The sequence below is a fragment of the Loxodonta africana genome, chromosome 5, assembly GCF_030014295.1.
Source record: "Loxodonta africana isolate mLoxAfr1 chromosome 5, mLoxAfr1.hap2, whole genome shotgun sequence".
In the NCBI taxonomy this organism is placed as follows: Eukaryota; Metazoa; Chordata; class Mammalia; order Proboscidea; family Elephantidae; genus Loxodonta; species Loxodonta africana.
The window spans coordinates 88,513,967-88,658,145 of NC_087346.1; the positions used below are offsets into that span (position 1 = coordinate 88,513,967).

The 144,179-nt window shown below is 37.6% G+C and overlaps 2 protein-coding genes across 2 annotated transcripts; both read left to right on the forward strand.

Moving 5' to 3' along the window:
- Positions 1–6,272: 6,272 nt before the first annotated feature.
- Positions 6,273–55,040, forward strand: LOC100662780 (transmembrane serine protease 11F; the record flags this gene model as incomplete). Its single annotated transcript, XM_010595728.3, has 9 exons — positions 6,273–6,477; positions 16,964–17,082; positions 26,351–26,415; positions 34,348–34,511; positions 35,315–35,353; positions 40,250–40,451; positions 44,324–44,583; positions 47,231–47,373; positions 54,351–55,040. Coding segments are annotated over 9 exons (1,359 nt in total), but the record flags the coding sequence as incomplete, so codon positions are not given.
- A 12,721-nt stretch (positions 55,041–67,761) lies between these two features.
- Positions 67,762–117,780, forward strand: LOC100676159 (transmembrane protease serine 11G-like). Its single transcript, XM_064286311.1, has 10 exons — positions 67,762–67,839; positions 89,745–89,880; positions 90,477–90,595; positions 94,885–94,952; positions 96,551–96,711; positions 106,679–106,717; positions 107,504–107,681; positions 109,060–109,319; positions 114,366–114,508; positions 117,300–117,780. The coding sequence occupies exons 1-10, from the start codon at positions 67,762–67,764 to the stop codon at positions 117,459–117,461; spliced, it is 1,344 nt and encodes a 447-aa protein (XP_064142381.1). The 3' UTR covers positions 117,462–117,780.
- The last annotated feature ends 26,399 nt before the right edge of the window (positions 117,781–144,179 follow it).

Sequence of the window (144,179 nt, forward strand, 5' to 3'; positions counted from 1 at the left end):
GCAGTTCTACCCTGTCCTGTAGGGTTGCTATGAGTTGGAATCAACTCAACAGCAATGGTACAGGTTTAATTTAATAAATGGGGAATTCTTAGAATTCAAGACATCAAGAGACCTGTCCAAGATAATAGGGTCAATTGTGACCAAACAAGGTTTGAATCTAGGTCTTCTGATGTTAAATTTCATGTTCTCTGTAATACTGTTTCCATATATGCTTCATTACTGTAGGCATTCAAGTTTTATTTCTATTCAATTTTTTTAAATGCTTTAGTTCCTAGATTTTGCTTCTTTTAATGGATTTTAAAAATTATATGGGTTTCCAGAGAGGGCAGCTGTTTTATATATACTCTCATGACACTAATGTGAGGTCACAACAATGACATTTTTATTTGATATCCACATTGAAGCATTAAAGGATAATGTAGTATCTCTGAATTTTATTAGAACAAAGGTATGGGTTTCATTTTAAATACTCTGGGTGTCTTAGGATAGGTTCTCTAGAGAAGCAAAACCAGTAAAGTGTATAAATATATAGAGAGAGTTATAACAAAGAAACAGCTCATATGATTGTAGAGCCCGAAACATCCCAAATCCGTGGATGAGGTTAGAGGCTTCTACCGATTCACATAGTGGCAGTGGTTGGTGAACCTAAGATAGGTAGGTTGGAAAACAGGGCTCTGCTCACATGCTGTGAAAATTGAGGAATCCTAAGATTAGCAGATAAACTGATAGCTCAAGTCCCAAGAACCAGGACAGATGAACAGGAGGCAGCCGCAGGATCCAGAGTGAATATCCACTGATATGTTGATGCAGGCCACATCCCCAAGGAAAGTCCCTTTCACAGCAGATCCCATCATGGAAGTGATCACACATAAACACTGAGAATCACGGCCCAACCAAGTAGACACACAATCTTAACCATCACCCTGGGTTTGTTTCCTTCAGATTGAGTGTCATGGTTTTTAATTCTGTTTCATGATTGGTACTAGAACCAGCAAACTAGTCAGAGCGTTTGGCATTGAAGAAATAATAGATTTATATTCTTGGTGTTTATGCTTCTAGAAATCAGAAGCATATTATTCATTGTGTAACAAATCCAGAAGCATAATTACATATTTTGATAAACTGTAAAGAAGAATAACATGCATGAGTAACTGTGCTGAACTGCAAATAATTTTGAACACAATACAGAAATATCTTTACCATTAATTGTCAAGTCACATGAAGAAGTATATTCAAAGATAAGATCAAAAGCAGAGTGAAACAAAGCTTGTTGTTTCTGGGAAGGAATCAGGATTATTCTCTAACTCTGTACCAGATACTATACTTATAGTATCTTGGATCCTAACAAAGTCATAAAAGGTTTTTGTTCTTTATTTTCTAGATAAGGAGGCTGAGGTCAAAAGTGCCACTAACTCGCTGAGAGTAGCAAAGCCAGGATATAACCCAGTCAATCTGTGTTCCATCACAAGCAGTTACCAGTTTAGATCATGTACCAACACTTTCCATTTAACGTTAATAAGGTTGTTTAAATGTAGAAATAAGTTTGAGTTGTATTTTTCTCCATTATTCATTTATATATTTCCCTACTTTAATTTTACTTTAACATTAAAAAAGAAAATAAAACAAGGCAAAACAAGCAAGAGCAGCAATTTATTAAAAAAAGACTGAAAGAACAAATTTATTCTTAATTCCCTATTTTAAAAAATACAAAGTACTGTTGAAACTTTTCATTTAACACAATAGACTCATCAGATTTAAAAAAACAAACTGTTCTGTACAAATCAGGATAAACATAGGAATATTTAAAAGTATTAGGACTTTTAAATGTTATCAAATAAAATAACATTTTGCAAAGCTTGAACAAATTATATATTAAAAAATAAAATCTTTCCATCTTACCATAGTCAATTTCTTAACGATAACTGGAGCTTAAGTGCCTTGACTACATTTTGTTTTGTTTATTAACTCATCACAGCATTTCATAACAGCCTGGCCAACAAATTTCTTTAAAATTGTATAATATTTTTTGTTGGTTTTTCCAATTCTTTGTTTTCCCCAGTTAGGGCAAACACCACTTTCTTTTCAATTGGCTGGTGTCTGCATACAGACACAAATGAGTATTTGGTAAAACTTATTTCAACTCCCACTTGAGATAGACGTTAACTGACCAGTCCCATCAGGCTGAAAATAGCTGATCACCAGACAAGAGCAACTCATTTTACAATTAACTATGTCCACAATTAAAAGAAAAAAAGTCAGTGTTATGACATGAAGCTTGGTTATCAACCCATAAATTTGACAGAATTTTATTCTCATCATTTTTTGAATCTTGAAGGGTTCAATGTTCAGCAATGAAATGGACAAAACTGAAGAAAATAGGGAGTGAAAAAAAAAATACAACCAAAACCTCCACAAACTAAGTAATCAAGAATATTTATTGCTCTAGATTTTGGGAATGGAGACATCAGTTATGGGTCAGGGGGAAAGCATTACACCTGGAGACGTTAGTACCTTTTTTGTTTTTTTTTGGGGGGGTGTGTTCCAACCTTAACAGTTGTTTTGTTAGAATTCTGCAACCAGATGTTACCAATACAACTAAAATAAAATGAGTCAAAGAGAAAGGAGATAAAAAAAAAAAAAAGGGCTTTTCATTTGGCTCAGGCACAGGTATAAGGACAGCAAATTGTTCTCTGTTAACAGCTTTAATATCTATCAAACCAAAACCAAAACCATTGCTGTCCAATAGATTCTGACTCATAGCAATCTTATCTCTATTGCAAATACTTTTTCTGCCTCTTCTGATCCTCATCTTTCCTGGAGAGACACAATTTACATGAACATCCAAACGAAGGGGGCATTAATCATTTCCTTGTCCCACAGTTAAGAAATCACTTGACAAGGCTGGAGGATTTCAGTTAAAACTATATTCTTCTCTCCACCCCGCTGCCACAACCTTAGATAAGACCCTCACCATCTCTCTTATGGAGCCCTGGCGTTGTAGTGGTTAAGAGCTTGGCTGCTAACCAAAAGGTCAGCAGTTTGAACCTACCATCTGCTCCTTGGAAACCCTATGGGGCAGTTCTTCTTGGTCCTATAAGGTCACTGTGAGTTGGAATGAATCGATGGCAACAGGTTTTTTTTTTTTAAAATCTCTCTCTTATACCTTCAAAATGACCTCTAAACCCACAATGACCTCTAAGATGGTCTACTCGTCTGCACTTTTGCCCTAATCCTCATCCTCATTCATGCCGGTGTGATTACTGTAAATTATCAATCTGAGTAAAACTTTTATTGGCTCCCCATCTCCTGCAGGGTAAGCCTTTTATCTTGGGTTATGAGATTCTTCATGAACTCATTCCAGTTCACCTGCCTAACCACATCCTTTTCCCAGTTTAGCAGTGCTGTGAAATCTTGAGCATACTCTGGCAGACCACACATTCTTTAAGGTCAGAAGCCACATTTTATTTAGACTTTTATTTTCCAGTACTAATTATTAATAATTAATGCTATTTCACAAGTCTGGCCTTTTTATTGTTGTTGTTGCACATACTATTTCTTCTCTTTTTTTCTACCTGAAGAATTTTTATTCTTCAAAGTTCTAATTATGACAGTTTCTTGGTAAAATCTTCTGATACAGCCCCTCAGAAAGTTAATTGCTTTTTCTTTGTGTGCAGACGTATTATGGCACTTTTCACACTATGTATTAATTACTTGATTCCACGTCTAGCTTCCCTTTTAAAGTGTGGTCATCCTACGGGTAAAGTCTGTATCTTAAAATTTTTATGCCTTTAAAAAAAAAGGTATCTAAAAAAAAAAAAATTTTTTTTTTTATATTTCTGAAACATTGTTAATATGCAATAGGCACTATTCTAAGAACTTTAAATAATCTCATTTAATTAAATAAAGTTTACAGTAAATATTTGTTAAATAAAATTCAAAGCACAAAAACTTTTATAAAAATGTTTCACTTCCAAGATATCACAGTATTAAATCCTATTTGGAGATTCAGAAAGTAAACCAAATATATGCCAGCTTTCAGGTAGGAGAAAGATAAATCAAATGGCACAAGATACTTCAGGTAAGGGAAGTAATGCAGGTAGGAGTGGGAACAGGAGGCAGACTAGTGGAAACGAAGGTGCTCATGGGGACTGGAAATACAGTCTTACTAAGTACAATTCACAATTCATGATTTCATTAGAAGGTGCTAATAAAATGCAAAAAAATCATGATCAGGTCTTCAAAAGTAATATTGCTACTTTTAAAACAAACTATTAATTTTTTTTAATGTTACTAAAAAGTTGTTATTTGTTGTTAGGTGTCTTCCAGTAGGTTATGACTCAGCAGCCCTATGTACACCAGAAGGAAACACTCCCCAGTCCTACACCATCCTTACAATTTTTGTTATGCTTGACCCATTATTGCAGCCACTGTGTCAATCTGTCTTATTGAGGGACTTCCTCTTTTTTCGATGACCCTCTACTTTACTAAGCATGATGACCTTCTCTGGGGACTGGGCCCTCCTGTTAACATGTTCAAAGTATGTGAAATGAAGTTTTATCATCTTTGCTTCTAATGAGAATTCTGGCTGTAATTCCAAGACAGATTTGTTTGTTCTTCTGGCAGTCCATGTTATATTCAATATTCTTCACCAACACCACAATTCAAAGGCATCGATTCTTCAATCTTTCTTATTTATTGTCCAGCTTTCACATCCATATGAGGTGATTGAAAACACCATGGCTTAGGTCAGGTGCACCTTAGTCTTCAAGGTGAGATCTTTGCTTTTTAGCACATTAAAGAGGTTTTTGGCAGCAAATTTGCACAATGCAATATGTCGTTTGATTTCTTGACTGCTGCTTCCATAGGTGTTGATTGTGGATCCAAGTAAAATGAAAGCCTTGACAACTTCAGTCTTTTCTCCGTTTATCATGATGTTGCTTATTGATCCAGTTGTGAGGATTTTTGTTTTATGTTGAGCTGTAATGCATGATGAAGGCTGTGGTCTTCGATTTTCATCAATAAGTACTTCAAGTTCTCTTCACTTTCAGCAAGTTAGGTTGTGTCACCTGCATAACACAGGCTGTTAATGAGTCTTCCTCCAATCCTGATGATGCATTCTTTTTCATATAGTCCAGCTTCTCAGATTATTTGTGCAGCATACAGATTGAATAAGTATGAGAGAAGATACAACCCTGATGCACACCTTTCTTGACTTTAAACCGAGAAGTATCCCATTATTCTGTTTGAATGACTGCATCTTGGTCTATGTGTAGGTAGGTTCCTCAAGAACACAATTAAGTGTTCTGAAATTCCCATTCTTTGAATGGTTATCCACAATTTGTTATGATCCACACAGTCGGATGCCTTTGCATAGTTAATAAAACACAAGTAAACATCTTTCTGGTATTCTCTGCTTTCAGCCAGGGTTCATCTGACATCAGCAATGATATCCCTTGTTCCACATCCTCTTCTGAATCCAGCTTGAATTCCTGGCAGTTCCCTGTCAATGTACTGCTGCAACAGCTTTTCAATGATCTTGAGCAAAATTTTACTTGTGTGTGATATTAATGATATTGTTCAACAATTTCCGCATTTGGTTGGGTCACCTTTCTTTGGGACGGGTACAAATATGGATCTCTTCCAGTCAGTTGGCCAGGTAGCTGTCTTCCAAATTTCTTGGCATAAACTAGTGAGCACCTCCAGCTCTGCATTCATTTGTTGAAACATCTCAGTTGGCACTCCATCAATTCCTGGAGCCTTGTTTTTCCTTGGACTTCTTCCTTCAGTACCATCAGTTCTTAATTATATGCTATCTCCTGAAATGGTTGAACGTCGATCAAACACACAAGCCACCACAGTACAACAAACTGATAGACTCATGGCTGCATTAAAAAGTGGACATACTAAAATCTTTTATTTTTAATCCAGTGATGCTCATGAGACTACTATACAACTTTGCTGCTAAGAACTTCCTTGTATAAATGACATGAAAATGTTATTTGTAAATTAACTTTTTATTAACCGAGCTGGGTATTTCAGCACCCAACTTCCAAAATGTCAATACACCAGAGAAGAAATACAGTGGGGAGAGATTCTCATTTGAATGTCAATATCAGTAGAGCTTTAACTTAAACTTGTACTGTGGTTAGGGTGTTGGAGAAGGGGTACAAATTAAAACCTCATGTTCTTTTCAGGATCTAAGTATTCCACTGTCATTTAGCAATATAAAATATAAGGAACGCAGGAAGTAGGAAAAAGTCATAGAAGCGTAACAAGCTTTTAATTGCCCTATTATTTCTTTCTTTCTTTTTTTTTTTTATTACAGACCAGTTGAATTTTCAGAACCTGAATACCCACAAGTTGAATATCAAAGGAGGCAGCAATTTTGGGATCCTATAAGGCTAGCTGTTTTCACATTGGTGATTGCAGCAATTATAGGAATTGCAATTGGTATAGTTACTCATTTTGTTGTTGAGGGTAAGTATACACATCACATTTCTAAGTACTCCATGATTTAGTATCTTGAAATTCTCTGCTGTATAAAAAATGACATTGGCATTTTAATTATTTAACTTTTATTGATGTTAAACTATAAACTATAATTGAGCTCTGTGTTGCATATTTTCACCAGTGTAGCTTGCAAAATACATTACATGGATAGAGATAGCCAAAAGAAACACACACACACACACAAAGAGATAGAAAGAAGAGTAAAAGAATTACCTTCAAAGTACAGACAAATCACATCATGTGTTGAGTTTAATATTTTTGTTTTCAGAATCAATATATCAATGAGTTGTCCCAAGAAAAACTGATGATATGAGAAAGGTTATCTTAAAAATACCTTTAAAGGGCTACAGAGCAACCATTATTTTTAAAGGAAAAAGAGATTGTTTCATGACTCAGGGAGGAGGAAACATACAGAATTTATTTCTAATTATATGCAAAAATGGATAGCCAGAATCCAGTTAACACCAAATGAAAATCAAGAAAGAACCATTTGCCTTTGTCTTTGGTGTGGATATTTGTGATCACATGTGACTGAGACATTGCCTAGAATTCTAGGAAATCATATCACTCAAAAAAAATGCAATCACACTTGAAAGACTTCCCAGGAAGAGAGGAAATTCTGTCCAGCACTCCCAGTTTACCTTCCTACCCACTTTATTTAGAGAGTGATAATACCTATTTCTTAGTCTCTCATAAAATAAAACTATAAACCGAGTTACCTTCTAGAGTTATCATTCTTGTTAATATCTTCTTCGGGTGGATTAAAAGGTAATGAAGTGGTTTTGTTTTTAAAGTCCTCCCCAGTACCATGCTATAGGTGTTCAAAAAAAAAAAAAAAAAAAGTAAGGGGATAATATAAATAATAGCAAAAAAAAAAAAAAAATCCATAAAAATTATCACATAGGTTGTAGTAGGCTGAATAATGTGAATAATGGCACCCAAGATGCTCATGTCCTAATGCTTAAAAAAAAAAAATGCTTAGAACCTGTGAATCTTTCCTTATATGGCAAAAGGGACTTTGCAGATATGATTAGGGATCTTGAGATGGTGAGATTATCCTGGATTTCTGGGTGAGCCCTAAATGTAATCACAAGGGTCCTTATAGGAGGTAAGAAAGAGGTCAAAGGAGGAAAACAACATGATGACAGAAGCAGTGGGACCATATTGCAGTGTGACATAGGGCCACAAGTCAAAGAATGGGGATGTCTCCTAGAGCCAAAAAAGGCAAGAAAACAGATTCTTTCCTAGAGCCTCCAGAAGGAACTGGCCCTGCTAATACCTTGATTTTAGACATGTAAGACTCATTTCAGGTTTCTAAGTTCCAGAACTGTAAGATAATTATAAATTCATATTGTTTTAAGCACTAAATTTGTGGTAATTTGTTACAGCAGCAAAAGGAAACTAATACAGATGTTAGCACGCAAGGATTTGAGAGATCTTCCACATGGACCTTCCACGCAGTTAACTGAGAGTTGTCTGAGAATAGATGGAAATTTAATACAAGAAAGGAGAAGATAGACTGTGGCAATGGATAAAAAAGGAGGAGGAAATAAGATAGAGGTAGCTAGAGGAGGCGGAGGCAAGACAGTGGAATAGACAGACGCTTCCAGCGAGCCCTCTTTACAAAAAAGACCCGAAAAAACAAGTGAAACAAATATATTGGTGACAAACTGGGAGCCCTGAGCATCAAAGGCAAGCTGAGACAATGAACTGATGGGCAGGAGGAGGAAGAGACCATTCAGAAGTGGGGAGGAGTTACCGGACTTGAATCACGGGGAGCCCTCAGGCAGCATTCCTGGAGCAGTGGTGGCGGCGGCAGTGGGCTGGTACTAGTGTTCGGCCGCAGTTTCCTGAGGGAGAAGCTGTCAGCCACACAGCTTACTCATACTTCTGGAACCTGAGGAGAATGGCGCTCTTAGGAAAAGCTAAGTACTTGCGCATATTTTACCACACCGCTCCCACCCCAAGCTGACTTCAGTGGCTGAGTCCCTTGGCCTGAGATAGACCCTCGTGAGCACCTAGAGCCATCCTCCTGGCCTTGGGGAAGGAAAAAATTTGCAACTGGGGGGAAAAGATAACTGAGCTCCATTAACCGGGGGGAGCTCAGTACAGAAGCGGCTCCTGTCCAGGCATAAACCGTCCATGGACCTTGAGCACCTTTCCCTTCTGTGTGGACTTGTGTGGGCCTATTTTGGGAGAATAGACCCTTGTTGGCAGACTTCAACCATTTCAGCTGTGTGGTGGAGAGGTGGATGTTTGACGTTTGACATTGCTTTGGCTATTAAACAAGGTCCTCACCTACCCACATCAGGGACCTAAGGACTGGTAGCTCCACTCAGGTCACCCAGTCACCCACGACAGGGGTCCAAAGATAACTGGTACCTCCCAGTCCTTACAACCAAAAACTTTGGGTGCCCATGGTCCCTCTGCAGAACCCACCCACCAGCATATTCTACGGAACAAAGATACGTTTTCCTCAGAGACACTTGGGGGTCGGTTCTCAGCCCCATGCCTTGTTCAGAGCGTGACCCCTTGCTGCAATCAGATACTGGTATATACGCTAATCACCTCTGCCCCTCTAAGACTCTAGAACAGAGCCTGTACCACACACTTGATGATCAGCTACCTGGAAACTCAGCTGAATTCATACAAGAAAACTGAATGGACTCCTAGACTGATATACCTGATAACAGCTCTAGCCACCTTGGGACAGGACACCAGAGCTCCAAAGGTGAAAATAATCAAGCTAGCTCACTCAAAGAACCCATAGGGGTATATCCAAACAAAACAAAGTAAGCAGCTATGACACAGTAAGCAAGCATAAACTAATACAATAACTTATAGATGGCTCAGAGACAACAGTCGATATCAAGTCACATAAAGAAACAGGCCATGATCACCTCAACAGGCTCTCAAAACAAAGAACCCAGGGATCTTCTAGATGAAAGTGGATTCCTAGAATTACCAGATGCAGAATACAAGAGTTTAATATACAGAATCCTTCAAGACATTAGGAAGGAAATGAGGCAATATGCAGAACAAGCCAAGGAACACAGATTAAGCAACTGAAGAAATTAGAAAGATTATTCAGGAACATAATGAAAAGTTTAATAAGCTGGAAAAATTCTTAGACAGCAATCAGAAATTCAGAAGATTAACAATAAAATTACAGAAGTAGACAACTCAATAGAAAGTCAGAGGAGCAGAATTGAGCAAGTAGAAGCTAGAATTTCTGAACTCGAAGATGAATCACTTGGCACTAATATATTTGAAGAAAAATCAGATAAAAGAATTAAAAAAAATGAAGAAACCTTAAGAATCATGTGGGACTCTATCAAGATAAATAACCTACGAGTAATTGGAGTACCAGAGCAGGGAGGAATAACAGAAAATACAGAGAAAATTGTTGAAGATTGGTTGGCAGAAAACTTCCCTGGTATTGTGAAAGATGAGAAGGTATCTATCCAAGATGCCCATTGAACTCCACATAAGATAGATCTGAAAAGAAAGTCACCAAGACATATTATAATCAAACTTGCCAAAACCAAAGATAAAGAGAGAATTATAAGATCAGCAAGGGATAAACGAAAAGTCGCCTACAAAGGAGAGCCAATAAGAATAAGCTTGGACTACTCGGCAGAAACCATGCAGGCAAGAAGGCAATGGAATGACATATTTAAAAAATTGAAGGAAAAAAATTGCCTGCCAAGAATCATATGTCCATCAAAACTGTCTCTTAAATATGAAGGTGAAATTAAGACATTTTCAGATAAACACCAGTTTAGAGTATTTGTAAAAACCGAACCAAAACTACAAGAAATACTAAAGGGAGTTCTTTGGTTAGAAAATCAATAATATCAGGTATCAACCCAAGACTAGAACACTGGGCAGAGCAACCAGAAGTCAACCCAGACAGAGAAATCCAAAAAAACAAAGCAAGATTAAAAAAAAAAAAAGCCTAAAACAGGGTAACAGCAATGTTATTACATAAAAGAAGACAACATTAAAATAATAAAGAGGGACTAAGAAATGTAATCACACACCTTCCCTATGGAGTGGAAGATACGGCGATACAAAGAAATAAAACACAATAAAAGTTATTTAAAAAAAAAAGACAGGTAGCTAAGATGATATGGACATGTATTTAAAAAGTAAGGCTCACGTTTTTATAGTATGAAGAAATCAAAACTGAGTCAGTAAAGGAAATTACACTGTAGTAACCAGGATAACACCAAGAGAAAAAAAAAATTATAAAATACTAGTTTAGAGAGTGAGAATAAATGGACGTGAAAGGCAAGAGAGTAAAAATTACCAAAATGTAAAATCAGAACAAAAGTAAGGAAATTAACAGTGTTGATGGCAAAAATTTTATCATCAGGATTGAAGTGTATTTGATAGAATTATTTTATCCTATGGATCTCAATAATTACAAATGATCAGTTTTCACTATTTTACAGTTCTGACCAATTATCCATTCCCCAATATATGCTTAATTTTAAATAGAAGTTAATAAAATAATTCAGTGACATTTACAATATGAATAGTTTGTCCATTCAAAGATCACCAGGAACACACTCTAGTTGAACAAGTTGGATTTATTACTTATTGCGGGGAGTGGGAACCCTCAATATGGGGAGCCGTAGGATGGCTTCATAGGAGGGTACTTGTCCTTGTTAGGTGCCATCTGGTCCACTCCAACTCATAGCGACCCTATGCACAACAGAACGAAACACCACCTGGTCCTGCACCATCCTTACAATCGTTGGTGTGCTTGAGCCCATTGTTGCAGCCACTGTGTCAAACCACCTCATTGAGGGTCTTCCTCCTTTCCGGTGACCCTGTACTCTGCCAAGCATGATGTCCTTCTGCAGAGATTGATCCCTCCTGACAACATGTCCAAAATATGTAAGAGCAGCCTTGCCATCCTTGCTTCTAAGGAGCATTCTGGTTGTACTTCTTCCAAGACAGATTTATTCGTTCTTCTGGCAGTCCATGGTATATTCAATATTCTTCGCCAACACCACAATTCAAAGGGGTCAACTCTTCTTCAGTCTTCCTTATTCATTGTCCAGCTTTCACATGCATATGATGCGATTGAAAATACCATGGCTTGGGGCAGGCATACCTTAGTCTCCAAGGTGACATCTTTGCTCTTCAACACTTTAAAGAGGTCCTTTGCAGCAGGTTTACCCAGTGCAATGCATCTTTTGATTTCTTGACTGCTGCTTCCATGGGTGTTGATTGTGGATCCAAGTAAAATGAAATCCTTGACAGCTTCAGTCTTTTCTCCATTTATCATGACGTTGCTCATTGGTCCAGTTGTGAGGATTTTTGTTTTCTTTATGTTGAGGTGCAATCCATACTGAAGGCTGTGATCTTTAACCTTCGTTAGTAAGTGCTTCAAGTCCTCTTCACTTTCAGCAAGCAAGCTTGTGTCATCTGCATAACGCAGGTTGTTAATGAGTCTTCTTCCAATCCCGATGCCCCATTCTTCTTCATATCATCCAGCTTCTTGGATTATTTGTTCAGCATACATATTGAATACATATGGTGAAGGAATACAACCCTGGCGCACACCCTTCCTGACTTTAAACCAATCAGTATCCCCTTGTTCTGTCCAAACAATTGCCTCTTGATTTATGTAAAGGTTCCTCATGAGCACAATTAAGTGTTCTAGAATTCCCATGCTTTGCAGCATTATCCACAATTTGTTATGATCCTCACAGTCGAATGCCTTTGCATAGTCAATAATACAGAGGTAAACACAGTTCTGGTATTCTCTGCTTTCAGCCAGGATCCATCTGACATCAGCAATGATATCCCTGGTTCCATGTCCTCTTCTGAAACCAGCCTGAATTTCTGGCAGTTCCCTGTCGATATACTGCTGCAGCTGTTTTTAAATGATCTTCAGCAAAATTTTCCTTGCATGTGATATTAATGATATTGCTCTATAATTTCCATGTTTGGTTGGATCACCTTTCTTGGGAATAGGCATAAATATGGATCTCTTCCAGTCAGTTGGACAGGAAGCTTCCATATTTCTTGGCATAGATGAGTGAGTACCTCCAGCGCTGCATCTGTTTGTTGAAATATCTCAGTTGATATTCCATCAGTTCCTGGAGCCTTGTTTTTCTCCAATGCCTTCAGAGCAGCTTGGACTTCTTCCTTCAGTACCATCAGTTCCTGATCATATGCTACTTCTTGAAATGGCTGAACATTGACTAATTCTTTTTGGTATGATGACTCTGTGTATTCCTTCCATCTTCTTTTGATGCTTCCTGTGTCATTTAATATTTTCCCCATAGAATCCTTCACTATTGCAACTTGAGGCTTGAATTTTTTTTTCAGTTCTTTCAGCTTGAGAAACACCAAGCATGTTCTTCCCTTTTGGTTTTCCATCTCCAGCTCTTTGTACATATCATTATAACACTTATTTTGTCTTCTCGAGCCGCCCTTTAAAATCTTCTGTTCAGTTCTTTTACTTTATCAATTCTTCCTTTTGCTTTAGCTGCTCGACATTCGAGAGCAAGTTTCCGAGTCTTCTCTGACATCCATCTTGGTCTTTTCTTTCTTTTCTTTTCAATGACCTCTTGCTTTCTTCATGGATGACGTCCTTGATGTCATTCCACAACTCCTCCGGTCTTTGGTCACTAGCGTTCAATGCATCAAATCTATTCTTCAGATGGTCTCTAAATTCAGGTGGGATATACCCAAGGTCATATTTTGGCTCTTGTGGACTTCCTCTGATTTTCTTCAGTTTCAGCTTAAACTTGCATATGAGCAATTGATGGTCTGTTCAACAGTCGGCCCCTGGCCTTGTTCTGACTAATGATATTGAGCTTTTCCATCATCTCTTTCCACAGGTGTAGTCAATTTGATGTCTGTGTGTTCCATCTGGTGAGGTCCATGTGTATAGTCACTGTTTATGTTGGTGAAAGAAGGTATTCGCAATGAAGAAGTCGTTGGCCTTGCAAAATTCTATCATTCGGTCTTCAGCATTTTTTCTATCACCAAGGCCATATTTCCCAACTACTGATTCTTTGTCTTTGTTTCCAACATTTGCATTCCGACCACCAGTAATTATCAATGCATCTTGATTGCATGTTCAATCAATTTCAGATTGCAGCAGCTGATAAAAATCTTCTATTTCTTCATCTTTGGCCCTAGTGGTTGGTGCATAAATTCGAATAATAGTCATATTAACTGGTCTTCCCTGTAGCCATATGGATATTATCCTATCAGTGACAGCATTGTACTTCAGGATAGATCTTGAAATGTTCTTTTTGACGATGAATGCAACACCATTACTGTTCGAGTTGTCATTCCCAGCATAGTAAACTATATGATTATCCGATTCAAAATGGCCAATCCCAGTCCATTTCAGCTCACTAATGCCTAGGATATAGATGTTTATGCATTCCATTTCATTTTTGACGATTTCCAATTTTCCTAGATTCATACTTCGTACATTCCAGGTTCCAATTATTAATGGATGTTTGCAGCTGTTTCTTCTCATTTTGAGTCGTGGCACATCAGCAGATGAACGTCCTGAAAGCTTTACTCCATCCGTGTCATTAAGGTCGACTCTACTTTGAGGAAGCAGCTCTTCCCGAGTCATCTTTTATGTGCCTTCCAACCTGGGGGGTTTATCTTCCAGCAGTATATCACACAATGTTCTGCTGCTATTCTAAGGTTTTCACTGGCTAATACTTTTCAGAAGTAGACTGCCGGGTCCTTCTTCCTATTAGGAAGTAATATTAAAAGCTTGTGGCTTGTGTTGGGTGTTTGTCAAGAGGTCTCATGGAAGTGGATGCTATCAGGAAGCTGGGATAATGCTGTGACTGGTTATCTTAATAAGTCTTATCTAGAGGCAAGAGCAACGAAGTGAGGCTGTAATTAGTAAATTAATTAATTAGTAATTAGTAAAGAATCAACAGTCACTCAGATTAGCCAGAATAGGGGAATGTTCCATATTTTGTTTTGTACAGTTTTTTTTTTTTTTTTTTGAGTTCATATACATTTATGGAATAATCTTAATTTTGTCTCAGTCTATTACAGTCACAGGGTAGCTTTATCTGATGTTGATGTTCTGTGAAACTGTTAAGTCCAAGGCCTAGATAATTGTACCAGGCCAGCTCCTTGATGTCAGGGGCTGCTTTTCTCTTTCGCAGGTTTACATTGCTAATTCCCTAAATTCTTTTTTTACTATTTAGGGAGTACTTTAAAAATAATTTCTTGTGTTATTTATTCAATATTAAGATATTCCAATGGACTAGAATCTATAGATTATCATTACACTGTGGCAAGTGCAAAGCACAGCTCTACACAGAGTATTATAGCATCACAATTTTGAAATTTCTATCTTATCCTGGATTTTTCAGAGATGTCCCCTGATGACAGCTGAAGCCAGTTAAGCAATGAAGAGGTGTGGGGAAAGGGCATTCCAGGAAAAAGTGTATTTCAAGTGAAAGGGGTGGGATGAGCAAAGCCCCAGGGAAGGATAACAGCATGGTGAATAAAGACAAATGCAAACAGTTTGCTTTACTTGCAACATAAATCCTAAGGGGTATGTGGCAAAGAACATTCTAAAGAGGCAGGCAGAATCTATGGCAAGGAAAAACTTTGTAAATCATATTAAAGAGTTGAGAGTCCTTCCCATAGACAATGGAGAATAATGGATGCATTTTAATTGAGGGAAATTTGTGATTCAGAAAGATTACTCTTGCTACTACGTGGAGAATGGATTTGAGGAAAATAGAATTGGAGGCAGGGATACTAATTAGAAAGCTGTTACAATTTTCCAAACAAGAAATGATGAGGTTATGAGCTAGAGCATTAATTGTAGTGGAAGTTGTGAATACAGGATGGATTCAAAAGATTTTGGTGATAACATGTCAGAAAGAGACCGAAGATTACTGTAAGATATCCAGTTTAGATGATGAAGTAGATGGTTATGGTAGTAATTAAGATAGAGAATATGAATGGGGGCTTCTTTTTGTTTTCTACAGTCATTTTGTTTAGGATAGACATCAACTGAGTAGGAAGTAGCTTTTGTGGGTGGGATAAGGAATTCAAAAAATATTAAATAGGCTGCATTGATAGGACTTAAAGACTAGTTGGATATTGGAATGAGGAAGAAGCCAAGCCTTGAATGACTGCACAGATGATAAAGATGCTCACAAAGATAAAAACTATAAGACATGCAGCAAGTTTGAATACAGGAGGAGATAAATGATTATTTTACTTGGAGGTGCATATTGGATGTCCTCCAACAAATAGTCTTTTGAAGTTAATTGATACAGAATTGGAATTCATGACAAAGATCTAGTCTAGAGATAAGAATTTAGAAGTCATCAACAAATAGTTGATAGTTGAGAAGATCACAGTTAAGATCACCCAGAAGGAATGCTTAGCATGACCAGGCCAAGGACAGAATCTTGGAGATGCTAAGGGTAGAAGTGAACATAGAGTTCTCCAAGGTAACTGGGAAGGAGAAGCCAAAAAGGAAGAAAGAAAACTAGAAGAGGAAGAAAGAATACTAGAAGACTAGCTTCATGAAGCCAAAGATGAGGCTTCAAGGGAGCACAATTAAGGCTGTAAAGAAATTAAAGAAGAAAAAAAAGACCAAAAAAAAAAAAAAAAGGTGGTCATTAGATATTACAACTGTTATTCTTGGCAATGACAAGTTCAGTGCTATGTTAGGGGAAGATTGCAGAGAACTGAAAATTGAATGGGAAAAAAACAAAATGAAGACAGAAAATACAGATCTTTAAGTAAGCTTAGCAATAGCAATGGCAAGAAAAATTGATAGTATATTCAATGTATCCTTATAATGCAGTTTAGCTATTATATACCTATGTTAGCAATTCTTTGGGGAAATTAATGATTTTTAGATGATATTCAGCAATCGGAAACCCCGGTGGCATAGTGGATAAGTGCTATGGCTGCTAACCAAGAGGTCAGCAGTTCAAATCTGCCAGGCACTCCTTGGAAACTCTACGGGGCAGTTCTACTCTGTCCTATAGGGTTGCTATGAGTCAGAATCGACTTGACGGCAGTGGGTTTTATTCAGCAATTGCTTTTTTTTTTAATTGTGATATATATCATAGCCATCTTTTTATCATAGCCATCTTAGTGTGTGTGAAGTGATATCTCACTGGGGAGCAATTGTTAATATTTACTTTCCATTATATGTTACATGTCCTATTGTATGAAAATTTTGGTATGTGTAAATGTCAGTAAGTGAGATATCCTGAAAGTACACTTTGGGGCCTGGGTGTTCCATTTTAGGTGGCTACAATTATAAAACTACCAATATTTTTAAAATGTCCATTATAATTTTTGTACTAAGTAAAAATAAACTGCGTTATAGTAAGCCTAGGCATGGGGGAGGGTGAGGGACAAGGAACTGATTACATTTAACCACGGATCTTTTGTTTATTTTACCTTTCAGGTGATAAATCTTTCTATTACCTTGCCTCTTTTAAAGTCACAAATATCAAATACAAAGAAAAATATGCAATGAAATCCTCAAGGGAGTTTACAGAAAGGAGTCATCAGATTGAGAAAATGGTAAGCTCCACAGAATTCTTAAATGTTTATGAACGAGTCTTTCTCCTCATTTTGATGGATTGACACAGTGGCTACAATGGGCTCAGGCACAACAGTGATTGTGAGGATGAAGCAGGACCGGGCAGTGTTTCTTTCTATTGTGCATAGGGTTGCTATGAGTCGGAACTGACTTGATGGCAACTAGCAAGAGCAACACCCTCTCTTTGCCTCAATTTCTTTTGTAAAATGGTTACAACATAGTACCTAAGTCATATGATTGTGAAGATTAAACAATTTAATATCTGTAAAATATTTAGAGTAGCGTTGTATACCTTTATATATAAAAAATTATATATATGTAGCAGATTAGAGTAGGTCAGACAAATATTTTCCTTACTTACAACTCTTGAGTTTATCTTTCTTGGTTCATTTTACTGAATCTTTTTTTTTTTAACATAACATAGTATTGACGCATGCACTGTATCATTTTGTTTATTTTGTGTTTGAAAGCACTTAAAGAGTTATATAAAATATAATTTTATATATTTTAATTTTATTCCTGGTATCAATTTTAAATTAAGTTGTTGTTAGTTGCCAGTGACTCTATTCCAACTCATGGTGACCCCAAGTGTGCAGAGTAGAACTGTTTCATAGGGTTTTTGAGGCTGTATCTTTTCAGAAGCAGATTGCTAAGCCTGTCTTCCAAGGTACTTTGGGCTGCCAGCCTTCCAGCTAGTAGTCAAGTGCTTAACCATTGGTGCCACCCAGGGACCCCTTAAATTTAGTTATATCCCTTAAATATCATGGTTTTCCTTGATAACTTATGCATCTATTATAGCAGAAAGTCAAATAGAATAGTTAATCCTCCATTTCTTGACCCATGAAAAGCATTATTATGGAGACGATGAATTTGTTCAGCAAACCCAATATATTAGAGTGTATCCCTGTATGCTATGAGAGTTACTACTGGAACAAACATGTAACTGCTCTGTAGAGGGTACTGTAGCAATATGACTCTTTACCGTCATCGATAGACACTCTCTCTTAATTAAAAGATAAAGACATTAGCATTCCCGCCTTTCCCTCATTATATTCTCCTTTCTATGTAAAAATAACATGGGGAAAATTTGCATTTTATTCTGTTTTTATGCTTATATATTGGTTGAATTTGAATGTTGACAACAAATAGATACTATTTTTATTTTCACAGCCATTTAAACAGTATTTTTTATACAAGAAAGTAGTATTTTATTTTTCTACAAATATGTTGCAACAATTTTTATGAGATTCAAAGAGGAATGTTTCCAGAGTCAAGTTTGAATAGATTTTCCTTTTTTTTTTTGGTAAACCTTCTACCATTTTCTTATGTCTTCAGGTATCTCCAAGGCTTGATCTTTATTTTTTCAATTTCTTTTTCTCAAAACTGTATGCTTCCTGCTATAATTTAGGCTGACTGGTCTCTAGGTGGGAAACCCTGGTGGTGTAGTGGTTAAGAGCTATGGCTGCTCCTTGGAAACCCCAAGTGTCAGTTCTACTCTGTCTTATAAGGTCGCTGTGAGTTAGAGTCGACTAGACCGCAATGAGTTTTTTTTGAGGGGGCAGGGAGGTGGGGCTGGCTAGGTCTACTTTGGAAATCCTGGTGGCGTAGTGGTTAAGTGCTACAGCTGCTAACCAAAAGGTCAGCAGTTCAAACCCACCAGGCACTCCTTGGAACCTCTATGGGGCAGTTCTACTGTGTCCTACAGAGTCACTATGAGTCGGAATTGACTCCATGGCAACGAATTTTAGGCCTACTTCACAGAAGGAAACCTGGGCCAGGAGAGGACTGTGCTAGTGTGTTGGACCCATTGCTTCCTGCATCCCATGATTTCCTTGATATGATGGGTTATGTCTTGAAGTAGCTTCCTAAAAAAAAAAAAGGGCATGGAAGGTAAAATTTCTGAGTTATTGAATATTGGAAAAGATATTCTATATTCTTTTCAATTGATAGTTTGCATATAAAATTCTAAATTGAAAACCATCTCCACTCAGAATATTGAAGGCCTTGCTTCATTTTTATTACTGTATCGAGTAATATAGCTGATGAAATATTGTGTATTTAATTTTTACATGTCCAATTTTTCTTATAAATTTAACTGTTTTTTTAGTTTTCTGAAATTTCATAAGAATGCATCTTGATATTTTTTATTTCACACATTTTTATTGGAATATTATATCATACTTTTAAAAGTATGCAAAACATTTTAAGGAACAAATTATAAAATGAATACCTGAATACCCACCACTCAATTTAAGAACATTGCCAGTACTTCAGAGACCTCTACATGTGCCTCCCTCTCTCCTCCTCAGAGGTAAAAATCCCTATTTTGAATTTTGTTAAATTATGATTTTTGTAGTATTTTCATCTATGTATGTATCCCTAAATATTATATTGTTCAATTTGCTTCTTTTGAACTTTATGTAAATGAATCATACTATGTCATTAAGGAACTATCTTTAAAGTTTTTCCTTCCTCTCTTTTTTTTCAATTTCAAGGAAGTAACACTTGAAATGCAAAAACACTTTTGAAGACATAAAATATTACCTCTGAAAATATCCATGTTTACATTTACTAAATCTTTTACTGACTACAAGCTTAAAAACCTCATCTGAAAATTGGGGATATGTGGCCACAGATCTTCCAAAGAATAAACACAATGAAATAGAGGGAGAGCAGAGCATTCTCTAGCTCCAACTCATTTATCCCTGAGTAGGTTTTTTTTTTTTTTTAGATTGGATCCCAAGAAGCAGAATCCGAGATGAGGGTTCTGGGTGAAGAGGTTCATTAACCAAGAGCTTTTAGGAGAAATTTGTAAGGAGGTGAGGGCAGCAGGAAAGGGCAGAGGAAGAAGCTAGACAAAGATGTGGATTCAGAAGTGCAGTCTCAGCTTGATTTCACCCTAGTTCTGGAACCTAAATTATAGAAGTGGCCCTGCCCACAGCCAGGAAAGCTGAACTGCAAACAAGGGCTGCCGGTGAAAGGTGGAGCATAACCTCCCAGGCATAACTGGGTGAGACACTCATGTCAGTAAAGGGCAAGCCTCTGGAGAAGTGCAGGTGTCAGCTTTTATTAGTCAACAGTTACTGAAGCTAGGGAATGAGTGCACCTGCCCAATAAATCTAATCTGAGTAGAGCACAAATATCTGCTATAATTCCTTTTTTATCACAATTCATCATCTTTTAAGTGAATTCAGCTTTTTAAGAAATGTCTAAGAAAGAAAGAAAATTTTATTAGTTTGATAAGGGGCTACAGACAATAAATTCCCACTGGCCTACTCCTTCAGATTATTCAGGGCATAATCCTAGACCTTGCTTCTCTTTCCTCTGTTGCTCTGTGAATTATCTCACCCATTCCCATGATAGACATGACACGTTTGGCATCAAATAAGGAAAGCCTAATTAACAACCAAAGTAAAGGTAGGTGGATGGATGAAGGGGTGGATGGATAGGCAGATGGATGGGTGGAAGAATAAATGAATGAATGAACCAATCAATCGATAAACAGAAGACTGTTGGGAAAACGTAGGGATTCATCTGGCTGCAGATATAGCTGAATTCAAGGGCTCAAACAAATTCTTCAGGCTCTGGTTCTTTCTTTCCACTATTCTTCATGTGGCAAATAAGACAGCTAGTAGCTGCTCTAGATTCACATTTTCCCAAGTTATTAACTGAAACAGGAAAAGACAGTTTTCCAATAGTTCCTGGAAGAAAGTTTGGAGAAGCAATTTCATTGGTCAAATTTGGAACACCTACTCATCCCTAAACTAATCACTATTACCAAAAAGATGGAACTATGCATGTAATCCTTGTGGGAGATGGGAAAAGGGGAAACGTTTTTCTCCATGAAAACCATATAGAATGAGTTCTCTATAGGAAATTGAGATTCTCTTAGCAGAAAAAAGGGGAAGTACTGATACTATTTGCCAGTCAACTCTGACTCGTAGAGACCCATGTGTGTCAGAGTAGAAGTGTACTCCACAGGGTTTTCAGTGGCTGGTCCTTCAGGTATAGATCACTAAGCCCTTGTTCTGAGGCACCTCTGGGTGGACTCAAAACCTACACCTTTCAGTTAGCATTCAAGCATGTTAAGCATTTGTACCACCCAGGGACTTTGGAAGTACTGATAGGTATACAATAATTTTAATTTGAAAAATTTCAGTCTCTAACCTAGGTTTCTCTGAACCCCTCACTTGTGAATTCAGTGGTCTACCTGACGTCTAAACTTGGATCTCTCACAAGCCTCTCAAAGTAATCATGTCTAAATCCAATTATTGAAAGTCACCTCCTCTCCCATTCTCTCATTCCTATTTTTCCCACTTAACAAATGACATCATTGTCCACCTAGTTTCCATAGCTTTATTTCCCTTATTCACATGTCTAATCCATCTGCAGGTTATGTTTCTACCTCCAGATTACTATCTTCATCCTAGACTTAGCTAATATAATTCCTCCTACGGGTAATTCAGAGTTCTTACTGCTTCCACTTCATTGTCGTTAGTTGTCGTCAAGTCAGTTCAGACTTATGTGATTCCATGTGTGCAGAATAGAACTGTTTCATAAGTTTTAAGGCTGTGAACTTTTGGAAGCAGATCTCCAGGCCTGGTCTTCCAAGGCATCTCTGGGTGGGTTCGAACCACCAAACTTTTGGCCCGTAGTTGAGAACTTAACTGTTTGCGCCACCCAGGAACTCTACTCGCACTTCCACTTTAGCCATCTGTAATATCTTGTCTACATTGCAACCAAAATGGTCTTTCAAGACACATCATGTTATTATTCTGCTTAAAACTAATAAATTGTACTTTCAATTGTACTAGGAATAATATCCAAGCTCTTTACCAAGACCTCTAAGGACCTGCATAGTCTGGTTCTCACTACCTCTCCAACTTTCACATTCCCCTCCTTTGCACATTCTGTTCCTTCTACCAGGAACATTGTACCTGACCCTACTCTTTTGCTGCTGAATCCTTCTCATCATTCAGACATCACTTAAATATCACCTCCTCAGCCAACCCTTCCCTATTATATACCTCTAGTCATTATCTGACATTACTTTATTATACTGGTTGCCTTTTCTAATTTTTTTATTATTGTCTATCTCTCTCTTCTGTGAGGACAAGACCACCCCTTTTTGTTCACAACTCTATCCAGTACCTGTCACAGTTCCTGGAACAGGAGATTCCTAATCAATTATGCTGAATGAACAAATGAATGACAAAAAAGTAAGAAGGAAAAAAGGTATATTGAAAGGGCTATCAGCATTTTTTTCTTCCCAATGTTTTTTTTCTTCACAATGTTCACAATTAACTATAGCTACAGAATCAATCAATTAATGAAAATGTTACTGAGCACCTACTTTGTGCAAGGCTGTGCAGAATGCCAAGTACAGTTCTTTCCTTAAAGAAATTTATAATATAGCTTAAGCTTGGAAGTTTATGCATGGAAAACAATGTTGTTGTTAGTTGTTAAGAGCCATCGAGTTGATTCTGACTCATAGTGACCCTATGTATAACAGAATGAAACGTTGCTAGGTCCTGTGTCATCCTCACAATAATAGGTATGTTTGAGCCCATTGTTGCTGCCACTGTGTCAATCCATCTTGTTATGAGACTTCCTCAACAATACAAACTGAAAATTTAGATAAAAAATGATGTGATGATATGAGAGATGCCACAGTGCAACATATGATTGCCAAATGTGTGACTTGAACAATCAGTATTTGATGAGTTCAGAGGAAGGGAAAATCCATTTGGGCTAGCAGGACGGCTTCCCGGAGAGGAACAGGAAGAGGAATTTGTCAGTATATTTGCTCTCTACTGGTACGTGAATATTTGAGAGAAGCAGGAAATCTGTAGAACTTGCCTGACTTCTTTTCATGGGTGGGTCTGAAAAGGGATTCCCTAGCTTGTATTTAGAAATTGCTGATCTTCCTTGAGGACTTAATTTGCACACAGTTCCCAGCCAGAGGGAAGGTACAAGCTCAAGCTTCCTGATGACAGTAACCCGGCTCTTTAGTCAGAGGCACACTTACAGTTTCAAACACATCATTTTGTTTTTTTTTTTGGTACTGGAGTTCACACCAAGGACTACAATCGATGTTTGATTTTAAGGTTTTTTTTTTTTTTTTTCATTTTACCATAAGCTTAGACACTTGGTTGTTGTCGTTCGGTGCCATTGAGTGGGTTCCAACTCATAGTGACCCTATGTACAACAGAACGAAACACTGCCTGGTCCTGGGCCATCCTCATGCTTATGCTTAAGCCCATTGTTGCAGAAACTGTGTTAATCCATCTCGTTGAGGGTCTTCCTCTTTTTCGCGGACCCTGTACCAAGCATGATGTCCTTCTCCAGGGACTGGTCCCTTCTGATCACTATCCTGTTTTAAATGGAATAGTAACTAGTATAATTATTTACTCTTTGGTTTGGACTGTACAAAGGGAAAAAAAAACTTAATTTTGTAGTTTGGACTAAGTATTGCAGTACTGAGTCCTGAGAAGCAAAATAAAACGAGTTAAAGTTCCCCAGAAATTGGTCACAATGATGATTAGGTGTCTGAGAGGAGAAAGTTCTCTTAGCCCAGTTAAACTTAAAAGAAGAAGAGAAAGCAATCTCCCAAGAGGTTATCATTTATGAGGTTTTGATTCAGGGAATAGAAACTATGTTTAGGGGCTTCTTTAAGAGTTTCCTACCCTCAAGACCTTCCTTCTGCCACCAACTGAATATCTGTCTTCAAGTATATGAGTAACCCCTGGTGACAAAGTGATTAAGTGCTCAGCCGCTAACCGAATAGTTGGAGGTTCAAATCTACCAGCCACTCTACAGGAGAAAGATGTGGCAGTCTGCTTCTCTAAAGATTTACAGCCTTGGAAATACTGTGGAGGTAGTTCAGAATCTACTTGATATCAATGGGTGGGTACAGGTTTGTCAATGTCGTCCTATGATCAGTGCTTAAAGGTTCAGAATCTATAGTTAGATTTCCTGGGTTTTTATCCCAGCACCATCATTTACTATGCCACTTCAGACAAGTTTACTTAAGTGCCTTCGGCCTTCTTTTCTTTATCTATGAACTGGGACTGATGATAATAGTACTTTCCTCATAGGTGGTATAAGTTGAAACAAAGGAATTTACCCAATGCCTTAATCCACCCATTTTTTAAAAATAGAGTGGACTCATCATGGGGTCATGGTATTGTTAATGTTATAGTTTGAATAGATTATTAGTAACTTCTTATACTCTGATATGATACAATCCTGATCCTTCCCCCAAGTACCATCATATGTACAAGTTCAAAATTTCTGAGGACATTTATTTGAAATGCTGAGACCTTAAAATCAGATTTTCTCCCTATTCCTTGAGAAACAGAAATAAGCTCAGATAGCTTAGTGAAATCAGAAGTAACATAACTCAGAATTGACCCAAAGCACTGAAACACCTATCTATACAGGGTCACCACCGGGGTCTTTGGGATCTCACCTTGTATCAGATGCCCAGGGATTTCTACCTAAGTTGGTCGTGTGATTTTCAGCTAAAATAAAATTATGTATTATCATCTTTTTTCTGTTACCCTATTGTTGATTCTTAATTGATTTACTCCATTATTCATCCATGTATTTATTCACCAAACATGCATTAAATGTTTACAGCTTGCCAGGGAATGTGCTGAGCACTGGGGATTCACAGATATATAGGGCACACTCCTTGCCCTCACAGGGTCCTTGGCTCACAGAGCCCAGACATGGAGAAACACCATTGTAAACTAGTTTGATAATTGCGGTAATAGAATCAAGTGCAAGTTGCTTGGATATCCCAAAGGAAGGAGTGTTCAACTTTCTTTGAACAGGAAATCAAAGATAATTTAGTTGTCATTGGAGTTTCTCAAGAATAACAGAGTTTTCAATAAAGATATTTGCCTGAGGAGTGTATTCTAGGAAGCGGGAAAATAATGTGCAAAGGCAAAGAGGTGTGAACCATTCTAGGGTGATTAGGAAAGAGCAAGTAATTAAGTAGATAAAAGAATAGGTTTTGGAAGAGGGAGCATGGGCCAAAGACGGGATCAGATTGTGAGGCTCACACTGAGGTGGATATAGGCATTATCTGTAAGCTATAGGGTTTTTATAGGGAGTTTTGAAACAGGACTATAATATATTCAGGTTTACATTTTAGAGATATAACCCTGGTTGCTAACATTGTTGAAAAACAACTGAAGGGAGGAAAATGGGACAGAATTACATAAGCGTGCAGTTAGGAGACTACAGCAAAGGCCTTGGCACAAGTTGCTGAGGACTTGATCTTAGACTATAGCAGTGGAATCGAAGGAAGGGATGTGGTTCAAATATTGAGGAGGTAAAATCTGCTAGGTATTCTTACAAATTTAGTGGAGTCAGGGAGTGGAAGGAAACTGGTGATGGCGGTGGTGGGACAATAGTCTCTCTCCCCAGAGGATGTAGTAATGAAGTGGGAGGAGCTTTACCTTAGATGTGGACCTCATATAAACTTAACGAACCTATAATTTCTGAGTTCTGGCTCTCAGTACAATGTTTTTTTTTACTCCAAGTCACTACCTCAACAGTTAGATGGACTCCCTTTTGGGAATCGAGTCCTTATAAGGAATTAGTTCGCCCAGCATCCAAAATTCTTCAATGGCTCATACTGGGAAAGCTGAGTAAGAAAATGCTGATCGTATGGTGTGTGGTGAAACTTATTTCCAAATCTATGACCAGTTGTGAATGCCTGCATTTCATAGAGAGATGACTACATGTAAGGGTGCTGGAATCACAGTACAGATTTTGTGACGTATTATGTCAAACGATCTAGTATTGGTATAATCATTAAAGAAATCAGCAAATTGATATCAGTAGTAGAAGAGATGCCATAGTCAGAAGTGAATGCAGCAAATTTACAGTGGGCTTTCTTAGAAAGATAAAGATGTTACCTTAAAAAAATAGCACAAATCCTTTAGTTCATTTGACAATAATCAAAACCGAAATTATCAGTAGTTTACTACATGCTCCATAAGGTATTAAATGTGTGATATACATTATTTCATTGAATCCTTAAAATAACTCTATGCAGTAGTATTGTTGTTATCCCTTACAGATGATTAGCAAAATTTAATAGATTTTGTCTTACCATTGTGAATAAGCCATTTACATGTCTTGAAATAAACTGAAATCTTTTCCTTTGCCTCAAGTCTTTATCTAAGACAGTGAGTATCATTTTTCTTAAGACTAATATATTTTCTTTTTAATCAGATGTCCAGGATATTTCAACGTTCTGCAGAAGGTCGGTTTATCAAATCTTATGTTGTCAAACTAAAGTAAGTGAACTTGGTTTTCAACTTTAAACCAATACTGTTAACATGACAAAGACAGCTGGTCAGCTCCCCTAATGGCCTTGTGTACATGGAGCAACACACAGATTTCATAAATACTGAGTAGTCCAGTTTACACTACCTAACCATTTGCCAATCACAATGGAAGGAGCAATCTATGACAAAAGAGAATGCCAGTTACTACATGGGTGGCGGGGGGGGGAGGGAGGAGTAAGAGGGGAATATGCTCTGTGAGAGCAAAAAGGTGAAAAAAAAATAAAGAGGAGGGATAATGCTAAACCCTCACCCTCCTAGCACTGCTGCCCCTTAGGCTAGGAGCTAAGTAGAACTTACACCAGTTCCATTTGATTGTTCTCATTTTAACCTACACAACAATCAGACTATGATTTTTTCTGTATTACATCTTAATTATTATTTTTAATGCCTCTTTATTCTGATGCTCTGGTGAAAGTTAATACACATAAGTCGAACATGGAGATATTGTCAGAAACTTAAATAAATTAATAGAATCCATCCCGAATATGCTTTTTAAATGATTTCCAAAAAGGTTGGCATTTACTGGCATATATAAATTATAATTCCACCACATGTCTATCAGTTTGTCGTACTGTGGTGGCTTGCATGTTGCTGTGATGCTGGAAGCTATGCCACCAATACTTCAAATACCAGCAGGGTCACCCATGGTGGGCAGGTTTCAGCAGAGCTTCCAGACTAAAACATGAAGGACCTGGCAACCTCCTTCTAAAAAAAAAAAAAAAAAAAACTAGTCAGTAAAAACCTTGTGAATAGCAGTGGAATATTGTTTGATACAGCACCACAAGATGAGCCCCTCAAGTTGGAAGGCACTCAGAATATGACTGGGGAAGAGCTGCCCACTCAAAGTAAAGTCAACCTTAATGACATGTATGGAGTCAAGCTCTCGGGACATTCATTTGCCGATGTGGCACAACCCAAATGAAAAGAAACAGCTGCAAATATCCATTAATAATAGGAATGTGGAATGCCCAAAGATGAATCCAGGAAAATTGGAAGTTGTCAAAAACGAGATGGAGTGCATAAAGATCGCTGTCCTAGGCATTAGTGAGCTGACATTCACTGGTATTGGCCATTTTTAATTGGACACTCATATGGTCGGAAACCCTGGTGGGGTAGTGGTTAAGTGATACAGCTGCTAACCAAAGGGTCAGCAGTTCAGATCTGCCAGGTGCTCCTTGGAAACTCTATGGGGCAGCTCTACTCTGCCCTATAGGGTCACCGTGAGTCAGAATGGACTCAACGGCACTGGGTTTTGGTTAGTCACATGGTCTGTTATGTTGGAAATGACAAATTGAAGAGAAATTACTTCGTATTCATCATCAAAAAGAACATTTCAAGATCTATGTGGAAGTACAATGCTGTAAGTGATAGGATAAAATCCATACACCTGCAAGGAAGACCAGTTAATATGAATATTATTCAAATTTATGCATCAGCCACTAATACCAAAGATGAAGAAATCGAAGATTTTTACCAACTTTTCCAGTCCGAAATTGATCAAATATACAACCAAGATGCACTGATAATTAGTAGTGATTGGAATGCAAATGTTGGAAACAAAGAAGAAGGATCGGTAGTTGGAAAACATGACCTTGGTGATGGAAATGACACTGAAGGTCTCATGACAGAAATTTGCAAGAGCAACAACTTATTTATTGCAAATACCTTTACCTCACAACACAAACGGCAACTATACCCATGGAACTAGCCAGATAGAATACACAAGAATCAAATTGAATACATCTGTGGGAAGAGATGATGCAGAAACTCAGTATCATCATTTAGAACAAGGCCAGTGGCTGACAGCAGAACTGGCCAGCAGTTGCTCACATGTCAGTTCAAGTTGAAGCGAAAGAAAATTAAAACAAATCCTCAAGAGCCAAAGTACGACCTTGAGTATATAGACATGAATTTAGAGACCATCTCAAGAATAGATTTAACAAATGGAACTCTAATGACCAAAGGTGGAAAGACATCAAAGACATCATAAATGAAGAAAGCAAAAGGTCGTTAAAAAGACAAGAAAGAAAGAAAAGGCCAAAATGGATGTCAGAAGAGACTCTGAACTTGCTCTTGAATGTAGAGTAGCTGGAGAATGGAAGAAATGATGAAACAGAAGAGCTGAACAGAAGATTTCAAAAGTAAGCTCAAGAAGACAAAGTAAAGTATTATAATCCAATGTGCAAAGATCTGGAATTAGAAAACTAAAAAGGAAGAACACACTTGGCATTTCTCAAGCTGAAAGAACTGAAGAAAAAATTCAAGCCTTGAGTTACAATATTGAAGGATTCTAAGGGCAAAGTATTGAACAACACAGGAAACATCAAAAGAAGATGGAAGGAATACCCAGAGTCACTGTACCAAAAATAATAGGCCTTCATTCAACCATTTCAGGAGGTAGCATATGATCAAGAACGGATGGTACTGAAGGAGGATGTCCAAGCTGTACTGAAGGGATTGGCGAATAACAAAGCTCCAGGAATAATCTTCCAACAATTGGATGCAATGCCAGAAGCGCTCACTCATCTATGTCAAGAAATTTAGAAGAAAGCTACCTGGCCAACTGACTGGTAGAGAGCCACATTGGTGCCCATTCTGAAGAAAGATGATCCAATGGAATGTGGAAATTATGAAACAATATTATTAATATCACACACAAGTAAAATTTTGTAAAAGATAATTCAAAAACAGTTGCAGAAGTATATCAACAGGAAACTGCCAGAAACTCAAGGCAGACTCAGAAGACAATGTGGATTGATGGATAACATTGCTGATGTCAGATGGATCCTGGCTAAAAGCAAGATACCAGAAAGATGTTTACTTGTGTTTTATTGACTATGCAAAAGTATTCAACTGTGTGGATCATAACAAATTATGGATAACATTATGAAGAATGAGAATACTAGAATACTTAATTGTGCTCATGAGGAAGCTGCACATAGACCAAGAGGTAGTTGAGCAGAACAAGGGAATACTGAGTGGTTTAAAATCACAAAAGGTGTACATCAGGGTTATGTCCTTTCACCAGACTATTCAATCTGTGTGCTCAGTAAATAATCCAAGAAACTGGACTATAAGATGAAGAACATGGCCTCAGGATCAGAGGAAGATTCATTAACAACCTGGGATATAAAGATAACACAACATTCCTTGCTAAAAGTGAGGAGGACTTGAAGCACTTACTGATGAAGATCAAACACTACAGCCTTGAGTGTGGATTACACCTCAACATAAAGAAAACAGAAATCCTCACAACTGGACCAATAAGCAACATCATGTGGAATGGTGTAAGACCAGGCAGTGTTTTCTTCTACTGTACGTAGGGTCATTATGAGTCGGAACTGACTCGAGGGCGCCTGACAAAAGAAAAACAATATATTATAGTTTATATATATATATATACACCTAGTTTTCAGCCACTCAAAAAACCTTTTTTATGCATATTTCAATCTAGATTCCACAGTGCAATAGAAACATGTATATATGTATATATACTTGTTTCCTTCACTCGTTCTTTTCTCATGGCAGAGTAAATATTAAAAAAAAAAAAATCTCATTGTTGTCAAGTTGGTTCCAACTCTTGTTGTTGTTGTTGTTAAATGCCGCCAAGTAGTTTCCAACTCATAGCGACCCAATGTACAACAGAATAAAATACTGCCCAGTCCTGTGCCATCTTCGCAATCATTGTTATGCTTGGGCCCATTGTTGCAGCTACTGTGTCAATCCATCTCTTTGAGGGTCTTTCTCTTTTTTGATGACCCTCTACTCCACTAAGCATGAGGTCCTTCTCTAGGGACTGATCCTTCCTGATAACATGTCCAAAGTATGTGAGACATAGTCTCGCCATTCTTGTTTTAAAGGAACATTCTTGTTGTATATCTTCCAAGACAGATTTGTTCATTCTTTTCTCAGTCCATGGCATATTCAATATTCTTTTCCAAAACCACAATTCGAAGGCCTCAATTCTTCTTAGGTCTTCCTTAGTCATTGTCCAGCTTTCGCATGCATATGAGGTGATTGAAAACACCGTGGCTTGGGTCAGGCACATGTTAGTCCTCAGAGGGACACTTTTGCTTTTTAACACTTTAAAGAAGTCTTTTGAAGCAGATTTACCCAATGCAGTGTGCCTTTTGATTTCTTGACTGCTGCTTCCATAGGCTTTGATTGTGGATCCAAGTAAAATGAAATCCTTGACAACTTCAATCTTTTCTCCATTTATCATGATGTTGCTCATTGGTCCAGTTGTAAGGATTTTTGCTTTCTTTTTCTTGGGGTGTAATCCATACTGAAGGCTGTGGTCTTTGATTTTCATCAGTAAGTGCTCCAAGTCCTCTTCACTTTCAGCAAGTAGGTTAGCATAATGTAGATTGTTAATGGGGGGTCTTCCACTTATCCTTATGCCATGATCTTCTTCATATAGTCCAGCTTCTCAGATTATCTACTCAGCATCCAGATTAAATAAGTATGGTGGTATGTACAGTTTCCTCATGAGCACAATTAAATGTTACAGAATTCCCATTCTTTGCAATGTAATCCATAATTTGTTATGATCCATAGTCGAATGCCTTTGCATAGTCAATACAACACAGGAAAATATCTTTCTGGTATTCTCTGTTTTCAGCCAGGATCCACCTGACATCAGCAATAATATTCTTCATTCCACATCCTCTTCTGAATCCAGCTTGAACTTCTGGCAGTTCCTTGTTGATGTACGGCTGCAACTGGTTTTGAATGATCTTCAGCAAAATGTTATTTGCATGTGATATTAATGATATTTGTTGGATAATTTCTGCACTCAGTTGGATCACCTTTCTTTGGAATAGACATAAATATGGATCTCTTCCAGTCGGTTGGCCAGGTAGCCATCTTCCAAATTAGCATAGATGAGTGAGCACTCCCAGTGCTGCATCTGTTCGTTGAAACATCTTAAGTGGTATTCCGTCAACTCCTGGAGTCTTATTTTTCACCAATCTCTTCAGTGCAGCTTGGACTTCTTACTTCAGGACCATCAGTTCCTGGTCATATGCTACCTCCTGAAATAGATGAACATTCCTTTTGGTAAAGTGAATCTGTATTCCTTCCATCTTCTTTTGATGTTTTCTGTGTGCTTTAATATTTTCCCCATATAATCCTTCAATATTTTAACTTGAGGCTTGAATTTTTTCTTCGGTTCTTTCCACTTGAGAAAAGTGGAGCGAGTTCTTCCTTTTTGGTTTTCTATCTCTACCTCTTTGCACATGTCATTATAATATTTCATTTTGTCTTCTCAAGCTGCACTTCGAAATCTCCTGTTCAGCTCTTTTACTTCATCATTTCTTCCTTTTGCTTTAGCTACTTGAAGTTCAAGAGCAACTTTCAGAGTCTCTTCTGACATCCATTTTGGTCTTTTCTTTCTTTCCTTTATTTTTAATGACCTCTTGCTTTCTTCATGTATGATGTCCTTGATGCTATTCCACAACTCATCTGCTCTTCAGTCATTAGTGTTCAATGCATCAAATCTGTTCTTGAGATGGTCTCTAAATGCATGTGAGATATATTCAAGGTCATACTTTGGCTCTTGTGAACTTATTCTAATTTCCTTCAGCTTCAACTTGAACTTGCATATGAGCAATTGATGGTCTATTCTGCAGTCAGCCCCTGGCCTTTTCTGACTGATGGTATTGAGCTTTTCCATCGTCTCTAACCCAGATGTAGTTGATTTGATTCCTGCGTATTCCATCTGGCAAAGTTCATGCATACAGCTGCCATTTATGTCGTCAAAAAAAAAGGTATTTACAATGAATAAGTCGTTGGCCTTGAAAAATTCTATCATGTGATCTCTGGCATTGTTTCTATCACCTAGGACATATTTTCTAACTACTGATCCTTCTTCTTTGTTTTCAACTTACCCATTCCAATCACCAGTAATTATCAATGCATCCTGATTGCATGTTCAGTCGAATTCAGACTGCAAAAGTTGGTAAATGTCTTCAACTTCTTCATCTTTGGCCTAGTGGTTGATCCATAAATTTTAATAATAGTCATATTAACTGGTCCTCCTCGTAGGCATGTGGATACTATGCTATCACTGACAACATTGTATTTGAGGATAGATCTTGAAATGTTCTTTTTGACTATGAATGCAATGCCATTCCTCCCCAGTTTTTCATTCCTGGCATAGACCATAAGATTGTCTGACTCAAAATGGCCAATGCTAGTCCATTTCAGCTCACTAGTGCCTAGGATATGGATGGATGTTTATGTGTTCCATTTCATTTTTGATGATTTCCAATTTTCTAGATTCATACTTCATACATTCAAGGTTTCAATTATTAATGGATGTTTGCAGCTGTTTCTTCTTATTTTGAGTCATGTCACATTAGCAAATGAAGATCCTGAAAGCTTGACTCCATCCACATCATTTAAGTTGACTTTACTTTGAGCATTCAGGTCTTTCTCAGTCGTGTTTTGAGTGCATTTCAACCTGAGGGGTTCATCCTCAGACACTATATCAGACAATGCTCCACTGCTATTCATAAAGTTTTCACTGGCTAATTATTTTCAGAAGCAGACCACTGGGTCCTTCTTCCTAGTCTGTCTTAGTCTAGAAGCTCTGTTGAAGCCTGTCCACCATGGGTGAACCTGCTGACATTTGAAATACCGGTGGCACAGCTTCCACATCGCAGCAACACACAAGCCCCCACAGTAAGACAAACTGACAGACACTTGGGGAAGAATAATCTGCAAATTCAAATAACTTCCTCATCGGATTTCCAAGGCTGTAAATCTTTAAGGAAGCCGACTGTCATATCTTTCTACCCTGAAGCTGCTGGTGGGTTTGAATCACTGGCCTTTTGGTTGGCTGCCAAAAGCTTTAATCACCATGCCACCTGGGCTCCTTTAAGTGAATATATTTACGATTAAAAAGCTCATGCCATTTCTTTCCCTCCCACTCCCTTTTTCCTTTTTTTCTTTCAAATAAATTAATTCTCAAAAATCTGCTTGAGACTCTCTAGCCCTACAAATCACAGTATAAATTTACATATTTGGTCATTGTATTAGATGGTTTCCTTTAAACTCTGCTTTCTCTAATTATTTATTTATTAAACACATATTAACTAAGCACCAAACCCCAAATATGGGTGGTTTACCACCATAAAGATTTATTTCATTTTCATGGCGTAAATCAAAGATAGTCAAAGGTGGTGGCAGGGAGTTTTGTTGCTGTTGGGGATTGTGGAATGGAATTTTCCACTTTACCTTCTGCCAATTGTTGGCATATAAGGGCAGAGTGAAAGCATGGAAGATGATATGAGAGGAGCTAGGCCTAGAAGCAGGGTATATCATTTCTACCACACCCCAGCAGCTTGTGTTTCAATAGGCTGCAATGAGGCCGGGAAGTATAATCTAGCTCTGTGCCCATGATATCAAAGAAAATAGGATTTGATGAACACAAAACATTGTCTCTGCCACACCACTACTAATGAATAACAAGTATGTTGGTTACAACTTTTTCTCAAAATGCCTTGAAAAGCAAATATTTTAAGTGCATGTTAAGTATAATTTCATCAACATCTCCTTCTCCCACAGCCCTCTCTAAACTATGGGCTAAGTAAGGGCAAAGAACAGTGTTTTTATCATGTATCGTATCCAGTATGTCTGATACTTCCTTTTGCTTCCCCTGTAGTGCTTCACACACTTCCTGATCATTTTATAAAAGGAGATACAAGCTGTTTAAATTTTAACATCCAATCCTATTCCCTGTGTCTAGACATAATTTAAAAACTTGGTATATGCATATGCCATGCATCAGGTTTCTTTAAATTTAGTGTGAGTCCTAATAAGTAAAAATAGTTAAGGATTCGAGAAGCAGCATTATTTATCTCCTTTTCTGTTCTTTAGTCCAGATAAAGATGGTGTGAACATTTTCATGGTGCTCATGTTTCGATACCCATCTGCTAGCAGTGCTGAAAGAATCAAGAAAAGAATTGAAAAGATTTTATATCAAAGTCTGAAGACCAAAAACTTGCCTTTGACTATAAACAAACCATCATTTACACTCACAGGTAAGTCTCTTTTTTTAAAACCATATTTGTGATTACTTCCACTCACAAACCCTTCATTTTTCATCAGAATTTAGGTCAACATATTCTTCCATTTGAAGATAAGTTTGAAGGGACAAAAATGTTACAAAAGGGAAGGATAAAGTGGGGTAAGAGGCTGCAGTATGGGTGGGGCCTCTATACTGGCTGTATGTGAAAGAGCTTCACACTTCTAGTGCCTGCTGCCTGAGAAACTGCCTTCCACCATATTCCCCTTATTCCACCATATTCCCTCACTGAGAGTAGGCCATCAACTGGCATTGACTGAATTCCTACCCTGTGGACCAGGGCCTTGAGATTGAGCCATGACAGGTCTGTGATGTCCCTGGAGCTACCTTTTCATTGCTGGCCACTAGGCATATGCAACTCTCACATAGGCTAGTACAACTGTTATTGTTAACAACAGTTGTGATGGGAATTGAAGGGTGCTCCCTTGAGCTATACTGGAGCCTCCAAATAAGGCAATCGGAGACATTTATCTTTACTCATTCTCTCCTAATTTCTTAATTTTTCTGCTTGCTAAGCAAAATCCAGAAAATAGAATGTTCTCTGTTTTTCTTTTAAAGTAAAGTTATACAGTTTGGACCAAAAATCAATTCAGACTACAGGATTATTTACATATTACTTGGTTATAAAAAAAAAAATCTACCCTCTTGAAATATTGATGCTTCAGATAATAAGCATTTCCAATAATGGGCTATTTGAAAAAAATAACATAAAATAGGGCATATTATTCTGCCAACTAATTTATGTACCGTTTGTTCCAGCTATTGACAGCAAAAAGATGAGGAATTTTCTCAACAGTCGTAAGTTTGAAAACCTACAATTAATTGCTTATTTAATAGCTAAAGATAATGATTAAAAACCACAGAGAAGTGTTTTGCTAATTTTGTGTTTTTGTAAACCAAAAGCATAGACCCTTTATTATTGTTTACTGTATCTAATATCTAAAACACTTAAGGCTATAAATTTATTTTTACTGTATCTAATATCTAAAACACTTAAGGCTATAAATTTATGTTAAATGTAATTTTACATTTTATGACTAATGGGATGTGGCCAAAAAAAAAAAACAGGTAGCATTCTAGCTATTATAATAGGATGGAACTATATATTTAACATTCTACTTTAATTTTCTTTTAAATATCTATCTTTTTAAATTCTCTCCCAATTTAAAATGGCAATTAGTTAGATTTACTCCTGTTAAAAGCTTTCTGGTTTTCTTGCATTTTTGCTAGAATACCTCCCAAGTACTTTCTATGCTTTTACTCCCTTTTGGTACATATCGAGATTTTCTTTGCGGGCAAATATATTTCTATTAAGCATGCTGTAAGGACACCAGGAAACAATGACTATTCTCTACTTGTAATATGTAGAGTTTAACATATTCCCAGATATTTTCATTACTCATGTGTTGTTCCTCTCTTTTATGTTTTCCAGCTTTATATAAAAGTTCTTCCATTGTGGTCTTTTTCTTTATGTACTTTGTTGTTTATATCTTCTTCATTTGAAATATGGAAGTCTTTATGAATCTATTAGTGTCCACCTTTATGTTTGTTAAATAATATCTAAATCTTCATTTTCTAGTTATCATAGTCAAGAATAAAGCAATAACAATGCATGAGGAATTTAACCATTCTAAAATGCTTTTTTTTTTTTAAATGCTGTTTTCAACCTCAATCCATTTTCCAATCTTTGTCACACAGTCTTGTGTAATTTTACTTATCACTTACTCTTTACATACTATATCAATATTTTTTCAAGATATTTTTTCAGTTTTTTCCATAGTTAAAATTATTTACTCCAAACTTCATATAGGTTCATAATTTGTAAGAACCATCATTAAAGTTTTCTGTTAACTCTTATTATTTTACATTCTTGAGTCTTCATTTAGATTTATCTATTGGCTGCTAAATTATATCCTGAAGTATTTTAAAACACAAGCATTATACAAATGGTATATTTTCTGAATACTTGCATAGATAAGAACATCTTTCTGTTTATCTCAATTTAGAATAAAATTTTTCACTTGAAATTCTATGCATATTATTTTCTTGTCTTCTGATGTTTTTCTTGTAGAATTGAAGTCTGAGGCTAGTTGTGGTTTTTATTCCTTTGTAGGTTGTCTTTTTTGTGCTTACAGGAACGTAGAAAATCTTTATCTTATAATGTTTTGCCAAGCGATCTAGAGGGTTGTATATTGCACCAAGTTTTGACTAGAACATTCCGAGCTTTTTCAATCTATACACTTTTTTTCCTAGTTCTGGAAAGGTTTTTTCTATTATAAATTTGATGATTAATTCTGTTCCAATTGTTCTTTTTTTCTTTCTCAGAAACAAAAATTATTCATTATCTAGGATCCCATTTTTTTTTTGTCCTCCATATCAATTATTATTTGTAGTTACAGTTCAGGGTACTTTCCTTTACACTCTAGAGATCTCAGCAAATCTGTCCTATAGACCACTTATCTCAATTTTCTGATGTGTCACTTTTACTCTTCAGTACTTCTAATATGGGTTTTATATCAGCAATGACATTCTATGAGGAGCCCTGGTGGCACAGTGGTTAAGTGCTTGACTGCTAACCTAAAGGTCCATGGTTCGAATCCACCCAGTGGCTCCCTGAGAGAAAGATGGGACAGTCTGCTTCCGTAAGGATTTGCAGCCTTGGAAACCCAGTGAGGCAGTTCTACTTTGTCCTATAGGGTCACTGTGAGTCAGAATCGACTCAACGGCACCAGGTTTGTTTCTCTTTTTCCTTTTTATGACATTCTTAAGTTTATTGAAATTTTTTCAATCACAGACAACTCTGTTATATATATTCTTTTCATGGCTTTTTTTGTTATAGTCTGCTGCTTTTATTATATTGAGGCCATATTTTCCAGCATATCTTTGTTGATACCAAGCACATGCTTACTAAAATTTCATATTTTCTGTGGAAAATAATCTTCATAAATATCTCTGCCTCCGTGGTACCCTTTCATAAGCATCTGGTTAAGGTGTTAGGTTTTGGATTATTTGATTTTTCATTCTTAAAAGTGAAGATATAAATCCAGACTTAGCATTTCCCAACCAACAATATGTGGAATCTCTTTAGCCTCTCTCTCGGGGACTGGCAACTTACACCTCTCAAATCAAGGTTTGAAAGTTAGATTAAGCTACTCAGTTCCTTTCCCATTTCCAAAGCTTAGCATACACTTAGAGTATACAGTTCTGCTTAACTACACAGTACCTTATTCTATTTTAGTTGGAGCATGAGATTTAAAAAAGTACAAATTCTACCTGTTACTGGTGCTTCTCTAGAGCCCAGGGTGGTCCCTGGCACTCATAGGATGTTCAGTAAATACTTGTTGAATGGATCAATGAACAATTTCTCTATTTTGGGGGTGGGGGGTGGACTCTAATTATGTTATAAGTTAGACGTAGGCTTAAGTTCTGATCTTACGAGTGTACCATATGAAAACGACATTAACCACCCCTTTACAACACCAGCCCCAGCACTCACTGATGCTGGTCCTCTTCCTTTTTCTGTTGAAATTCCTTTTCATGATGTAACTACACTTTTCATAGTATTTCTCATCTTTCCTCTATCGCTAAACAAAGTGGCATACTGGGAATTATGGCTTCTAAATAGATAAAGAAATGATAAAACAAGGAGTAGGTCACAAAGGAATGGTTCAGAATAGTTTCTGCTTGGCTGGGACAGGTGTAGTGTTTTGTTCCCTGAGCTGGGAAATCACAATAGGGTGAGCCAATGGCTTTTCCAGTCTCCTTGGTGCTCTCTATACAGTTCTAGTCCAAGGACTACCACTTGGGCTATCTAAGAACTTGCTTTTCAGACCAACTCAGTAGACATTGCAGTTACTGAAAATTTCTACTAGAGTTTATAATATGTTTTCATCTTTCCTAAATTTGTAGTAATTTTGTTCCTTTTGGCTTTGCACAATACCATGCACTCGAATTTTTCATCTGTAATATGGAGATAATGACACCTAACATTCAGGGCTCTTCTGAAAATTGAAGAACATATGTGTAACACCATGCACAATGCCTGGCTCATAACTAGTAGTAATTATTTACATTATCATTATATTAATGCATATTTTAAGGGGAAGTTGGGATAGGAAGTATTAGGTACTACCAGTAAGGCACTATGTCCCCGGGTGGTGCAAATGGTTAACACGTTTGGCTGCTAACCAAAAGGTTGGAGATTTAAGCCCATCCAGAGGCACCTCAGGAAAAAGGTCTGGCCATCTACTTCCAAAAATTAGCCATTGAATATCCAATGGAGCACAGTTCTACTCTGACACACATGGAGTCACCATGAGTCTGAATCGACTTGACAGCAACTTTTTTTTTTTTTTAATATGACACTATGTTAACCTAGAAACCCTGTTTGTTCAATTTTAGGCTCACTTTAATTGGAAACAACCTCAGTCAAATTATTTAACTCTGGGGGAATTATGATGAATATGTGAATATGATTTCAGACACCTACTTTTTTTACTATTTCTGAATTCCTGGGTGGCACAAATGGTTAAGCCCAAGGGTTGGTGGTTTGAACCCACCCAGAGGCACCTCAGAAGACAGGTCTGGCGATCTGCTTCCAAAAGGTCACACAGTCTTGAAAACCCTATGGAGCAGTTCTGCTCTGCACATATGTGGTTGCTATGAGTCAGAATCAACTCAATGGCAACTAAAAGCAACAATCAAACTCCTTTTAGGAAAAAAAAAAAAAACTACATTTTTAAGAAACGTAAATAAAAGATACATTAATAAACTATACTAATTCCCTTTCAAATCTTATTTAAGGTTGGTTTGAAGTCTAATCAAAGAAGGATTTGATACCAGGAGCAGAATTTTTTTGTTGTGGTTAACTAGCTTTTCAAATTTTAGAAGAATATAAAAGAACAAAAAAAAATTTTTTTTTTTTTTTCATAAAAGAGCATTACTGTTTAAGACTGTTAAAGTACAGGACTTTGCAATACAATATATGGATTACCCCTAGTCATGTCAAGGGTGAATAATAGCCTACATTTAGTAGTCAGAACACAGGCTTTGGTATCAGATCCTTATAATTTCATATTTCATTCTGCCACTTACCAGCTGGGCTTTCTCCAGCAATTTCCATTCCTTATCCAAGGCTTAGTTTTCTAATCTCAAAAATGTCTTGCTGGGAAAAACACACATACACACACACACACACAAGCAAACACTTATCAGAGGATCTATACATCTTTGATGCTCAATAAATTATCTATCTATCCAACCACAAAAAAACCAAACCCACTGCCATTGAGTCGATTCCAACTCATAGTGACCCTGTAGGACAGGGTAGAATTGCCCCATAGAGTTTCCAAGGAGCACCTGGTGGATTTCAACTACTGACCTTTATGGATAGCAGTCGTAGCACTTAACCACTACGCCACTAGGGTTTCATAAAAAAATATATATATATGTTTTATAGAGAGAGGTGGAAGTTAGTTCCTGACTAGATGCCTTGAAATGTTATTAAATATTTCTTCTGAACCTAAATAGGATCAGCAGGACCCCTATAAAATAACTTCAGGGGCTGAGTGTTAGGAATGGGTTAAAGAGTAGCAGTAGCAATGGTTTACCTAAGCATCTCCATCCAAGGCAAATTAGGATATGCTTTCTTCCCTCCTTTTCACAAAAAGAAGCTAATGTGTATTTCTGTGACAGGCTGTGGGATAAGGATGAGATCTTCAAACATGCCAATGCCATCATTCTCTTCTACTGAAAGGCTTGTCCATGGAAGAGAAACAGCTACAGTTGGAGAGTGGCCATGGCAGGCCAGCCTCCAGCTCATAGGGGCAGGCCATCAGTGCGGAGCCAGCCTCATCAGTAACACGTGGCTCCTCACTGCAGCTCACTGCTTCTGGAAGTAAGTTCATCCTGCTTTGTCCCTAAACACCTTATGCTTGTTCCACGCATCTGATCATGTTCTTCCCCTCTCCCTTCTCTCAATAGCTATGATTCTTGGTTTGTATACCTCATGTGATTCTTACCATATATTTCCTGGTGTGCCATCTTTCTAACTATGGAATGAATTATTTTAGTGTAAAGACAATTATCTCAATAACATATTAAAACTCTCCCATATACTCAAGGAGAAAATTTAATTGCTTTTGTTGTTGTTTTTTCCCCAATTAGTCCCTCGAGCCTCCCACTATTAACATTCGCTGTTATTTTATAAATTAGAAAAAAAAAAAGGTAGCCCTCTTGAAGCTCTTTTTTCTTACTACATTGTCCATTTCAAGACTCTATTACTTAAAAAAAAAAAATGGATATTATATGTTTTTAGTAATGGAAGGTATGCTGAATCAAGGAGCCTTTCTGAATTTATGTTATGAAATATAGATTTCGATACATATTTTGTGGGGAACATATGTCCCATCAAAAATCACACCCTCTTTTGTGGGGAATACATGTCCTAAAGAACACGCCAATGTCCCAATGATAATTGGAGGCACCATTTGATTATATTGGGCACCTCCGGTTTTCCAAATACGATACACACACACACATACACACACACACACACGCACATGCACACACTCATAAAACCAAACCCAGCAGGTCCCCCTAGCTATCACACAAGAAGCCATAAATGTGCTTACAAGGCTTATCTAGCTGTATAAAAGCCAAAAGTTTGACCCTAGATATACTGCCTCATCCCTAGGCCTTCCACCTTAGTGAGTTTTCACCAAAGTTTTTTTTTTGCTTTTCTTTTCATTTTTCACCATTACACAAGCCCCCACTGAAGGGCAGTCACTACTTTTAGTGAGAAAAGTAGCCTTCCAAGAAACTTGAGAGCCTGAAAATATTTGTGGGCAAATTCTGGCCCAAAAACCATGAAAGGGATTTATTCAAGAATCCTTGTGGGCTTGTGAGTTTCAGACAGGTATATAGAAGGTGGGAGAGGTTTGCTACTCTGTCTCACTGCTGTCACAATATTGCTCTTGAAAATTTGTCAGGTACAATTCAGCAGGAGCTCCCTGCTTGGGCCTCTGAGATTGCACCTCTTAAAGCCAGCTGTGTCAGTTTATCTACATGAATATACACAAGTACCCTGTTGCTCCAGGAGACCAGGGACACACCATCTTTCTTTCATGGTGTTTCACCATCGGGGTACATATGTTTAAAAGCTCAAAAGACAAAAAATCTTGGAACAAAGCTCCTTTGCTTGGCAACTGGAACTACTCGTGCACCCTTCTAAAAAAGCCTATCCGTGATGATTCTAGGAGGCTTTTCACCATCCTCCTAATGGTAATGGTCCAAACGGTTCCAAGATGCATACATCTTTCTTAATGGAGTAGAGGTGTGAAGAAAACAACCGAATGTATGTAAGGCGATTGTCAGAAAAGGCACTTAATTTTTATACATATCTGCTGTTGTTGTGTGCCGACCAGTATATTCCAACTATAGCAACTCTTATAGGACAGAATAGAACTGCCCCATTGGGTTTCCTCGGCTGTAAATCTGCAGGAGCAGATTGCCAGGTCTTTTCTCCCATGGAACCACTGGTGGGCTGGAATTGCTGACCTTTCAGCTAGCAGCCAAGCACTTAACCATTGCACCCTCAGGGCTCATATATATATTTACAACCCCAAAATAACTGACACCATCGCTTAGAGGTGAACTTGAACCCAACAATTTGTTAATGCTTTCTGATTTCTAATGTTCACACAATCCTCCGTTCTTTGTATTTCTGTTTTGGTGAGAGTATCATTCACTTTAGTTTATAACTTTCTCAGTTTATGTGGATTAAAAAAAATAAATAAACCCAGAATGCCAATTTATTTTTAGTGAAGAATATCACCTATAATGATTAAAATACATGTTCCAGCAGATCCAGTGTAGACTCTGTTTAGAAACACCTACATGGGAACTGCCCATTGAATTTGACAAAGTGGAAATCACTGGTGTCCTTGAAAAAGGAAATTTTGGTGATATGATGGGAAAGGGAATGGATTCAAGAGAGCATAGAAGAAGGACTGGATGCAGAGAGTTTAGAAAGCACTTTCAAGAAATTTTTATATAAAAAGGAGCTGAGAAATTGGACCATAGTTAAGTGGGGTGTAGTGTCAAAAGAGGGGTTTAAAAGAATATGGGGGACATTATGCTGATAATAATAATCCAAAAGAGAAGGGAAAGGTGATGATCTTGGAGAGAAAGGATTCAATTGTTAGGATGATACTGCACCTAACTGCAGAATGTGGTGTGCTGCTGAGAAGGAAAAATATTCAGTACTTTGAAGACAATATTGCAATCAGTCAAATAGACTACCTTTTTTCAGCAAAAATAGTATATTTTTTAATAATGTTTAAAACAAATCTTTTCAATTTTATATGCATGAAAAATGATCCCAGTCATTATGGCACTGTGGTTGGGGAAAAAGTTCTTGACAAAGAGTCAGGAGACCTGGGCCATCTCTCTCTAACACTGATTAGCTGGGTATTTCACTCATCTGGGCAAGTCACTTAACTTCTGGGTCTCAGTGTCCTTATCTAAAAAGAGTGGGTCCTATTACATGAGGCTTTCTATCATTGGCAACGCATGAAGGAACAGAATATTTCTATTTTGTCTTCCCATTTAGATTGCAAGTTTCTTAAGGACTGGAGTCTTTGTACCTCCAGGATTCTAGTTTTCAAGTGAATGTTTCAGGTTTAAGATTTCTGCTTCCAATAAAATCTCCCTTTAAAATGTAAATAAGTGAAACAGACGTACAGAGCTCTCCAGGCTCTGCCTGCTCATCTCTGGGGCAGTACAGAGCCCTTGGAAAACCACTGGTCTTTCAGGTTCTTCATTATACTTTAAAGTTTATGAGTCACCAACACAGTAATCCCTCATGGAAGAGGAAATCCCCTTTGTGAATTCTTCGCTATGTGATTTCCTTCTACATAATTTCCCTCCACACAGAGAAATTCAAGTTTCTCTATATTTCCAATCATTCTTGATGGGAATAGTTAGAAAAAAAGAGAACTGGGTTTTCGGGAAGAATAGAGAGATAAAAAATGATGACAGGACTAGATAGAATTTGCTCATGATGCAGCTTCGTGAGAGAGAAAAGTATCTGCGTGGAGGTAAAGTTGAGAGCCTGGTAGGAGGTACCGACCAGGCCAGATGAAGGGAAGACGGAAGCTCTAAGAGCATGAAATCCAGTTGGGGCTGTACAGCCATTGAATATTGGAGTGGGAGGGGGACTTAGTGTGGAGAAATGACCTTGTGTACAGATAAGGGTTTGTGAAGTAGACAAATTGCACACACAGTAAGATCCAGGAAACATGAGCCAATAAGTGAGTCATAAAATAAGAATGGATCAAGGATCTGACACAGAGGGAAAATGCCTCTTAGTATCCATATTATCCAAAACAAATAAAAATTAAGCTCTATACATTTCATTGACATTATAGAAGAAAAAGAACCTGAAGGATTTCTAACAAGAAAATAAAACATTGGAAATCAATTTCGTAGTATCCATTACTATCATCAACCTAAATAAATAAAGCATTGAAATTCCATTTAGTTGCCATGTTGTCTTCTTAATTTTAGAGGATGTAAAATATTTTGAAGGGCTTTCGCATGTTCATTTGTATTATCAATGTTTTTAATCTCTTTTTCTCAAAAGTCATCAACTGCAAATTTCTTTCACTAAGGGATTTTCAGGAGCATATCTCCAGTAGTTCAGAAGAAATACAGTCTCAATCATTTTTATAAAATAAATACCTTTTGATTTTTTTTTTTTTTTTACAGAAATAAAGACCCAACTCAATGGATTGCTACTTTTGGTATAACTATAACACCACCTGAAGTGAAACGAAATGTGAGGAAAATTATTCTTCATGAAAATTACCACAGAGAAACAAATGAAAATGACATTGCGTTGGCCCAGCTTGATACTGGAGTTGAGTTTTCAAGTATAGTCCAGAGAGTTTGCCTCCCGGATTCATCTGTAGAGTTGCCACCTAAAACGAGTGTATTTGTCACAGGATTTGGATCCATTGTAGATGATGGTGAGTAATTTCAATCTAATTTACTTAACGCAATTTGTCTTGAGATCTAAAAGCTGTCTTAGGGAATCTTTTAGGCTTTTCATAAAAATAATGTTTATGTTTCCAGTGCGTAGAGCTCAGGATAGAACAGGGGGTTATGGATTAAAAAATAAAAGTAACTGGGTCCCTATTCTTTGAGGACTTCACAAATTATTTGGAGCACTGGTTAGAAATGAAAGACAAATATAGAAAAAAAAAGAATAGATTGTGTTACCTGCTATAAGAAGGGACAAAAATCTTTGGGTGTATAAAACCAACCCGTTGCCCTTGAGTCATTCTCACTCATTGTGACCCTATAGAACAATGTAGAACTTCCCCACAGGGTTTCTAAGGAGTGAATGGTGGACTCAAACTGCCGACCTTTTAGTTAGCAGCCCAGCTCTTAACCACTTGGCCACCAGGGCTACATGGAAATTTATGGGAGTAAATAACTAAAAATTGTATACTCCCAAATGTGAATACTACCAGTTAGCATATAAACCTACTTCTCCGTTATCGGACATTTCACATTTACAATAGTAAAAAAAAAAATCTACTCTTGGACTGTTCTGCGCATTAACCACTCAGCGTCCCCCTGCCAGGGTGGACCAGTGAAATCGCCCACCTGTAGCCTCCCTGGGGATGACCAGGTAGCAGTGGCAATGCGTCAAGCTCTGTCCCGGGGCTGGACCCTACAGGGCAGGCAGCCTCCCTCCCCTTCCCAAGTTTGCTCCCTGGTGGGCCCCAGCAGGTGGCTCCCTGTGTGGTGGCCCCACCTAGGACAATGAGCATGCTGGGTGCCTCAAGGAAGGCTGCGGTGACAGGGAGTGCGTGGGACCCTACTGCCATCACACCCCTGCACCCACGGGACTGGAGAAGGGGCAACAGAGGCACAGCGCCCATGCTGGGCATGGAGGCCCTGTTAGTCCTCACTGGCTGTCCAAACTGCCCTCTGTGTCACCGCACCTTGAAGTTTGCTGGCTGATTTTGAAAGTTGCGCTCCGGGCTCCAAAGCCACTCCCCCATTGAACCTCTGGAACTGCCCCACTCACCACTGCTGCTGCCGCCCTCTGAGAAGCCCAGGTCCCAAGGACACGGCAGCCCCGCCTTCTGGGGGCATGTGAGCCACCGCTGCCCCAAGAGGGTGGGCAGGCTGCACAGCCCCTGCACCTCCCGAGGCAGCACTTGGGTCAGGGGCTCACCTCAGCCTCAAACAGCCTGGGCTACCAGGGCACCCAGGGCATGGAGCTGGACTATTGCATAACACCACTTTCGCATAAAGACCTGGTTTTTGGAACCTAACCCTGTTCTGTCAATAAGTGAGGAGTGGGTGTACTTTAAACCACCATCTTAATGTCAGTATTTTGTTTGTTTAAGTCCTTTCTTATTTTAATGAGTAATTACAGTGATCATAAACATGAAAAGGCTTTGTGAATATTTTGAGAATTTTCATTTTGGCTAGTTAATAAAGTTAATAGAATCTGTATTTTCTTCCTCTGTCCCACTTCCTAAGGTTGTTTAAAAAAAAAAAAAATTCTAAGAATTTTATAAATTGAAGACTAAAACTTAACATTTCTAGGTATTAGTTCACTCAGTTCTAAAGAAAAATGTTATGTTTGAATGTTTAGGTGAGAAATCTAGAAGTATGTTTAAGTTTCTATCAATGGTAGAAATCAGGTGACAAAAGCTAATATGCCTTAATCTAGCTTTTTTTTTTTTGACAGAACTGTCTTGCATGAGGTAACTCTGGTGGCGTAGGGGTTAAGAGCTACAGCTGCAAACCAAAGGGTGGGCAGTTGGAATCCACCAGGCACTCCTTGGAAACTCTCTGGGGCAGTTCCACTCTGTCCTATAGGGTCGCTATGAGTCAGAATCAACTCAAGGGCAACGTGTTTTTTTGTGGGGGTCTTGGTCTTACATGACAAAATTCCCAAATGCCTCATACATTCCAATTTGACTTGCTTCTTCGTCTCACTTACCTCTAGTTCATTGACAGCATCAATCAGAAGCCTTAAGCTACCTCCTTTCCTGCACTCTAATTTCCTTGCCCATCAAAGCTTGTAGGTGCTGTATCCATCTCCTCCTGTCCTGGCCCTGCTCTGTGCTGGTGGCATCAGATTGCTGGTATATATCTGGCATCCACTTTGTTTCCCATGGTACAAGGCACCCCTAAATAGCACACTGTCCCACAAAGCAGGGCAAACAGATTGCATGGGCTTGGGTCCTGGTTTCTACTTGAATACCTTTTGGAAATCAATGAACCATCCTGGGTCTCAGTTTCCTTAAATGGAAAATGTGCCACTTGAACAAGTTAAGATCAGAGTGAAAGATATCTTTTCGCATCTTATAAAACTATGATTCTTTCCTCATGAAAAAAAAAATGCATGTATACGTATACAAATGAGATTTTGCATGCAGTTTTAAGGGGTCCAATAACATTTGAAGATCTAGAAATATAATACTGGGGCATTAAGTTTATGGTTCCTCGCATGGAGACATTTATGACTTGGAGAATAAAATTTGGTGATAACTCAATTTATGTTAATAAAATAATCTTAGGATTTTGCTCCTATGAACACGTCTTAGATACAGTTATATTTGAAGAACACTTTTCTTTCTTTTTTAATAGGACCTACACAAAATAAACTTCGACAAGCCAGAGTAGAAGTCATAAGCACTGATGTATGTAATAGAAAGGATGTGTATGATGGGCTGGTAACTCCAGGCATGTTGTGTGCAGGGTTCATGGAAGGAAAAGTAGATGCTTGTAAGGTAAGTCCAAAGTGAACCTCAACACTCTTAAAAGAAAGTTTTGTCAGTTATCATTAGCTATTTCCAAGTTTAGCATGTATTTTACCTGAGAGAAAAAAAATGGCATCTATTTCACCATGGACCAAGATTATCTAATAATGTAACAACAAAAATTATTGTACTGAGTGTACCAAGCTGTTAATCACTTTTTGTAAATTATTTCATTTAATATAATGAGATACAAATATACTACAATAATCTCTTTTTACAAACTACAGATTTTTAAAAACTTTTGCTAATACCACTACCTCACTGGTTCTTTCTTTCCAATATTTCTGTCTGACAAAGTCCCAAACCTGAAAGAACTCAGCTATCCACCCTCTCTGCTTGTACCCAAGCAGGGAAATGTGCGTAGAGAAAATATCACACAACACGTTGACTCCACTTTAGAGTCCAGATAATAAAGCTGGCAAGCTTAATATGTTTGTTGTTTGTCTATTTGTTTTCTCCCAAATCTACCATTCTCTGAATTTTTTCCAACATTTTCCATTTTCCTTAACTTCTTATTTCCCCCATGCCTTATTCTCAACTGATATCTTTGTTACCAAATTTTCAAAGAAAAATAGAAGCTATAAGAGGGGGATTTACTTATCTTCCCAGTAGCAAGCATTCAGCTCTATTTTTATCTGGACCCATGTCATCAGCCTTCTGCTTCGGCCACAACAGGGAAGCTACCTCTTCTCTTTAAGGCTAATCCTTCTTCCTGTGCTCTGGTCTCATTCTCTCTAACCTTTGGGGAAGTTTACACTAACAATTATTTACTCTCTTTACAGTAAACATTTCTCTAGCAACTGGATCCTTCCTTATTTAAATCTCCCAAATTAGGGGAACAAACAAACAAAAGCTAGCTTTTTCTTGACCCAGGATACCTCCGGCTGCTACCTACCTTAACCCTTTACTATAGAATATTTGAAAAAAAAAAAGTTTATACTCATTGCCTCAATTCTCTCACCTCTGACTAACTCCTCAACTCATTTCAAATAGTTTCTGCCCTATCAATCCACCAAAATATCTCTTCTAAGGTTTCCAGTGACCTTTACGTTTCCAAAATCCAGTAGATATTTTTTAGTCCGTTGCTATTTTTAGTATTTAGAAGCATCTAATAATGGTTATCTCTCCCTCTTCAAAAGTTATTTTCTTTAACTTGTAATGATTTTCATCCAACATCTCTGTCTATTCCTTTTCTGTCTCTTTTTCAGCCTCATTCTCTTAGCCACAGCTATTAAATGTTAATCTATCCTATGCCTGCTCCTTTTTTTACTCTGAACTTTCTCCCTAGTGGATCTAATTCTCCTCCACAACTACAATTACCACCTCTGTGCACATGACTAATAAATTTATACTTTCAGCTCAGCCTCTTCCCTGAGCTTCAGACTCATATATCTAACTCCTTGACAATTCCACATGGATATTTCAAAGACATCTCAAATTCAACATGCTGCATCTGACTTTACTCTTATTCTCTTTCCACCTAACTTGATCATTCTTATGGTTTGTGTCTTTATGAATTGTATCTCCTTTTATTGTTAAGCAAGCTAGAAGGCTAGAAGCCATTCTTTCTCTACCTATCCCATAGTTACACAAGCCCATGGCTTTAACCTCCTAAATATACCTCCGCCACAACTTTTACCTTTACCTTTATTTCTATAGTGGAGTCAACGTGTTGTGTGATATTTTTCTCTATGTACAACGTGTTGTGTGATATTTTTCTCTATGTACTATGCCTGGGTACGAGCAGAGAGGGTGGATAGCTGAGTTCTTTCAGGTTTGGGACTTTGTCAGACAGAAATATAGGAAAGAAAGAACCAGTGAGGTAGTGGTATTAGCAAAAGTGTTTAAAAATCTGTAATTTGTATAGACGACTACATTAGCCATACAGCTAGCTTCTCTTTTCTTCATGTTCACTATTTTGCCCATTAAGAGCATTAGTCAAACAAAAGCCAGAATGATCTCTAACAACATACTAATCTGATGATTTCAACGCCCCGTCTTAAAACACTTCAGTCACTTACTTTTGTACCTATACTAAGACAAAAAAACTAAAAAACTTCTAAACAAGACCCACAGGAGTCCACATGGACTAGTCTCTCCCTACTTCTCCAACCTCATCATACCACACATATTCTGTTACACTCATCTCCCCTGTCGCTCTGCCTGGCTTTCAGGCCCTTCACAAGTTAGGCTCCTCCTGCCAGAGCTGCTCCCTCTGCCTAGAACATATTTCATCCTCCCCTGCTGTTTCCTAGTTAAGTGCTCTTCCTTCAGATATCACCTCATTGTGCTTCCTCAGGGGAAACTTTCCTGACCTCCCTGATTGGTCAAATTCTCATATTTCATGCTTTCATAGCCCTGATCAAAATTGTGGTGTCCCTGGGTGATGCCAGCAGTTAAGGGCTTGGCTGCTAACTGAAAGGTTGTCAGTTCCTATTCACTAAGAAGTGCCTCAGAAGAAAAGCCTGAAGATCTACTTCTGAAAAATCAGCCATTGAAAACTATTGAGCAGAGTTGTACTCTGACACATTTGAGATTGCCACAAGTCACAGTTGACTCCACAGCAACTGGTTTGCTTTTTAAAATCACAGTTTTAATTTTGTCTTAATTTGTAGCCTCATTCAATTTTTTTTTTTTTTTTGCACTAAACTGCCACCATGCATCTGTCAGTTTGTGGGGGCTTGTATGTTGCTGTGATGCTGGAAACTATGCCACCAATATTCAAATACCAGCAGGGTCATCCATGGCAGACAGGTTTCAGCTGAGCTTCCAGACTAAGACATACTAAGAAGAAAGACCCAGCAGTCTACTTCTGAAAAAAATTAGCCAGTGAATACCTTACGAATAGCAGTGGACTGTTGTGTGATATAGTGCTGGAAGATGAGCCCCTCAGGTTGGAAGGCTCTCAAAATATGACTGGGAAAGAGCTACCCACTCAAAGTAAAGTCGACCTTAATGATGTGGATGGAGTCAAGCTGTTGCAACCTTCATTTGCTGATGTGGCACAACTGAAAATGAGAAGAAACAGCTGCAAACATTCATTAATAATCAGAACATGGAAAGCATGAAGTATGTATCTAGGAAAATTGGAAATCATAAAAAAAAATTGAATGCATAAACATCGATATCCTTGGCATTAGTGAGATAAAGTGGACTGGTATTGGCCATTTTGAATCAGAAAATATGTGGTCCACTATGCCAGGAATGACAACTAAAACGGGAATGGTGTTGCCTTCATCATCAAAAAGAACATTTCAAGATCTATGCTGAAGTAAAATGCTGTCAGTGATATGATAATATCCGTACGCCTACAAGGAAGATTGGCTAATACAACTGTTATTCAAATTTACTCACCAACCACTAAGGCCAAAGATGAAGAAACTGAACACTTTTACCAACTTCTGCAGTCTGAAACTGATCAAACATGCAATCAGGAAACATTGATTGATGATTACTGGTGTCTGGAATGTGAAAGTTGGAAACCAAGAAGGATCGATAGTTGGAAAATATGGCCTTCATGATAGAAATGATGCCAGAGATCACATAATAGAATTTTATAAGACCAATGGCTTCTTCATTACAAATAACTTTTTCACCAACATAAACGATGACTATACACATGGACCTCACTGGTTGGAATACACATGAATCAAATTGACTAAATCTGTGGAAAGAGATGATGGAAAAGCTCAATATCATCAGTCAGAACAAGGCCAGGAGCCAACTGAGGAACAGACTATCAGTTGCTCATATGCAAGTTCAAGTTGAAACTGAAGAAAGTTAGAACAAGTACATGAAAGCCAAAGTATGACCTTGAGTATATCCCACCTGAATTTAGAGAAAATCTCAAGAATAGATTTGACGCATTGAATACTGATGACCAAAGACCAGACGAATTCTGGAATGACATCAAGGACATCATTCATGAAGAAAGCAAGAGATCATTAAAAAGAAAGGAAAGAAAGAAAAAATCAAAATGGATGTCAGAAGAGACTCTGAAACTTGCTCTTCAATGGTGAGTAGCTTAAGTGAAAGGAAGAAATGATGAAGTAAAAGCGCTGAATAGAAGAATTCAAAGGGTGGCTCAAGAATATATGTGCAAAGACCTAGAGGTAGAAAGCCAAAAGGTAAAAACACATTCAGCATTTCTCAAGCTGAAAGAACTGAACAAAAAATTCAAGGCTTGAGTTGTAATAGTGAAGGATTCTACGGGGAAAATATTAAATGATGCAGGAAGCATCAAAAGAAGGTGGAAGAAATACACAGAGTCATTGTACCCAGAAGAATTGGTCGATGTTCAACCATTTTAGGAGGTAGCATATGATCGGGAACCAATGGTACTGAAGGAAGAAGTCCAAGCTGCCCTGAACACATTGGTGAAAAACAAGACTCCAGGAATTGATGGAATATCAATTGAGATGTTTCAACAAACAGATGCAGCACTGGAAGTGCTCCCCCCTCTATGCCAGGAAATTTGGAAGACAGCTACCTGGCCAATTGACTGGAAGAGATCCATATTTATGCCTATTCCCAAGAAAGGTGATGCGACTGAATGCAGAAATTATCAGACAGTATCATTAATATCACATACAATTTTGCTGAAGATCATTCAAAAGTGGCTGCAGCAGTATACTGACAGGGAACTGCCAGAAATTCAAGCCAGATTCAGAAGAGGACCTGAAACCACGGATATCATTGCTCATATCAGATGGAGTCTGGCTGAAAGCAGAGAATACCAGAAGGATGTTTACCTGTGTTTTATTGACTATGCAAAGTCATTCAACTATGTGGATCATAACAAATTATGGATAATATTGCAAAGAATGGGAATTCCAGAACACTTAATTGTGTCCATGTGGAACCTGTACATAGATCAAGAGGCAATTGTTCATATAGAACAAGGAGATAGTGCATGGTTTAAAGTCAGGAAAGGTGTGTGTCAGGGTTGTATCCTTTCACCATACCTATTTAGTCTGTATGCTGAGGAAATAATGCAAGAAGCTGGGCTCTGTGAAGAAGAACGGGGCATCAGGATTGGAGGAAGACTCACTAACAACCTGTGATACGCAGATGACACAACCTTGCTTGCTGAAAGTGAAGAGGACTTGAAGCACTTACTGATGAAGATCAAAGATCATAGCCTTCAATATGGATTGCACCTCAACATAAAGAACACAAAAATACTCACAACTGGCCCAATAAACAATATCATAATAAAGGAAGAAAAGATTGAAGTTGTCAAGGATTTCATTTTACTTGGATCCACAATTAACAGCCATGAAAGCAGCAGTCAAGAAATTGAAAGACGCATTGCATTGGGCAAATCTGCTACAAAAGATCTCTTTATAGAGTTGAAAAGTAAAGATGTCACTTCGAAGACTAAGGTGCACCTGATCCAAGCCATGATGTTTTCAATCGCCTCATATGCATACAAAAGCTAGACAATGAATAAGGAAGACTGAAGAAGAATTGATGCCTTCAAATTGTAGCCTTGGCAAAGAATATACCACGGACTGCCAAAAGGACGAACAAATCTGTTTTGGAAGAAGTACAACCAGAATGCTCCTTAGAAGCAAGGATGGTGAGACTATGTCTCACACACTCTGGACATGTTATCAGGAGGGATCAGTCCCTGGAGAAGGACATCATGCCTGGTAAAGTAGAGGGTCATCAAAAAAGAGGAAGACCCTCAATGAGATGGATTGACACTGTGGCTGCAAAATTGGGCTCAAGCATAACAACGATTGTGAGGATGGCGCATTACTGAGTAGTGTTTTGTTCTGTTGTACATAGGATGCTCTGAGTTGGAAATGACTTGATGGCACCTAACAATAACAACAACAACACTAAACTAGAAGTTCTATGAAGATAGGGACCTTTGATTACTGTAGTAATTCACTAAATAGCTGATAAAAGAATGAACAAATGAGTGAAGCAAATGAGGCACAGAGAGCTTAAGTATCTTACTCAAGGTCCTACAGCCAGTGATTCATAGAACTGAGACGGAAGCTCAGACAGTTCAACTACAGAGACCACATCATTAACCTCTATGCATATTTTTATTTATTTACTTAATCTTCTTTGTTCCAAAAAAGTTTAAGGGAGCTTATATAAAATCCAGCATGAAAAAGAAAATTAGAAATAGGTGAGAGAAAGAAACTAAGAAAAGGTGCAAAAAGTACAGCCAAGCTAACAGCTAACATTGAGATCACTGAAATCTTCAACCTATGCCCGTAAATACTAATCTCATATTAACATTTGATATACATGCTGACTCAAGCATGAATAAAGTGTTTAATCAAACTAGAAAAAAAAATTCAAGGATTCTGAACCGGAAATAATGTAACTATTTCATATGAATGAACGTTAGTCTTATTAAAAAGCAAAGCACCTTTAAAAGAAAGACCTGAATTGCTGGCCTGACAGAGACTGGAGAAATCCTGAGAGTATGGCACCCGGGCACCCTTTCAGCTCAGCAGTGAGGTCATTCCTGAGGTTCATCCTTCAGCCAAAGATTGAACAGGCCCATGGAACAAAACAAGGCAAAAGGGGTGCACCAGCCCTGGGGCAGGGACTGGAAGGCAGGAGGGAACCCAGGGTTGAGAAGGGAGAGTGTTGACATGTCGCGGGGTTGTTAACCAACGTCATACAATAATGTGTGTACTAGCTATTTGATGAAAAACTAGTTTGTTCCATAAACCTTAATCTAAAGTTCAGTTAAAAAATATATATGTATATAAATAAAATTAACTTTTTTAAAAAAAAGCACTTTAAAGTTTAGCACAAAATTTAACTCAATTGAGAGAAACATTATATAATCCATCTCAACCGGCTTTACGTTTTATGTACTAGTTTGCTTTTCTTCTGTGGAAAAGAATTTATTACAATGATCTCCTTTTGAATTAAATCAGAGTTAACATTTCAAATCTACATTTGTTTTTCTGCAGGGTGATTCTGGTGGGCCTCTGGTTTATCCTGATAATCATGACATCTGGTACCTTGTTGGTATAGTAAGTTGGGGACAATCATGTGCTCTCCCCAAAAAACCCGGAGTCTACACGAGAGTGACTAAGTATCGAGACTGGATTGCCTCAAAGACTGGCATCTAGTGTGAATTGCTCGTGAATTGTATCCATGGCACACAGAGGTGAAACTCTTCCATGTCGTGTATTATTCATGTTCATGTGGTGTGGATCAGTGCCTTTGCTGGAGGTCAAGAAGCCCTTCAGACTCAGAACAATCTAATATCATGAAGTGGTAGCCCTTGTGTACATATGACCCAGCTCTCTCTCTACCATGAGGAAGAAGACACAGCAAATGACAGATAGCACCGATCCCTCACTCACAAGAAAAACTTGTTCCTCATACTTCTTACTAAGGCAAATACTTATGAATGGTCCCCCCCCCCGGCCCCGTGGAAGAGGGGGAATATCATTTTCCACAGGATATGAAGAGCCAGTGTTGCCAAGATATTACCTCATACAGTATCTGGAACACCTGGGATTCTTCTAGATAAATGTCATATAGAAGTCGTTCCTGAAGATTCAGAGATTCAAAATTCTAAGACTGATAACTTAGTGTACATTCCACGGGTAGAATGGAGAAGCATGGGCTTTGTACTATAATTTGAACTCCAACTCGTGTTTATATCTAACAATGCAGAACATTATCATTAAGTCAAAAGAGTTGCCATTAAAAAAAAATTTTTTTTTTAATATATCTGAACTTTCTTTTAACATTGTGCTATACACACAAGCTCTAGCTTCAGGAAGCATATTGTATTATTAAGAAGTACTTTTGATTTATTTTTTAACAAAGGGGAAAAAAGACTCCTGGGAGCAATTTTCTATGGATACAGCAAGGATAAAAAGAAGACATGGGACCAAGGTTAGTGGAGAGCTGGTTTCAAATGAATGGTAACAGGACAAAGATATTCCCTTCCTTGATTTTTGGTGGAATGAACTATCGAATTATTATTTAAACAGATCTACATCAGCGTATGGCAACTGATGCTTTGTAGGTCAGAATGTCAGGTTGAGAGAACTGATTTGTATAAAGCGTTTAGGACAGTGCCTGGCATACATAAATGTTTATGTATTTGGAAAGGGATGTTTTGGTAAGTTTTTTTTTTTTTTTTTAATGGTAAATGAACACTCATTTGGTCAAATTAGTGAATGATTTTGGAGCACAAATACAGCCCAAAGTCTATAGCGGTGGAAATTACAGAGCTGCCTGAGCTTGAAACTTGTCTCTGCCACTTACAAGCTGTATGTCCTTGCACAAGTTACTTAACCACTCTGTGTATTAGCTCTTTAGCCCTTTCATCTCTACAACATGGATAAAAATGGTACCTACCTCCTGTGGTTATTATGTGAATTAATTGCATTAATACAAGTAAAACACTTAGAACAGTGTCTGCACACAATAGACTCTCAGTGTGTATTGTTGTTGTAAATTGCCGTTGAATTAATTTGGACTGATGGTGACCCCATGTGTGCAGAGTAGAACTACTCCATAGGGTTTTCAAGGCTGTGATCTCTTGGAAGCATATTGCCAAGCCTGTCTTCCAAGATGCCTGTGGGTGTGTTTGAACCACCAACCTTTCGACTAGTTAGTCGAGCACTTAACTATTCAGTGTGTATTAGCTGCTAATAACTATGATCAATGTGCTTTGGATTTGATAAAACTTACTATGTTTCTAAAAAACTGCTACTTCTTTGATGTCATGTAGTTGATTTTGAGGAGCCCTGGTGGCACAGTGGTTGAGTTACAGTTCCTAACCAAAAGGTGAGCAATTCAAATCCACCAACTGCTCTTTGGAACCCTATAGGGCAGTTCTACTCTGCTGTATAGGGTCAGTGTGGGTTGGAATCACCCTGACATCATGCAACAACAATAAAACAGTGGATTTTGAAATACAATAAATTACATTAAAAAAAAAAATTTAGAGACCATCTCAAGAATAGATTTGAATAGAGTTGATGCATTGAACGTTAATGACCAAAGACCAGATGAGTTGTGGGATGACATCAAGGACATCATACGTGAAGAAAGCAAAAGGTCATTTAAAAGACAGGAAAGAAAGAAAAGACCAAAATGAATGTCAGAAGAGACTCTGAAATTTGCTCTTGAATGTAGAGTAGCTAAAGTAAATGGAAGAAATGATAAAAGAGCTGAACAGAAAATTTCAAAGGGTGGGTCAAGAAGACAAAGTAAAGTACTACAATGAAATGTTCAAGGACCTGGTGTTAGAAAACTAAAAGAGAAGAACACACTTGGCATTTCTCAAGCTGAACGAACTGAAGAAAAAATTAAAGTCTCAAGTTGCGATACTGAAGAGTTCTATGGGCAAAATATTGAATGACGCAGGAAGCATCAAAAAAGATTGAAGGAATACACAGTCACTGTTTTTTTTTTTTTTTTTTTTGTACCAATTGGCGTAGTGGTTAAGTGCTATGGCTGCTAACCAAAGGGTTGGCAGTTCGAGTCAGCCAGGCGCTCCTTGGAAACTCTATGGGGCAAGTTCTACTCTGTCCTATAGGGTCGCTATGAGTTGGAATCAACTCGATGGCACTGGGGTGGGTACCAAAAAGAATTGGCTGACATCCAGCCATTTTAGGAAGTAGAATATGATCAAGAACCCATGGTATTGAAGGAAGATGTCCAAGCTTCACTGAAAAAACAAGGATCCAGGAACTGATGGAATACCAATTGAGATGTTTCAACAATACGATGCAGTGCTCGAGGTGCTTATTTGCATATCCTAAGAAATTTGGAAGACAGCTACCTGGCCAACTGATTGGAAGAGATAAATATTTGTGCCCATTCCAAAGAAAGGTGATCCAACTGAATCACCTTTCAATAATCCAGATTATCAAACAATGTCATTAATATGACATGCAAGTAAAATTTTGCTGAAGATCATTCAAAAGCAGTTCCAACAGTGTATCAACAGGGAACTGCCAGAAATTCAAGCTGGATTCAGAAGAGGATGTGGAACCAGGGATGTCATTGCTGATGTCAGATGGATCCTGGCTAAAAGCAGAGATACCAGAAAAACGTTTACCTGTATTTTATTAACTATGCAAAGGCATTCAACTCTGTGGATCATAACAAATTACAGATAACATTGCAAAGAATGGGAATTACAGAACACTTAATTGTGCTCATGAGGAACCTGGATAGACCACGATGCAGTTGTTTGAACAGAACAAGGGGATACTGCGCTGTTTAAAATCAGGAAGGGTATATGACAGGGTTGTATTCTTCACCCATATTTATTCAGTCTGTTTGCTGAGCAAATAATCCAAGAAGATGGATTATCACATGAAGAAGAAGGCTGCATCAAGATTGAAGGAAGACTCATTTACAACCTGTGATATGCAGATAACACAAACTTACCTCCTGAAAGTAAATAGGACTTGAAACACTTACTGATAGAGATCAAAGACCACAGCCTTCAGTATGGATTACACCTCAACATAAAGAAAACAAAAAATCCTCACAACTGGACCAATAAGCAAAATCATGACAAATGGAGAAAATATTAACATTGTCAAGGATTTCATTTTTCTTGCATTCACAATCAACACCCATGGGAGCAGCAGTCAAATCAAATGACCTATTGCATTGGGACAATCTACTGCAAAAGACTTCTTTAAAATCTTTAAAAGCAAAGATGTCACTTTGAGGACCACGGTGCACCTGACCCAAGTCATAGTATTTTCAATCGCCTCATATTCCTTCAAAAGCTGGACAATGACTAAGGAAGACCAAAGAAGAATTGATGCCTTTGAATTATGGTGTTGGTGAAGAGTGTTGAATATACCAGGCACTGGGTTTTTTGGGGCCAAAAGAATAAACGAATTTGTCTTGGAAAAAGTACAGTTAAAATGCTCTGTGAAAGGAGGATGATGAGACTTTGTCTCACGTAGTTTGGATGTTGTGAGAGGGACTGGTCCCCAGAGAATGACATCATGCCTGGTGAAATAGAAGGTCAGTGAAAGAGGAAAACCCTTAACAAGATGGATTGACACAGTGGCTGCAACAATGGGCTTGAACATAGCAAAGACTGTTAATACCACACAAGACCAGGCAGTGTTTCATTCTGTTGTACATAGGGTCACTGTGAGTTGGAACCAACTCAACAGTGCCTAACAACAACAACTAGATTGTATATTTCATTACTCTATTTTAAACTATGTCTGCTTATAGACAAGAAGTCATAAGATGCTATGATTATCTGCTGTTATGGTAGTACCACGTGTACAGAGATGTGGCTGTATTCATGACCAGGCCTCAAGTGCAAGATTTGTTTCTGTGATTTATAAGAGAAAAATCTGGCTTATTTGTTTCTTTACTAACTGAAAGTTTTGGTAGTTTGTATGTATTTGTGTTTATATTTAACATGTGTATAAAAGATACCTAGAACTAAAAAATATCTCCTAGTTGTTATTTATATCTCAATATTAAGATATGTTAGCTGCAAAAGAACCATCCATGTACACTTCCTTTTTAAAAGAAAATATTGCCAAATTTCTGAGTTGACGGCAGTAATAACTAAATATCATCAGAAAAAGCAGAGTTAGAAAAATTAAATTCTTGCTCCCCTTCTACATGTAGAGAGATATCCAAAGTTTTCTGGAGAATATTTAATACATTCAAAGTGTGTTTGATTGACTACGAACCTTTTTTATGTTAAAGCTCAACATCTTCTTTGGTTGAAACAGAAAAAGCAATATGTCCACAAACAAACAAACAATCCAAACACTTTTCCTTATTTTAGTTATATAACAATGGATATGTCCATTTCTACGATTATACTTATGTCATAAAACTGTTATGTTTCCTTTTCTTTACAAGTGTCTGTGAAAATGTATATTGATTTAAATCAATCTATGCTTAATACAACTCAATTCAATAAAATTTTAATACAAGTGAAAGTAATAAATACTTATATTTATTATAAGGAATTATTATATTTCCATAAGGAAATATAAGAAATGGAAAAAATGGATTTTTGTTACAGGGTTTATGTGTCCTTTTTTACGTTTGGTGTTTGATCTACTATTAGAATCATGTAATATCCTTTATCTATGCTTTTCGTCTGTCAGTGGGACATTAGCTATCTACCTCATGATGTTGTGAGGCTTCCCTGTTGAAAATAAAGACCAAAAGTCAGAGAATGTTTATAACCTGCTCAAAAAAGTACAAAGTACATTACTGTAAACTGATATCAGTACAAAGTGATGCTGTACAAGTACTGATTATAATGAAGTCTTTTTTTTACAGCGTTAGCATTTTTATTTATCAATAGTATTGCTTTATGTGTTTTGCAAAATATACCTGTTGTTTAAAAAAACACAGGCTCTGCCTCTTACCTGGTGAATGTTATGCTAATATTCTTATTTTCTTACAGAAAAACTCCACAATTTGTCTGACTCATTGTTTAAGGAGACAGGTCATACCCACTAAAGTGACAGTAAGTAATATGGCACATAATCTCTATGAAATCTTCATGGAATTTTCAGTGTCATGAGCACTAAAGGGTTAGTTTAAAATGCAAGGACAAGATTGGACCAAAATTTTTGCCAGCGTTTAAACTATTTCCCTGTGAAAACTTCATGATTCAAGAAACGTAACAACAATGGTTGTCATTACTAGCATTCTACCCTTTTCAACTGAATAAACCTATTGCTTTTTAATGTATTTATTGGCAGACAGGGGATGTGTGGGAAATATTCCTTCATATAATCATTGGAATGAAAAATAGACTTGTTACAATGGATTGAAATTAATGTTAGAACCATAGCTGTTAGAGTCAGGAGGAGCTTATGAGATTATCTACGTCAGCCTCCTTTTTTGCCTGACATGAATTCAAGGCCAAGAGTTTTCCCAAGATTACACAGAGGGCTATGGCCGGTGCCTCAACAGAATCCAGGAGCCCTTGCACCCAGTCCAGTCTTCTTTCTACTACGCTAGTTTCAATTATGTAGTTCACCAGCCAGGAACGTTGTGATTCTAGAAGTCACTGGAATTAAATAATTTTTGTCAAACCAATGTTTCTTCTTGCAAAAAATGTGAGGTATATTAAACTCACATGGTATTTAACAAAATATACCGTTGGGCCAAACCAGTTTTATGATTAAGGCAGACAACACCATTTGAAACTGTACCCAGTTATAAGTGAGGAAATGAAGGATGATTTTAATATAGGCATAGCTACTAAACTAGTTAGGCTGGCAGGTCAGAATACTCTAGGACGAGTTCATCCCAAAATTTCTTTCCTTATTCCATCCTTTTCTCACCCACCACACTAGCTTTATAATTACGAAGTCACATTAAGCCTTGACATGTATGCTGTGTTGTTAAAGGTTCTCGAACTTAAGTCACAGAACTATGCTATGGTTTGTTACCTAAAAGTCATAGATTTTTCTGCAAAGTTCTATTTTCATATATGATGTTCCATTGTCAAAAGCTATGTTCTGAAATGTTATTTTAAAATATAGTATTGTAGGTAAGATCATCCTGTTAGATCTTCCTTCTCTTTCCACTCCCAAATCTAAGTACTCTCCATAAAAGATGCTCAGATGCCCTTTTTAAAAAATACTTCCAGAAGAAGAGATTTCATAAACACATAGGATTCCCTTCCCAGTGGTTTAAATAACTGCTCTTCATAAGTATTCAAAACAAGTGCCTTCTGCTGAACCTCCAACCTGTATCTTCCTGTGTAGAACTAAGCGTTGATTCCTGAATTCTTGGGAGAACATTTTAAATCCACTGTAGATTGTCCTACAAGTGATGATCCTTAAGGAAAGAGAGTTAGGAGGTTGGATGAACAGGCTGAGATGCACTTTGAGGAAAAGGAGAATGGAAAAGTGGAGAGGAGAGAGAAATAGAACCTGAGAATAAAAAGGAAGTCATTGCACAAACCGTAAAAAATCATATAAAGTCATAGGTGCTTGATGAAAAGTTTTTTGGATGAAAAAATGATTGGACTTTAGAATAAAAGTTGTATTTCAAAAATAAAGAAAAGGGAGGCTTGATTCCCTTCCCCTATGCACACATGCTTTTTTAAAAAAGTTAAACAACATTATAAGTAATATTTTTTGAGAGGGAGAGGGCACACAAATTTACCATCTTAACACAACTATGTTTATTTTATTATCTGCCAAACTTTGTCCATATCCATGCATGTATTTTACAAAGTTGATATAATAGCATATATAAAATGATACATTTCTCCACCTGAGATTATATTATATATTTTTCGATATATGTGTGGCATAATCATCATTTTTAATGGCTTTTTTTTTTTTTACATTTGAGTCAATACATTGAATAGTCACACCACAAAGACCTTGCCCAGTATGTTAGGCTAGCCTGTTATCAATTAAATTTTATATTAATACCAGGGTTAGGAACTGTAAAGAATGGCATCCTCCTTCTCCCTCACTCCATGAATCCTTTAGCACTGCACTAAGTGAAGATGCCTCTGGCCATCTCTCCTTTCCTGTACTTTGCTTCTTTCCCCTTAATGCATGTGTTTTTTTCCCTCCTTCCCTATACTGCTTTTTGTTTCTTCCCCACTGATTCAGCATCTCTCAGCTACCATCTTTCCCAGCTGCTTGCACTGAGTCCTCCTTGCTCCTTTTTATTAAAATGCTCTGATACCTTCAACTTCTTCATAGAATGCTCCCTCATCATCTTACTAAAGTCTGGATGCTCCTGTCTAAAATATCACTTTGTTGTAGCCCTTTCAAGTGATTACTCTTTTTCCCTGGCTCTAATAAAAAAAAAAAATTAATACAGAGTCAGAATTCATCCAAATCTCAACTAAAAGTTCCCAAATATTTGTGTAGTTTCCCAGCAATTACTTGTGCACACTAGCATATAAAAGTACATTTCTTTGAGGCTCATGCCTCTATACCACACACTGCCCCTCCTAATTACTACCAACCTCTTGATCACTCCCCACATTTATTGAGGTACTAGGCACTTGGCTCAAAATAGACCCCTCCACCCAACTCCTATCTTCATTGTGGTCAATTTTTAACATCCAAGTGAATGATCCACACTACACCCTACCTTAATTCTTTGAACTCATAAGCCTGAATGACCGTAAGATCTATTGCAATCTAAAAATTCAATTTCTATTTTATTAAATCTCTCAGAGTCTCCATATTATCACAGCATACCAGCCCTCTGAAGACCACACTTCCTTCCAAACACAAAGCTTGGGCTTCATTATAGGTAGTGTAAACTGCTTTTCCATTATTATCATTCTCAATTCCTAGTCCTTAGCTTGCAGCCTATCAACTGAGCAAACTCCCAAACCTAGATTAACTCTTGATTCAGTGGTTTTTCTCCTATGTCTGGAAGTAGTTAACATATTTAGAGAAAATGCATTCAACCATATATATTAATATCATTAGAAATTTGAGCTAACTCATCTCAGTTGTACCATTGGTGCCACCAGATAATTCTTTTACTTCTCTTTGAAAAACACTTTCTTCCAACCTTTTCAATAATTGTTCCAGCATCTCAATATTCCCTTCATGACTTAAAATAGACTCTTCCTACTCTCTTTGGTTATAACTACATCAAGAAAACAGAAGAGATTACCTAAAATTCCCACAGAGTCACGTTTATATTAATTAATGTTGGGATTATTCTTTGCCTCCTTCCTTTCTGTCTTATCAGGGTAGTTTTTATCCATTAAAGACCAGAACTTACATTTTATTATTGATTATCCCCTCCTATGGCTTAGTGTTTAAGAGCTCGGCTGCTAACCAAAAGGTCTGCAGTTCAAATCCACCAACTGCCCCTTGGAAACCTATGGTCTTTTAGTTATGAGTTATGAGTCTGAACAGACTTGACAGCATTTAACAATAACAAGATTCTGCCCTAAATGTTGGCTCACCACTTACCCTCTCTATCCATTATTTTCATTCTCTCTCTCTGCTGGTTTCTTCCAGTCAGGCTATAAACATGTTCACTATTCTTTCATAGAAAAGGAAGGAAGGAAGGAAGGAAGGAAGGAAGGAAGGAAGGAAGGGAGGGAGGGAGGGAGGGAGGGAGGGAGGGAGGGAGGGAGGGAGGGAGGGAATGGAGGATCTTAAGAGTCTGTCCCTTTAAACACCACACTATGAAAGTTGAAATTAGCTTAGATTCTGCCCTTTTCCTCACCTGTAAATTCTGTCGTTATTATCTCTTGAATCTCTCCCTTCTATTCCTGCTGCTATTGCCCTGCCTAGAGTCTCATCGTCTCCTATCTGGGCTGTTAGAAAAATCTCAGATTGATCTTCTATCTTCCATTCTTGACCATTCTAATTTGTTCTTCTGTAACTCCCTTTCAAATACCTCTAATTTTTCAATCTCCTACAGCAAGGATACTTAATCTAAAGCCCAACAACTTGGATAGGACAAAAATTTTCATCTTCATTTTCACTAATTTTGAACAGAAATTTAGTATTTTTTTCTATCATGAATAATAATAATAAAACCAAACCCATTACTGTTGAGTCAATTCTGACCCAATGAGACCCTACTGCAACCCTATAGGATAAAGTAAAACTGCCCCATATGGTTTCCAAAGAACAGCGGTGGATTAGAACTGATGATCTTCTGGTTAGCAACCAAATGCTTAACCACTGCGCCACCAAGGCTCCATTATAAATATTGGTGAAATAAACAGTAATATTAGCAGTACCAGTGACTTTGTCACTAAGACGGATCGTAGATATTTTTATTTAATGGTTATTGCAGGTATATCATTAAAATACACTGACCACAACTTTTAAATTATATGTTAATATACCAATTGTAGATCCTTTTATTTAATGTGTTATGAGAAAAGTGTACTTGTTATTATATAACAACTTAAAAAATATTTTCGTAAATAATTTTTTAAGAGTTCACAAGGAGAGCATGGTGGATTCAACCTGCCAACCTTTTGGTTAGCAGCTGTAGCTCTTAACCACTATATCACCAGGGTTTCCTTTTAAAAATATATTTCTATATATTGGTCCTTTGCAATTCTGTTGCTGTTAGGTGCTGTCGAGTCAGTTCCAACTCATAGCGACCCTATGCACATCAGAACAAAACACTGCCCAGTCCTGTGTCATCCTTACAATCCTTGTTATGCTTGAGCCCATTGTTGCAGCCATTGTGTCAATCCACCTCATTGAGGGTCTTCTTTTCCGCTGACCCTGTACTTTGCAAAGCATGATGTCCTTCACCAGGGCCTGATCCCTCCTGACAACATGTCCAAAGTATGTAAGACGCAGTCTCACCATCCTTGCTTCTAAGGAGCATTCTGGTTGTACTTCTTCCAAGACAGATTTATTCGTTCTTCTGGCAGTCCATGGTATATTCAATATTCTTCGCCAACAGCACAATTCAAAGGCATCAGTTCTTCTTTGGTCTTCCTTATTCATTGTCCAGCTTTCACATGCCTATGATGCGATTGAAAATACCATGGTTTGGGTCAGGCGCACCTTAGCCTCCAAGGTGACATCTTTGCTCTTCAACACTTTAAAGAAGTCTTTTGCAGCAGATTTACCCAATGCAATGCATCTTTTGATTTCTTGACTGCTGCTTCCATGGCTGTTGATTGTGGATCCAAGTAAAATGAAATCCTTGACAACCTCAATCTTTTCTCCGTTTATCATGATGTTGCTCATTGGTCCAGTTGTGAGGATTTTTGTTTTCTTTATGTTGAGGTGCAATCCATACTGAAGGCTGTGGTCTTTGACCTTCATTAATAAGTGCTTCAAGTCCTCTTCACTTTCAGTGAGCAAGGTTGTGTCATTTGCATAACAAAGGTTGTTAATGAGTCTTCCTCCAATCCTGATGCCCCGTTCTTCTTCATATAGTCCAGCTTCTCATATCATTTGCTCAGCATACAGATTGAATAGGTATGGTGAAAGAATACAGCCCTGATGCACACCTCTCCTGACTTTAAACCAATCAGTATCCTTTTGTTCTGTCCAAACAACTGCCTCTTGATCTATGTAAAGGTTCCTCATGAGCACAATTAGGTGTTCTGGAATTCCTGTTCTTTGCAACGTTATCCATAATTTGTTATGATCCACACAGTCGAATGCCTTTGCATAGTCAATAAAACACAGGTAAACATTCTTCTGACATCAGGATCCATCTGACATTGGCAATGATATCCCTGGTTCCACGTCCTCTTCTGAAACCGGCCTGAATTTCTGGCAGTTCCCTGTCCATATACTGCTCCAGCCATTTTTGAATGATCTTCAGCAAAATTTTGCTTGCATGTGATATTAATGTTACTGTTCTATAATTTCCACATTCGGTTGGATCACCTTTCTTGGGAATAGGCATAAATATGGATCTCTTTCAGTCAGTTGGACAGGAAGCTGTCTTCCATATTTCTTGGCATAGACATTGAGCACCTCCATCTGCTGCATCTGTTTGTTGAAACATCTCAATTGATATTCCATCAATTCCTGGAGCTTTGTGTTTCACCAATGACTTCAGAGCAGCTTGGACTTCTTCCTTCAGTACCATCGGTACCTGATCATATGCTACCTCTTGAAATGGTTGAACATCAACTAACTCTTTTTGGTATAATGACTCTGTGTATTCCTTCCATCTTCTTTTGATGCTTCCTGTGTTGTTTAATATTTTCCCTGTAGAATCCTTTACTATTGCAACTCGAGGCCTGAATTTTTTCTTCAGTTCTTTCAGCTTGAGAAACACCGAGAGAGTTCTTCCCTTTTGGTGTTCCGTCTCTAGCTCTTTGCACATGTCATTATAATACTTTACTTTGTCTTCTCGAGCCGCCTTTTGCAATCTTCAGCCCTTTTACTTCATCAATTCTTCCTTTTGATTTAGCTGCTCGACGTTCGACAGCAAGTTTCAGAGTCTCCTCCAACATCCATTTTGGTCTTTTCTTTCTTTCCTGTCTTTTCAATGACCTCTTGCTTTCTTTATGTATGATACCCTTGATGTCATTCCACAATTCATCTGGTCTTCCGTCACTAGTGTTCAATACATCAAATCTATTTTTCAGATGGTCTCTATATTCAGGTGGGATATACTCAAGGTCACATTTTGGATCTCGTGGACTTGTTCTGATTTTCTTCAGTTTCAGCTTGAACTTGCATATGAGCAATTGATGGTCTGTTCCACAGTCGGCCCCCCGGCCTTGTTCTGACTAATGATATTGAGCTTTTCCATCATCTCTTTCCACAGATGTAGTCAATTTGATTTCTATGTGTTCCATCTGGCGAGGTCCATGTGTATATTTGCCGTTTATGTTGGTGAAAGAAGGTATTTCCAATGAAGAAGTCGTTGGTCTTGCAAAATTTTATCATTCGATCTCTGGCATTTTTTCTATCACCAAGGCCATATTTTCCAACTACTGATCCTTCTTCTTTGTTTCCAAGTTTCCCATTCCAATCACCAGTAATTATCAATGCATCTTTGTTGCATGTACGATCAATTTCAGATTGCAGCAGCTAATAAAAATCTTCTATTTCTCTACCTTTGGCCTAGTGGGTGGTGGGTTAATTAGAATAATAGTCATATTAACTGGTCTTCCTTGTAGGCATATGGATATTATCCTATCACTGACAGCATTGTACTTCAGGATAGATCTTGAAATGTTCTTTTTGACAATGAATGCAACACCATTCCTCTTCAAGTTGTCATTCCCAGCATAGTAGATTATATGATTGTCTGATTCAAAATGGCCCATACCAGTCCATTTCAGCTCACTAATGCCTAGGATATTGATGTTTACGTGTTCCATTTCATTTTTGACGATTTCCAATTTTCCTAGATTCATACTTTGTACATTCCAGGTTCCGATTATTAATGGATGTTTGCAGTTCTATGTATTCTATATTGTGCATCTAAAATCATTGTTAGAAGAATGGGTATATAGCATTCACCAGACTGCAGAATATGTCCATAAGCATGGCACAAAAGAGATCAGAATTCCCTGATGCAGTGCGATGAATTGCTTTTATATGGTCTTTCCTGCACAGTTTTGTGATTGGGTGAGACTGTGCAGTTAATGTGCACCTGGCTCACCAAGGGAATTGGAGAGCTTACTAATAATGCAAATAAAGTGCATGGCACACTTGTGAGGATGGGACCATACAAATAAGGTATATGGAAACTCAATGAGGGGATAGGTCAGTTTTGCCATCCCACTAGGCTTGAAATGAGCCAACCCAGCTGTGGAAAGGGGAGAACTCACTAACACCAAGAAGAGAGATGGGAGCAGAGAGTATCCTTTGCACCTGGGCTCCCTGTGATGAGAACCTCCTATACTCAGGAGACAGAGAGAGAGAGCTGTAGCACCAGAGATGGTGCAAGATGGTGAGAAGTGGCAGCAGAGAAATGGCAGTAGCAGAACCAGGAAACCTGGTCCACAGAGCAAGGCAGTTACAGTGGGTATGCTGACCCGTGGAGTGAGAGAGCTGAACTCTTTTTTGCAATAGGCTTCCTGGCAGAGTGGGGTGCCCCCAGGTACTTATTGGCAGAGCTAAAGACCTTTGTAGACAAGGATCAGCTTGGTGAAGGGAAGGACAACACACAATACAGGGGAAACCAGCAGAACTGGACCTAAGCAAAAGCTAAGAAGTTTCTGGACACATCCAAACACTTCGTGGGACAGAGTAACTGAGGCCAGGGCCTAAGGACTATAGTTTCTGGAGACATCTAGGTCAATTGGCATAACAAAGTTTATTAAGAAAATGTTTTGCATCCCAGTTAGGTGAGTGGTATCTGGGGTCTTAAAAGCTTGTGAGCTGCCATCTAAGATCTATCAATTGGTCCCATCCCACTTGGTTCAAAGAAGAATGAAGAACACCAAAGACATAAGGAAAATACTAGACCAAGAGACTAAAGGACCACATAAACCAGAGACTCCACCAGCCTGAGACCAGAAGAACTAGATGGTGCCTGGCTACCACCAATGACTGCCCTGACAGGGAACATAACAGTCCCAAATTGAGCTGGAGAAAAGTGTGGAGCAGAACTCAAATTCATATAAAAAGGCCAGGCTTAATGATCTGACAGATACTAGAGGAATCCCTGAAACTATGGCCCCTGGATGCTCTGTTAATCCAGAACTGAAACCATTCCTGAAGCCCACTCTTCAAACAAAGATTAGACAAGACTATAAAACCAAAAATAATACACGTGAGGCATGTGCTTCTAAGTTCAACCAGATACATAAGACCAAATGGGTAGCTCCTGTCTGGAGGCAGGATGAGAAGGCAGGAAGGGATAGGAACTAGTTGAATTGACACAGGGAACCCAGTGTGGAAAAGGAGAGTGTGTTGTCACATTGTGGGAATTTCAACTAATGTCACAAAACAATATGTGTATAAATTTTTTATGAGAAATCAACTTCTGCTGTAAGCTTTTACCTAAAGCACACGCACACAAAAAAAAGGCCTTTGTAACACTTGCCCAAGCAGGGCAGAGGCCCAGCTGAGGAGCCAAGGTGTTGTGGGGCTGAGGGACTGAGGTCTAGAGAGAGGCCTACCTACAGGCACAGCTGAGAAGAGGCTGTCCTGATCAAAGAACTGCATCCTGAGTCATTTCTGATTCTGAATTGTAACTTGTTCCTTTCCTAATAAACTCCATAACTGTGAGTACGGTCTGTGAGTTCTGTGTGGCCATTGCAACAAATTATCAAACCCAGCAGAGAAGTAGAGAGTGCCGTGGGAGGAACGGCTGGTGTCAGACCTGGTAAAAAGGTTGGGAGGGGAGGTATGTTTGACCTCCACCTCACAGTAATCAGCTTTAAACTGTTAATCTTGGTCCTCATTCCCCTCTTATGAAGTTAGAGGAGGTCAGATGCCCCCATGCTGCCGTTTTTATACTTGACCTTTAGAAAAAATAAGTCCAGTTTCTTGATGTGCAAGAATTTCATGCTTATCCTTTTCCCATTTTCTATTTTAATCTCCCATTTTGGTTTCATCCCATTTGCCACCTTCACCTCCATTCTCTCTTTTAGTTTAAAAAAAAAAAAAGTACTAGCAGTGCTCTGAACATACTGTGATATCTAAAACGCAATTGAATTTCTTTGTGTAAGTGCTCTTCTCTCCTTATCATTTTAGCAAGTTTGCTTTCTAAAGCTGTTTTAACAACTTACCATATCTCTGGAATACGTGGATACTGAATTTTCACTAAAATAGACTAAAGGTATTAAACTAGTTCAAAAGATGGAAAATAAAGTCTTGTTTTGGTATTGTGGTTGGTAAAATTCTAAAATGATCCACTGAGTCATTTCCTGCCTTAATCGATAGGACAGTAAACATGATGAGGTATCTATCATGCCCATGACTATGTTACTTTACATGACAAATGGGATTTTGTAAGTGTAATTAATGTTACTAATTAGGTGACTTTGAGTTAATCAAAAGGGAGACTATCTGAGTAAGTCTAATCTAATCACATAAACCCTTTAGAAGCAGAGAATGTTCTCTGCCTATAGCAGAAGAGGAAGTCAGAGAGATTCAAAGTGTGAGGAAGGTTCAGTGCACTCTTGAAGATAGAGGGGCACATGTGTCAAAAAATGTGAGCAACCTCTATAAACTGAGGTCGCCACTGGCTGACAGCCAACACAGAAATGGGAACCTCAGTCCTACAATCATAAGAAATGAGCTTAGAAGTGATTTTTCCCCAGAGTCTCCAGATAAGAGCCCAGCCAGGCTGATGCCTTGATTTTAGCCTCCTGAGACACTAAGCAGAGAACCCAGTAGAGCCTGTCCAGATTCTGACCTACAGAACTATGAAGTAATAAATGAGTATTGTTTTAAGCTGCTAAATTTGTGATAATTTGTTGCACAGCAATACAAAATTGATTTGTTGTTGTTGTTAGATGCTGTCGAGTCGGTTCCGACTCATAGCGGCCCTTTGTACCACAGAATGAAACACTGCCCAGTGCTGTGCCATGTTCACAATCATTATGCTTGAGTCCATTGCTGCAGCCACTGTGTCAATCCATCTCGTTGAAAGTCTTCCTCTTTTCTGCTGACCCTGTACTTTACCAAGCATGATGTCCTTCTCCAGGGACTGATCCCTCCTGAAAACATGTCCAAAGTATGTAAGACACAGTCTTGTCATCCTTGCTTCTAAGGAGCATTCTGGTTGTACTTCTTACAAGACAGATTTGTTCATTCTTTTGGCAGTCAATATTCTTCACCAACACCACAATTCAAAGGTGTCAATTCTTATTTGGTCTTCCTTATTCATTGTCTGCCTTCCTCATGCGTATGATGTGATTGAAAATACCATGGCTTGGGTCTACATAATTTTGATTTACTAGCCAATTGGAGCATTTCCCCACATGTCCATTTATTAATTGTAATTGTGTGTTCCAGTTTGCCAAAAACATTTTTTTAATGCGGAAAAAAAAAATGCAGAAGTGCAGATTAAATATGCAAAGGAATGTTAATTTTCAAATTGGCCTAAAAAAAGACACAATGAGTCTTGAATCCCAAAGTATTTGCTGAGATGCAGGTGAGTGCATTTGATGGCATCATAGTTTCTGTCCTATCTAACAGGAAAAATGGAAAATCCAAAATAAGCAAAACTAAAACCAGAGGCTTACTTGAAGGAGAAAGGTGAGTCAAGTCTTGTTCAGGTAGTATAGGGACTATAGAAATAAAGGTAAAACTTCCTGTAGGTGTTTACTTCAGAGAACTGGCTTTAGTCACCATGAGTCAGAATCTACTCTAAGGCAACTAACTGTTTGTTTAACAGGCTTTTAGAATCTGTGGATCCTGAGTAAAGAGATTTCAGTTAAGATGGGAAAATAAAAAACATTTTGCATCAATTTCTATTTTAAAAGGCTTCATTCACTAGCTGCTTCTCTCTATGTGCACTTCTTTTTGGCCATATGGGTGGCTACATCCTTTGATTTAGCCATATTTTCTTTTATGTCAATCCAATCGTTTTTTTCTCCACTGCATCTTTGCTGCACTCCCTAAAATATCCTTTCCTTTCTTTATATTGGCCTCACTCAATCTAAGATCTGCCTCACTGTAAGTTTCCAGTCATTTAAACTCTGATCCTTCTTCAGAGTAGACAAAAATGAATTACTGGAGCAGACACATGTACCATTGCATTAAGAAAAGCAAGTCCAGGGCCATCAAGTGTCTCATGAAAACCTCTGACTGCGTTCTCAGGTTTACCTCTGAAAGAGATGAATGAATGGTAGGGCCAGCAGGTCAGATTTGTACTGATGCAGAATAAACTGCTACCTCTGGAATACCAAAAACCAAACCAAACCCGTTGCCATCAAAATAAAGACAAATAAAAAACATCTCAGAACATCAAAGGGTGTTGCTTTAAGTTTTGGACCTGACATTGTCTCTTGCTTAATTAGCCAGAACCGGAAAATTCTTATTTCCTGAGACAAGACATATCAAGCGATTCTTCACCTCAAATCATACTAAAGTTTACCCATCCCAACTTGTTAAACTAGTTTACTTTAAATCCCTAAGTGTTCTTACTTTACTCAGCTTACAAATCTGAAAGAATGACCGGGATTCTACTCACTTAACCAGAAGTTTCAAAGCAGCACAGAGGCCGAGGAGCTTGCATTCTCAACAGAGAACAATGTATCAGTAAGTTAAATTTTATTTTCAGATTTGAAAAATTTATTTTGGTTTCCAGTTCAGGAAATTATTCTGAATTGTGAGTTTAATAGTTTTGTTTTTTTCTCTAGTTTGAGAAAATAATGCCATAGTAATTATCTCATTCTTACATTATATCTTTCAATTAAAATCCAAAGAGTTAAACTTTTCAAATTCTAAACAATATGCTACTACTCTTTATTTCAGAAAACAGTGATGATGATTTTATATTTAGAATTTGAAAAGTTTAACTCTTTGGGTTTTAATTGAAAGATATAATGTGAGAACGAGAATTACAGAAAGAAGGAGAAAAAAAAAGAATATGAGGAGAAATTGTGTGAGTGAGTTTGGAGGAGTGGAAGAATGGGGCAAGGAAGAAAGTGTTTCTCACCCTCAGTTTAGAATATATTGTGAGTTTTCTTAAATTAGGCATTTAGTCGATACACTGAAAAGGAAGGAGATATTCATGTTGTGTAGGAGGGTATTGTATTTTAACTCCTGTTCTGATATTGGTAAGTATAACCAAAACTCCAAAAAATGAGTAAGAATTTTAATGTCCTTTGAGAAATTTTTTGTCTTTAAAAATTAAAAAAAAAAAAAGAACATAAGGATATAAAAACTGAAAAGCAAATAAATGATCCTAACATCTTTAAAAAATATATTTGGAAGAAAGTCTATAGAAAATAAACCTTAAACATTTTTAGTTCTCAACTCCCTGTCTAGTCCATTCTGTATTTTTCCAGCTTATTTTAACTGGTAGCATTGAGTCATTTTTGAACATTGATTTTTCATGTACAAATATGATGTCAATTAGTACAAATTACTAAAGATAATGAATGAATTACAAATCTCTTTTCTAATGGTGTTTAACCAGAGTTATACTTTTTCTTTATTGGTGATAACTGGATATTTGTGTATAAAACTCAATTATAGTACACATGGGTTTCTAGACTACAATTCCCCTAATCAATTTATTTCTTTATAATCATTCAAAATATTTGCCTTTATACCTACTTACTTTAGAATCCAAATTAAGGGCTAGGTTGTTAAAAAGCAAAACAAAACAAAAACAAACTTTTCATGCTAAATTCATCTCATTTCTAGAACTGACCAGCACACATTAAGATTTACTATTAAAACAGACAGTAATAGAAACAAGATACATTATTATTATATTTTCTAACTAAAAAGTATCTCCAAGCTATTAGGAGAAAAAGATAGTGGCATGCCAATAAGGATAATTCAATTAATCCTTTTTTCCCCCTCTGTGATATCACTAATCTCCTGTATTTATTCAAGAACTACTGTGTGCCAGGTACTGTTATTAATATTGGGGGCATAATAATGAATAAACATACAGTTTTATTAAATTTCTTTTAAGGATCATGGGAATGTCAATTCTGTAATATATCTGGCTAAAGGGAAAAGAAATCCATCAGAAAAATAAAGAGAAAAATGAAAGTGACATAAAAAGAGCGAGGCAGGTAAAACAGAATGAAAAGAAAAATCTGCAGCAAGAAGACCTACATCTGGTCTATAGTGTCTCTCCCTACCTTTTCGTTTCCCTCCATTTTTCAAGATTTTCAGTATTGTTCCTTCCAGGTCCTAGCTCCTTGAAAAGTCCACAGTCCCATTCCCTATTCAGATAAACCAGTCTGCCTATTTATATATTTTTGCAGGATTAGGTTTGGTTTGGATTTTTTTTTGGTTCATAAGGAGATTGAGGGGTGAGGGTGATGGGTCCCATTGATAATCAGTGGCTTGGCGTAATTTAAGTCTCAAAGGGTTTCCTCATTTAGAATACTTAAATAGATCTTCATTTATTATTTTTAGCCACTTCTGAGTAATTTGAACAAAACACAGTATCTTATTCTTTGTTATACAAGCCAATACCTAGTAGAATACTTGACAATATATGTTAGTTGAACCAGTTAATTATTCTTCAAATTTATTTGGCACCAACTAGTTTGGGGCAGGACCAGGCAGCATTTTTGTTCTGTTGTACAGATGGCTGCTGTGAGTCGGAACCGACTCAACAGTAGTAACAACAACAACTAATTTCCAATCTTACTGACAAAGATCAAAGACTACAGCCTTCAGTATGGATTGCACCTCAACATAAAGAGAACACAAATCCTCACAACTTGACCAATAAGTAACATAATGACAAATGAAAAGATTGAAGCTGTCAAGGATTTCATTTTACTTGGATCCACAATCAATGCCATGGAAGCAGCAGTCAAGAAATCAAAAGACACATTGCATTATGCAAACCTGCTGAAAAAGACCTCTTTGAAGTGTTGAAAAGCCAAGATGTCACTTTGAGGTGTGCCTGATCCAAGCTGTGGTATTTTTACATATGCATGCAAAAGCTGGACAATGAATAAGGAAGACCAAAGAAGAACTGATGCCTTTGAATTAAAGTGTTGGTGAAGAATATTGAATATATCATTGACTGCCAGAAGGATGAACAAATCTGTCTTGGAGGAAGTAAAGCCAGAATGCTTCTTAGAAGTGAGGATGGTGCGACTTAGTCTCATGTACTTTGGACATGTTATCAGGAGGGAACAGGAAGGACAATGTCTTAGTTATCTAGTGCTACTATAACAGAAATACCACAAGTGGATGGCTTTAACAAAGAGAAATTCATCCTGTCACAGTCTAGGAGGCTAAAAGTCCAAATTCAGGGTGCCACCTCCAGGGGAAGGCTTTGTCTCTCTGTGTGCTCTGAGGGGAGATCCTTGTCATCAATCTTCTCCTGGTCTAGCAGCTTCTTAGTGGAGGGACCCCAGATCCAAAGGATGCACTGTTCTCCTGGCTAGTGTTTCTTGATAGTATGAGGGCCCTCTGTCTCTCTGCTTGCTTATCTCTTTTATATCTCAAAAGAGATTGACTTAAAACACCACCTAATCTTGTAGATTGAGTCCTGCCTTATTAACATAACTACCGCTAATCCCATCTCATTAATGTTATAGAGGTAGGATTTACAACACATAAGAAAATTACATCAGATGACAAAATGGTGGACAATCACTCAATCACACAGGAATCATGGCCCAGCCAAACTGATACACATATTTGGGTGACACAATTCAATCCATAACAGACATCAAGTTTGTCATTCAAAGAGAGTAAGACCCTCACTGAGATGGATTGACACAGTGGCTGCAACAATGGGCTCAAACATAGCAAGGTTTGTGAAGATGGCACAGGACCAGGCAGTATTTTGTTCTGTTGTACGTAGGGTCACTATGAGTTGGAACCATCTTGATGGCATCTAACAACAACGATTTCCAACCTAAAATTCACCAGCTACTGAGTAATTGGAGCTCTGGTGGTACAGTGGTAAAGAACTTGGCTGCTAACCAAAAGGTTGGCAGTTCAAATCCACCAGCCCTTCCTTGGAAACCCTATAGGGCAATTCTACTCTGTCCTATAGGATTGCTATTGACTCGGCAGCCAAGGGTTTGGTTTCAGGTTTTTGGTTGTTTGGACTCATTAGCTACTGCTCTAGTCATCTGGATTTTATAGCATTTTAAAAATACCTTTTTATACAGAAATATTTTGTTTACTTTTCCAGTAAGCCATTTGGATATAGATGGTAATGTAAATATAGATGTTCACCCTTTGGTTAGCAGCCGTAGTAGCACTTAACCACTACACCACCAGGGTTTTCAATAAAGATGTAGATATGATTATAATGTTTAGTCCTTGTTTTCTTTCCTAAAACAATTATGAAATAGAGTCTTTGTATTATCTTATTCTTACGATGATGTTCTAAGTAATTATATGTTTTTCTTTGTCTCACACAGATAGATTAGAGTCCATTTTCATGTAGTAATGCCCATCAACAGATTTTTAGGCTATTGCCCACATCAATTATAAAGTCAAGTTTTGGTTTTATAAGTGTAAGCATAAAAGGACTTTGCCAAGTGAAAACATGTAAATGTAGAAAACAGGGACTAATGAAGTTAATTTGAAAACCAAATTTGTCATTTAAGTGGGAGGCTTTCTTTATCTTCTGTGATAGTGCCTTAAGCTCTAGGAGTTCAGATCTGTCAATAGAGGACTAGGACAAAAAAAAAAAAAAAAAAAGGACTAGATACAAGAAAATTCAGAAAACAGATCACCCCAAACAGAATAAGAATGTTTAAGTAGCATAATTCCAGAGTTAAAAAAATTAATTAAAGCTTTATCTATCTAATCTATCTATCTATCTACATACAATACACTCACATACATATATAAAAAAAAAAAGGACGGCTGTTCGAATCCACCAGGCGCTCCTTGGAAACTATGGGGCAGTTCTACTGTGTCCTCTAGGGTCACTATGAGTCGGAATCGACTCGATGGAAGTGGGTTGTTTTTTTAATATACATATATATGTTCTGATAAAATTTTAATTCATTAATTCATTTAGTACATTCATATTTTTCTATAATATATATACTATATATATGCATATATTGAGACTTAAGACACAACCAAATATGTGTTCGTATATGCTTAAGTTTTTTTTTTACAGGAAAATGTTGTGATAAATTAATTTAAACCTATTATATATGTATATATATTTTTTAATTTCTTCTGCGTAAACACTTGCATAATTCCTGGAATGTCCATCTTATGAGTAAGAAACTGCTCTACTTTTTTTTCACTTGAATATGCCGTATAAAAAAATCAAATCAAATCCACTGTCATCGAGTTGATTCCAACTCACAGCGACCCCATAGGATAGAATAGAACAGCCCTACAGGGTTTCTAAGACTGTAAATATTTAGGGACACAGACTGTCACATCTTTTTTTCCTCAGAGCGGCTGGTGGGTTCTAACCACTGAACTTTTGGTTAGCAGCCAGGCACTTAACCACTGTACCATGAGGGCTCCCTCAATATGCTCTATGCCTTGGATAACTGACTTTTAGTTCTTTCCTCAGGGAATGGCATTCTCTACAGCCCTCTCAATTAGGGGTTTCTTATCATTCCATGCTCCAAAATACTTCAGGATTGAATACTTATTCTGTATACTCCTCACATCTTAAGCCATCTCAGACCATTATTTTCTACACTCCTGTAAAAACGCTTCGCTCCTAAGGCTCACACAATTCTCTTATAACACCTTCTTTCCTTCCTCATTGCTGTCTGTACAGACCCAATGTCTATTTCCCCATTTATTGAAGACTCTGGCACTTGCTCTCCTTTTCTATTCCAAGTCCTACATTTATCTTAGGTGGGTGGCATCAGTGCCAATATGGTCAATCTCCGATGTTCTAGTCATTTATTTCCTTGACCTTCTCTTTTCTATAATCTTCTCCTCAACCTCCCTGCAAATACTATTCTTATTTCCACATTATGGACTTTTTCATAATTTGGAATTACTCTATCTAAATCATAATTTTGGACATCTTTCAGTACAGTCTTATTGTTGATAGGTTGTTGTTAAGTGCTGTCGAGTTGATTCTGACTCATAGTGACCCTATGTACAACAGAAAGAAAAATTGCCTGATGCTGCGCTGTTGTGTTTGAGCCCATTGCTGCAGCCGTCGTGTCAATCCATCTCATTGAGGGTCTTCCTCTTTTTCCCTGACCCTCTCCTTTACCAAGCATGATGTTCTTCTCCAGGGATTGATCTCTCCTGATAGATAACATGCCCAAATTATGTGAGACGTAGTCTCACCATCCTTGCCTCTAACGAACGTACCGGCTATACTTCTTCCAAGACAGATTTGTTTGTTCTTCTGGCATTTCATGGTATATTTAATATTCTTTGCCAACACCATAATTCAAAAGCATCAATTCTTCTTCAGTCTTCTTTATTTATATTCCAGCTTTCACATGCATATGAGGCACTTGAAAACACCATGGCTCGAGACAGGTGCACCTTAGTACTTAAAGTGACATCTTTGCTTTTTAATACTTTAAAGAGATCTTTTGCAGCAGATTTTCCCAATGCAATGTGTTGTTTGATTTCTTAACTGCTGCTTTCATGGGCACTGACTGTGGATCCAAGTAAAATGAAATCCTAGACAACTTTAATCTTTTCTCCATGTATCTTGATGTGGCTTATTGGTGCAATTGTGATGATTTTGGTTTTCTTTCTGTTGAGGTGTAATCCATACTGAAAGCTGTGGTCTTTGATCTTCATCAGTAAATGCTTCAAGTCCTCTTCACTTTCAGCAAGCAAGGTGTGTCATCTGCATATTGCAGGTTGTTAATGAGACTTCTTCCAAGACTGACGTCTCATTCTTCTTCATATGTCCAGCTTCTTGGGTTATTTACTCAGCATACAGATCGAATAAGTATAATGAAAGGATACAACCCTGGTGCACACCTTTTCTGATTTTAAACATCTTAGTATCCCCTTGTTCTGTTTGGATGGCTGCCTCTTGGTTCATGTACAGGTTCCTCATGAGCACAATTAAGTGTTCTGGAATTCCCAGTCTTCAAAATGTTATTCATAATTTATGATCTACACAGTCAAATGTCTTTGCATAGTCAATAAAACACAGATAAACATCTTTCTGGTATCCTTTGCTTTTAGCCAGAATCCATCTGACATCAGCAATGATATCCTCGGTTCTATGTCCTCTTCTGAATTCTGCTTGAATTTCTGGCAGTTTCCTGTTGATGTACTTCTGTAACCCCTTTTGAATTATCTTCAGCAAAAGTCTCAGTTACTAATATATCAGCTTTTTTTTTTTAAGCCACTGTTCTATGAATTCTTCATATCCATCAGCTGCCCACCATAATCAAACACATATTCATCTTTGCTTTTCTTCTGATTCTTAAGTTCATCGTTTCAAAAAAAAAAAAAAAATCCCAATGAGACCTTAAACTCCACAAAATTATCTTTTGCCAGAGTCCTTTCATCATCCATACTTGTTAAATTCTCGGGAGAATCTATCTATCTGAACAATGGTCCATCTCCACCCAGATCACTGAGGAATGCTACAGAAAATCTCACAAATGTGCAGGAGGTGTTCATTCATCTGGACCTTCAACTTTGCTCACCATTTCTACTATATCCTCCTACTCAAACTCCCATTTTCCACAATGACTATTTCCAACTTTTTCAATCCCCTCAAATTTCCAGTCTCACTACCCACCTCTAGTCTTTCTAACCACTTCAGAGGGGTGGGAATTCCTTCAAGTTCCTGATATCTAACCAACAAACTTATCCACATTCATTCATACTCTTAAGAGGATGCCTACAGTATGTCCAAGCTCCCACAATTTACTAGGTTGAACCATATGAAAATGCCAATATGCAGCCTTTTACCTACAAGAATGGCCTTTCCATAAGGGCCAAACTAATAGTTTAGAATCCATAATCTATCAAATATGCTCTAGATCCAATCCCCCTCCAACTTTAGAATCTCTAATGGCTCGTTTCCACCATTGTAAGTGTACTCAAAACTCTTCTGCCTAAATAATAATAACAATTTTATCATTGTCCTACCCATTGCTGCCTTGTCTCTCTCTTTCTATACACAGTCAGACTGATTTATTTCATTTAGAGTAATGCTTCAAGGTTCATCCAAGGTTGTATTCTAGGGTTTTATCACACTTTGATTTGGATTACTAACTGTTCTGAGAATAGACAAGACAGAACAGTTTACTGCATACCCACTTGTAAGCTAATTAAGTCTCTTCACTGAAGGGTGTTAGGTCTCTTCAACAGAAATAATCATTTCCTGGCCTCCAGCTCTTTTTTGAGGTGCCCTAAAATCAAGCCCAGATAGCCTACAACCTCGCTATCTGCATAAATACACCATGTGACACAGACATACCTCTCCTACATGGTCTTCTGGTGGTTCCACTATGAAGCTTTGTCTGCCATGACTACTCTACATAGTACTAGAAACTCTTAATTCCTGCTGTATTCTACTCCTATTAGTCTTGGAGCTCTTCTGGACCCCTGGATCTTGACTGAAAATAATAAAAATTATTTTTTAGTACAATTCTGCTCAGCCAAACATACCTCCCTATTCTCAAGCTTCTATTGTTCTCATGTGTCTCATTGGTCATTGCTGTGGTCAATTTGGATTAGAATCTATGTTGTACAGTGGGAAATATTCAGAAATAGAAGACAGGAAACTTAGTGAGCTCAACTAATTGCTACTTTGGTGGTCTTGGGGAAATCCTTTTTAGCTTCAATAACCTCAACTGAAAATATTTACTCTGTGAACTTTACATAGACATAGGGTGGATCACATGTTATAGGGTATGTTAAAGCCCTTTACAAACAAACTGTGAAGTACTGTATAAATGAAAGACCCTAATTATCATAGTTATTGTTAGGGTAGATACCCTGGTGGTACAGTGGTTAAGAGTTATGGCAGCTAACCAAAAGGTTGGCAGTTCAAATCCACCAGGTGCTCCTTGGAAACCCTATGGAACAGTTCTGCTCTGTTCTATAGGGTCGGCTATGAGTCAGAATCTACTTCACAGCAACAAGTTTGGGGTTTTTTTGGTATTGTTAGGATTACCTGTGCTTCACCTTTAAATCTTACCCTTTGTTCTCCCAAACCTGTTTGGAATAAGGTGGGGCAACCTTCAGTAAAGGACTACTCCCAAGCTTTCCAGGGGCTGTAACTCTCTAAAACTATCCTTATGAGTCTCTGATTACACTGTGTAAATTTATTAAACATAGACAGAAAAAAAAATAATAATAATTAGGAGAGTGTCTTAGTCATTTAGTGCTGCTATAACAGAAATACCACAAGTGGATGACTTTAACAAAGAGAAATTTATTCTTTTACAGTCTAGGAGGCTAGAAGTCTGAATTCAGGGTGCCAGCTCCAGGGGAAGACTTTGTCTCTCTGTGGACTCTGTGGGAAGGTCCTCTTCATCAATCTTCCCCAGTTGAGGAGCTTCTCAGCACAGGGACCTTGGGTGCAAAGGACATGCTATTCTCCTGGCTTTTGTTTCTTGGTGGTATGAGGTCCTCTATGTCTGTCAGCTTGCTTCTCTCTTTTATATCTCAAAAGAGATTGATTTAACACACAGTCTAATCTTTTAGATTAAGTTCTGCCTCATTAACATAATTTCCACTAATCCTACCTTATTAACATCGTAGAGATAGGATTTACAACACATAGGAAAATCATATCAGATGACAAAATGGTGGACAATCACACCATACTGGGTATCATGACATAGCCAAGTTGACACATATTTCTGGGAACAAAATTCAATCCATGACAGATAGCTCATCAATATATGGAGCCTTGGTGACACACTGGTTAAGAGCTATGGCTGCTAACCAAAAGTTCAGCAGTTCAAATCCACCAGCTGCTCCTTGGAAACCCTATGGGACAGTTCAAGTCTATCCTAAAGGGCCCCTATGAGTTGGAATTGACTCGACAGCTATGGGTATATATAGGTATGTTAGATATATATGTGTCATTTATATTTAACTGAAGTAATAAATTCACCCTCGGGCAGGTATTTTACCCTAAAATAAAATTAATAGGGAAGTGGGGAAACGAGAACTATATATAGAGAGATCCCTTTGTTACCATGTTGACAGAAATCTCCAAAATGAGTGCGATTTCTACACAGTGGCTTGACTGCCTTGGTGAGAGCAGTTATTAACTATTGACACTTTAAGAATCATCTAATTTTGTCCAGCAGAGATAATCAGTCACAACCACTTCTTTAATCAAGTTTGACGATAATAGCTGATATTGACTAAGCACTTTCTATCCCTTTTCATCATGATATTTCTTTAGGGATCTTCTCTGTTTTACAGATAAATAAAGTCAGGCACTAATAAATGAAGTAACTTGCCCTAGGTTACATGATGAGTGGGTGCCAAGACATCCTGTCTGAAAATAACCTAGGTTCTTTCCACCACGCGTGCAACCTCTCTTCAGAGGCTGGTGAGGCTGCTATGACCCAAATATTCTCTTAAGAAGAAAGCAATATGAGGAAAAATCTTTTTTGTTGTTGTTGTTGTTCAAGATTATGTGAAGTCCATAGAATTGGTTGAAAGAGGCAGAATACCATGTAAAAATACACTCCCTTTCCTTTAGACCCATTGATGCATGACATAGTATATCACTGCATTGTCTTCAAGCAGTGGCCTGCAACAGTTCTCAACGCATGCCTTGAGGTGCCATCCAACCCAGAAAATGAGCCCCTATCAGCCTCATTTTTATTCATGAAACAACATTAACCTAGAGAACTTTCTTAATATGTAATAAGTCACATACAGACCAGATTAAACAAGACATCAGTGGGATATTGAAGAAAAAATCTGGACAATTAAGAGAATGTGAAAGATTTTTCTCTTAATTATCCAGATAATTGTATCAATTGTATTAAGTTTTGACTTCCCTTTTTTTAGAATGAATCTGGTCAATTGTAGGATAAGCCTTTTGCCTCCCTATCCCATATTGTCTTCACTTACATTGCTTTGCCTCTACATAAAATAGAGCAATGTCAGTTTAATCAATCAGCCAGGATTTATCACCCACTTTGGGCCTTTTTTTTGGGGGGGGGGCCTAGCGCTGTACTAAACATTACCATAATAACAGAAGGAAAAGCAGAGAACATGTAAGAAAAGCACAAAACAGGTGGTGGATGTTTTAGTGAGAGCTTGTGGCAGTTTCTTCTGATTATTTCTATTTTCTTTGTAAAATGAAATCAAGGCATTTTATCCCAGGCACATTTGTGAATGAAGCATGCAGAAAGCTGTATTTAACCAGGGTTGGGGTTTTGCTAGGTAATTATGACAAAGTGACAGAGGTTAAAGAACTGACAGTGTATGCCAGGGAATGAGTATATAAAGGGACCATGAGATTTAAGCTAGTTAAGTGGGGCAGTGAGGACATGAGGATAGATGGGGGACAATGATACAGTAAGCAGATCATAGGTCACAGTGAGATTGACAGTAGGGTACTATGACAGTGAGTGATGAAGATGGGTAGTGGTAGTTGAACAGTTGGCTGATTAAAGAGAAAAACAGAAATACAGAGGTAGAGAGGGAATTTTAGACAGAAGAAAATTGAGGAAAACACTGGTGCGGGTGAATGTAAGAATTGAAATAGTACATACAAACTAAAATACTATATATTAAGATCACAAAGGTAGGTTAGCATCAGCAAATAAAAGAGCTTTCTCTTAAAAATGTGAAACATATCTTATCCTTCCCATGTTTAAAATGGTCCAGTAGATTCCTATAACACTTAGAATTAATAGCACCTTGACATGAACTCCAGGGCCCCCGTGATTTAGTCTTTGCCTGCCTCTCTGGCTGAACCTCTCCACTCTTCTTGGAACTTAGGATCCAGTCACTCTTGCAGGAAACCAACAGGCTAACCCCTGTTTCAGCTCTCAGTACTTGCTTTCCCCACAGTCTTCCTACAGCTGTTTTCTCATAATTCACCTCCCAGTTCAAATGTCTTCTCTTCAAGATTTGACATCTTCTCTCCTAAGCCCCCTCTCACCTCATCGCTATCAATTACATTAATGTACTTTAATTTCACTATTTGAAATTTACTCTTTAGCTTCTTTATTTCCTCTCTCCCTACACTGGCCTGTGAGCTCCGTAAGAGCAGGGATGTTGCCTGCCTTGTTCACCGCAGTTTTTTCTGAAACAAAATTAGTTTTTTAATACGTATATGAATCTCTAGAAATATTTTTTGAATGAATGAATACTAAAGGGTTTACAGTCTGTGTCATGAGAATTCTCTGAGGTTTTTTAAACTGGAGAAACACATTGTAAGAACTATATATTTTGGAAGATAATTCTGACAACAGCATTGTAGGATGTGTTATTGTTGTTTGTTACCGTCAAATCAGCTTCAACTTATGCAGACCTTATATAGAGCAGAATGAAACATTGCTTGGTCCATGTACCATATCCATGATCTTTGGTATGTTTGAGCCCATTATCACAGCCACCATGCCAATCCATCTCATTAAAGGTTTCCCTCATTCTTGATGATCCTCCACTTTACCAAACATGATGCACTTTTCTAGCGATTAGTCTTTGTTAATGTCATGTCCAAATTAAGCAAGACAAAGTCTCACTATCCTCACTTCTAAGAAGCATTCCAGCTGTATTTCTTCTAACATTGATTTGTCCATTCTTCTGGCAGTCCATGGTATAGTCAATATTTTTCCCCAACACCACAATTCATATGCATCAATTCTTCTTTTGTCTTTTTCTTTTTTAATAGTCCAGTTTTCACATGCATATGAGGTGATGGAAAAGATCATGGCTTGGGTCAGGCCCTACTTAGACATCTTCTCCAACTGTGAACCATGCAGTATTGGTAGGGAAATTATTTAGAGATTAAGAGATCAGTTAATACCTATTGTGACTGCCTAGATGAAACACAGTGAATGTCTGAGGAAGGATGGTATGAGGGAAATAAAAAGGAGATGAAGAGGAAAGACAATTAGATTAGATGAAGGAGCTGTGGCAAGGGAGATGTTACATGATTTCAAGGTTCAGAGAGTGGGTAATCTGGGAAATTACAAATGATTTTATTAATACATATTTTGTTTTAAAAAATGTAATAAGGGGAAAAAAGGGAGAGGGGAGTAAGAAATGGCCAGACTAAGTTAGAGAAAGAGTTATGTGATAGGAATAAGTCAGAAGAAATAGAAGAAAGAAAAGCCACTATGGGACAGAGAAGAAAGGATTGGTGAAGGCATGGAGAAATTGCAAACTACATATGTTGCCAATGAGAATGTAAACGGTGCAGCCATTTTGGAAAAGCCTGGCAGTTCCTTAAAAGGTCATACATAGATTTACCATATGATCCAGCAACTCACTCCTAGGTATATACCCTAAGAAAGAAAAACATATGTCCACACAAAAACTTGAACATAAACATTCATTGCAGAGTTATTCTTAATAGCCAAAAAGTGGAAACAATACAAATGTCCATAAACTGATGAATGGATAAATAAAATGTGGTATATTCATCCAAAGAAATATATTCAGCAATAAATAGAAATGAAGTCCCGATACATCCTACAACATAGATGAATCTTAAAAACATTTTGGTAAGTGAAAAAAGCCAGTCACTAAAGACCATATATTATTGTATGATTCCATTTATATGAAATGTCCAGAGTAGGCAAATCCATAGAGACAGAAAATAGATTGGTGGCTCCTTATGGCTGGATCTTGGGGAAGTGGGAATTGATTGCTTAAGGGATATGGAGATTCATTTTGGGATGACAAAAATTTCTAAAATTGATTGCAGTGACTGTTGCACAACTCTGTGAACATACAATTGCTCTTGTTCCCTGAGCAAGTCCTTGAGCTGTCAAAGTCACCTACCTATTATTATCATTCCTTTTGGCACTCACATGATTTTCCAGCTGATTCAAATACTTCTTTCAATAGTTCTTTCTGACTCAAGAAAGACCTTAGTTCTTGTTTTATGTATTTTTTCCTTAAACTTCCATTTCTAGTGTTTAAATAAAACCTTTTTCCAGTGGTCAGATACAGTAACAGTTTGACTTGTTCATTAGAAGAGATTTGTAAAGAATGCATTTGTGCATTTTTCAACTTTCAAAATAGCCTCTGCTTCAGGAAACCCTAGTGGCATAGTGGTTAAGAGTTTGGCTGCTAACCGAAACGTTGTCGATACGAATTCACCAGGCACTCCTTGGAAATCCTATGGGGCAGCTCTACTCTGTGCTATGGGGTTGCTATGAGTTGGAATATATTTGACGGCAACAACTTTTTTTTTTGGTTCCATGTGGAGGTAACAATGTATTGCTACATAGCAAGAGAAGAGAAATGGTTAAGGATGACATTAGTAAGTAAGCAGAAAAATGAACAACAAAGAAATCCTGGAGTAGTATTGGCAGAAGTGAGTGGGAAGGCTCTGGCCAATCAGTTTGCCTTAAATTAAAAAAAAAAAAAAATTTTTTTTTTTTTTTTTAGCCCGGATTAATGGCATATGCATTATTTTCGGTCCTTACCAGATTTTAATTATCTCAATACTCTTAAATTTCCTTCAAAGACCAGCTTCCCATAAAACTCCATCTTATAAATTTGCATTGATGAGTAGAGCTTTGACGGGTAGCACTCTTTGACCTTAATTATTCCCTTTTGAGCTCTTATCTACTACTAAAATATCAGTTGAATTATCTTTGAATTATAAAATAGGGCAAATTTCCAGTTATGAAACATTATATCTTTGCTATTGGCATAATGTGGGGTTATGAAAACAAGACACATAGATTGTCTCTATGTCAATTAGCACAATGCAGTTCATAAAGACGAAGTTTTGCATCCCACTTTGGTGAGTAGCATCTGGGGTCTTAAAAGCTTGTGAGTGACTACCTAAGATAAAACTACTGGTTTCTTACTATACAGAGCAAAGGAGAATGAAGACAACCAAAGATTTAAGGGAGCAATTAGTCCAAAGGACTAATAGACCACATGAATCATAGCCTAGACAGCCTTGAGACCAAAAGAACTAGATGGTGCCTAGCTACCACTACCAATCTCTCTCACTGGGATCAGAATAGAAGGTCCTGGACAGAGCAGGAGAGAAGTTGTAGAATAAAAAAAATCAAATTCACAAAAAAGACTGGACTTACTGGTCTAACAGAGACGGGAAGAACTCCCAGACTATGGCCCTAAAATACGCTTCTGAACTGTAACTAAAGCCATTCCTGGAGACCACCTTTCAGCCAAACCATAGAGAGGCCCATAAAATCAACAATAACACCCAAGAGGAATGTGCTTCTTAGAAAAGTCATTTATACAGGATCAAAAGGGCAACATTTGCCCAAAAGCAAAGATGAGAACGCAGGAAGGGGTAGAAAATCAGGACGAAGGGGAAAGAGGAACCTAGGACAGAAACCAGGAGAGTGTTGGCTGAAACCAAGGTACAAACTATTGAATGGGAAGCTACTCTGTAAGCTTTCACCATAGGCACAATCATTTTTTTTTTTAATGAAAGAAACACTAATCTTCATTTAACCTTTTGCACAACTTTTAGTATTTCTTCCCACATCACAGATTTTATGAAAGTCTCATCATACCTGATGGTACAGTTAAAATAATGATCACCATCATTGCTAAGCCACTGTTATTATAAATAATTAACACCACCACCCGATATTTGCATAACAACTTTCTTCCAAAGTTATTCTGTCTTCCCTAGGCAATAGATTAAAATTCCAACTAGATGATTCTCCCATCTTTTTCTAAATCTTTCCATATCCATTATTTTTATTCAGGAAGTCTTTCACTGTGCATGCTCCAAAATATGCTCACCGCATAGAGTCCCCAAACTTGGAATCCCTTTTATTTGCTGGAAAACTCCACAAGAATAGGGAGAGCTTTGTTAGGCTCCCAAGCTGCTTCCTACCCAGTAGTTTTTGTCCAGAGTTGTCTGCCACTCAAATCCTGAGGTCCTGAGCGCCAGTACCCCCACATCTATTTCCTTCCTCCCACCATCCAGCGCACATCTTCCATTAGCTCACTCCACTCCATCTATGAACAAATTCCTTGACATCCTTTCTTAGCCACTTTTGAAAAATTAGATGTTATTGTTAGTTTGTCCCAGATAATAATAATAGTAATGAAGCTAAACTCCCAACTCCTTATCATATTTCAGTTAGTGCTGTAAGTGCTCATTTTACTCATTTAATCTCTGCAATGACCTCTTAAGTTGGGTATTATTTTTCTCACTTTACCAATGAGGAAGCTGAGGTAAAAAAAAGTTTGAATGTTTGCTGAAGGTCAGTTAGTGGAGAACCAGGGTAAGAACTCAGGCAAGCTGGCTCCAAAACCCACACTTTTAACCACTATATTGAACAACCTCTTTTAGAGGTCAGAAGCCCTTGAAATCATGTGGTCATTGTGTGGCTGAAAGAAATCTCTTTGTTATTCATCCTGGATTATTTTTAAATGCAGCATTTTGGTACAATAAACATTTGAAAATCTTCATGAAAAAGAGCAAATGCTGGTCTACGGCTAGGAGAGCTACATAAAGGAAAAGGGCCTGGAGAGGGACCCTGGTAAAAGATTGTAACATTGAAGGAAAATGGCTGACGTGAAAGGAACAGAAACAGTTCTTTCCATTCTGCTGAGGTTTTTTTTTCCAGGAAGCACCTCCTCATGGGACAGTCTGGATAATGAGCCACTTGGAATTTAAAAGAAGGTAGGGGAGGGATTTAAAAAATGACATGTATAAGAAATGCTTTGATTCTTCATGAAAGGTTTTCTAGACTGACCAGCTGAATGAGTAACTTTTGTCACTGCTCATCTTCATTTTGGTATGAATACCTCAGGGATGAAGTCACTTATGTTTTCTTTTGTTTGAATGTCAGAGGTTTCTCTAAAGCCTGGATTTTCCAGCACTACAATGAACCTGTTTAGTTGTCTCACTGGGGTAGTCTGACCAAAGTTAAATTATTTGTATTTAAAGGAATAGTGGGGGAGAGAAGTCAAGGCAGAAAATGAAGGAGAGAATTGTCCTCTAGTGATATTTAAGTAAAAAATTTGTAATTATAATTTGATTCTAGATAAATGTTTTATCTCATTTCTCATTCTGCCATAGATGAAATAATTCATCTTAGCAAAACCCTTGCTAAAATAACTTTTGTGTTGTATATGGTTTGGGGCTGTCTACTACCTTATGACACATTCTTTCCTTTGGTCAACAAATATTTATCAAGTACCTATGAGTTTCCACCACTCTACCACTGAAATTAGCCATTGAAATTAGTCAAGGTTTAAATTAAAATTTGATTAGTACTAAAAGAAATCATGAAGAAAAAATTTTTTTCATTTCTTAAAAAAGATCTAGGAATAAATATTTTAGGGCATGTCTGCCTGGCTAAGGAAGTAAAAAAAAAAAAAGTAAGCTACAACAATTTCTCATTTGTGACCATACTTAAGGCTATAGTTCAGTCACAGTGATGTTTCTGGTGTTAGAGTGGAGCAATTCAACAGGTAACCATATCCTTTTGAAGACGGGTATTTTGTTGTAAAATAATCTCCCTCTTTAAAAATCGTTTTCTGTATCTGACTTAGCGGGCAAGACAGTGTAATGGTTCCTAAGTTATCACTATTTTTATATTAATGATGTCTTCTTGGCTTTGCTAATCACTTCTTCCTAATAATTCTCTTTCAACGCATTCCTTTTCTTCAGCGTGCCCCATTTTAGATGCCCTTCATATACATTACAAATTACTTGTTCTATAAATGTGGGTTACAGGTTTAAGTATAGAGGTGTGAGAAGGGCCCAAACAGACCAAATCCTAGATCTGGTTCTCCCAATATCCAACCTTAAGGCTCTAGTAATCACCTTGTGACTCTGTATTTTCGCCCTAGAATGAGAAGAGTGACCAAAACGCCCTCCTCACTCCCTGAGGCTCATTGTACTTTTAACCACATGAACCGAATATATGATATTAGTTCATTTACGAAGAAAAAAAATACTCTAGGTCTTCTGGTCTAATGGGCCAGCAAACATATGAAACAACATATTCAGTAGCCAATTGCAGTATAATACTGACTTTTTGATCAAAATAAAAAATCAGATATTGAATATATTTTTATTATTAGTATTTTTTTAAAATAGGAAAATACATTCAAATGTTACCAAAAACAATATGAACTGACCACGAATTTCAGGAAAAATATTCTATACCAAAGGGGGGAAAAATGTATGAAACTTTGATTCTGGTGTTAAAATTCTTTGTTTTTAATATATAGCTCTCTCTTAAAAGGCCATCAACACTGGGTAGAAGAACAAATTCACTGAGACCATGGATGATTGCCCTTATTATCACAGCTGTTGTGTTGGTTCTGGCAATAATCATAGCTCTCCTTGTTTATTTTTTGGCATATGGTAAGTATCTACTTCATTGTATTATTTAAAAAATTTGAAGACCCACTCAATTTATTTCAAAACCTTGATATTTTCTTATATCCCCAAATGCAATTTTTATTCAAATAAATTTTTGAATATTTGGGAAATAATAATCCTTTATATATAAAAATTCTAGCATGAAAAATTTGGTTTAGTTTACTATAATATTATGTCTTAAGCAATATAATACCCAACATGAATCAATAGATTCACATCCTGTTATTTTGTAGTTTAATAATATTTTGTAAACTGAATGAAAAATTATTTTAGTAGCAATTCTATCTTTGAGATCAACGTATGAGAATGTTGCATTCTATCATTATTTAATTAGCAGCTTAAGATAATCTGTTATCACTCATAGATGGTTATTGTGTCAGGCCATAATTAATGTCCACAATGACCATAAGAATGTGTGATCTTAAGAAATGGTTAGAGGGAGGTATTGGCCACCATCTACTGAATGTTTAATTCCCAGAGTTTACCTATTCTATAACATTTTTTTGTGCCATTCTCTCTGTTTCTTATACAAGCTAAATTACTAAAGAGAAACCATCTCTTTTTGTTCTCCCATCCAGATCAGAAGACTCACTATTACCAGGCTTCTTTCCGGATCCCCAGTATTGAATACAATCCCGATTTTTCAGTAGAACACTCAAAAAGTGGGGCTGACCTGAAACAAAAAATCAATAGTGAGGTAAGTCAAAGTTTTGCTGGCATCATCACTATCTTGTGAAGAAGGAGGCTAGAGTAAGAAGCCAGTTGAGAATATGTCTAATTGTATTTATGTTACAGGTGCCAGATAAAACACAGTATGCCCAGTTAAATTTGAATTTTATATTATACTGAAAATATACCACACACAATATTGAAACATGCATGTGGTAAACAGCAATGATTGTTGTTTATCTGAAATTCAGATTCAACTGGAAGCCCTGTATTTTTATTTGCTAAATCTGGACACCCTAACCTACATTATTGAAAAAATACATTAGGCAAAGACAATTGCACCGGAAACTGAGCAAAATAAGTTCGACAAAAAAATAAATAGTTTAAGTACAAAGCAAATTATTAGAGTTATTTGGAAATATCTCCACATGTCTGTCAGCTTGTCATATTGTGTTGGCTTCTGTGTTGTTATGATGCTGGAAGCTATGCCACCAAAATTTCAAATATCAGCAGGGTCACCTATGGTCAACAGGTTTCAGCTGAGCTTCCAGACTAGAACAGACTAGGAAAAAGAACCAGGTGATCTACTTCTGAAAAAATTAGCCACTGAAACCTTTTGAATAGCAAAGGAACATTGTCTAGTACGGTGCCAGGAAATGAGTGCCTCAGGTTGGAAGACACTTAAAAATACAACTGGGGAAGAGCTTCCTCCTCAAAGTAGAGTCAATCTTAACAATGTGGATGAAGTCAAGCTTTCAGAATCTTCATTTGCTGTTGTAGCACGACTTAAAATGAAACAAAACAGTTGCAAATATCCATTAATAATAGAAATGTAGAATGTACGAAATATGAAACTTGGAAGATTGGAAGTCATCAAAAATGCGGTGGAACGTATAAAGATCAGTATTTTAAGCACTAGTGAGCTGAAATGGACTGATATTGGCCATTTCGAATCAGACAATTATATGGCCAACTACACTAAGACTGGCAAACTGAAGAGGAATGGTGTTGCATTCATTGTCAAAAAGAACATTTCAAGATCTATCCTAAAGTACAACACCATCAGTGATACAATAGGATCCATATGCCTACAAGGACGATCAGTTAGTAAGATTACTATTCAAATCTACTCACTTATGCCAAAGATGAAGAAATTGAAGATTTTTACCAACTTCTGAAGTCGGAAATTGACCAAACATGCAATCAAGATTCATTGATAATTACTGGTGACTGGATTATAAAAGTTGGAAACAAAGAAGAAAGAGCAGTAGATGGAGAATTGGGCCTTGGTGATAGAAATAATGTTAGATATCACATGATTGAATTTTGCAAGACTGTAAAATTCAATCTGTGGAAAGAGACGATGGAGCAGCTCAATATCATCAGTCAGAACAAGGTCAGGGGATGACTGTGGAACAAACCATCAATTGCTTATATGTAAGTTCAATTTGAATCTGAAGAAAATTGGAAAAAAAATCCACGAGAGCCAAAGTACAACTTTAAGTATACTTCACCTGAATTTAGAGACCATCTCAAGAATTGATTTCACTCATAAAACAGTAATGAGCAAAGACCAGATGAATTGTAGAATGACATCGAGGACATCGTACATGAAGAAAACAAGGGGTCATTAAGAAGACAAGAAAGAAGGAAAAGACCAAAATGAATGTCAGGAGAGACTCTGAAACTTGCTCTTGAATAGAGTAGTTAAAGCAAAAGGAAGAAATGATAAAGTAAAAGAGCTGAAAAGAAGATTTCAAAGAGCAGCTTGAAAGGACAAAGTATTATAATGACATGCACAAAGACTTAGAGTTAGAAAACCAAAAGGAAAGAACATGTTTGGCATTTCTCAAGCTGAAAGAACTGAAGAAAAAGTCAAGCCTCTAGTTGCAATATTGAAGGATCCTACAGGGAAAATACTAAATGATGCAGGAAGCACCAAAAAAAGATGGAAGAGTCATTTCCCAACAAGAATTGGACAATGTTCAACCATTTCGGGAGGTAGCATATGATCAAGAACCAACGTTACTGAAGGAAGAAGTCCAAGCTGCACTGAAGGAATTGTCAAAAAACAAGGCTTCAGGAATTGATGGAATACCAGTTGATATGTTTCTACAAATGGCTGCAGCAGTGGAAGTGCTCACTCGTTTATGCTGAGAAATTTGGGAGACAGCTACCTGGCCAACCAATTGGAAGAGGTACATATTTGTGCCCATTCCAAAGAAAGGTGATCCAACAGAATGTGGAAGTTATCAAACAATATCATTAGTATCACACACAAGTAAAATTTTGATGAAAATCATTCAAAAGTGGTATATTGACAGGGAACTGCCAGGTGGGATTCAGAAGAGGAATTGGTATCAGGGATATCATTGCTGATGTTAGATGGATCTTGGCTGAAAGCAGAGAATACCAGAAAGATGTTATCTGTATTTTATTGACTATGCAAAGGTATTCAACTGTGTGGACCATAACAAAATGATCCATTGCAAAGAATAGCATTGCAGAGAATGGGAATCCAGAACACTTAATTGTGCTCATGAGAAACCTGTACATAGATCAAGAGGCAGTTGTTCGGACAGAACAAGGGGATACTGCATGGTTTAAAGGCAGGAAAGGTGTGCATCGGAGTTGTATCCTTTCGACATACTTATTCAATCTGTATGTTGAGCAAATAATCTGAGGAGCTGGACTATATGAAGACCATGGCGTCAAGATTAGATGAAGACTCATTATCAACCTGTGGTATGCAGATGACACAAACTTGCTTGCTGAAAATGAAGAGAACTTGAAGCTCTTACTGATGAAGATCCAAGACCACGGCCTTCAGTATGGATTACACCTCAACATAAAAAATTTCTCACTACTGGACCAAAAAGCAACATCATGATAAACAGAAAAAAGATTGATGTTCTTAAGGATTTCATTTTACTTGGATCACTAATCAACACCCATGGAAGCAGCAGTCTCTTGACAGTCTCTTGACTGTCAAAAGATGCATTACATTAGGCAAATCTGCAGTGAAGAGGCTCTTTAAAGTGTTAAAAAGCAAAGATGTCACCTTGAAGACTAAGGTGCACTTGACCCAAGCCATGGTGTTTTCAGTCACCTCATATGCATGCAAAAGCTGGATGATGAATAAAGAAGACCTAAGAAAAATTGAAGCCTTTGAATTGTGATGTTGGCAAAGAATATTGAATATACCATGGACTGCCAAAAGAATGAACAAACTGTCTTGGAAGAAGTACAGCCAGAATGCTCCTTAGAAGCAAGGATGGCAAGACTACATCTCACATAATTTGGACATGTTATCAGAAGAGACCAGTCATGATTGGTAGAGGGTCAGCAAAAAAGAGGAAGATCCTCAAGGAGATGGATTGACACAGGGGTTGCAACACTGGGCTCAAGCATAGCTACTGTCATGAGGATGGCGCAGGACTGGGCAGTGTTTCGTTCTGTTGTACATAGGGTCACTATGAGATGGAATTAACTTGATGGCACATAACTACCCTCCCTCATTTACCATGGTATCAAAATTTGGCCTAAAATTTTTCACTAAATCCAAAAAAACTGATTTACAATCACATCAGTGGGGATGATAATATTGAGCTTGATTAATAGATGACAAATCGGTGATAAATCCATATATACTGAACTTTCAAAAATATTCAGTCTCTGAGTCCTCATTCAACTCTGTGTACATTTTATTATGGCTATTTAACTATCTATCTTAAAACAACTTTTTTTTTTTAGTTGTGCTTTAGGTGAAAGTTTACAGCTCAAGTTATTTTCTCGTACAAAAATTTATACACATATAGTTGCTATCCCTATAATGTGACAGCACACTCCTTTCCACCTTGGATTTCCCATGTCCATTCACCAGCTCCTTCTGCCTTCTCATCTTGCCTCCAGACAGGAGCTGCCCACTTAGTCCTGTGTATCTACTTGAACTAAGAAGAACACTCTCATGAGTATCATTTTTTGTCTTAAAGTCCAGTCTAATCATTTCCAAGTTGGCTTCAGAAATGGCTTTAGTTCTGGGTTAACAGAGAGTCTGGGGGAAATACAACTTTTTATATCAATCATTTGTGACCACGTGACAAGTTGTTCAAACTTCTACATCCAATTATATGAATGATCTTTATGAGAACTGGATTATTCCCAAATGAGTTTTTGAGGATAGCTGTAAACAAACATCAGAGTAAACACTGTTCAAGTCACAGCAGGTTTTATACAAGAATTTTTGTGACATATTGAAATGTGTGAAATTCATACTTAAATTTCTATTCTTTTTTTTCTTTTCTTTTCTTTTCTCAGATGGATAAGATATTTCAAAGATCCCCTTTAAATTATCTCTACATCAAGTCTCATGTTGTCAACCTTAGGTAATCACAACTAATTAATTTGTATGATAAAAAGGCAAGTTTATATTAGTTATTCATCAATTATTCACTTTTTGGGCAACTTCTAAAAATCTTAGCTATACCAAGAAGCAAACATAGTTTAACATTATTACATTTAACCCTTTGGTGATCCTGTTATTTCCTGCTTTGAATTTTTTTTTTTTTTTTTTGGATACCATGTGTTTTTATTAATGGAAATATGCTGAGTCATGGGGTATGTTTAAATTTTTGGTTGGTAATATACATTTTGAAAAATGTTGTCTGGGACTGCATGGTTACTACTGAACTTTTTGCCTTCTCAAGCCTGCTGATTGATGGACAACTTTCTGACCCCAGGAAATTTGGTTGCTGAAAATATAGTGGGGCACCTTCCATTAGGTTACATGGGGAATCTCTGGTTTTCCACATAAGACACACACACACACACACAAAACCTAAAACCAAGCCCACTAGGGCTCCCTAACTATCAGGAAACCATAAATATGCTTACAAGACTTATCTAGGGGTACAAAAGCCAAAAGAGACAAAATTTTACCCAATCACGTTTCTGGTTGCTCAACCTTACTTCCAAGCCTCACACTCCAGGTATTTTGCTTTAACAAAAGCTTCTTTCACATTTCATCATTATTCAAGTCCCCACTGAAGGACAGCAAATATACTCCCAAAGAACTCCAGAGGCATAAAAAGTGGTTGGGATACCATTTGTCCATGGGTCACCAAAGGGCTTTAATTGCTATTACTTCTGTAGAAAGTACCTACAGTGAAAGGTTCTTAACTTGGGTGGAGATGAAATGTATGCTACTGGTTGTTCTTTTGAAGGCTTTTAAATTTCAGTTAGATTATTACAGTAACTATCTACTTCTCTCAACTTTACTTATTTCTTCCTTATAATAAGCATCTTTTATAAATTTTAAAAGTTTATCAAACCCTAAAAACCCTTTGCTGTCGAGTCAATTCCGACTCATAGTGACCATATAAGAATATATATTCATACATGCACGTACACATACAAAGTTTCACAAGTGTGTTCGATTATTTTTTCAGAAAAAAGTATGATAGCACCCTCAAGTATTCTTTCCTTCTTGAATATGACCATGTTTCAAAAGCAAGGAGTGCCTGGTGGATTCAAACTGCCACCCTTTTGGTTAGCAGCCATAATATAGCACTTAACCACTATACCACCAGGGTTTCTAATTCAGATGTTAATACCTGTATAAAAACGGTTAAGGATCCCCAGCAGTGCAGTGTTTAAGTACTTGGCTAGTGAACAAAAGGTTGGCAGTTTGAACCCACTAGCCGGCTCTGTGGGAGAAAGATGTGGCAGTCTGCTTCCAAATTACAGCCTTGGAAATCCTACGGTGCGGTTCTACTCTGTCCTATAGGGTCTCTATGAGTTGGAATTGACTCGATGGCTGTGAGTTTTGGTTTAGTACATGAAGGAAAAAAATCCATGACACTAAAATATATGACATGTTTTTATTTTAGTTTCTTCAAGATATGACTCATATTTAGGCACCATGCTATAACATAATTACTGTGGCTATGTTCTCATTCATTTATTGTGGTGTTTTGTTTTTCAGGTCAAGTAATGATGGTTTGAAAACGGATGTATTGCTTAAATTTCAGTTTACCTCTAACAATGCAGGCACAATAAAGAGGCAAGCTGATGACATTTTGCATCAGAAGTTGAAATCAGATGGAAGCTTCTTGAAGATAGATACTTCATTACCTTATCTGAGAGGCAAGAAATACTTTTCTTCCCTTGTTACATTTTATCCTTTTAACAATCTATAGAAAAAGCTTCTATATTTTACCACAAAATGAAGCCACTTTTCAGTGTTAAATCTACCATCTACTTTATAATAAACAAATCTCCACATTATCAATCCCAAAGATTATATTCCTTTGATTAGAATGGAAATAAGTATAAAACGAGAGTTGGACAATATCCAAATATAATAGCGTTTCTTCCTTTTTTTCAAAGACTTTAGTGGAATTGTTTGAATTAGGATGTGTGTGATAAAACCTATACTCTGCTACACATACAGCAATCTCTAGTGCCCGGATCATCACCTTGCAATGTTAGTTGCTGTCGAGTCAGCTCCAACTCATGATGACCTTATGTATAACAGAAAAAAATGCTGCCTAGTCCTGTGCCATCTTCATGATCATTGATATGTTCGAGTCCATTGTTGTGGCTATTGTGTCAATCCATCTCATTGAGGATCTCCCTCATTTTCAATGACCCTCTGCTTTACCAAACAGGATATGCTTTGCTAGCAACTGACCCCAATCTGAATCCAGAACATAAGAATGAGTATGGACTTAAGAACAACAATGTATGGGACATAAACATGATTTGGATACAAGTGAAGGAGACTTGGCATTATAGGTTACACTACTGTAACCCTTTCTATAGTATGCTGGTTAAGATTGGTCCAGGGCATGTAGGAGGCAGAAGGATACCTGCCTCTCAAGACCTCCCAGGTCCTGAAAGTACCTGCCTCAGGTTTAGAGACACTAGCTCATTAGCAGCGGAGACACAAGGAGATGGTTAATAAATGCTTAGCTTAAACAAAGTTCATTATAATTCCAAGGCTGTTGTCAGCCTTCTACAAATTAGCTTTAAGGTTGTGACATTCTACCAGAATTTAAGTTGTGAAATGGAGAAATGAGATTATAAGGCTGACAGAAAATTACAAGTCACCAGTAAGTCTTCCCCCATCACTTTTCCCCCGAAACTGTTCTAGAGGAACAGAGCAGGTAAATGACAATATTTTAACAGAAGAGAAAATTACATTACAGCCCTTGCCAAAGTTGGAAAGAAAAAAAAAATAACTTGGAGATAAGGAGTTGAAGTCTCTGTAAGTATTGCCTAACATTCAGTTCTGCTGATCATGCAGATAGAACAGAGTAGACTCTAAATCCAATGCACTGGACTTTAGATAACAGAGACAAGACTTTCCGAAGGCAATTTTGTTGAAGAGATGCATATGTGTAAGAAATATAACGTTGGTGTGTTTGTGTTTTAAGAAATTTGAATTGAACTTTTTATTTTGAATTCCCATCAAGCTAAATGGTATGAATGTATTCTCTAGATCTTCCTCCCACTTCTTACCCCTTCTATGGTATTAGAAGGATTTAAGTCACCCACAGTGTTTTTAGATGTGGGCTGCCATTCAGTGGTTTCAGTCATTAATGGTTCCCACAGGCATCAGCTGGTGAGCCACCATCATCATCAGATTCTCAATTGCCTGTCTAAGTAAGTTACTGTTGAGGCATCCCTCATTCCTTTCAAAAGGCCCCCTCCTGTTGGTAATACTTCTTGATACTTCTGTGCTTTGCAAGAGTGCTTGAGGGCTACTTTAATTTGTATTTTGTTTGTTTGTTTATTTCATTTCTCTCTGCAAAAGACTAATAATTCATTAAATCCATGAAATGTATCTGCCCTAGCCACAATCATATCCCCAAGATTATATAGAGCTCAGCACAGGGTAGAAACTCAATATTAAATGAATGGTGTCCTGTTTTATCTTCAACTCTGTAAACTATGCTAAATCTCTTAAAAGTGGCTAGAAATCAAACTCTAGGTTCCTCAGTGTTCTGTGATACTTATTAATTCAAATTAATAAATGAATTGATAAATACCACGGCACACTGCAGAATCTAGAGTTTCAGAACTGTATGGAAAAAATTAGAGGTTGTACACGTAAACAAAAATCTGAAAGAACGCAGCAGAACTAGATGATGCCTGGCTATCACCTTCTACTGCTCTGACAGGAATAGAGGGTCCCAGAGAGAGTGGGAGAAAAACAGAGAACAAAATTCAAAAAAGATCAGACTTACTGGTCTGACAGAGACTGGAGGAACCCCCAAGATTATGGCCCCAGGACACCCTACTAACTCAGAACTGAAGCTACTCTCAAAGTCCTTTCTGTCAAAGATAAGAAAAGTCTATAAAACAAACAATAACACATGTGAGGGACATGCTTCTTAGTTTAGTCAAGTATACAAGACAAAATGTACAAAACTGGCCCAAAAGTAAAGATGAGAAGGCAGGAAGGGACAAGAAAATGGGATGAACGGACACTGGGAATCCAGAATATAAAGGGAAGAATGCTGACACATTGAGGGAATCCAATCAATATCTCAAAACCATTTGTGCATAAATTTTTGAAGGAGAAACTAATTTCCACTGTAAATTTTCACCTAAAGCACAATAAAATAAAACTAAAAAATCTGAAAGAAAAAAAAAAGTTGAGTTTATAAGATAAGAAGCATCATTTAAACATATGCAGTACAAAGACAAAAATGCATGGAATTCACTCTTGGTGAGGCTATAGGTGGTAATAGAAAGAACCCTAGACTAGGGCTCAGACAACCTGTGTTCTAGCAATAATCACTATAGTGTAGATTTGGTAGGAGCCCTGGTGGAGCAGTGGTTAAAGCACTTGGCTGCTAACTGAAAAGTCTGCTTCTGTAAAGACTTACAGCCTTGGAAACCCTATGAGGCAGTTCTACTTTGTCCTACGGGGTCACTATGAGTCAGAATCAACTCGACGGCAGTGGGTTTTTTGTTTTTTTTTTCGTAGACTTGGATAAGCTGCTGAAATTCGTATCCAGTTTCCACTTCTGCAAAATAAGATGGTAACAATTACAGAACTTATTCTTTCATGAAGTGTAAAAATGCCTCAAAAAAGTACAAAATACAAACAAATTCATTTGATGTATTATTTTATGGACTTCCTCAGGTATCTTTAGAAACTCTGGCCTGGGAAGTTGGAGAATAACTTTGTCTTGAAAAAGACAGTAGGAAAGCTAAAACACACACATGCCCACAGACACAAATATTGGCAGAGTTAGCTAAATAATATCTTATGTTCAGTAGAGAAATGTAGTCAACTTAATTTTTTATAAAGAAGCCATAGTGGTACACTGGTTAAGCACTTGGCTGTTAACCAAAAGGTTTGTGGTTTCAATCTGCCAGCCATTCCAGGGAGAAGGACATGGCAATCTGTGTCCATAAAGGTTACAGCCTTGGAAGCCCTATGGGGCAGTTCTACTCTGTCCTATAGGGTTGCTATGAGTCAGAATTGACTTGCCAGCAATGGAAAAAAATCGAATTTTTTAGAAGTATTTTTTTACAGGATTACAATAAAGCTCAGGGGAAAGATTTGAATTTAGCTTCTAGAGATAGTGCCCAAGAGTATAATTGCTGGATTAAATGGCAAATCAATTTTTAGTTTTGAAAAGGACTACCAAACTATTTTCCAGAACAACTATACCATTTTACATTCCCATCAGCATTGTATTAGTTATCAAGTTTCTCTTTATCCTTGGCAGCATTTGGTACTACAACCATTTTGCATTTTAGTCACTCTGATAGACATGTTGTAATACCCCATTGTGGCTGTATTTGCATTTCTCAAATGGCTAATAATGTTGAACATCTTTTCTTGTGTTTACTTGCCATACGTACATTCTGTAGAGTGAAACGTTTGTGTTAGTCTTTTGTCTATTTTCTAATTGGGTTGCTTGTTGTTTTAAATGTTGAGTTTTAAGATTTCCCTGTATATTCTAGATACAAGGCCTTTGTCAGATATGTAATTTATAAATATTTTCTTCTAGTCTGTAATTTGCTTTTCCACCCATTTAACAAAGTCTTTCAGAGAGTGAAAGTTTTTAATTTTGATGAGGCTTAACTAAGCATAAAAACTTTTTCTCTTATAAACTGTGCTTTGGGGGCTAAGTCTAAGAACTATTTGTTTAGTCCTGGGTCTCAATTATTTTCTCCTATGTTCTTTTCTAGTTATACCATTTTAGGCTTTATATTGAAGTCTATATTCATTTTGACTTAATTTTTGTATAAGGTATGAGAATTAGATAGAGGTTCTTTTTTTTTTTTTTCCTAATGACTATTAATTTGCTCCAGCACCACTATTGAAAAGGCTATATCCATCATTCATTAAATTACTTTTGTCCTTGGTCAAAAATTAATTGGGCATATTCATGTGGGTCTATTTCTGAGCTCTCTGTTCTGTTCCACTGATCTATGTGTCTATCCCTCTGCTAGGACCACATCGTCTTAATTACTGCAGCTATATCATAAGCCGTACAGTACTGTTTCATTCTTCTTTATCAAAATTGTTTTGGCTACTGTAGTTCCTTTGCCTCACATGTAAATTTTAGAATAAGCTTGTCTATATCAACAAAGAAACTTTTTGATACTTTGATAGAAATTGCCTTAAGCCCATAGATCGGTTTGGGGAGAACTGACATCTTTACTATGTTGAGTTTTCTAATCCAGAGACACAATATGTGTCTCTACTTAAGTCTTCTTTGATTTCTTTCATCAGCATTTTATAATTTTAACATTCAAATCCTGTACAATTTTGATAAATTTATACATATATATTTCATTTTCTTTGGAGCAATTATAAATGTTATCACACTTTTTGTCTTGGTCTCTACGTGTTTATTGTCAGTATATAGAAATCCAATTGATTATTGTGTTGGTCTTATAGATTCCTTGAAGTTTTCTATGTAGACAATCATCATGTCTACAAATAGAGACAGTTTTCTTCCTTTCTTTTCAATTTGTATGTCTTTCATTTCTTTTTCTTACCTTACTGCATTGGATAGGCCTTGTATTACTATGCTAAATAAGAGTGCTGATAGTGGACATACTTGCCGTGTTCCTGATCATAGAAGGAGAGTATTCAGTCTTCACCATTAAGTATGATGTTAGATCTAAGGATTTTTGTAGATATTCTTTAGGAGGTTGAAAAAGTTCTTCTCTATTCCTAATGGACTGAGAGGTTATATCATGAACAGGTGTCGAATTTTGTGGAATGTTTTTTCTGTCAATTGATATGATCACATACTTTTTCTTCCTTAGCCTGTTGATATGGTGGGTTACACTGATTGACTTTTAAATACTCAACATCCTTGCATACTTGGAATACATCTCACTTGGCTATGGTGCATTATTCTTTTTATACACTGTTGGACTCAACTGGCTAACATTTTGTGAGGATTTTTGCATCTAAGTTCATGAGAGACATAGGTCTTTAATTTTCTTTTTTTCTTTTGTCCTATGTTTGTTTGGTTAAAGTTAATAGTGATCTCACCAAATGAGTTTGGGAGTGTTGTCTTTTTTTCAAATTCCTGAAAGGGATTGTGTAAAATTCTTTTTGAATATTTAATAAAATTCTCCACGGTGAAACCATCTGAGTCTGGAGATTTCTTTTTCAAGAATTTTTACTTACAAATTCAGTTTCTTTAATAGTTATAAGATTGTTCATATCTATTTCATCTTTTCTGAATTTTTGTGTTTGTGTTTTTGAGGAATTGACGTATTTCTTCTAAGTTGCCAAATGTAAGAGTACAAAGCTATTTGTAACCCAGTACAAAGTTATTTGTAGCATGCCCTTAAAACCCAAACAAATCACTGCCGTTGAGTCAATTACAACTCATAACAACTCCACAGGGCTTCTAAGGCTGTAAATCTCTACTGAAGCAGACTGCACATCTTTCTTCCGTGCTTCAGGCTGTTTTCTGCTATCCTCTATTCCATTCCTGATATTGGTGGTTTGTGTCTTCTCTATTTTTGTCTTTATCAGACTTTCCAGAGGTTTATCAGTTTTACTGATTTTATTTCAAAGAATCAGCTTTTTTGTTTCATTAATGTTCCCTATTTCCTTGTTTTCAATTTCATTATTTTTACTCTTTGTAATTTTTTTCACTCTCTTTATTTCAAGCTTTTTTTTTTTTGCTCTTCTTTTTCTAGTTTCTTGAGGTAGGAACTTAGGTTATCGATTTGAGATCATAACTCTTTTCTAATGTAAGCATTTAGTGATATAATTTTCCTCTATTGTTTTCACTGTATCCTACAGTATTTGCTATGTTGTGTTTCCATTTTTATTCCATCCTATGTATTTTTTTCTTCCTTTTTAGCCAATGGATTATTTAGTAGCATGTTGTTTAATTTCTAAGCATTTGGAGATTTTCGTGTTATCTTTCTGTTATTGATTTCTGTTATGTGACCATATTCCATTATGGACAAAGCATACTCTGTGTGATTTCAGTTCTTTTAAATACATTGTGGTTTGTTTTATGACTCAGGATCTGATCTATCTTAGTGCATGTCCCATACGCACTTGACAAAAATGTGTATTCTGCTGTTGATGGTTGGAGTGTTCTATAAATGTCAAATAGATCTTGGTGGTTGATTTTGTTGTTCAGTTCTATATCCTCGCTGATTTTCAGTTGAGTTGAGAATGTTGATGTTGAGAGTGGGATGCTGAAATCTAAAACTATAACTGTGGATTTGTCTGTTTCTCCTTTCAGCTCCATCAGTTTTATTTTTTAATGTTCCATTTTGATTTCTTTATAATGATTTTTTTTTTTAATTTATTGCTTTGTATAGCTTTCCTAGTGGTTGCTCAGAAAACCAGTTGCTGTGGAGTCAAATCAGACTCATGGCAACCCCATGCGTGTCAAAGTAGACCTGGACTCCATAGGGTTTTCAATGGCTGATTATTCTGAAGTATATTTCCAGGCCTTTCTTTTCAGGCACCTCTGGGTGGACTCAAACTTCCAACCTTTTGGTTAGCAGCCAAGCACTTAACTGTTTGTGTCACCCAGGGACTCCAGTTGTTGCTCTAGATATTACCATGTATATACATAACACGTCACAGCTTATTCCTAAAGTCCTGAAGTCTCTGACTAGTCTGCTTTCTTCCTTCCAAATTTCAGAGTTCTTCTATCATTGCCTGATGGATAATTTTCAAGGTATTTAGTTGTATTTATAGGGAAGGAGCAGAAAGAAGTGAGTCTATACCATCTTGTTCCAGGACTGGAACAATTCAATCTCTTTTATCCTGCAGAAAAGTATGTATTTATTGGATAATGTTCACACATGCAATATAGCTCTGTCATAGAAGCTTATCAATAGCTTCTACATAGAGAAGACCCTAGGGTCAAGATTAAATTTTCTGTGAGCTAACCCTTTCTTTCTCATTGATCCATAACTTACAGAGGATGGCACTAAACTGTAATTGAACTTACAGTAAAATGGGTTGCAGGACAAGACTTTTTCCTCAAGAATTACTTCAATTAGGTTCTTAATAGACTTGCCTTGTGATATTTTTATGGGGCTATAATAGGTAATTAATGTAAAGTGTTTAGCACAATCCCTAGTACACAGGACACAGTGAAGTGCTAGTTATCATTGTGGCTCATAAATTCATTCAGCAAGTATTTATTGAGAAACTCTGTATGCCAGGAACTAAGGTCCCCACACTCATAGAATTTATATTCTAATGTAGGTGAGAAGATATTGGTCTAAGAAACAAGTAAACAAGTAAATAAGCAAGGTAATGTCAAATAATATTAAACTCTTTGCAGAGAACAGATAGTGGGAGACTAGATTAAGTTGTCATGGAAGACCTATCTGAGGAGAGGCTTTTTAAGCTGAGGTCTGAATGACCAAGGTTGCAAAGGCCAGCAGAAAAGCATTTCTGAAAGAGGCGAAAGCTATATCAAAGACTGCAGACAGGGTGGCCATCAAGTACTAGGTAAGAAGAGAAGTTCAAAATGACACCAGACATAAATAAAAAAAGGTATATAGGACCAGATAGAAAGTTTTGGGTTATTCTAGAAGTCAGAGAAGCCATTGTTGTTGTTAGGTGTTGTCGTTGAGTCAGTTCCAACTCATAGCGATCCTATGCACAACAGAACAAAACACTGCCTGGTCCTGTGCCATCCTCACAAGTTGTTATGCTTGAGTCCATTGTTGCAGCCATTGTGTAAATTCCTCTTTTTTTGTTGACCCTCTCCCTTACCAAGCATGATGTCCTCCAAGGACTGGTCCCTCTGATAACATGTCTAAAGTACTTGAGATGAAGCCTCACCATTCTCACTTATAAGGAGAACTCTGACTGTAATTTTTAGAAGACTTGTTCATTCTTCTGATAGTCCATGGGATATTCAATATTCTTCACCAACACCATAATTCAAAGGCATCAATTCTTCTTCGGTCTTCCTTAGTCATTGTCCAGCTTTCACATGCATATGAAGGGATCAAAAACACTGTGGCTTGAGTCAGGTGTACCTTAGTCTTCAAGGTGACATCTTTGCTTTTTAACACTTTGAAGAGGTCTTTTGTAGCAGATTTTCCCAATGCAATGCGTTGTTTGATTTCTTGAACACTGCTTCCCCATGGGTGATGATTATGGATCCAAGTAAAATGAAATCCTAGACAACTTAAATATGTTCTTCATCTACCATGATATTGCTTCTTGGTCCAGTTGTGAGGATTTTTGTTTTCTTTATGTTGAGGTGTAATCCATACTGAAGGCTGTAGTCTTTGATTTTCATCAATGTTCCAAAAGCTTGACTCCATCCATCTCATTAAGATCAACTCTGCTTTGAGGGGGAGCTCTTCTGTAGCTCATTAAGATCAACTCTACTTTGAGGGGGAGCTCTTCTGTAGTCATATTTTGAGTACCTTCCAACCTGAGAGGCTCATCTTCTGGCACTATATCAGACAATGTTCCACTGCTGTTCATAAGGTTTTCACTGGCCAGTCTTTTCAGAAGTAGACCGTCAGGGTTCTTCTTCCTAGCTTGTCTTAGTCTGGAAGCTCAGCTGCAACCTGGGTGACCCTGCTGATATTTGAAATACCAGTAGCATAGCTTCCAGCATCAGAGCAATACACAAGCCACCCCAGTATGACAAACTGTCACGTGAGTGGTGCAGGAAGCTATTACCCATTGCTGTTGAGTTGATTGACTCATAGTGACTCTATGGGACAGAGTAGAACTGCCCCACAGGGTTTCCAAAGAGCAGCTATTGGATTCAAACAGCCATGTTTCTTCACCATGATGCCACCAGGGCCCCAGGAAGCCATTAGAGGGTTGTTATTCTTATTGGCAAAACCTAATTCTAAGGGGTATATGCTAATAAACTTCCTAAGCATAGTTCTCTGCAGACGAACTCAGGGTCCTCTTCAGAGTCTGACCAAAATTCATGACTCATCAATTTGTAGGCTTAGCAAAAAATTCATCTCTACAGATGTGTGTGGATTGCTATACTATCTACCATAAGGAATGATTCAACTAATTTTGTGGAACAACCACTTATCATGTCTTCCTCTATTTCACTTTACAAAAAAAGTGACCATCAGGGTAACACATTTTAAGGATTTCTTAATATAGTGTTGCCTCTGATTCCATAGGGACCGCCTGTGGACCAAGTCTAGATGCCAGGATTTCAAGATTTACTCAAAGCCATTATCATAACACCACTGTGAGAATTAAGACAGAAGGAAATTGTGTCCAAACATATAAGAAGAGTTCATATGTAAAACTGGTCCTACATCTTCTTCTGTTTTAATTTATATTTCAATAAATTGGGATAGCATTTCAATAACTAGCTGCAGTTCTCCTTTATTGCAAACGATATCCTTCTCTGTGTCAGTGCTTTTATAATCATGAACCAGGAGATCCCTGGAGACCATATATAGTCAGATAGAAGAGTTTGATTTATATTTAGGCCTCACCTTTTTGTAGAATTTTATTCTATTGTCTTTAAAGTAAGATTTTCCTGACTAATGCAGTTTCTTCCAACAGGAAACACTCATGTTATGTAAGCATATTTTAAATTATAATTGTTTCCCTGCTGAAAAATCATATTGTTTTTTCCAGATGTGAACGACGTACAAGCAGAGCACATTCTGAACAGCTGTAAGTTCAAGAATATCGCTGAGACTTTTATAAATCAAAGAACAAATCTCCAAACACACATTTTAGACTTTCTCAATTCCCACACTTAATATTTCTCAAAAGCATATAGTATCTCTGAATAAATAAGTGCCATAATTCCCTTCAGGAAAATAAATACTACTAATAAGTGGCAATGTTCATATGGACTTGTTGGAAATGCTTGCACTTCCTCAAAGAAAATGTCACTGATGACTTCTTTGACAATTTCATTTTATCTTATTTATTTTTCTTTGATTTACTGTGGAAACACAGAAAATTTTGTTTAAAATTAACATACACCCACCAACTTTAATATATGAACTTCGACATTTATGCTGTAGTGATAGAATGGCTGCAATATTAAATATTTTACAAGAGTAAAAATGATATTTTCTGTAATAAGCAGTGTATATTTAGATTTATGCACTGTACATTACACACTGTACACACATTTACACAGTGCACATCTACAGTGTACACTCAGAAATGTCAAATAGCTCTGGTGTAAACTGCTGTACATAAACAAAAATGGACCAGAAAAATATTAAAAAACAAATTTTAAAGTGAAATTGCATTAAATACACCAGGGAGGTGTATTATACATAATGTTAATTTTGATTAAGATTAACCAAAGTTAACATTATATAAAATGAACCTTTCTTTAAAGCAAAACACACTTAAAAATGATTGCACCCTTAACTATGTGCCAAACATACCTATACACATTTAGGTTTCTCTAGAAATTACCTTCTTATCTTCTTCTGACAGGTTGTGGTGTAGGGAGGCAGTCGCCATCCTCTTCCATGGAAAGAATTGCTGGTGGTGTTGTGGCTAGGAAAGCTGCTTGGCCATGGCAAGCCAGCCTGCAAATAGGTGGTATCCATTTCTGTGGAGCATCTTTGATCGGCAAGGAGTGGCTCTTGACTGCCGCTCACTGCTTTGACAAGTAAGTTCTCAGCCCGCATCAACGGGATCACCAATTCCACCAGTTTCTCTCACCTTCACACCCTGTAATTCTTATCCACTTCTCATTTCCTTCAAGAACATCCTAACCAGTTGCTGTTGAGTTAATCCTGTGTATCAGAGTAGAACTGTGCTCCGTAGGGTTTTCAATGGCTGATTTTTTGAAAGTAAATCTGAGCCTTTCTTCCAAGACACCTCTGCGTGGCCTTGAAAATCCAACCATCAGTTAGCAACCAAGAATGCGTTTTAGCAACCTAGCACATTAACCATTGCACCACCCACGACTCCAATGAACATCTTGTTGTTGTGTGTGCCCTCTTGTGGATTCTGACTCATAGTGACCCCATGTGACAGAGTAGAATTGCCCCAGAGGGTTTCCTAGGCTGTAATTTTTATAGAAGCAGATTGCCAGGTCTTTTCTCCCTCAGAGCTGCTGGGTGGGTTCAAACTGCTGACCTTTCGGTTAGCAGCTGAGCACTTTAACTACTGCGCCACCAGGGCTCCTTATGAACATCTTAAGCCTCCGCAGTTGTACCCACGATTGCTCAGTAGGCTTAGGAAGAAGCAACAATTACTGAAGAATAGTAGAAAAAATTAGAGTATCTTCAGTTCTAATTGAAATTACATTCTTAACTAAAAACAGGCCACCATTGTCAAAATTTGAACATATTCACCAGTTTTCTTGAGATATGTTGTGGATTAAAAAAAAAAAAAAAAACTCTGCTAATAGTATCCCAACCCACAAAATTTACATCTGGTATCTCATATAAATATTTTTGGCACTATGTTTTTTTTTTTTTTGGCATGATTTTTGAAGATTTAACTTATGGAACATTGGAAATAATAAAAAGATACATAACTCATAAAATTCATATAAATTCAGAAAATATTCTGAATAAAATGCTAAGTAAAAGAAAGCAGGAGAAAATAATATATACAATATGGCTTCAATTTATCTATCCTTTTACCTATCAATCTATCTACCATCTATCTCAATGGCTATATGTACATTAATATAACTGTGCATGGATATGTGTGTCTGTGTGTCTATATGTGAGTATACATGGCAAGTTTTATTTATTGAATAACTATTACGTGTTATTTCCTTTTAAAAATACCACCTCTCCCCCTCCCACCCCCGCCAGCCAAAGAGAGGAATTTAAGTTATTCTAGCAAGGGGATTTGTTATAAGCTAGAAGAAAGCAAAGCAGTACTAGGGAGAAGCTTCAAGTAAAAAGGTGGGAGAATCATCACCTCAAATATCTGCCCTTCTCCCACCCTTGCATCCCATGCCCACATATAGTTCCAGGCAAACTTAGATCAGAAATGAACCAACTATAATCCTTTTAATCTGTGATCAGTTACAAAAACCCAAAACTCTGGATGGTTAGTTTTGGAACAACCATAAGCCCTCCACTGATGAGAAGGAATGTCCAGTCAATTATCATTCACGAAAACTATGCTGCCCATGAGCATGAAGATGACATCGCTGTGGTGAAGCTTGCCACCCCCGTCACATTTTCTGATGACGTGCATAGAGTCTGTCTTCCGGATGCTACTTTTGAAGTCTTGCCTGAGAGTAAAGTGTTTGTCACTGGATGGGGAGCCTTGGGAAAAAATGGTGAGTATCTCAGCAAAAACAATCAGGCAAAACAAAACCTATCCTTCATTTGAGTAGAGATATCAAATAAGATACCAAATCAAAATAATAAGTAGAATAAGAGATTAAATCAACATGTCCCATGACAAATATGGCAAAAACAACAAACAAGAAAACCAGATATGATGAATTATGAAAACTTTGACTTTACTATTACAAGGTATCTATGTTTATTGTCTTTTTTGTGGGCTATTTTGGAAATTGGTGATAATTTTCTTTCAAAAAACTTATTTAAAATATTTATTCACATCATGCATTTTTCTTTCTGTTACTGGTTTTCATATACAGAGACTCTACTACGGCTGCATGATTAATAAAGTATGTGACATGTGAGCAGTAGTAATGATAAGCTTCTATACTGTCATGACCTACACAGAAATAGCCTTAAGCAAGCAATATGAATGGACTATTCATCACCTGACATTAAATATTATTAATATTATTGTATATCATTAATATCCAGATTGTTAATATTATTAATAATTAAATGTTAATTCCTCATGTAGTCATTAAATATTAAGTGATCCACATATCTATGGAACACCTTAGCCTGGGACTTTAAGAATTTGATCTGTATGACATTTACCCCAATTAATAATACATAAAGAACCCTGGTGGTGCAATGGTTAAGTTCGTGGCTGCTAACTGAAAGGCTGGCAGTTCGAACCCACCCAACAGCTCCATGGGAGAAAGACCTGGCAATCTCCTGCCATGAGGATTAAAACCTAGAAGACTCTAGGGGCAGTTCTACTCTGCCACATGAAGTTGCTACGAGTCAGAATCAACTCAATGACACCCAACAACAACAATACACAATAAACTGTAAAAATAGATTTTTAGTTCCTGATATAAATCTCCAGTTCTTCTCTAAGTATGTCTCTTAGTGGTATTTTTTACATACGGTTTAATCTACCCTTGAATGTCTGCTTTTTGATCTGGGCTTTTGTTATGAAGTTGTAGTCTTTCTTTATATATGCATTCAAAGTATAGCTTCTATCTACTGAGTCCTTATCAAGCAATTTCTACAGAAATCCTTGCTTCCCTTCAATATGCACTGCAATACTCTGATGTTGGGTCCAGTTTGCTGCATTATTGTAATAACCTGGAATATCTCTTCCTCATCTCTCTAGAGATCTGCATTGTTCTATATGCGATGGTGATTAGTATGAAAGGGAATAAAATTGTCTGGGGCTAAACAAGCTACTTTTGCTTGGAGTGGAAATAGAAAGTATCTCCCACTTGGGCAGCACCATAACACTTCCTCTAGAATCTTATCAGAAATCCATGGGTGTTACAAACAGATAACAAGCTTGACTGCTAGCTGAAAGGTTGGAGGTTTGAGTTCACCCAGATGTGCCTTGGAATAAAGGCCTCATGATATACTTCTGAAAAATCAGCCATTGAAAATCCTATGGAGCACAGCTCTATCCTGAAACACATGGGGTCACCATGAGTCAGAACTGACTCAGTGGCAACAGTTTATTTTATTTTCTAGAATCCAATTAAACTCAACACTGCCTTCTGTCAAAGAAGTAGTTCAAGAGTGATTTGGGACTTCATCATGAATCACTCAATTCCCGATAGTGTGCAGATCACTGTGCATTTAGCTACCTAATAAACTGTAAATCTTTCAGAATATTATGAATTTGCAATACATCAGGCTAAGGTTAAATATTAGGCATTTGATCATGGTTTTTTTCCTGCATTTTGAAACTGAGACAAAGAACCCAGGTTTTCTTTTCCTAAGCTCCTATAATTTATACAACAATTTTTTTTATCTGATTAGAAATCTTGTTACCAGACAACTTGTAATAAGACACTTTTTACTCTCTCAAGAGTTTCTGCTCTATTTATATAAAATAACTTGTTATATTGTTAAGCAGCTGAACTGGACTTTTTGGGTGAAATTAAAGAACTATAAGCATTTGTAATTTAAAACTACTCATCCTAGACAAATTAGCTAAAATAAAAATAGGCACACAGAAACAATAAGTAGTTGGAATACTTTCAAATGCTAATTAGGGAGCACTGGGTATTGCTGAAGCACTTACACAAATACTTTACATTTAAAAATTAACTAACTAACTAGAGAGAGAGAGAGAGAGAGAGAGATAGCGAGCAGGTTCTCTCACCAGGACCATTTCAAGCAGAATCAGAGATGGCGACGAAAAAACAGCGACCCTTCATGCTTAAAAGTGATGACTGCCATGCAGAATCATTCTAGGTAACCTTTCATGAGCGTAGAGATGCTATACTTAGTTCTTCAGCAAAATGGTTAACCTAGGTAAGCAAACCTACCAGTTTTACCCAGAGAATCAGGCTTCTTTACAGTGAATGACAAAATCCCTAGAAGCCTAGATCTCTTCTTCTAAAAGCTTAAACTTTCTTACCGTCCTTTTTTAACATTGAAGTGAAGCTTTCAGACACTGAGCATTGACTGGTCCACATGGACTTTAAATATAGAATCCTAACCTCTAAAATTCTAAAATAAATGCTTCCATTTATTAAGAATATAAAGCGAGGTACTGTCATAACCATTTATATTCATTATTTTTTAACCCTCAGAATAAACACGTGAGATTAGTACTATTTTCTCCTTTTTATAGGTGAGTAAAATGATGCTTAGTAAGATTAAGTAACTTGCCCAAGGTCATGGAGCACAAAAACTGTACAAACGGTGTTCAAACTCATATCTACTACTTCTAAGCCAAAAGCCCTTAAGCATAGAATTACCCTGACTCACCGTTCAAATCAACAGAACACCCCTTCCTTATCTTCTCTCAAATGTCTTTCAGCAGAACAGCCATCATTCTATGAAGGATAATATTCTTTCAAATGAAAGCCGTTAAAGGGGGAAGGAGAAGAGTATAACCACTAAAAATATGATATGCAACTAAAATGCTTTTCATATAATAATCAATCAATGTGTGGTTAAATAATCAATCATGATCTATTTCTTATCCTGGCATTTTTAATTTGCCCTGGTATTTGTTTTGAATAGAAATATGAGTTACTATCAGTGCAAACATGGTCTTTCTTAGGACACCATGGGATTTCAGCAATCCAGTATTAAATTACCTCCTGACAGTACAGCCTTGCTCTGTCTATACTGCTTTTCCCAAAGGATTCTCAATTCCTAAAATAGCTAAGTTCTTTGTAAAGTGATGCGGCAGATATCCAGGTTAGGTGGCAAATCTGTCAGATTTTTCCATGTGATTCCACTCCAACCAGATGAGTTTCCGTATCCTCATCTGAAAAAGAACTTTCATATCCATCTTCGGTGGTTGTTGCAAGGACTAAATAAGATTGTTGTTGTTGTTGTTAGGTGCCGTCGAGTCGGTTCTGACTCATAGCAACCCTATGCACAACAGAACGAAACACCGCCTGGTCCTGCACCATCCTTACAATCGTTGTTATGCTTGAGCTCATTGTTGCAAACACTGTGTCAATCCACCTCCTTGAGGATCTTCCTCTTTTCTGCTGACCCTGTACTCTGCCAAGCATGATGTCCTTCTCCAGGGACTCATCCCTCCTGACAACATGTCGAAAGTATGCAAGACACAGTCTCACCATCCTTGCTTCTAAGGAGCATTCTGGTCGCACTTCTTCCAAGATAGATTTGTTCATTCTTTTGGCAGTCCATGGTCTATCCAATATTCTTCACCAACACCACAATTCAAACGCATCAATTCTTCCTTGGTCTTCCTTACTCATTGTCCACCTTTCACATGCATATGATGTGATTGAAAATACCATGGCTTGGGTCAGGTGCACCCTAGTCTTCAGGGTTACATCTTTGCTCTTCAACACTTTGAAGAGGTCCTTTGCAGCAGATTTGCCCAATGCAATGCGTCTTTTGATTTCTTGACTGCTGCTTCCATGGCTGTTGATTGTGGATCCAAGTAAAATGAAATCCTTGACAACTTCAATCTTTTCTCCATTTATCATGATGTTGCTCATTGGTCCAGCTGTGAGGATTTTTGTAATTTCTTTATGTTGAGGTGCAATCCATACTGAAGGCTGTGGTCTTTGATCTTCATTAGTAAGTGCTTCAAGTCCTCTTCACTTTCAGCAAGCAAGGTTGTGTCATCTGCATAATGCAGGTTGTTAATGAGTCTCCCTCAAATCCTGATGCCCTGTTCTTCTTCATATAGTCCAGCTTCTGGGATTATTTGCTCAGCATACAGATTAAATAGGTATGGTGAAAGAATACAACCCTGACACACACCTTTCCTGACTTTAAACCAATCAGTATCCCCTTGTTCTGTCTGAACAACTGCCTCTTGATCTATGCAAAGGTTCCTCATGAGCACAATTAAGTGTTCTGGAATTCCCATTCTTCGCAATGTTATCCATAGTTTATTATGATCCACACAGTCGAATGCCTTTGCACAGTCAATAAAACACAGGTAAACATCCTTCTGGTATTCTCTGCTTTCAGCCAGGATCCACCTGACATCAGCAGTGATACCGCTGGTTCCACGTCCTCTTCTGAAACCAACCTGAATTTTTGGCAGTTCCCTGTTGATATACTGCTGCAGCCGTTTTTGAATGATCTTCAGCAAAATTTTGCTTGTGTGTGATATTAATGATATTGTTCTATAATTTCCACATTCGGTTGGATCACCTTTCTTGGGAATAGGCATATATATTGATCTCTTCCAGTCAGTTGGCCAGGAAGCTGTCTTCCATATTTCCTGGCATAGACGAGTGAGCACCTCCAGCGCTGCATCTGTTTGTTGAAACATCTCAATTGATATTCCATCAATCCCTGTAGCCTTGTTTTTTACCAGTGCCTTCAGAGATAATGAGAGTAAAAGTACCAAACATGTACCTAGCATATAGAAGGCATCCAAGAAATGTAACTTGAATCTGAGCATTGTGATCCAGCCCAGAGTCCCACAATTTGAAGATGCATGTTTTGTCACTGGTCCGTTATATGCAAGACTCAATAATTAACTATAATAATCTGGAACTTCTTTACTTATCTATTTTTTCCTTCTTTAGATCTCTTTCCAAACACTCTGAGAGAAGTTCAAGTAGAGATTATAAGCAATGACGTATGCAATCAGGTTCAGGTATATGGTGGTGCCGTATCATCAGGAATGATATGTGCTGGATTCTTGGAAGGAAAAAAAGATGCCTGTGAGGTAAGAATAGACTCAAATCCACAAAAACAACTCTGTTAAGAAGGCATGATCTTCCAGAACACAAACCAATGCCATTTCACATGACTCTATGCAATTAAGTTGTACAAAGACAGTGTTAAATAAGAGAAGTGCAAGAACCATAAAAAATATTTCTGGTATAACACCCTGTTATTGTGTACCACCATATGTTAAAAATGGCCATCAGCTGCAAATTAGGACTATGACTAGAGAGATGAACTAGAAGCAGATAGTATAAACCAATCCAGGCAGCCCTACAATTATGGCTTCAAGCTATAGTCATCAATCAACAGATAGGTATCTAATTCCTACTAGTTGCAACGTGCTGTGGGATGGGGACTGCAGATGTCACCACAGCCGATCATGAGTTGCCTCACTGGTGTCTAAACCTTTAACTTTAAAACAGTGTACATCCAGATGGAATTACACTATTTTGAAAAAAAACAAGCAAACAAAAAACATATTTATCTACACTTACTCATTATAAAGTGTTTTGTGACTTACTGATCATATCTATCTAGAAACTAATTAAATAACTTTTCCTCACTCATATACAGCTTTAATTTTAAGCATTAAGCATTTAAAGAGATTGTCAGTTTTAAAGTCTAGATATTCAAAGGACTAAAAATAGATAATTAAAATAGTAAATATTTTACATATAGCATTTGAGACTGGGCTCAAAAAGTTAGCAATTTTTTTTGAAGCATTAGAAATGGCTTTTGAGAATTTTGGAGCCCTGGTAGTATAGTGGTTAAGAGCTACTAACCAAAAGGTCTGCAGTTCGAATCCATGAGGCAGTCCTTGGAAATCCTATGGGGCAGCTATACTCTGTCCTTTAGGGTCACTATGAGTCAGAATTGACTCGATGGCAACTGTTTTTTTGGTTTTGGTAGCGTAGTGGTTAAGAGCTAGTCTGCTAACCAAAAGGTCAGCAATTCGAATCCACTATTCGCTCCTTGGAGATTCTAGGACACAGTCCTACTCTGTCCTATAGGTTCACTATGAGTCAGAATCAACTGGACAACAACACCTTTTCCAGAATTTTACATACATGGGTGCTTTTCTTTATATACAAAGGTGCCACTATTGATCTGCTATTGGCTGTTTGTTATGTGATGATAATAAACAATTACTTTTTTTTTCAAAATTTTTCAAGTCTATTAAATGCCAGGGAATGTGGCAGTTACTGGAGGAAACATAAAGATAATATATATATATAAAAAAAGATAATCTATTTCCACAAGGAATTTACTATCTAATAGCACAAAGTAACTAAAACAAAACAAACAAACAAACAAACAAACAAAAAACAACCAAACAAAGAGACCAGGAGTTGGCTACATTCTCTGCAATGAAAAGTCTCTCTTGCCTCACTCTACTTGAGTCGTCTGTGGTAGAGGAAGCAGAAGCAGCATGGGTGATCTAAAATACAACTTGATCACATGACCTTAGGAGGAGGAATATAATAAATACATATAGGAGCTGATGTTCTCTTTCCATTGGGTTTTTTTCTTTTTTTTTATGGTTGAGTTCACTTTCCCTTGCTTCCTTTTAGATAGTAAAATACTGAGGACCTAAATTAGGATGTAAGCCTAAGGGAAAGGAGCTGAGGATGAGTGTTTTAGGTGTAGGCTAGGATTTTCTGTGTCCACTGAATACTGGGGGCTACTTAAAATTACGGGAAAAGAAGGGAGAGGGAGTGAACTAAAGGTACAAGGCTTTAGGCCTCAATCCCTGATTCAAACAGGACAATTCCTCTTGTGAAGAAGCCTGTATTAGGCTTCCACATAATATTTCTTTTTAATAAATAGTTGTTGTTAGGTGCCGTCAAGTTGGTTCCGACTCATAACAACCCTATGTAAAACAGAACGAAAAACTGCCTGGTCCTGCACAATCATCACAATCGTTGTTATGCTGGAGCCCATCATTGCAGCCACTGTGTCAATCCATCTCGTTGAGGGTCTTTCTCTTTTTCGCTGACCCTCAACTTTACCAAGCATGAGGTCCTTCTCCAGGGTCTGGTCCCTCCTAATAGTATGTCCAAAGTATGTGAGGCATAGTCTCGCCATCCTTGCTTGTAAGGAGAATTCTGGCTCTACTTCTTCCAAGACAGATTGGATGAATAGGTCCGTCGCTAAAGATAAATTTAAAAGTGATTTGTCTAAACATTAGGTTATGGACACCAGAGAAGTCCTTATCCATCTCATGCTTTAAACAAGGTCATTAGGGCTAGGGATTCCACTTTGGTCTGGGAGCACAGTCTTTTCAGTAATAAATAATGCGCATTTGCTTAGAGTGCCCTTTGCATATCTTTCTCCTCTCAAGCCTATTGCTGCACAGGGATACTGCATCCAGGATACCTTGTTATCAACTAGTGTAAGTGGTCTAACAAGGTGTAATTCAAATTCAAAGCAAGAGATTTTTTTCTGTCTAATAGATTTTAGAAGCTTCATGGAGGAGATGACATTTTAGTTGAGTCTTGAGGTTATCTTTGGTAAGAATTGGCTGCCTGGACTTAGGTTCAGTTTGTGAGCATTGTGCAGAGCAGAAATAAAACTTTTACAAGAATAAAACTGAAACGATGGCTTTATTCACACTACCTTCCAGATCATTAGCAGAGAGTAAGCAGTAAGTAATACTAATGATAAGTAAAATAGTATTATTTATGCATATATCAGTACAAAATATTATTAGATTTTCAGCTGATTAACTCTCATTTCTGACACCTCTTTATCACATTGACCATATATATATTTTTTTTTTCCTTCTCCAGGGTGATTCCGGAGGACCACTGGTTATTGCGCGTGATAGAAACATCTGGTATCTTATTGGAATAGTAAGCTGGGGGATAGACTGTGGGAAAAAAAACAAACCTGGACTTTACACCAAAGTAACTCGTTACCGGGACTGGATTAAATCTAAAACAAACATCTAATGCAACAGTCACGTGTGCTTCTGGGTTATGTGTGGATGTCTAGAAAATTGTGTTGCCATGTGTACCGTTACCATGAAATTCAAGATGCAAATATGCGTAAACTGCCAACTCTTCCCTTAAACATGATGAAGGCAGGCTTTCGTTCACATCGTCTGAAGCATTTTGCTTGCTATAAGCAAAGAAGGTACTGTCAACTCCACGAAGATCTGCCTTTGCCACTGTTTCCAGTTACTTCCTTGCTCATCTTTGTGTCTCTACTGTGCACTACTCATTTTAGAATAATCCAGCAGTTTAATCAGATAAGTACCAACTGGTTAAGCAGTCTCTACATTTTCACTGACAGAGCACGCTGCCTTACCCTGATGACTTCATAGTTCTTGTACTCGTCACCAAATCCTCATTGAGAACGTTTAGATACACTGTACTAGGCAAATCAAGGTAATTAGTTTTGTCCAGCACTAACACAAATGATGGTGGTGGGAGGGGGACACTAGGCATGAAACTAGGACAAGAGAGGGGGCACTACTGTGAATCCTCTCTCCTTTGTCCTCAGATGTGCCCTCTCTTTGAAACTTGGAAAAAGTTGACAGTTATATTTATATGCAAAAGTTCAGAATTTAAAGTCTTTAAATAATTACCTTGATGTTCATTCTGGAGCAATGACTAAACCATTGGAGCAGACACCAGGAAACTGGAGATATTGTCTAACATAGGATTCTGCTCTACATTATGTAAAAAATGCCTTTCAATACCTAGACATTAAAGGCAAAAATTTCTTGGCCTTTCGTTAAATGGAAATGAGAAGAAGAGGCAAGGACTCAGCCCTATCTCTAAAAACGGGAGGAGAACCAACCCTGATGTAAATTGACTTTTCATTTCTGTTTCATTATGAGTGACTTCTAAAAGCAATACCAGTTGCCACGGAGTCGATTCCAACTCAAAGCGACCCCACCTATGACAGGGTAGAACTGTTCTCCAAAGGGTTTTCAATGGCTGGTTTTTCTCAAGTAGATCACCAGGACTTTCAAGGAGCCTCTGGATGGACTCGAACCTCCAACTTCTCTTTTAGCAGCTAAGCCTGTGAACCATTTGCACCACCCAGGGACTGCCTTTAAACAAATAGATTTCTCATAATGCATTTTATTTTCTTAACAGTTTTATTTTCAACAAACTTCAGAGTAATGAAGAGACCCAAAGAGTGGGAAGCCAATATAAATTAGGTATTCAAAAACAACTTAAATGAGAAGCCAATATAAAATTAGACATTAATGAACAATTTGATTCAAAATTTTGGTAAAGACTTTATTGTGATTGGGTAAAGACTTTTATTGTAAATATTTAGATTTACTGTTAAAAATGCCAGGCATTTTTTGCACAATGGCATTTATAAAGAATATTTAAATAACCAAGAAAGTATCTTTGTAATGTTTTTGTTGTTGTTAGCTGCCATCTAGTCAGCCCCGTCCTATGGCAATCCCACGCACAACAGAATGAAATGCTGCCCAGTCTTGTGCCATCCCCATGATAAGTTGCTCATTAGACAGATATGATCCATAGAGTTTTCACTGGCTGATTTTTGGAAGCAGATCACCAGGTCTTTCTTCCTAGCCCATCTTAGTCTGAAAGCTCTACTGAAACCTGTTCAGCATATTAGCCACACGCAAGCCTCCAGTGACAGGTGGTGGCTTTGTATGAGGCGTACTGTCCAGGAATCCAACTTAGGTCTTCCACACGGAAAACAAGTGTTCTACCACTGAACCACTAATGTCCTCATGTTTGGAATGGCTTAATTTTTGTGATAAAATGCTCATTTTCATCTGTACTTAAATGCATATTTTGCGGGACTTACATTGACTGTGGACTAGCATGCAACAAAGATCAAACTTTTCCTGTCCAACTCTGTGTCTCCTAACCTTTATTTGCTTCTCTCCCCCCTTTTATATTTAAGGAAATAACTGTTGTGTTAAGATATTCTTTCACGTTTTATATCAAGTAAGAGTCTCTCTTGCCTCACGTATTATATTGTATACATTAAAATATATTTATGGTAATAAACTCAAACTCATTCTTTCTGAATCTTAACTGTAATACAGAATTTCTCAGCCTTGGCACTATTCACATTTTGGTACAAGAATTATTTGTTGTGGGGGGGAGGGGCTGCCTTGTATATTGTGGGACATTTAGCAACATTTCCTTTCCTCTACACATTAAATGCTAGGTGTGATAACCAAAAATATCTCCAGACATTGCCAAATGTTCCCTGGGGCAAAATCACCCCCAGTTGAGAACCACTGCAATGGATCAATAAAACCTGTTGCCATCAAGTAAATTCTGACCCATAGCGACCCCACAGGACAGAGTAGAACTGCCCCATAGGGTTTCCAAGGAGCAGCTGGTGGATTCGAACCTACAATCTTTTGGTTAGCAGCCGAGCTCTTAACCACTGCACCACCAGGGCTCCATGTAATCAATAGTTGGAGGGGAAAAAAAAAACACTGTTAAAATTATGCAAATCACTATTTCCTTACATGCATTTAGAAATATTTTTCTTCTCATTTTTAAAATGCTGCCTTGTTGAAAATGCTAAAAGACCATCTATCATTACCACACTCATATCTATAAAATCCTAACCAAATTAAGATTTTTGAGCAATGAATCTAGTTGGAAGAAGGAGGTTGTTTGAAGACTAAGCCGCTACAGGCAAATAATTCATACACACAAACATGCACACACACAAAAGTGAGTTATTTGTGAAGTGCTTAAATCCTGAATAATTGCACACATATGCTCTCTTTATTATTCTCAGAATGCATAATAGATATTACTTAGGAAGGTGTTTATGTATTTGGCTGAGGCAGAGTGGCTCAGTCCATCATCCGCTGACACTACAGAGTGGAGTACAGAAAACTGGATAGCATCACTAAGCACTAAAAGCTGTACTGTCCAATTGGTAGTCATTAGCCAGGTAGGGCTATTTAGATTTAAATTAATTAAAATTAAATCAGATTAAAAATTATTTTCCTCGGTTATTCTAGTCACATTTCAAGTACAAAATAATCGATGTGGCTAGTGGCTACCATATTGGGCAGCATAGAAAGTTCTACTGGACATCATTAACCCAATGCATTCTATGCAGTCACTTACATAATCACTCATTCATCTAACAAACATTTCTTGAACCTCTACTATGTGTCATGCATGATTCTGGACACTGGCTATACAAATGTGAATAAAACCAAGTCCCTATTCTCAAGGCCAGATAAAGAGATAACATGTTTTTAATAACTGCCACTGAAAATAGCAGACTCTTTAGGGAATGTGAGTTGGCTAGGCACAGCAAGGCCACCTTTAGACTCTACTTCCTCTAGTGGTACTGGGTCCACTAGTGGAATTGAGCATTTCTGTGTGAGCTGTAGCAGGCCCACCAGAGACCTTCCAGAGACATGAGATTCAAGTGGTCAGAAACTAGTTTCTCAACCTTCCTTGCAAAATGATTCTAGAATTTCCCACAATTGATAGTATATAAAAAAAAAAAAAAAAAGTATATTAGAATATCAAAAAAGTTTTTTTTTTTTTTTTAATCAGTGAGAAGGATACATTAATGGCAACCAAACAAAGCAGTAACAACTAACAGAGTACCACCAGAGGAATTTAGTCGCAAACATTAAAAACATCAAATGATATTTTAAGCAAACAGCCAACCCAAATAAAACAAGGATTTGATTATGCAATCTGTTAATGTCATTTTATTTAGTTTAACCCTGGAAATCTGGAACTAGCAGATCACTGTGACCCATACCTGTGTTCATTAAAACTCTGCAGGAAAGGTGTAAAGAAACATAGACCCAAATGTGTTATTATACTGCCATCTCCTGATCCATGTTATTTTTAAAATATACTTTATTGTAATTTCACTTCAAGTTATAAAGTTATATGAGCTCTTTTCCAACATAGAGTAGAACAAAGAAAAATCTTATAGGTCAGAGTAGAATTGCCCCATATGGTTTCCAAGAATTGGCTGGTGGATTTGAACTGCTGACCTTTTGGTTAGCAGCCATAGCACTTAACCGCTACACCATCAGGGCTCCATCTTGAACTAGAATGTCTAGGAAAGGTAGGTAGATAAAGCCTAGCATGGAATGAGGAAATAGGTGAGAGAAAAACTTTTTAAGTGTCCCCCCAACACCTTGCCTTGTGCTGTATGGCCTTGAGACAATCTTTGTCTATCTTTCTTATCAGAAACAGTCTAAACCACCAATTTAGAAAATATCAGGGCAAAATCCCACTGGGGGGAGGAGTTTATTAAAAAGATGGTGTCTTAGTTATCTAGTGCTGCTATAACAGAAATACCACAAGTGGATGGCTTTAACAAAGATAAATTTATTTTCTCACAGTCTAGGAGGCTGGAAGTCCTAACTCAGGGCAACAGCTCCGGGGGAAAGCTTTCTTTCTCTGTCAGCTCAGGTAGAAGGTCCTTATCGTCAATCTTCCCATGGTCTAGGAGCTTCTAGATGCAGGGATCCCAGGTCCAAAGACTTTGGTCCTGGCACTGCTTTCTTGGGGGCATGAGGTCCCACTGTCTCTCTGCTCACCTCTCTCTTTTATATCTCAAAAGACATTGATTTACAACGCAACCTAATCTTGCAGATTGAGTCCTGCCTCATTAATATTACTGCTGTTAATCTCACCTCATTGACATCATAGAGGTAGGATTTACAACACATAGGAAAATCACCTCAGATGACAAAATGGTGGACAATCACACAATACTGGGAATCATAGCCTAGCCAAGTTGACACACATTTTGGGAGGACATAGTTCAATCTACAACAGGTGTCAACTAATCAGCTCCATTCAGATATTCTCTTTCCTACTTTCACCCTTCTCAACCTCCAGGGCATTAAAGTTGAAGGAGACTGATTTCGTCCAGTGCTGCTTTACTAAGAGTTTATCAGCAAAATTCCCTTTAAAGGAGTTGGCTTGTGGAGGGTCAGCAAATGAGTATGATCGATAATAGTTACTGTGGTCCCATGGCCTCTATTATTTCAGGGCTCCATCATCCCTATGGATAAGCGTACCTCTGTGACTGCTTCTCCTCCTGTCAGACGTGGCCTACAGAGAAGAGCCACTTTTGAACTTTTTAGTGTTGCTCAAGCCCTTTCACCAGTTCATTTTTAATGGCTTTGATAAATGGTGTGTCTTCTGGGCCCTCACATGGAATGTATTTCTCTGGTGGGTCTTCTGCCCACATGTAATATAACCATCCCAGCATGCCCACCTTCCTCAGCCTCTTTATTTCTTTCTCCACTGTCCGCCATGGCAACTGAGGCATTTCACTCAGCCTTGGCTATCAATTATTTCCTCCAGGCTGCTAAAAGCCACCGTAGTAGCAAGTTTGCTTGACTTCCTTAGGTATTTGCCAGAGTGTTAAATTCCATATTTTGAGAAAGTGCTCCCAAGTCAATGAATTCTTGCTTATCCAGTCTTCCATTCCAGCTCCCTTGATAAAGAAACCTCAAAATTCAATCCCAGGAACAGGAGTATTCTTCTGCCCATGCATTTTAGCTAATTCTTAGAACTTTTTCTGTGCAGAGTCTCTTTTATCCCTTATCAGGCCAAGCACATTCCCATTAGGGCTATTGCCCTGGATGTTGGTTGAAGAGGCCAGAATATCACCATAGGGGGCATTTGTTGACTTACAGGAAAGCTGAAGCAGCTTTCAACATAGTGGAAGAGCTGGCTCTTACAATGAGAGGAGGGCCACTTCTGCAAGCTCTGAGGTCTCAGGGAGGCCTCCAGAACCAGCATCATTAAATACATCCGTGTAGTTGTCCCCATCTTATGTTTAAGGGTCCCAGGTTTCAACCATGGCCCAGCATAACAGACCTGCCTTGACTTATTCAAGGCAGTATTCAAACATCTTGCCAGCATTCAAACAGCTCTGGAACTCTGTGAATCAACCTATTAGATCTTCAGTTTGGTGCTTAACTATGTCAATTTTTCCTCTGCAGGAAATAAGGGCCTCTTTGTAATTGGCTGCCCTACTCAGCCTTTACCAAAAAAACAAACAAACAAACCCATTGCTCTCAAGTTTATTCTGACTCATAGCAACCCTATGACAGTAGGATGGAGTAGAACTGCTCCACAGGGTTTCCAAAGAGCAGTTGGTGGATTCAAACTGCAAACCATTTTGGTTAGCAGCTGAGCTATTAACCACTGCACCACCAAGGCTCCACTCAGCTTTTAACCGATTATAAACAGCCCTAAATTTCTCCTTATCCTTCCTCAGGGCAATAAAACAATTTAGCAGTAACCAGCCAACTCATTGTCTTTGTAGGTATTTTCTTGCTTTATCTTGCAAATGCCTGAATAAACCACCAGGAAGATTCCCCAGGTCACAACTAGCGAAATCTTTAGCAATTCAGTGCCATTTTATGCCAGGTATTATCTGTGTCCATATACCACTCAGGTTGGCACCCTCTCTGCCCAACAGGTAGTGAAGTGAGTTAGTCAGTCCTACATTTTCTCAGAATGATCACATACCCTCCACTCAGACCACAGGATGGAATTTGAGGTGCAGGAGATTTATTGGGGATAATTTCTGTGAAGGAAAATGAGATGCAAGCTGGAGGCTCAGAGGGAGCCTTCAGTACAGTGCAGGGCAGTTCTGATACATGTGTAGTAGAGTGAGAAGAAAGAAGAGTTATATAGGAAGAGTCCCACATGGCAGTGCAGTTCCAAGGAAATTCAGTCAGGACTATGAGCAGCCCTCAAGCCAAGGTCTCCCATCAGAGAAGTCCCACATCTCCCAGGAATGGGCCTGCATTAAGACCTCTGCTGTGCTTAGTCACAGGCAGAGAGAAGCCTAGGAAAAGCATGGTTTATGTGAATGCAGTGGTGGGCTCAGAGGGTATCACCTGAGCCATTTGTCAATTATACACCCTAGAGCAAGAGATCTGAGAGGTTTATTTCTATGGTCACCACAACCACAAATCCCTGTCTAAACTACACACAGAACTAAATGAGAAAGAGAAAATGGTAATGTTAGTACAAAAACACAATTTTTGTGACCTAAGTTGAGGAATAGATTTCTTAAAGCAAAGAATCAAAAGTAAAAGTTTTAAGGAAAAATCATAATTTTCCTTTTCTCCTTAAAATTTGACTACATAAATTTTTGACTTTCTGTTATGCAAACAATACTATGCATAGAATGTTGTTGTTGTTGTTAATCAATTCAGTTCTGACTCATAGCGACCCTATGCACAACAGAGTGAAACACTGCCTGGTCCTGCACCATCCTTACAATCTTTGTTATGCTTGAGCTCATTGTTGTAGCCACTGTGTCAATCCATCTCATTGAGGGTCTTCCTCTTTTGCACTGACCCTGTACTTTGCCAAGCATGATGTCCTTCTCCAGGGACTTATCCCTTTGACAACATGTCCAAAGTATGTAAGATGCAGTCTCGCCATCCTTGCTTCTAAGAAGCATTCTGGTTGTACTTCTTCTAAGACAGATTTGTTCGTCCTTTGGTCAGGCCATGGTATATTCAATATTCTTTGCCAACACAATTCAAAGGCATCAATTGTTCTTCCATCTTCCTTACTCATTGTCCAGCTTTCACATGCATATGATGTGATTGAAAGTACCATGGCTTGGGTCAGGCACACCTTAGTCTTCCAAGTGACATCTTTGCTTTTCAACACTTTGAAGAGGTCCTTTGCAGCAGATTTACCCAATGCAATGTGTTGTTTGATTTTTTGACTGCTTGTTCCATGGCTATTGACTGCGGATCCAAGTAAAATGAACTCCTTGACAACTTCAATCTTTTCTCCATTTATCATGATGTTGCTCATTGGTCCAGTTGTGAGGATTTTTGTTTTCTTTATGTTGAGGTGCAACCTATACTGAAGGCTGTGGTCTTTGATCTTCATTAGTAAGTGCTTTTTAATGATTTTTTTTTTTGATGCATAGACTAGGAGAAGATATTTGAAATGCCTAAATCTGACAATGCAGTGATTATGTAGAACACATACACATGCACACATACACACACACTCCTGCAAATCAACAAGGAAAAAGAGAAATCTTAGTAAAAAATATGGGCAAGGGATATGAAAATGCAATTTACAGAAAATGAACTCAAAAAGCTAGCAAGCGTGTAAAGAAATGCTCATGTCACTTGTATTCAGGGAAATACAATTAAATCAGCAGAAAGACACCACTTTACAACTAATAGACAAGTATAATAAATGCAAAGTACAGGCAAGGATGTAGAACCTGCATGAATTGCTGGTGGTAACAGTCAATGCTGGTCAAATTATATCTTTGCCTGCCATGTTGTTGCTGTTTTTAGGTGCAGCCCAGTCGGTTCTGATTCACAGCGATCCTACGTACAACAAAACGAAACATTACTCGATCCTGTGCCATCCTCAAAATAGTAGGCGTGTTTGAGCCCATTGTTGCAGCCACTGTGTCAATCCATTTTATTGAGGGCCTTCCTCTTTTTCTCTGACCCTCTGCTTGACTGAGCATGATGTCCTTCTCCAGATGAGACAAACCTTGCCATCTTCACTTCTAAGGAGCACTGTGGTTGTACTTCTTCCAAGACACATTTGTTCTTTCCTCTGGCAGTCCATGGTATGTTCAATATTCTTCACCAATGCCATAATTCAAAGGCATCAATTCTCCCTTGGTCTTCTTTACTCATTGTCCAGCTTTCACATCTATATGAGGTGATTGAAAATACCATGGCTTGGGTCAGGCACACCTTAGTCCTCAAAGTGACATCTTCACTTTTTAACACTCTAAAGAGGTCGTTTGCAGCAGATTTGCCTAATGCAATGTGTCATTTGGTTTCTTGATTGCTGCTTCCGTGGGTGCTGACGGTGGATCCAAGTAAAGTGAAATTCTTGACAACTTCAATCTTTTCTCCATTTATCATGATGTTGTTCATTGGTCCAGTTGTGAGGATTTTTGTTTCCTTTACGTTAAGGTGCAATCCATACTGAAGGCTGTAGTCTTTGCTCTTCATCAGTAAGTGCTTCAAGTCCTCTTCACTTTCAGCAAGCAAGGTTGTGTTACCTGCCTATCACAGATTGTTAATGAGTCTTCCTCCAATCCTGATTCTGCTTTCTTCACATAATCCAGTTTCTCAGGTTATTTGCTCAGCGTACAGATTGAGTAAGTATGATAAAAGAATACAACCCTGACGCACACCTTTCCTGGTTTTAAACCAGGCAGTATGCCCTTGTTCTGTTCTAATGATCGCCTCTTGACCTATGTACAGGTTCCTCATGAGCACAGTTAAGTTTTCCAGAATTCCCACTCTTCTCAATGTTCTACACTGGAGTTAATATCTCATATAATGCACAAAGCCACTTTAAAATTGTATCTAGTATACTTTCTTCAGGTTAGACCAATTAGAATCTTTTAATTTTCTCTTATAATTTCAAGGATAAACTAAAAATCAGGAACACAGGAATTCTTCATTTGAAAAGAATTTGGGTCTGAGAAGTGGAGACTTATGGCAGAAGAAAAAACAGAAATCCTTGAGTAATGCTTCCAATTGTTACAACCTCCAGGCTCAATGATCCATCTTTATTTAATTTTCAAAGAAAGGAGAGAGCATTTTCTCAGCCTGAATAAATTTCTCAGGATGTTAGAATAAGAGTGAAAGGATTATGCTCATAATTCTGTGCAAAATAACCATCATAGAAAGATTTCATTTCTCAGAGTTGCAGACAACATAAAGAGAAAGTTCTTATACATTAATCTTTTAACTTAGTTTCTCATATTCCTAACTAATACTTGTAATTAACTGCACTGACAAATTTGATTGGAAGAAATACATTAACACATTCCCTTTTTTCTGTTCAACTTAAAATCATGAACAGTATGATAGCTACACCTATGATATTCCTAGATCATTATTCAAGCCATGTTCTTTTGCTTGGATGGAACAGCCACCTACAAAAGCATAAAACAGCCTTATACTAAAATCTTTATGACAACAATTTTCACAGGAACCATCTCTCAGAAGGAGATACAGGGATGATGAGTAAGTGAAATTACTGGTCTCCCCTGCCCACATCAACTCAGAACTGATTCCAGGTGATTTGTTTTATGTATTTAGCTTAGAATTCAGTTAGAAAAATTGTTCCACTGCCTCATCCTTGCCCCAAATAAAAGTTGTGATTCAATGTTGTAAGAGGATATTTGCTATATTTTATGCCCAAGTTCAATGGAAATAGAGAGGTAGAGTATAGATTCTTGTGTAAATAAGAAAGATTATGAAGAGAGTAAATGAAGGCTATGAAAATTGAATGGATGTGGAAGGCCAAGGAATAGATAGCAGGGGATTAATTAGGGAACAATGTGAAGTTTGGACTTATTATATTTCAGATGTCAGAAAGCACAGAACTGTTCCAGGAGTCAGAGGAAATGTCAGGGATTTAATTCAGAAGAAATATAACCGTGTATAGAGATTCGAGGGTCAAATGCATAGAGGTGATATTTGAATCTGTGGCAGTAAATTAGATCACCAAATGAAAAAGTATGCTCAGGAACTCTGGAGTGAAAGGAAGGTGGGAACAGTGCCAGGAAAAATAAAAAGGAGAACCAAAAAAAAAAAAAAAAATCATGGAAACCAAGGGAGTAAAGATTTCATAAGAAAAGTGCAATTACCAATATAGAATACTATACAAGACGAAGAAAGGAAAAGACTAACAAAAAGCCCTATAGATTTGGTATTGGAAGGAAGTGATTGGTTTTAAAGAAAAATTTTAATAATGTGGTATGAATAGATTTTGTTAAAATAGTTTTAGAGTTAAATGGGATAATGCAAGTCATCTACTGCAACTATTCATCCAATGATTTCTCTCCCAGGCTATCCATTTCAAGGGTTGGTCCAACTGAGGGTTACCAGTTACAAGAGTCTCACCACATCCCCTGACAATGCTGTCCATCTGTTGGCAGCTCCAACTGTTAGAAAATCACTAATGGTATGTTCACACTAGTTTTAAGTTCTTTCATTTGTTAACCTTCCAAACATTTTCTGACAGTAATTGTTTCCTTCAAGCTATTCTTTTTGTCTGTACCATGGTGGCTCCTAACTTTTAAACATACTCCAATGTGTTGATTTTCCTCATAAAGAATGACACTTAGAAAGCAACACGGTAGCCCTCTTTTTGTCTGAAAGTATAGTCAGAATTGGCCTATCTCTCTTATTCCTAGATTCTAACATCTGTAATATGATGCTAAAATTTAAACTTCAGGGAGATACCAAGGGAGTGTAGTTGCGAAATTCCCAAGAGAGGTGCCAGAACATGATTTGCCACCAAGGACCTGCCCAAGGCTCTTGAAACCCTCATTCAAAACAAGGACAAGTATGAAGGGAAACTGGTGAAGGTATTTCTTTGAAGAAAGTTGTTGCCACGCCCAATCTTAGGAAAGGTGGTGTAAGACTGCAAACTTCTAACTCCACGCCTAGCAAAGAGGACTTAAAGGGACTACCTCAGAAACCTATGAAACGTGATTCAGTTCCTTGCAGTTGAGAGACACACAGGACTATTATACCTGACTCATGCCTTGGAAAGCCTGAATGGACTGTGTCTTGAAACTGACTCCTGATTTAGTGATACTGAGTGTGAGACACACTGGCCCCCAGTGTGGCATCAGGGCCAGGTGCATGCTGCTCCCCTTGGATCAGTACTTTCTAGGGATTAGATGTGGGCCAAGAGATCAGGAGAGCAGACTAAGAAGTCTCCTGGGGTCGCTCCAATAAGGTCACCTGACAAGTGAGGAGAAACTAAATTAAATCTACTGCCATCAAGTCAGTTCTGCCTCATAGTGACCCTATAGGACAGAGCTGAACTTCTCCACAGGGTTTCCAAGGCTGTTAATCTTTACAGAAGCAGACTACCACATCTTTCTCTCATGGAGCTGTAGGTGGGTTCAAATCACTGACCTCCCAGTTAGCAGCCAAGCATTAAACTACCAGAGCTTCTCATCCAAAAGAGGAGAGGTGTACCCCATATGTCTCTGGACTATAGGAAGAATCTTGAGTGACCACAACAAAAAGAAATGCATTCCTTCTGAACACTGGAACTGCACAAAAGAGTCAGTTTAGTTATCTGCTAGGCCCAGCATAAGTTAAACCAGTTACAAAGAGTATATGTTCAAGAAAGAACTGTTTTTTTCTCATTACCTTTCCTTAGAATAAGGCTGGGACAATGAGTGGAGTTAAAACATCTTGAAACGGAGAAAGGTAAAAGCAGAGGAAGAGAAGCCTATACAACTTTTCCCACTGCAAACTTTCAGCCACAGTGGAAAGAGGGAAGAAGATATAATGCTAAATCAAGTTAGAAATTTTGATTAATATCTTGGACTGAACATTTTAATTACTGAACTAAGACTGTGTGAACTAACATAAGACTTGATGAGCAGAAAAGCCACGGGACCTGCCAGATTTTCTATAAAGGAACAGAAGAAAATTATCCCCTGTGAAGCATGTGAATACATCGTGTTATTCAACTTACCAATTAAAAAAAAAATTACAAGTCTATTAATGCTGCTGAAAGCTGAATTGGTTTTGTGGGAAAGTATCACACAAGTGAAGTTGTTGCTGCCTGATATATAGCATCTACTCTAACTGAACTCCTAAGTCCCATTTATATTAAAAAAAAACTGCTAATTCATGTGTTTCCTTTTTCTTTAGGGTGGGCTTAAAGAGGATTTCATTTTACTTGGATCCACAATCAATGTCAATGGGAGCAGCAGTCAGGAAATCAAACAAAGTGTTGTATTGGGTAAATGTGCTGCAAAAGACCTCTTTAAAGTGTTCAAAACCAAAGATGTCACCTTGAGGAATAAGGTGTGCCTGACCCAAGCCATCATGCTTGGTAAAGTAAGGCATCAGAGGGAAAGAGGAAGACCCTCAACAAGATGGACTGACACAGTGGTTGCAACAATTGACTCAAGCATAACAACGATTGTGAGCATGGCACAGGACCAGGCAGTGTTTTGTTCTGTTGTACATAGGGTCGCTATGAGTCAGAAGCAGCTTGACAGCACCTAACAATCACAACAACATAAGGCAGGCTTTAAAAAAAAGTATGTGGTGTTAAATAAAAGATCATTGACAATCATATCAGAACACCTGGATCTAATTTCTAGCTCCAGCACTAACTGAGGCAACTTATACTAGTCATTTAATTTCTATAAATCTTTCTAAAACAGGGCCACAATAATTTATTAAGAGTGCTTAAAGGATAAAATGAGATACTTAATTAAATTGATTTGTATACTAAAATACTATACTGAGGTTTGTTAAAAATAAAAATAATTACGATAAATAAGATGCATAAACAAGCAGATACAATGGATAGAAGAGTCTCAGAAGAAGTGAGAGGTAATAGTATCAAGAACAAAGAGACAAGGTTACATCTTAGATAAGAATATTTCATCTTTCAAGACCAATGGCCAGGAAGAAATGAGGAAGAGGATAAAAAAAAGATTTTTGAGGTTCAGAAAAAGGATGCTAAGGGACTTTACATTATTTGGATTTATTATCCATTACTATGAACTAGATAGGTGGGAAGATTGGGTCATATTGTAAATGTATGTTGTCGTTAGGTGTCACTTGATCTGTTCTGACTCATAGCAACCCTATGTACAGCAGAATAAAACACTGCTTGGTCCTGTGCCATCCTCACAAATCATTGCTATGCTTGAGCCCATCATTACAGCCACTGTATCAATACATCTCATTGAGGGTCTTCCTCTTTTTTTCTGTCTACTTTACCAAGTATGATGTCTTTCTCCAAAGAATGTTTCCTCCTAAAATGTCCAAAGTATGTAAGATGAAATCTCACCATCCTCGCTTCTAAGCAGCATCTGGCTGTATTTCTAAGAAAGAAATGTTCATTCTTTTGGCACTCCATGGTATATTTAATATTGTTCACCAACACCATAATTCAAAGGTATAAATTCTTCTTGGGTCTTCCTTATTCACTGTCCAGCTTTCTCATGCATATGAGGCAACTGAAAATACCATGGCTTGGGTCAGGCACACCTTAGTCCTCAGAGTGACACCTTTGCTTTTTAACACTTTGAAGAGATCTTTTGCAGCAAATTTGCCCAATGCAACGTATCTTTTGATTTCTTGACTGCTGCTTCCATGGGCATTGATTGTGGATCCAAGTAAAACGAAATTCTCAACAACTTCAATATTTTCTCCATTTATCACGATGTTGCTTATTGGTACAGTTGTGAGGATTTTTATTTTCTTTTTTATTGTTTTCTTTATGTAATCCATACTGAAGCCTGTAGTCTTTGATCTTAGTGTTTCAAGCCTTCTTCACTTTCAGCAAGCAAGGTTGTGTCATTTGCACGTCGAAGGTTATTAATTAGTCTTCCTCCAATACTGATGTGCCATTCTTCTTCATACAGTCCAGCTTCTTGGATTATTTGTTCAGCATACAGATTGAAAAAGTATGGTAAAAGGATACAATCCTGATGCACACTTTTCCTGATTTTAAACCAGGTAGTATCCCCTTGTTGTGTTTGAATGACTGCCCTTGGTCTATGTACCGGTTCCTCATGAGCACAGTTAAGTGTTCTGCAATTCCCATTCTTTGCAATGGGAATGGATATAAATATTAAAATTAAATATATTCTCCTGATTGTTCATATACACATTGATAGCAAAATACAACTTCTTTAAGTGTGACAACTATTAATCAATGTCAATAATTCCCCAGAGACCAGATCATATAGATGCATCCCAATATGGTTCCAAGTTATCAGAAAAAGATTCTTTGTGACTAATGATAAAAATTGATAATCCAAATATACTGAAAGATAAAATTCTGTTATCAAAAGATACAATTTAAAAAGCAAAAGAATAAGCCACAAACTGGAAAATATATTTTCAATTCATATAACCAAAAAAAAAAGATTTATAATCATAATATTCATTTGTTTGATAAATATTTATTAAATGCTTAATATACAGGGACCTACAAGTAAATAGGAAAAAAGACATACAACCCACAGAAAATGTGAGCAGAAGATGTAAATGACATTTCAAAGAAGAGAAAATATACTTTAAAATATGCTAAATCTCACTACTATTAAAGTAAATCCCAATGTAATACCATTTTATACTCTCTAGATCCGCAAAAATTAAGAAATCTGATAATACCAGGTGTTGTTAAGGACTTGAATCTCTAGAAATTTTTATAAACTGCTAGTAGGTGTTTCAGGAAGACCAAAGAATTGATACCTTTGCATTATGGAGTTGGCGAAGAACATTGAATAAACTGTGGACTGCTAAAAAACAAACAAATCTCTCTTGGAGGAAGTACAGCCAGAATGCTCATTAGAAACGAGAATGGCGAGACTTCGCCTCACATACTTTGAACATGTTATCAGGAGGGATCAGTCCCTGGAGAAGGACATCATGCTTGGTAGAGTGGAGAGTCTGTGAGAGAGAGGAAGACCCTAAATGAAGTGGATTGACACAGTGGCTGCAACAATGGGCTCAAGCACAACAACGATTGTGAGGACTGTGCAGGAATGGATAGTGTTTCGTTCTGTTGTTCATAGGGTCGCTATGACTTGGAACTGACTTGACAGCACCTAATGAGAACACTGTTTTTTTTTTTTTTTTTTTTTTTGGTGATTAAGTATTTATTAGGAAACTCTAAGTATGTAGATTCCACAGTGCACTGGGAAGTTGGAGTACTTGGTCAGGAAGTGGAAGGAACCACACACATTAAGAATTTCAGCACTGAACTGACTGTGTCATAAAAATATTGAGGGCATCAGATACAGATTATACATTCTCATTCAGCTAACGGTGTGTCTCACATTTGGATACTAGGATGTTTTGACTTAGCCTAAAAAGCAAATCATCATATTTTAAAATTAAAAAATAATTTTTTGAATATATTTTCTCTACCCACTTCTGAGTTTCCCCAATGGCATCAGGGATGGGTTGGGCTCATGGATAGGATAAACTCAGGTATGGGGTAAGGAATAGGATAAGCAACAGAGATGGGTAAACTTCATCAAGGTCTGTGAAACACATTACTTTGCTATGAAAAGTGTTTTTATATATTGAATGAGCTCTTGTTAAAAAGCCATATAAACAGCTGTATCCAAAAGGCTACACCAAAATGCCCTGCAGTTGGTCCAGTCACCTCCCTGCCTAACACCAACATGCTTTTCTCCTCAGCTCAGACTCGCCATGGTTGACAACAGTGGGTGTTTTAATTGGCGTCTTTGAAGAAATGATGTTTGCGAAGGTGAGCATTCACATATCTAGAAAGCCAACAAATCTGCCCCTCTGAGTATCCTTGCATATGTTTACTGGGCAGTATGTGCAATAATATTCATAAAGGAATGTTGTCCATATTAGCAAAAAAAAAAAAGGAAATAATCCATTTTGTTTAACAAGAGAATGGGTAAAAATTTTTAGTATAGTCACACAATAGATTATTACACCACAGTGAAAATAAATGAACTAGAGATACATGCAAAAACATGAATAAGTTTTAGAAATATAGTAAAAATATGGATAAGTTTTAGAAATATAGTACTGAGCTAAAAAAAATTCCAGAGATTACATACTGTCTGGTATTTTTTTAAAAAGCTCAAAACTAAGTAAAAGTAAATATGTTGCTTAGAGTTTCATACATATATTAAACAAAAACACTTAAAGAAAAACATAAAATAGTAAATAAATAAGCATAGTGGTTAAGTGAGGATTCAAGGATGGGAAATGGGGGAGATGGGATGGGTAAGGAAGAATAGGAAGGTATTAATAATACTGGAGCTCTTAAGCTTGGTGTTGGGTACATAGGAATTTATTTTAGTGTTTTCCATAAAATTCTATAAGCTGTGAATATACATATTCTTTATATTCTTATATGTATACAAACTCACATAATATTAAAAATTAAATTTAAGTTAAAAATTTAAAAGTTCATGAAGGCAAAATTTGATTGAAATAGATTTTATTGAAAACTAAGGTTTCCCAGTCATTGAATTTTTGAGTATCAGTAACCTCTCTTTGCAGTTGGGCAGTTTTGCAAACGGGTATACCTTTTTAATAGTTAATTTTTCAGAATTCCCCTTTTAATTTCTAACATATGCTTACGTAAATCCTGCATAATTTGTAATAGCAAAAAATTGTAAGCAACTTGAATGCCTAACAATAAAAAAAAAAACTAGACAATAGGAAAGGCAAATAGAAAAGAATTTAAAAACATTCCTCAACTTTTAAGTACTGTTTGACACTTGGCAGAAGAGATTACAAATTGTTATTAAATGTTTTTGTTTTAGTATTATATTTTATAAATTTCTGTTAATGGACATACATTAAGAAAATATAGACAAAAGATATGTTAAAAAACACTTCAAACAATAAAAGAAAATGAGCTAGAGTTTTCAGGGTTTTTAATTTTTTTCTTTTACATATATTAACTTTGAAGTATTTCTCAAATTTAACAGTTACATAAGACTCAGAAAAGGAATATTTGTCTGAAACACAAATCAAACATTAAAATGTCAAATATATACCTGAAAGATACTGAAACATCTATACAAATATTTACTGTAAAATAAGAAAGATTTGCTGGAAAATAGTTATTTTCTAGTAAATTATTGTTTCAAACTAACAGTCACTGTAGTGAAAATTCGTGATTTTCGTGGCAACAGTAGCCTAATTCCCCTAAAAAAAAAAATTCCTCTTCCATTCTCAACCTTTTTTTTTTTTTTCAGGTAGAGGTGAAACTAGGTAGGGATATAAGAAAAACGAGGTCAAGGTTGACCCCAAGGTTGTTGGCCTGAGCAACAAAAAGGTTGGAATTGACATCAAATTAAATGGAAAAGGGTAGGTGAAGTAGGTTTTGAGGGGAGACTCAATTTTAGATACGTTGAAGTTCAGATGTCTATTAGAAATCCAATGGCCACAATTCTTCTTCCCTCACTCTATCTCTGCTGTTTGCTATGTAATTTTGCAGAGTCTACCTTCCCCACCTCTTTAATCTGGCCTCAACCATGTGACTTAATTTAGCTAACAAAGTGCAAGAGAAATGAGTAAACCTAGGTCTCAAGAGAATTTTCATGTTTCCACATGCTCTCTTGTGTCTCTACCAACCTCACGAGAAGGATATGCTCAGGCTTCCTTGTTGGCCCCCGCTTGTGATCTATAGATTCATGAGAGAGGCCAGACTAGATCAACTGAACCCCACAGGTGTCTGAAAAGTAAATGCTTATTGTTTTATGCCACTGAAGTTTCAGGGTGGTTTTATTATGTAGAAATAGCTGATTAATACAACTGGTGTATACATTTAGGGGTCATCAGTACACAGTTGGTATTTTAAAGCTTTTGGACTGAATGATCTAACCAAGAGGGCAATGATAAATAGAGAACAGTTTCTGAGGTACACTAACTAATATTAAGAGGTTGGGGAGAAGAGGAGAAACTAGCAACAAGACTAAATGGGAAGAACAGTGAGGTAGGGGGAAACATGAGGAAAAATAGTGTCTCATAAGCCAAGTGGAAACCCTGGTGGTTAAGAGCTATGGCTGCTAACTAAAAGATGAGCAGTTTGAATCCATCAGGTGCTCCTTGGAAACTCTGTGGGGCCATTCTACCCTGCCCTATAGGGTTGCTATGAGCCTGAGTCCACTTGATGGCAATGGGTTTGTTTTTTGTTGTTGTTGTTGTTATTAGCCAAGTAAAGAAAGATTATCAAGGAGGAGGAGGTAATCTGGTTAACTGCTGCTGATAGGTCAAGTAGAATTAGGACTAAGAATTTAGGACCACTAGATTTAGCAACATGAAGGGCACTAATGACCTCCATAAGACCAGTTTGGGTAGTATGGTGTGGGAGAGAACCCAATTAGATTCAGTTTAAGAGAAGAACAGAAAAGAGAAAGCACAGACAACTCTTTTAGAGACTTTTGCTGCATAAGGTAAAATAGAAATCAGACTGCAGCTGATAGGAGAATTAGAATCAAGGGAAAATATCTTTTTTTTTTTTTTATTAACTTTTATTGAGCTTCAAGTGAACGTTTACAAATCAAGTCAGACTGTCACATATAAGTTTACATGCATCTTACTCCGTACTCCCACTTGCTCTCCCCCTAATGAGTCAGCCCTTCCAGTCTCTCCTTTCGTGACAATTTTGCCAGCTTCCCACTCTCTCTGTCCTCCCATCCCCGCTCCAGACATGAGATGCCAACACAATCTCAAGTGTCCACCTGATATAATTAGCTCACTCTTCATCAGCATCTCTCTCCCACCCACTGTCCAGTTCCTTTCATGTCTGATGAGTTGTCTTCGGGGATGGTTCCTGTCCTGGGCCAACAGAAGGTCTGGGGACCATGGCCGTCGGGATTCCTCTAGTCTCAGCCAGACCATTAAGTCTGGTCTTTTTATGAGAATTTGGGGTCTGCATCCCACTGATCTTCTGCTCCCTCAGGGGTTCTCTGTTGTGCTCCCTGTCAGGACAGTCATCGATTGTGGCCGGGCACCAACTAGTTCTTCTGGTCTCAGGATGATGTAGGTCTCTAGTTCATGTGGCCCTTTCTGTCTCTTGGGCTCTTAGTTGTCTTGTGACCTTGGTGTTCTTCATTCTCCTTTGCTCCAGGTGGGTTGAGAACAATTGATGCATCTTAGATGGCCACTTGTTAGCATTTAAGACCCCAGACGCCACATTTCAAAGTGGGATGCAGAATGTTTTCATAATAGAATTATTTTGCCAATTGACTTAGAAGTCCCCGTAAACCATGGTCCCCAAACCCCTGCCCTTGCTCCGCTGACCTTTGAAGCATTCATTTTATCCAAGGGAAAGTATCTTTAAAGAGAAAAAGTAACAAAGTGTACAGTAATGTGAACAATTCAGCAAAAAGTAGAGAGCAAAAAAGTGGTGCTGTAGATGAAAGAGAGAAATTTTCTTAGAACGACGTACTTGAGGAGGTAAGAGATGATGGTATGTAGTACACAAGGGGAAGGATTGACTTTAGATAGAAACATGGAAAGCCCATATACGGCAACAGGCCAGAAGGCAGAATACGTGGGTGCAAGTGCAGGTAGGTGGGCGGATGTGATGGAGGGTATCTGTGAACATTCTCCTTGACAGCTTCAATTTGCTTAGTGATGTAGGAAGCAAGGTCATCAGCTGAGCGACAGAATGGAGGAGTAAGTGAGGGTTTTGAGGAAAGACGACAATCAAGAAATCATTGCACAGGAATGTGGGAAAGTGAATGGACTAGGGAAGTATAAAATGACTGCTTGAAGCAGTAGGGGTCCTTTGAAGGATCTTTATTGGGGATTTAAAATAAGATCAGTCAGCTTATGCTTTTTTTTTCCTACAGCCCTGTTTATCCGCACAAAGGAGCCCTGGTGGTGCAATGGTTAAGCAGTAGTTCAAACACACCAGCCGCTCTGAGGAAGAAAGATGTGGCATTCTGCTTCCATAAAGATTACAAACTCAGAAACTCTATGGAGTAGTTCTGCTCTGTCCTGCAGGGTTGCTATGAGTCAGAATTGACTTGACAGCAATAGGTATTTTTTTTTCTTGGTGTATTTGCACAAGGGTACAGGTAAAAAAAAAGTGGAAACTTGGATTTGTCCAAAGCTATGTTTTCATCAAGAGAATACAAAGTAAAAGATAGGCAAAGAAGTTGATGTATGCAAAGAACTGATTTTAATGATTGCCCATGCAATTTAAGCTGGGTAAAGGAAAATACAGTACATAATTTAAGAGGGGGAGCAGTGGAAAGGTGGTGGGATCAGCAGACTGGAGGCTCCAATTGGGTCAAGGGATGGCTCAAGTTGGAGTACCAGACTAGGAAACTGGAAAGATAGGTGGGGTTCAGATAGGATGACAAATGAAATTGAGATTATGGAGTGGGTGTACTTATTGGTAACAAATTCTAATGTCCATACAAAGTTTTATGGAGGATAAGATTGGAGGTGAGAAGTTCTAGGAAGAGGCTAGGGTTGGAAGTATCAACCTCATGCATGTGGAAATCACCAAGAATTAAGACAGGGGTCATATTGAAGAGAGTATCAGTGAGCTAGGAAATAAAATATTTGAGAAATAAGAATAAGTGAACCAGGGATCAATAGAGGATAGCCACAAGGAAGATCTAGTGGGTGCTATAATCTGATGACATGAGATTCAACGCTGAAGGTTTTAGGGGAAGGAGGAGTAACCTGAAGACAGTAATAAGGACCAACAAGGACCCACCCCAATTCTAGGCTCAATGATATAAGGGATGGGTAGAATAAAAACAGTAGCTATATTAGGAAAATGAAATTAAGACTACAATGTTTTCAATTGGGAAGGGGGATACAAACTCCTTGTCATGGCTCACCAGACCCTTCATGACCTCTCTGATCACACCAACTTCATTTTTAGAACACTGCACACATCACACCACTCAAGCTACATTGGATTTCTTGCTGCTCCTGCAACACACTGTGGCAGCTCCTGCTATGGGCTCTCTACCCTTGCAGCTCCCTCTGACTGGACATCCCTCCCCCAGCCCCACCATCTTCACATAGCTAATTCCCTCACTGTTTTCATGTCTTGGCTCAAATGGCACCTCCTCAGATAGGGTATCCCTGTATTCAGTCCCCAAATAGGATCCCTAACACTCTCTAACTTTTGATTCTGCCTTATTTTCTGCACAGCATTTTTTTCTGGCTGAAGATAGAATTTCTGATTTTTTTAATTATAAGAATAGGTCAGTGGAGACAGGGCCTTCCCCCACCCCACCCCCACCCCCCACCCTAATCCTAAAATACATAAAACATAGCCTGGCATATCATAGGAGCTGAACAAATTATCATTCTATTGAATGAAACAATGAATGTCATTGTATTTAAGTCTTAGGCTTCTCTGAAATATTATAACACTATGAAATCTGAACATACAACTCCTAAGCTATGTGATATTTTCCACCTGATTATTTCCAACAACATAACAACACTTGTTTGTCACCTAGTATCAGTTTTGTAATTTTGCCTTAGCAGAGATAGGAAAAACACTATTAGTTGAAGAAAAATCTCATTCAGAGATATATCTTAAATCCCCCTTTAAAAAAAAAACCATTGCTGTTGAGTCGATTCTGGCTCATAGCAATGCTGTACGACAGAGTAGAACTGCCCCACAGGGTTTCTAAGGAGGGGCTGGTGGATTTGAACTGCCAGCCTTTTGGTTAGCAGCCAAACACTTAATATTATGATTATCTCATGATATAATCCTTATGAGCTATAACATTTTTTCATCACAATAGCAAATTAATGTGAGGCAATAGCAAAGCAGTAGCATGCCAATGTAAAGTTGGCAAATCTTTTTTTTTAATCCTTAAGGAGTATTTTCTGCAAGAAATTTCAACTTTAAAAGTACAGTTTTAGGCATTAACAACTCCATGCAATTTAGAGATAAAAAAAAATTATTGAGATCCACTCAAAAAGATGCCTAAAGTGAGACAAACATAAAAATTCACCTGTGTTAAAAGTGTAACTGTTGACAATAACTGTTTACAACTTTATTCCTATTACACCAGGGAAGTTAGATTGGGACATTGTAGTTGCCTGATCTGGTACAATATGAAGGATAGACTAGAAGAATGGCCAAGAGCTGCTACTCCCATCTTCAATTCCAGTAATTACCGAGCCATGAGTTAAAAAAAATTAAAAAAAAAAAAAAAACTTTTTTTTTTTTTTTTTTTGAGGTCAGCTATGTATCAGGTACCATGAATACGGCAATTGTAATTGATAAAGATTAGGGGCTTTGGAGTCAGAGACACCAAGTGATAAATGAAGCCTCCACCACTTACACATGTGAGATTAGGCATGTGATCCTCGGTTTCCATTTTGTAAAATGGAGTTAATTACTACTTCAAAAGGGATATTTTGAGTATTAAATAACATAATTCATGGACAGCATTAAATGCAATGTCTAGTTCTTGACAAATAATAATATAATACTTGAAATTAGTTAGTTGCAATTACTGTATTGTTATTTGTTATTCTATTTTAAATATATTTTTATTTAGGTAAAATTTACATTCAGTAAAATTCATTCTTTTTAGTGTATAATCCAGTGCACAGTTACTAGTATTATCCCTGTTTTATAGACATGGAAGCTGTCAAGATTTTAATCTTGGCACACTGACTTTAGAGAGTCTGGCCACTTAAAGCCCTAAGCTATACTGTCTAAGGAGATTATTTCAAATGTATTTTCATTAAGTGTTAAAAGCAACAACTGATGAACACCCTTTTTGAAAGTAGTGTTTCCCTTAAATGGGTGTTGTTGCTGTTGTTATTAGGTACCATCAAGTAGGTTCCCACTCTTAGCAACCCTATGTACAACAGAAGAAACACTGCCTGGTCCTGTGCCATCCTCACAATCATTGCTATGTTTGAGCTCATTGTTGCAACCACTGTGTAAATCCATTTCATTTGGGGTCTGCCTCTTTTTCGCTGACCCTTTACTTAACTAAGCATGATGTCCTTCTCCAGGGACTGGTCCCTCTTGATAAAACCAAACCAAACCCACTCTTGATAGCGTGTCCAAAGTATATGAGACAAAGTCTCACCATCCTCAGTTCTAAGGAGCATTCCAGCTGTATTTCTTCCAAGAGAGATTTGTTTGCTCTTCTGGCAGTCCATGGTATATTCAATATGCTTCATCAAAACCATAATTCAAAACCGTCAATTCTTCTTCAGTCTTCCTTCCTTATTCATTGTCCAGTTATCACATGCATATGAGGCAACCGACAATACATAGTTTGGGTCAGGTGCACCTTAGTCCTTAAAGTGACTGCTTTTTAACATTTTAGAGGTTGTCTTTGTTATCTAGTGCTGGTATAACAGAAATACCACAAGTGGATGGCTTTAACAACGATAAATTTATTCTCTCACAGTCTGGGAGGCTAGAAGTCCCAATTCAGGGTGCCATCTCCAGGGGAAAGCTTTCTCTCTCATGGGCTCTGGGTGAAGGTCCTTGTCATCAATCTTCCCCTAGTCTAGAAGTTTCTCAGAGCAGGGAACCTGGGTTCAAAGGATGCACTATGCTCCCAGTGCTTTTTTTCTTGGTGGTGTGAGGTCCCCATGTCTTTCTGCTCACTTATCTCTTTTATATCTCAAAAGAGATTGGCTTAAAACACAATCTAATCTTGTAGATTGAGTCCTGCCTCATTAACATAACTGCCACTAATCCCCTCTCATTAACATCAAAGAGATAGGATTTATAACACATAGGAAAATCACATCAGATGACAAAATGGTGGACAATCACACAGTACCGGGAATCATGGTCTAGCCAAATTAATACACATATTTTGGGGGGACATAGCTCAATCCACAACAGAGGTATTTGCAGCTGGTTTGCCCAAGGCAATGCATTGCTTGATTTCTTGACTGCTGCTTGATTGGGTGTTGTTGTGGATCCAAGTAAAATGAAATCCTTGACAACTTCAATATTTTCTTAATATATCATGAAGTGGCTTATTGGTCCATTTATAAGGATTTTTGTTTTCTTTATGCTGAGGAGTAATCCATACTGAAAGCTGTAGCCCTTGATCAGTAAGTGCTTCACGCTCTCCTCGCTTTCAGTAAGCAAGGTTCTGTCATCTGCATATCGCAGGTTGTTGGCGAGTCTTCCTCCAATCCTGATGCTGCATTCTTCTTCAGACAGTCCAGCTTCTTCTATTATTTGATCAGCATACAGGTTGAGTAAGTATGGTGAAAGGACACAACCTTGATACACACCTTTTCTGATTTTAAACCATCCAGTATCCCTTTGTTCTGTTTGAATGACTGCCTATTGATCTACGTACAGGTTCCTCATAAGCACAATTAAGGTTTCTGGAATTCCCGTTCTTTGCAATGTTGTTCATAATTTGTTACGATCCACGCAGTTGAGTGCCTTTGCATAATCAATAAAACACAGGTAAACATCTTTCTAGTATTCTCTGCATTCAGCCAGGATCTATCTGACATCAGCGTTGATACACTTTGTTCCACATCCTACTGTGAATTTGGCTTGAATTTCTAGCAGTTCACTGTCGAAGTACTGCTGAAATTGCTTTTGAATTGTCTTCAGCAAAATTTAACTTGTTTGTGATTTTAATGATAACTTCTGCATTCTGATGAATCACCTTTTTTTGGAATGGGCACAAATATGGATCTTTTCAAGGCAGTTGGCCAGGTAGGTGCCTTTCAAATTTCTTGGCACAGATGAGTGAGTGCTTTCAGCATTACCTTTGTTTGTTGAAACATCTCAGTAGGTATTCCATCAATTCCTGGAGCCTTGTTCCTTCTTTTTCACCAATGCCTTCAGTGCACCTTGGACTTCCTCCTTTAGTACCAACAGTTTTGATCTTATGCTATCTCCTGAAATGGTCGAATGTCAATCAATTCTTTCTGGTGCAGTGACTCTGTGTATTCCTTCCATCTTCTTTTGAAGCTTCCTGCATCACTCAATATTTTGCCCATAGAACGCTTCCATATTGTAACTTGAGGCTTGAATTTTTTCTTCAGTTGTTTCAGCTTGAGAAGCATGTTCTTTCCGTTTGGTTTTCTAATACCAGGTCTTTGCACATTTCATTACAGGAGTTTACTTTATCTTCTCCAGCTTCCCTTTGAAATCTTCTGTTCAGCTCTTTCACTTCACCTTTTTTTCTGTTTGCTTTAGATACTCAACGTCCAAAAGCACGTTTCAGGGTCTCTTCTGACATCCATTTTTTGTCTTTTCTTTCATTCTTGTCTTTTTAATTACCTCTTGCTTTCTTCATGTATGATGTCCTTGATTTCATCCTACAACTCATCTGGTCTTTGGTCATTAGTGTTCAATGCATCAAATTTATCCTTGAGATGGTCTCTAAATTCAGGTGAGATATACTCAAGATCGTACTTTGGTCTCATGGAATTGTTTTAGTTTTCTTCATCTTCAACTTGAACTTGCATAGGAGCAATCGATGGTCTGTTCTGCAGTCGGCCCCTGATTTTGTTCTGACTGATGACATTGAGATTCTCCATCATCTCTTCCCACAGATATAGTCCATTTGATTCCTGTGTATCCTGTATGGCAAGGTCCATAGATATTGTCATCATTTATGCTGTTGAAAAGAGGCATTTGCAATGAATAAGTCATTGGTCTTGCAAAATTCTATCATGTGATCTCTGGCTATGTTTCTCTCACCAAGGCCATTTTTTCCAATCACTGATCCTTCTTCTTTATTTCCAACTTTTCCATTCTAATCACCAGTAATTATCAATGCATCTTGATTGCATGTTTGATCAATTTCAGACTGTAGAAGTTGGCAAAAATCTTCAATTTATTCTTCTTTGGCATTAGTGGTTGGTGTGTAAATTGGAATAATAGTCTTATTAACTGGTCTTCCTTGTAGGCGTGTGGATTTTATCCTATCACTGACAGAGATGCGCTTCAGGATAGATCTTGAAATGTTCTTTTTAAATGTTGAACACAATGCTATTTGTCTTCAATTTGTCTTTACTGGCATAGTAGACCATGTGATTCTCTGATTCAAAATGGCCAGTACCAGTCCATTTCAACTCACTAATGCTTACAATATCAATCTTTATGCATTCCATTTCATTTTTGACTACTTCCAATTTTCCTACATTCATACTTCATACATTCCATGTTCCAATTATTAATGATGTT

Excerpts from the sequence above, each read along its gene's own strand:
- LOC100676159 (XM_064286311.1), top strand. The coding sequence starts at position 67,762 with ATGGTGAGAAGTGGCAGCAGAGAAATGGCAGTAGCAGAACCAGGAAAC. Across the intron at positions 89,881-90,476 it reads TGTTTATTTTTTGGCATATG|ATCAGAAGACTCACTATTAC; the intron begins GTAAGTATCTAC and ends TCTCCCATCCAG. Across the intron at positions 106,718-107,503 it reads AGAGCACATTCTGAACAGCT|GTTGTGGTGTAGGGAGGCAG; the intron begins GTAAGTTCAAGA and ends TTCTTCTGACAG.